The sequence below is a fragment of the Cervus elaphus genome, chromosome 25, assembly GCF_910594005.1.
Source record: "Cervus elaphus chromosome 25, mCerEla1.1, whole genome shotgun sequence".
NCBI lineage: Eukaryota > Metazoa > Chordata > Mammalia > Artiodactyla > Cervidae > Cervus > Cervus elaphus.
In genome coordinates, this window is record NC_057839.1 from 44855076 (window position 1) to 44999254 (window position 144179).

The window sequence follows — 144179 nt, forward strand, 5'->3', positions numbered from 1 at the left end:
TGTCATCTGCTCATTTTTTTCATTGGGTTGTTTGATTTTTTGTTGTTGAGTTATAATTTTTGTTGTTTACATATTGGAGATTAAGCCCTTGTCTATCACAGCATTTGTAAATATATCTTCCCATTTGTAGGCTGTCCTTTTTTTTTTAATTGTTTACTTTGCTGTGCAAAAGCTCATAAATTTGATTAGGTTCATTTTGTTTATTTATTTATTTTATATCTGTTGCCTTGAGAAAATGACCTAAGAAAACATTGGTACTATCTATGTCAAAGAATGTTTTGCATATGTTCTCTTCTAGGAATTTTATGGTGTCATGTTTTATGTTTAAGTGTTTAAGTCATTTTGAATTTATTTTTGTGCCTGGTATGAGAGTGTGTTCTAACTTCTTTGACTTACCTGCAACTGTCCAACTTTTCCAACAACACTTGCTGAAGAGACTTTTTTTCCCTATTTAGTATCCTTTCCTCCTCTGTTGAAGATTAATTGGCTGTAAGTGTATGGGTTTATTTCTGAGCTCTCTATTCTGTTTCATTGATCCAGATGCCTGCTTTTGTATCAATATCACACTGTTTGAATACTGTAACTTTGTGGTATTGTCTGACTTTTGGAAGACATTATGTCTCCTGCATTTTTTCCCCTCTTAGGATTATTTCAGCAATTCTGTGTCTTTTATGGTTCCATATAAAATTTTGGATTATTTCTTCTAGTGCTGTGAAAATTATCATTGATATTTTGATAGGGATTAAATTAAATCTGTGGATTGCTTTGGGTAGTATAGCCACTTTTTAAATTTTTATTTTTAAAATATTTTATTTTGTATTGGGGTGTAGGTGATTAACAAATAATGTTGTGGGTATTGTCATTTTAATAATAATTCTTCCAATCTAAGAGCATGGAATATCTTTCCATTTTTTTAATTTCTTTAATTGTTTAATTAAATTTTAATTCCAATTCTTTCCTTACATTTCTTTAATTTCCTTTATTAATGGGTTACAGTTGTTAAAGTATAAATCTTTTACTTCCTTGATCAGCTTTATACCTAGGTTTTTTTTTTTTTTTGGTGCTATTTTAAAAGATGCCTTTTTTCTTTTTAAACATTCCCTTTTTGACATTTCATTGTTAGTATTAAAGAAATACAACCAACTTTTGAATGTAAATCTTGTATCCTGCTATCCATATTGTCTATAATGGTTGGATCCACCAACAAATGAATGGATAAAGAAATTACACACACACACACACACACACACACACACACAGGGGATATTATATAGTCATGAAAAAGGGCATCTTGTCATTTGTCACAACATGCATGGATCTTGAGCACATGCCTTATACTCAATAAGTCAGACAGAGAAACAAATGTACTGTATATTCTTTGTGGATTCTAAAGAAGTCAGACTTAAAACCAGAGCATAAAATGGTGGCTACCATGAGATGGGGGCTGGGAACATAAGACAGATTCTGTTTAAGGTATAAACTTGCAACAAATAGTCAATAATCTCAACAGATTTAATGAATAGTACTGTATAGTGAATATAAGCAATGATAGTATACTATGATCACCAAACTTGCTGAGAGACTAGAACTTAATTACTCTAACCACTAAAAAGAAAGGATAATAATATAATATAATATGAATAGGTGTTAATTATTGTTGCAATGGTAATCATAGTATAATGTATAAATGTATCAAACTAGCATGTTGTACACCTTATATTCACACAATATTATAAAGCAAATATATTCAATAAAGACATTTTAAAATGGATCATAATCTTAATTACATCTGCCAAATCCCTTCTCAGCAATGACAAGATTAACATTTGATTGACTAACCAGAGGACAGATAATTCTTCCTATCACAGCCATTACCACACAGTTGGCTTCTATCCTTTATTACTTTGCTTTGGCCATGGTAGTATCCTTATGAATTCGCTTTACACACTCCTTTGGAATTAGTGTTCTTGGTGTAAATTAAATTGTGCAAAGGAAATCCTTCGTGTAGGTTTGAAAAGTACAATTTAGAAGAAGATGCTGTATATACAGATGCTATAGCCCTTTGTGTATCACCTAGTAAAGTTGTTGTTATCCTAAAGCAGATTTCAGAATTTATGTTTAGCTTCCAAGGTGTCAAGAAACAATGGGAGTTGCATTGGCTACTTGATTTGACTCCATATTCCTTGATTTATAGCTTCATTTGTCTAGTCTTTAGCTTCATATTGTTTAGGATGTTACAGCAGTGGTACAGCTATGAGACCATAGTGAACAGTCTCCAGTGATGGTTTGAAAGGAAGTAGCTCCCCTGATGAGCTGGTTCTCTATTCTTGGAGTCATTTTTAGAGGCTCAGACGTGAACATGCTTCTTTATTTCCTGTAACATTTTGTAAGAGTCTATTTTTCTATGTTCTTCTTTATGCCTAAAAACATAGCAATAGTTTATAGCTCCTGTACTGAACCCTGCATGACACAGTATTTGATCCCAGGAATAAGTGCAACATAATAGATCCTTAAAATATGTGGCTTTGGTTTGGTGGCCAAGAAATAGGTGTAGACAATCTGATGCTGCAGGTTAGGACCTTGTGAGGCTTTGGCCAAACATTTGTAAAATTGTCACCTACAGTGACCGGAAAAGAAAATGTTCATAAGTGCCTGTAGCTTTGAGGGAAATGGTTATACAGAGCCATAATATTGGTATCATACCATACGTTTCTAGCTGTTTTTAACAAAGTATTATATAAAAGTTAATCATCTGTTACAGGCAAGGATTTTTAGGTGTGTTGGCAGAGAGAGAAAGATATGGAAAGGTCTACAAATACGGGGTCTCACTGCCTTAAAAACCTATGGCTAATTCTGCTCCCAAAGAAACAGATATTAAAGCCAGTCAAGTAAACCGATAAAATAAGACAAAGCTAATGGAATTGTTAAGTCCAGAAAAGAAGTTTAGATATGGTTATTGGCATATGGAGGAGCACTCATGGAGGCTCAGACAGTAAAGAGTCTTCCTGCAGGGCAGGAGACCCAGATTTGATCCCTGGAATGGAGAGATCCCTGGAGAAGGAAATGGCAACCCGCTCCAGTGTTCTTGCCCAAAGAATCCCATGGACAGAAGAGCCTGGTAGTCTACAGTCATGGATTCACAAAGAGTTGGACACGACTGAGTGACTACCATTTTCATTGGCATATGGAACCAACTGCAACCAAATAGATCAACTGCTTAATATATTTTGAGATAGTCATATTACCAAATAAACCATTTTTAAAAAGCCTGTGCTTTTTTTTTTCCTTTTTTCAATTTCAAAAGTAACCTTCAAATTTCCAATGATGAGCAAAGATAAATAGAACCTATGGAGAAGCTACTCTAACGTCCATTTCATAGATGTTATTCCAGAATGCTGAGGCAGAATTTATATGAGGAACCCATTTAAATGCTAGGAAAGGAGTTTTGCAATTATAGGCCACCAGAAATTTTCTTCACTAGTGACCAGCTATCATGGAGTATCCTTAAAGCCTTTCCTTTAAAAAAAATTCTTGAATGGTAATTTTAATTATATTTGTCTTGTTCCTATTCCTCCATGTACGTCTCAATTAAAGACTTTATTCTGAAAATGCCTAAGTAAAATGAATTATTTGAAACCTTAGTTTAAGTGTCTTTTTAAAAATTCATTGAGAACAATGAAAGTGATCAGTTTTATTTCTTAGTTATGTTTCTACATTAGAATCATTTCAATTTATTCTCAATTGCATAATTTATACAAGAGTTAAATTATCCATTTTGTAATGTAACCAACTTAGAGTTATGAATAATTTTAATAAATGCCTTGAATTATTCTATGATTTTCTGCCAAATTTATACAGTTTTTGTAAATGATGCCAAATGTTTCCCCCTTATTCCCTTAATAATTAAGAAATAGCAATAAAGAAATTCAACCTTTAGGTGAATCCAAACATCATTAGAATAAAACAGAAGTTTTAGCTGTTTGCTTATTAAGTGATGCCATCTTGAATATTTGGGGGTTTCCAAGAGTTAATTTTTTTTCACAAACTATGAGAATCAAGGTTCAGTCTTTGGTACAGTAAAGGCAAATAGATATGAAATTTTATATACCCATAACTTTTGGGAACCTGAAGAAACATATTTTTATTATGGTGATGTCATACTCATATCTTCTCTAAAAATCTTGAAATCTGTATCAGTTCAGTTCAGTTGCTCAGTCGTGTCTGACTCTTTGTGACCCCATGAACTGCAGCACGCCAGGCCTCCCTGTCCATCACCAACTCCCAGAGTCCACCCAAACCCATATCCATTGAGTCGGTGATGCCATCCAACCATCTCATCCTCTGTCGTCCCCTTCTCCTCCTGCCCTCAATCCTTCCCAGTATCAGCGTCTTTTCCAATGAGTCAGCTCTTCACATCAGGTGGCCAAAGTATTAGAGTTTCAGCTTCAGCCCTTCCCATGAATATTCAGGATTGATTTCCTTTAGGATTGACTGGTTGGATCTCCTTGCAGTCCAAGGGACTCTCAAGAGTCTTCTCCAACACCACAGTTCAAAAGCATCAATTCTTTGGCGCTCAGCTTTCTTTATAGTCCAACTCTCACATCCATACATGACCACTGGAAAAACAATAGCCTTGACTAGATGGACCTTTGTTGACAAAGTAATGTCTCTACTTTTTAATATGCTGTCTAGGTTGGTCATAACTTTCCTTCTTAGGAGTAAGTGTCTTTTAATTTCATGACTGCAATCACCATCTGCAGTGATTTTAGAGCCCATAAAAATAAAGTCAGCCACTGTTTCCACTGTTTCCCCATCCATTTGCCATGAAGTGATGGGACCGGATGCCATGATCCTAGTTTTCTGAATGTTGAGCTTTAAGCCAACTTTTTCACTCTCATTTTTCACTGTCATCAAATTATTAATAAAATAATATCTATAGTATTTATCCACTACAATGTTCTAGGCATTCTGTTAAGCATACTTAATATGTTATTTTAATCTACAGTACATCAATATTACATCAGATAACATAGTTAAAAGTAATTTAATAATTCTAGAGGTACAATATGAATCTTTAAAATGAAACATCATAAAAAATGAGAGTGGATAGAGATGAGAAAACAATAAAAAAATGAGAATGATTTTTACCTGTAGAGAAGATACTGTCTGAGTTTGCTTTTCTGTAAGGCACCAACCATATAAATAGAAAACTGTGCAATAGACCCCCATGAGTCACAAAACTTTATCAACATTTTGTCAGTTATAATTTATCTATCCCTTCCAGCTATCTTCATACTCCTTTAAGGGGAATAAAATCTTGATTTCTTGATCAGATTACCGGGGCAAACTTAGTTAAGTGATATTTTATAGAAGGAATTATCTTTATTTTCATATACACATCTTGCTAAAATTTTGATAATAATTTTGTTATTTGCCATTGAAATTCACCATTTTCTTATTTCCTAGTAATTTTACTGATGATTACAGTCTATATCCATCCTTCATCAATGTTTACATTTGAATATTTCCTGTTGTTGTGGAGTGTGTCACTTGAACAGAAAACAACTCTCTCCGTCTCCAATGCTATGCTTCTAGGGTCACTGGAAGAAGGAATCTCCACTTAAATTAAAGGTATTTTGCTAATTTCTTAGGAATTGGGGAGGTTTTCTCACTTAAGTAGGGTCAGTAGGTCTGATAAAAAGTAAATATATGTATTTATTTTCAGTTTGCCTTTCAATAATTATGACATAAATGAAAAATTAGTTACTTCAACTTGTATGGTATGTGTTTGGCTATATTACTGATTCATTTAGTTGTTCCAAAATTATTTATTGGTCTTCTGCCTTCTTTCTTGTTTTATGTAGTATAATGGATACATAGTCTTAAAAGGAATGTGGACTCTCTGTTTCCCTCAGTCACACAGAAGTGAACAGTGTCCTAGTACAGTCCTTTTAGAACAAATGGAACCAAGAATATCAAAATAAGCAAGATGCTATGTTAAAGATAGGAGCACAGTTCTGTGGGAACAGAAAGAGGGCTAAGGGAGACATTAATTTCAAGATGGAAAGAGAGTGGAAGAAGCTGTGAGGTATAAGACAAGTTTATAAAGGAAACATGAACAGATTTATGTGATCGGAGAGGCAGAGAGGATAGTATGGAAGAAGGACATCTAGTGCAGAGAAATGGGGGGGCGGGGGGAAGCCTGTTAGTGCGTTGCAAATATTTGGGGGTAAAATGGGATTTAAATTACATTCTGAGGTAGCTGGACTTCAGTGTATAGGACCGTATTTTAAGAAACTGAATTACATGGCCAAATACAGTTAATTTAACCATGGTTTATGTGCCAGGTAGTGCCAACTATGTTGAAAGATTATCATACTGAGCCAACTGACTTCATTACATTAAACTTGAGAGTGAAAAACTATATATATTCTATGATAATTCAGCTTGATTTTTCCATGTTTTGTGCTGTCAAATCCTGGGACCACAGCTAAAAGCCAAAGGGTTGAGAGCATTTTCCCTTTTCGCCCTCTGAGTCTCTGCTCCATTCAGGGTCATTCTTTAGTGAGAGGAAAGAACTGCTGATGGGCATCCTGCAGCCTTGAGCACAGCTGGTGTCTGCCATACTTTGGTGCATGTCCAAGAGCCTCACAGCGAAGCGACATACCAGGGACTTAGACATGATTTCTCAGCTCCCTGGAGAAGTCTGAACTCAACACAGTGGCAGAGGGCTCAAAAGGCGGCGGGGGCGGGGGGGGGGGGGAGCAGAAAGTCATTGTCGAGCATGCACGTAAATCTGCACCTGGGTCTCCATCCCAAAGCTGAGGTTGGTCTAGCGTCTGATTTCTTGGATCAAAGTATTGGCTTTTTGTTTTTTTCTGTAATTACTATTGTGACCATAGCATTTGCTGCAAGGATTTCTTTCACACAGCTTTCCATCGGCAGGTCTAAAGAATTGTTTATTAATGGTTGTTTAGAGAGAGAAAAGAAAATCCCTCTGCATTAAGGATTGTGGTTTGCAAATGCTGTACCAGTGTCATTTATTGTTTTCTAGTTTCCCTGGTGAGGAAGAAATTTCATTTGGGTGTAATTTTGTCAGAGCTCTGGGAAGTGCTTATCACTTTTGACATGTAAGACATCACAGCTCTGGGAAAGAGCTCATTACCAAGTCATATTTGTTATGGTTTTCCAAGTGGCTGGGTATTTCTAAAGCATCCTGCCTCTCGTAGCTGTCCTCACACTGCTGCCTTAGAAGACTGAGTCCACGCAACATGGGAGCAAGCAAAGAAATGCTGCCAGTTAGACAGAAAATTTATGCTTCCTAATAAGGAGAATCAGAAAGGCAGTCGAGTGCAGTGGTTCCAGTCACTGGTTATATTGACTTTTCCTTGAATTAGTCATTCTTCAACGGTGTTTTATTGTGGGCCATTTATTAAATGCTTAAAACCTAATTTCCTTAATCTGTGAAATGGAGTTACCAAGACCTTCCTCATAGGCATAATTTTATACTCTTGAATTTTTTTTTCAATGTATGTAAAGCATTTCTCTCAATATCTGTCATATAATTACCTCCCAGTAATTAGTAGCTCTTATTGTTGCATTACATAATTCCAAATGTTTCAGATCTGGCAGAAAATCTGGGTATGTATGTTGAAGAAATAAGAAATTAATAAGGTGTTGGAATACCTATTCCCTTCCCTTGTAGTGCCAGTTTTCATTCATTTGCATTCTTCATTTTTCAGAAAAGAGATATATCATATCTGTCTTCTATATGGGGAATCGAGGCATTCCATTCACTGGTCTTTTTCAAATACAAAACTTACAGACAAGTGGAAAGTTTTTGTTTACTTCTTCTGTTCAAATTGCACTCTACAATTACTTTTAAATTACTTCCTTTGATAAATAGAAGAGTGGATTACAGAAATTTTAGCAAAGAAATGCACCAATTCTAATCCATTAAAAAGAAGTAGGAGCTGTATTGAAACAATCCCTGAAAGACCAGATCAACCATTTGTTAAATTGCTACCATTACTATTAGTTTTGATATCATGCTGACATAGTGTAGGGTGTTTGGATTTTGACTTTATTGATGAGGTTACTGGTAATTTACTTTCACAGCACCTTGCTTGATCAATGAATTTAGAACTAGAAAGCTTGCATTTGCCTCTGTAAATGTGTAAATCTGTGTGAGTGTTTAAGTGTTGAGAATTTAAATACAATTAACTGGTTGACAAGAATTTGGCCAGCTTTGATTTCAACAACCATATTGTGGGTTTCAAGTTGGAATTTTAATGTGTCATACTGAATGGTATCAGTCAAGTCAGTTGTGTGACTGGCCATGAACGCTCTGCAAACAACTCGTACCTGGCTCTGCTTAAACTAGCCCATTTATCATTGTGTAGCATGGATGTCTGGGATTATTTTACTTCCTTTTTAAGTGATAGGCAGTACTCTATTTAGATGAATAAAACAGTTAGAGGAAATTATCAGACTTTCTTCTCAGACAATCTGGGAGGTTATTACCAAAAATCAGTCCTGAATAAGGAGTAAGTAAATGTTATGGAAATTATGATTTAAATGATATAACCAATTACTATTTCAGATTTGAAATCTAATGTAAATGTAATATCAAAAAGGCAAAAGGAAGGATCAGAATTTACACAAAAGGACTAAACAAATGAGTTGTTAGCTGAACTTTCTTTTGAGTCTGTGACCTTCCCAGTTTGCAACACTTTCATGAATGTAGTTAAATTTTATATTTTAAAAAAAAGTGGAGGAGGAAAAGTTAATTTAAGGCATTGCTGAAAGAGCATCCATCAAATTGTACCCAACTTTAATGCTAGAATATATCTGCACCCAGATGAGTTTTCAGATTTTAAGGATTTCCCTTTCCCTCAATGAGCAATTATTTGTTGTTAGGATTAAGGGGCATTTTAAGACCTACTAATTTTTTAACAGAGGAAGATTAAGTAGGAAATAGACTAAAATCATTTTAATGCCTCAAAGATGTCAGTAATACTTTGTTCTAATAATTAAATGGTTATTATGATTCCTTTCAGGAAGCACCACAAAGGTGTGGGTCTACAAACTATGAGAGTCTATAGAAAGCTCTGGGTGACCCAAAGTCACCCAAAGCTGCTAAGATAGACCAGGCCAGAGCTGGGTTTAGAATACAGTGGATTCCCAAACAGTAAGGGAGGACTAGGGCTGTCAGGCAGGAGGAAGTCTGATAAACTTATAGTGCTTACTCAGGCCCCTTTTTCTTACTGATTTATTTCACTTGGGGACTTCTCAGAGCTTTAAAATACAGATGAGTATTATGAATTTCCAAGAAGAGAATGTCATATTCTATACTACCTAAATTTGGTCGTGAAATGATTTTATGTTCTTAATGGCTATGAATGTCTTACTGTTGTTGTTCAGTTGTTAAGTTGCGTCCAACTCTTTGAGACCCCATGAACTGCAGCACACCAGGCTTCTCTGTCCTCCACTATTTCCCAGAAAATGAAAGTCACTCAGTTGTGTCTGACTCTTTGTGACCCCATGGACTATATAGTCTATGGAATTCACCAGGCCAGAATATTGGAGCGGGTATTCTTTCCCTTCTCCAGGGGATCTTCCCAACCCAGGTATCAAACCCAGGTTTCCCACATTGCAGGAGGATTCCTTACCAGTTGAGCCTCAAGGGAAGCCCAAGAATACTGGAGTGGGCAGTCTATCTCTTCTCCAGTGGATCTTCCTGACCCAGGCATCAAACAGGGTCTCCTGCAATGAATGCGGATTCTTTACCAACTGAGCTATCAGGGAAGCCTACTATTTCCCAGAGTTTGCTCAGATTCATGTGCATTGACTCAGAGATGTCATCCAACTATCTCACCCTCTGCCACCCCCTTCTCCTTTTGCTTTTCAATTTTCCCAGCATCAGGGTCTTTCCCAGTAAGTCGCCTCTTTGCATTATGTAGCCAAAGTATTAGAGCTTCAACTTCAGTATCGGTCCTTCAGATGAATATTTAGGGTTGATTTTCTTTAGGAATGACTGGTTTGATCTACTTGCAGTCCAAGGGACTCTCGAGAGTCTTCTCCAGCATCATAATTCAAAAGCATCAATTTTTTGAGGTTCAGCCTTCTTTATGGTCCAACTCTCACATTGATAGTTGATGACTAAGAAAAAAAAAAAAATCATGGCTTTGACTATACAGATCTTTGTCAGCAAAATGATGTCTTTGCTTTTCAATACACCATCTAAGTTTGTCATCATCAAGAGGCTGTTTAGATCCTCTGCTCTTTCTGCCATTAGAGTGGCATCATCTGCATATCTGAGGTTGTTGATATTTCTCCCAGCCTAGAATTTCATATGCTGTTCTCTGCATATACAGTAAATAAGCAGAGTGACAATATGAACATGGCTGTTGTTCCATGTCTGGTTCTAACTGTTCTAACTGTTGCTTCTTGATCGGCACACAGGTTTTGCAGGAGACAAGTAAAGTGGTCTGTCTTATAAAATTATTCTTTTGTTGCGACAGAACTGTTAAAATATGGACCTACAAAGTTCAAAGCCACTTTGTTGTTCTGTCACTACGTCATGTTCGACTCTTTGTAACCCCACGAACTGCAGCACACCAGGCTTTCCTGTCCTTTGCTATCTCTCTGAGTTTGTTCAAAATCATGTCCATTTAACAGAAATCCTCCTGATATTCCTAAAACTGCATGAGATTTTGCACCTGCTTGGGGATCCCAGCGAGATATAAGCCATATTTAAGTGATAGCAATGCAAAATGAAATATCAATGTGTTGATATGATATCTAGTATGAATATAAAAACCTATCTTTCACCATTCCTATGAATGAATTCAAGTGGAATACACTCTAAATCAATCAAATTGGCTTTATGAAATTGACAAGGCTCTAAAATAGATTTAACTGTCCATTGAATTATGTTTAATGAAAATGAGAACTAAGTTGAAATATGCTTTAATTGTCCACTTGCATTTTTTAGAAAAACATGTATTTCTCACAGATACATTAAAAAGTAAGAATAAGAATGTTTTGAAATATACTATATTTTCCCTGAGAAAACTATATACATATACATATCTCTACCTAAATATCTATTTATACAATTTTCAGAAAAATTTAAGAACATGATACCAGTTTTATCAAAAGGCATTTAAAATATTAATATGTAGGACTATTTGATTAATTAGTACAAAAATATTCAGAATTTCATTTCAAAATGTTGACAATTGTTTTGGTTGTAAGAGGATTCTCTGGAGGGCTGAGTGGCCCTGCCAGAACTGAACACATTTGAGAAATCTCAGGGGAAGCTTCATTCTCCAGAGATTTTCCGTTCGCTTTTCACTTCAAAGCAGTCAGGCTCAGCATCTTGATAACAAGCCAATGTGAACATCCAACATCTGTGGTTTCTCTCTTCACATGCTCAGTCCTTTTTTGGTATGTCAGAACACGGCACTGTAAATCATAAAGAAAATATTGCCCTTTAACTTATGTTTTAACTTCAGTACATCCCTCACAGAGTCAAATAATCATATTTATGTTACTTGTTCATGGAATTAAAGAAATCATTAAAGTAGGATGGATCACAGAACATCTGATTTTGCTGCTTTACAGGGAATAAATGGGGGCACAGAAAGATGGAGTAACTTGCCTAATGCCACACAGTGGGTAAGCAGACCAGCTCCAGCGCTCTCTCCTGTGCCCCTCTGCTCCTTGAACTCTTCTGTCCCATCATCGGCTGCTTATTGGCCATCTGCCTTCACAGCAGCACTAGGCCAGGCTCTGTGCCAAGGGATGTGGAATTAAAATATGATGTGATCTGATTGTGTATAAGAATAGCTAATGGTATGTTTTTTCACCAAGTGTTTTTGAGGGTCATAGTGAGATCATTTATTTATAGTGGTTAAAATTCGAGAGTTTCATATATATGTTTGCTTATGCAAAGAACACAAAGGATATAGAGTTAGAATAATCTTGCTAGTATATAATGTCTAAAGAATCAAAATAACCTGAGTGATTTTTTTTTCTAATTTACTTCTTGCTGATGTATCATTTCCATACAATAAAATATTAAATTGGAGGGATATGTATCTGTGTGTGTTAGTTGCTCAGTCGTGTCTGACTCATTGTGACCTCATGGAATGTAGCCCGCTAGGCTCCTCTGTCCGTGGGATTCTCCAGGCAAGAATACTGGAGTGGGTTGCCATTTCTTTCTCCACTTGTATCTGCATATATTAATATATTATCTACATCTATATCCAAACCCATTATTGTTAGTCTGTCAACTGTCTGAAAGCTGGCCATAGAGATAACGCTTCTTAAAAAATAAAGAAAAGGTTCATTATAGTTGATTTACAACATTGTGTTAGTTTTCAGTTCAGCTCAGTTGCTCAGTCGTGTCCGACTCTTTGCGACTCCATGAATCGCAGCAGGCCAGGCCTCCCTGTCCATCACCAACTCCCAGAGTCCACACAAACCTATGTCCACTGAGTCAGTGATGCCATCCAACCATCTCATACTCTGTCGTCCCTTTCTCCTCCTGCCCTCAATCTTTCCCAGCATCAGCATTTTTTCAAATGAGTCAGCTCTTCGCATCAGGTAGCCATGGTTTTGGAGTTTCAGCTTCAACATCAGTCCTTCCAATGAACACCCAGTACTGATCTCCTTTAGAATGGACTGGTTGGATCTCCTTGCAGTCCAAGGGACTCTCAAGAGTCTTCCCCAACACCACAGTTCAAAAGCATCAATTCTTCGGCGCTCAGCTTTCTTTATAGTCCAACTCTCACTTCCATACATGACCACTGGAAAAACGATAGCCTTGACTAGACGGACATTTGTTGACAAAGTAATGTCTCTGCTTTTTAATATACTATCTAGGTTGGTCATAACTTTCCTTCCAAGGAGTAAGTGTCTTTTAATTTCATGGCTGCAATCACCATCTGCAGTGATTTTGGAGCCCCCAAGAATAAAGTCAGCCACTATTTCCAAAGTTTCCATCTATTTGCCATGAAGTGATGGGACCAGATGCCATGATCTTGGTTTTCTGAATGTTGAGCTTTAAGCCAACTTTTTCCCTCTCCTCTTTCACTTGCATCAAGAGGCTCTTTAGTTCTTCTTCACTTTCTGCCATAAAGGTGGTGTCATCTGCATATCCAAGGTTATTGATATTTCTCCCAGTAATCTTGATTCCAGCTTGTGCTTCCTCCAGCCCAGCTTTTCTCATGATGTTCTCTGCATATAAGTTAAATAAGCAGGGTGTCAATATACAGCCTTGATGTACTCCTTTTCCTATTTGGAACCAGTCTGTTGTTCTATGTCCAGTTCTAACTGTTGCTTCCTAACCTGCATACAGCTTTCTCAAGAGGCAGGTCAGGTGGTCTGGTATTCCCATCTCTTTCAGAATTTTCCACAGTTTATTGTGATCCACACAGTCCAAGGCTTTGGCATAGTCAATAAAGCAGAAATAGATGTTTTTCTGGAACTCTCTTGCTTTTTGGATGACCCAGTGGATGTTAGCAATTTGATCTCTTGTTCCTCTGCTTTTTCTAAAACCAGCTTGAACATCTGGGAGTTCATAGTTCACGTATTGCTGAAGCCTGGCTTGGAGAATTTCGAGCATTTCTTTACTAGCGTGTGAGATGAGTGCAATTGTGTGGTAGTTTGAGCATTCTTTTGCATTGCTTTTGTTTGGGGTTGGAATGAAAACTGACCTTTTCCAGTGCTGTGGCCACTGCTGAATTTTCCAAATTTGCTGGCATATTGAGTGCAGCACTTTCACAGCATCATCTTCAGGATGTGAAATAGCTTGAAATTTCGTGTTAGTTTCAGGTGTACTGGGCAAAGTCAATCTGTTACACATGTATCCACTCTTTCTTAGATTCTTCTCCAGGGTAATGCTTCTTTACTCCTAAATCCTTAAATGTGAATTTCCTCTAAAGGAATAATCTTCTCTATCATTACTCCATAAAAGTGTCTGAATAGGATAGCCAACATTTTAGATAAATCCAAGACATAACTATGTAGGAGCAAAATTACCTATATGATTTATAATCAAGAAGTATATACATGCATATTGTTATTTAACATATGAAAATAGGTGATCATTTGAAATTATATTTTATTCTGTATTAACTTTTTTGCTACATAAGTGCTATTATTTAAATAAGACTCATTGTCAGTGGCAATTAGTAGTAAATAATGTTATTAATTAATCTAATGATAGCATGTAAGAAAATATTATATTTTATCATGTTTCTTTTTGTCTTCTGATACAACAATTAACCTAGTTTTAAAAGTATTTATTTGATATTTATATCTCATAGGCTACATTATTGAGTATTTTTAAAGTAGGTAAATGTAAAATTTTAAAAAAAGAGTGTAAAAACAATAAGGCTAATTAAATAGGCATCATCTATACTTGCTAAAAATAAAAATGACTTTTAAATTCATGTGGTACAGTAAGATATTTTCAGTCTTTTATACGGTGGTAAATCTGAATGCCGTGAAGGATAACATTCATTTTATCTTGTAGCTCCACTTTGGTCCAGCCTATATTACACTCACTCCTGATGTCGGTTCAATGCAATGACATCAAACTAGAATTACTTTCACAGAAGCGTTTGATCATGAATACTTAGAATTTTTTTTAAAGGATGTGTCCTTTTCATTATAGGGGACTGGAATTAAAAAATAGGAAGTCAAGAAATACCTGGAGTAACAGGCAAATTTGGCCTTGGAGTACAGAATGAAGCAGGGCAAAGGCTAACAGAGTTCTGCCAAGAGAACTCACTGGTCATAGCAAACACCCTCTTCCAACAACACAAGAGAAGACTCTATACATGGACATCACCAGATGGTCGAGACTGAAATCAGATTGATTATATTCTTTGCAGCCAAAGATGGAGAAGCTCTATACAGTCAGCAAAAACAAGACTGGGAGTTGACTGTGGCTCAGATCATGAACTCCTTATCACCAAATTCAGACTGAAATTGAAGAAAGTGGGAAAACAACTAGACCATTCAGGTATAACCTAAATTAAATCCCTTATGACTATAGTGTGGAAGTGAGAAATAGATTTAAGGGACTAGATCTGATGGACAGAGTTCCTGATGAACTATGGACAGAGGTTCGTGCCATTGTACAGGAGACAGGAATCAAGACCATCCCCAAGAAAAAGAAATGCAAAAAAGTAAAATGGCTGTCTGAAGAGGCCTTACAAATAGCTGTGAAAGGAAGGGAAGCGAAAAGCAAAGGAGAAATGGAAAGATATTCCCATTTGCATGCAGAGTTCCAAAGAATAGCCAGGAGAGATAAGAAAGCCTTCCTCAGCAATCAGTGCAAAGAAATAGGGGAAAACAATAGAATGGGAAAGACTAGAGATCTCTTCAAGATAATTAGAGATACCAAGGAAACATTTCATGCAGAGATGGGCTCAATAAAGGACAGAAATAGTACGGACCTAACAGAAGCAGAAAATATCAAGAAGAGGTGGCAATAATACACCTAAGAACTGTACTAAAAAGATATTCACAACCCAGATAATCACAATGGTGTGATCACTCATCTAGAGCCAGACATCAAATCAAGTTTTGTCATTTCTAAACTAGATTTTTGTTGTTGTTGTTATTGAGTTATAAGACTTATTTTATTTATTCTGGGTACCAGACCTTGTCCAATAGATCATTTGCAAGTTTTTCTTCCATTCTCGTGAGTCATCCTTTTACTCTCTTGATAATATCCTATGATATACAAAATTTGAATTTTATCAAGTCAAATTTATCCATGTTAAATCTGTTTCTTGTGATTCGGGTGTTATATCTAAATCTATTACCAAATTCAAGATCATAAGTATATATCACTGCATTTCCTTCTTAGAGTTTTATAAAGTTTATAGTTTTATAGAGTTTTATAGTTTTAGCTCTTATATTTAGGTCTTTAACAGCTCTTGTGTCAATGCTTGCATATGGTGTAAGGTACAGTTAGTACTTAGATTTTCACTTATTTGTAATAGCAGATTTTTAGACCGGTAGGAATTAGCTTCCAGCTCTTCAAAAATATTCAATCTCTGTGTACCTACAAGTTGCTTCAGTTCAGTTCAGTTCAGTCACTCAGTCATGTCCGACAATTGCGACGCCATGGACTGCAGCACACCAGGCTTCCCTGTCCATCACCAACTCCTGGAGCTTACTCAAACTCATGTCCATTGAGTCGGTGATGCCATCCAACCATCTCATCCTCTGTTGTCACCTTCTCCTCTAGCCGTCAATCTCTCCCATCTTCAGGGTCTTTTCCAGTGAGTCAGTTCTTCGCATCAGGTGGCCAAAATGTTGGAATTTCAGCTTTAACCATCAGTCCTAGGTATGTTTCCTTCCCCAGGTTAGGAAAGTTTTCAACCATTAATGGGTCAAATATGTTTTCTTCTCTTTCTCTCTTCTTATTCTGGGATCCCCATAGTGTAAATGTTAGTACACTTGATGTTGTCTCAGAAGTCCTTTAGATTAACTATGCATTTAAAAATTCCTTTTTCTTTTTGCTGATTTGATTGGGTGATTTTCACTGTTCTGTCTTCTAGCTTACTCAAGCATTCTTCTGTATCACCTAATCTTCTGTTGATCCCCTCTAGTATTTATTTAATTTCATTCATTGTAGTTTTTAGCTCTGATTTTTTCCTACGTTTTGGCATATGTTTTGAAAATTCTTTGAGGTAGTTCTCCCTTTGTTCCTCTGTTCTTGCCACGAGTTTGGTGAGTGTTTTATGAATACTCTTTCAGGTAAATTACTTACCTCTATTTCATTTTTTTTTTCTATGTTTGATTTTGTTCTTCTGCTTGGGACATATTTCTTTTTCTTCTCATTTCACTTGACTTTCTCATTTTGTCTTTATGAAATTAGGCAAAACTATTTCAAGACTATCCCAGTCTTGAAAGCATGTCCTTGTATAGGAGCATCCCTTGCAGATTACATGCGCCCAGTGGCTTTGGTGGGAGGGTTGGAGCTGAAATAAACAAGGGCCAGGGCTTCTCACAGGGTGCACCGGGGGCCACCATCTTGATGGAGGTGAGGTGGGTTAAACCCAGAGGAGCTCCAGCTGGATTCCAATATGGCCCAGTGCTTCTAGCAGGGTGTGGTTTAGGCCTCTACCTTGGTGATGATGCTGTAACCAGAGTGTGGAGTGGGCTGGGGCTTCTCTTGGGGCAAGCTGATGGGGTTAGGATGGAGCCAGGGTTCTAGAACTGGAGCCTGTTGTGAGCTGGGTCTCTGTCTGGGGTCCTCTGGTGGCTGCTGCCTTGAAAAGGTGGTGGAGTTGAAAGTTAGTGCTGGCTGGGGTCCTGCTCGGACAGTTTTGGCAGGCCAACTAGAGTTTCAGGTGCTTTTAAATTCACTGCCTCTATTCTGGGGCTCTGGGCTTGTAAAGAATGGAGTCTCAGTTTTCTATGAGCTTCTGGATCTCCTGATTGTAAGAATTCTTGGCTTTTAAAACCAGTTATAATCTCAGGGCTTAGTACCTAATGTGGAGCTTGAACACCTCCTTCTTAGTAAAGATCTCCAAGTTTGTGATATTCCCTTCTTTTAAGTTGTCTATCAGAGATATGTGTCCTGATTAGACCACTCTCTTCCCTTCCCATCCATTACACTGTTTTGTTTGTTTGTTTTTTCCCCTTTTTATATCTTTATTTGTTGAAGAGGTGTTCTTCTAGATATCAATTTGTTCTCAGAGAGAATTGTACTATATATAGTTATAGATTTGGTGTATTGATGGGAAGAGCTGAGTTCAGGGTCTTCTAACTCTGCCATCTTGATATTGCTAATGATGAACGGTTAATATAATGATCATAATCCATGTACTTAGCACACTTAAGTCACATCATTCAGAGTCTTTCAGCAATGAGTAAGTCATACTTGAGACTCACAAACCATAATTTTTAATATCAGTGGCCAGGGGTTAAAAACAACAACCTTGAATATGGAAGGGAGATAATTATGCTGTATTCATTTCAAACAAAAGCAGTATTGCTTTAGTTCTGCCCCAGTATGGACTTTGTAATTCCAACCCCCCCCCAACCTTCTCCATGTATCCTCAAAAGCAAGTGTACTTTTGTGACTTTTTGTGTCTAGGGAAGTTTTTTTGTGATATTGAACCCTCTCTGGTAACATCTGGATAGTCCTAGGCATAGTAGGACAGATGATCACCCTACTTCTAAATCAGGAAGAGTCTTGATACAACACTACTATTAAATTCACAGACTTCATTTACATTTATCAAACTATTCTTAGTTATATTCTTGTAGATAATGTTTCTTCCTTTCTCCTTCTAGGTCCAATCCAAGGATGTGTGTTCTTTATTTGGCATGTCACTCCAGCCTTCTTTAAAGTGGAAATGTTTCCAGTTCCCCTTTTCTTGTGTGACCTTCACTTTTTCTTTCTTATGAAAGAACTGAATTTGATGTCTTCCTCCAGTCAAACTTAAGCCATTCATTATTTGCAGAAATTCCACAGAACAGATACTGTGCTAGTCTAAGATGCCTCACTTCATGAGGCACACACTGAGGACCTATCCTGCTGATGGTGATGATAACCTTGATTACTTTGTCAGTTTCACATCTTCCAGATTTTCCCTCCAGAAAGACATTTTCTAATTTATAATTGATAAGTATGTCATTGGAAGATACTCTGAATCTATGCCAGTATTCTGCATCTCCTCAAACTTTTTCTCACCAGCCTAAGCATCTATTGATGATTCCTATGTGAATCAACCACTCTTATGCTTATCAAATGCTGAATTTTTATTTCTATCATGTCTTCAGCAGCTGTTAGTTATCTTTTTACAATTCAGTTCAGTTCAGTTCAGTCACTCAGTCGTATCTGACTGCAACCCCATGGACTGTAGCATGCCAGGCTTCCCTGTCCATCACCAACTCCTGGAGCCTACTCAAACTCTTGTCCATTGTGTTGGTGATGCCATCCAACTATCTCATCCTCTGTCATCTCCTTCTCCTCCCACCTTCAATCTTTCCCAGCATCAGAGTCTTTTCCAAAGAGTCGGTTCTTCACATCAGGTGGTCAAAGTATTGGAGTTTCAGCTTTAGCATCAGTCCTTCCAATGAGTATTCAGGACTGAATTCCTTTAGGATTGACTGGTTGGATCTACTTGCAGTCCAAGGGACTCTCAAGAGTCTTCTCCAACACCACAGTTCAAAAGCATCAATTATTTGGTGCTCTGCTTTCTTTATAGTCCAACTCTCAGATTCATAGATGACTACTGGAAAAACCATAGCTTTGACTAGATGGACCTTTGTTGGTAAAGTAATGTCTCTGCTTTTTAATAAGCTGTCTATGTTGGTCATAGCTTTTCTTCCAAGGAGCAAGTGTCTTTTAATTTCATGGCTGCAGTCACCATCTGCAGTGAGTTTGGAGCCCCCAAAATTACTATTAGTAGATGCTTTCCCATCTCATGAAGGTTTTTGTTTCTATTCTTGTCAATATAGACTCGTGGATTCTTGTTTTAATCAATGAGTTGTACTATGTTACTCTCGTTGTTTATTTTGATGGTTAAATTGTTCTAGATTTAGCATGTGAGCTCCTGCTGTAGGTTGACATATCTTAATTAATTTTGGCACTTACTTTTTATTGGAAAAATATTTCCAGGCTCATCCTATTCTCACCTAGCCATGGAATTAGCCATTTCTTTCATAAACTGTATATTCTTTCAGTAAAAAAAAAAAAAAAAAGATTTAGAAACAAGAGTCTGAGCACTTTTGCTCATTGCTAGTGAGAAGTTACTGTTTTGAGATCCTTTCAGCAGAGAGATTTATGAAAATTGTGTATATAAATATGCATGCACCATTGTATATATATACATTTATATGTATATATTTATTTATAGTTAAAACCTTAAATCAAGTGTTTTACACCAATATTTTCAATTCCACATCAATACCCTAGCAATTTTTCAATATGCCATATTTGTCAATTCTTCTCTGACATGGAAGAAACTTGATTTCTACTACCCTATCTTTTTTTTTTTTTTTTTCCACTTATTTGCCCACTCTCTTTTCTACTGCTTTGGCTATTGGACACCATCACCTCTGCTTAACTGCCACTTCACTGCTGCCTTCTGAGATATTAGGTCAGCCTTCCTCTGCATGACACCCCCACTGTGACCCTTTCTTCAGCTGCCAGAAAGATGCCAGCCTCCACACAGCCTCTTCATCATCACCAAACCTTGGTATTCATACCTGCTCATGTCTCAGTTTCCTGTCCTCCTGTCTCTACTTTGTCAGATTTGGGAGTTGGTTACCTCCTCTGCAAAGTTACTCTACTATCTTATGGAGACTCTTTAAAAATTATGCACACATTTTGCATATCATCACTTAGTTTATCTATACTGTTTGTTTTCAAGAGTGGAGTAATGCCCTGCGTAAGGCAGCATTTATTCAAAATTATTTAAATTATATCTGAAATTTAGTGAATAATCACCAGGAGAGTTTTCCTTACATTTTTTTTTTTTTTTTACTATCAATGATACATTGTATCATTCATTCATTCATTCATTTTCACTTAAGACATTTTCTCTTTTTAAATTGGAAGATGATAGAAAAGTAATAGTACTAATCTCTTAAAGAGGTTAATTTTATAGTTTCTTCTGGGCCTATAATCAAAGGAAAGCTATTTTTGTGTTAGATACAGACCACATAAAATCAAAATTAGTAAAATTAATTTCTGAGGGTGTCTTCTGGTCTTCTCAGCCATTGATTCATTCTTAACAACACAAGAAAACCAGACTTATAAGGGAAGCTCATGCTGGAATTACTGGATTTAGAGAGTACAGAAGTCTGATTCAAATGAGGAGAGTAAAAGTTGGACAGTACAGAATTTCATTTGTTTCTTAGGAGAGTTGTGGTTAGTTATTTTTGACAGTGTTTTTCACATTTAGTGACAAATTATTCATATTTCTCACTTATTTTATTTTTAATTTGTGAAAGATATATTCATTCTTGATCAGGCTTATGAAGTGCCTATTAATTTTATTAATTTCTTCAAAGAATCTGCCTTCAGTGCGGGAGACCTGGGTTCGATCCCTGGGTTGGGAAGAGCCCCTGGATAAGGGAAAGGCTACCCACTCCAGTATTCTGGCCTGGAGAATTCCATAGACTGTACAGTCCATGTGGTCACAAGGGTTGGACACAACTGAACGACTTTCACTTTCACTTTCAAAGAAAATACTTTGTGCTTGTTGATTTTTCTTAGTTACTTCATTAAATCTCTGAGTCAGTGTAAAATGGACAGTTTGTTTATTATCTGTAGTTTACTGTGACTAATTTTTCTTTCACATTATTTATAATATGTCAGTCAATTCAAATAGTTTCATGCCAGGCATTCTAAACATATTCATATATAATATGGACTCTTAAATATACAAATTTATTTATCATGTTTGAAGTAAGATTCAGTAAATTAATATTAGTGATGAGAATGCATTCTCTAAACAGAAAAGGAAAAGGATAATGTGTGGTGGTGGTTGTGGTTTAGTGGCTCAGTCGTGTCCGACTCTTGCGACCCCATGGACTGTAGCCTGCCAGGCTCCTCAGTCCATGGGATTCTCCAGGCAAGAATACTGGAGTGGGTTACCATTTTCTTCTCCAGGGAATCTTCCTGACCCAGGGATCAAACTTGCACCTCTTTTGTCTCCTGCATTGGGCAGATGCTAGCACCACCTGGGACGCCATGTAGCGTAGTACTTGTTTGGAAATAAGTGAGTATGAACATATTGTTTGTAAATTCTGTGCACTGGTGTTTTTGTAATTGATTTGTAAATTGGTCATTGCTTGTAAATATAATGTTGAAATTATGGACTGTTTTACAAGAAATCCAGATTAATAAAATTAGGTACTCACAGTGACACAGTAAAATTTCCATCCTAGACTGTCACTGCTATAAAAACACCCAAGAATAAGTTATCAGTCTACATGTTGAAAAGAAAGTTTAAGCAGTTTTGACTGTAAATAAACTAGATGTAAAAAGGGTTGCCTTGTAGACTTTCTAGTTAATACTTTCAAAGTGCTTAAAAGTAATTAATTTCTTAAATTCAGTAAATACATTCCTGGTATTCACTGTTGGTTTAATAATAGCTTAATCAATATCTTTACAGTTAAAAGTTAACATCACCAAATTTCTTAGTCAACATAATTTTTTGGGGAATTTAAGAAAATTTAAATATTATAATTTTATTATATTGTCGAATGATCAATTTTTGTCCCATCCAAAGCTGTTATTAATTAAATAGTGTTGCAAGTCATCATGTGTTCAGGCATATCAGGAAGTTTAGATGCCCTCTTTTTCCTGTCTTCATTATAGCAATTACCTGTTTTGCTTCATTAACTTCTTCCTGTACTTTCTGTAGAAATTATCTTGTTGGCCTGGAGTTCTGACTCATTTCTTTAAGTGATAACTTATTAAATCATCTGTCTTATTCTCTACTAGTATTAAGAACATTTAGCCATTTGAACAGAGCCTGGAAGGATATTAGATCATATCATGGGGAGGAAAAATGATCTCAGTTCTATCAAACTTAAAATTTTATCTTTATATGTTTATTTCCTTACAGGTTTTCATTTTATTTAAAATATTATGGGAATGTAATATTTTATTAAATGAAATGTAACAATCCTATATATAAGGGAAGGGTAGTAATGAAAATCAAATATATTGCACTTTTACAGAGCCATTTTGATACCTGACTGTATTGAAATAGCTCTCTCCCTTCACATAACAATTCACACATTAAATACAACTGTATCTAAATGTCCTGCTCTGAATAAGATGATCTTCCTTCCCTCAAGAAACCAAATTTTAGACATAAACAAGCTAATACAGAATATATTCTGTTATAAAAATGGGGAAAATTTAAAGTAGTAAGGAATTAATCTATGAGTATGTAGATCAAAGAAACTTTCAGAGAGATGCTGGCACATAAATAGTATACTGAAAATCAGTCAGACAAACGAGAGGGCATTCTGGATTCAGAGAATAATAGGGGCAGTGCTGAGAAATCATGTGATGAATGCCTTATCATAGTTAAGAATTGCAAGAGCACACATTTCAACAGTGATGAGATAGAATGCGAGGACAAAGAAAGAGATGGGGTTCAGCTCATAAAAGGACTTGGGTGTCTGGTGAAGGGGCTCCTGAATAATTTTGAGCAAGACAAATAACATCATTAGGCTTGCTTTCAGAAAAAGATCCTTCTGGTTGCCGTGCAGAATGTCAATTGGAGGGAGCAGAGATGCAACTGAAAGCACCCTTAGGAATTTGGACATTCAGTCATGTTAGATGCAATGAAGAACAGAAAACAGATTCAGGAGAAAATGTATGAGAAAACCAGTGGGATTTAATCATTGACTGGAGTTGGAAAGTTGAATAAGAGACGGCTACTTGTGTGACAATGCAGGTGTTTAGATTCCTGGTTGGATGGGGCACTAATCTCAAATAGGATATGAGCTCAGAAATACTCTGTTTCTCATTGAAGTATTACTTCCTTCTGCCTCTACTTATCTCACGTGTTACTGTAGGATTCTGTTCCTGGATTAATGGAAATGAAAGATTAAAGTAAGCTGGATCATAATATAACTGTTGCTACCTATTGATTAGTCATCAAAGTGAAACTTTTCCACTTTCTTTCATTTTATTCTATAAATGACATGGTACATTTCGCTAGCCAACTGTTAGTAGCTACTAGAAATAAAAATTTCCTCTGTTAGAGGAACAATACTAATTCTGATTGTGTAATAAGTGCTCTTTCCATGATGAGAATGCTAGAGAGTAAGACAATACCATTTCGAAAATGAGAAACCAAGGATTGTTTTTTTTTTTTTTTTCCGTTGCTCCATGAGTCATGAACTTTGAGATTGGGGAATTTAAACTCCTGTCCTTGATGCCAAAGTCCTAGATTTCTCCACAAAGGGAGGAGAGAAGTTCCAAAGTAAATTAATAGTCTGGTTTTTGTATATATGATTCTAATTAGATGAGGCATCTGTATTTTTGTTTGGATAATAGATTATAATGAGCCAATGAAACCTTTCATTGTAGGCAAATGATGGTCAGTTTAATCAGGAATAGTTGTGGTTGAGTTGAAGGTAGGAAACACTGATACTGCCATTATGAAAAGGTGATTTATGATTAGATTTAGAATTGAGTGACCTCTACCAGAGGCATTTGTGATAGTGTTTAATTTTTTTTTACACTGGCTGCATTTGCTTTTATATTATAAATTTTTTAAATGTTAGGTACTTTTGCTCAAAAAGAGGTGGATTATTACCTTCTGAAATATAAATATTTCAAAAAATATTTAATGAAGTTGTTTTATGTAGAAATACAAGAAATATGTATTTCATATAACTCTACACATGGGCATTGCCAGATGGTCAATACTGAAATCAGACTGATTATATTATTTGCAGCCAAAGATGGAGAAGCTGTATACAGTCAGCAGAAGCAAGACCTGGAGCTGACTATGGCTCAGACCATCACCTCCTATGGCAAAATGCAGCTTTAATAGGAGAAAGTAGGGAAAACCACAAGCTTATTCAGGTATGGCCTAAATCAAATTCCTATTAGACTATACAGTGGGGGTGATGAATAGATTCAAGAAATTAAATCTGATAGGCAGAGTGCCTGATGAACTATGGGGAGAGGTTCATATCATTGTACAGGAGGTGGTGACCAAAACCATCTCCAAGGGAAAAAAAAAATGAAAGATGGCAAAGTGGTTGTCTAAGGAGGCCTTACAAGTAGCTGAGAAAAGAAGAGAAGCTAAAGGCAAAGGAAAAAAGGAAAGATATGCTGAACTGAACGCAGAGTTCCAGAGAATAGCAAGGAGAGATAAGAAAGCCTTCCTCTGGGTCTTCCCAGTGCACCAGCCCCAAGCACTTGTCTCATCCATCTAACCTGGGCTGGTGATCTGTTTCACCCTTGATAATATACATGTTTCGATGACAAAAACCACTACAATATTGTAAAGTAATTAGCCTCCAACTAATAAAAATAAATGAAAAAAAATAAAATTATTAACAAGAAAGCCTTCCTAAGTGATCAATGAAAGAAATAGGAGAAAGCAATAGAATGGGAAAGACTAGATATCTCTTTAAGAAAATTGGAGATATAAAGAGAATATTTCATGCAAATATGGACACAAAAAATGACAGAAAGATCAAGGTCCTAACGGAAGAAGAAGGTACTAAGGAGAGGTGGCAAGAATACACAGAACTATACAAAAAGGTCTTCAGTCAGTTCAGTTCAGTCGCTCAGTTGTATCTGACTCTTCATGACCCCATGGACTGCAGCACACCAGGCCTCCATGTCCATCACCAACCCCCGGAGCTTGCTCAAACTCATGTCCATTGAGTTGGTGATGCCATCCAACCATCTCACCCTCTGTCATCACCTTCTCCTCCCACCTTCAAGTAGGATGAAAATACACAGCCTTGACATACTCCTTTCCCTATTTGGAAGCAGTCTGTTGTTCCATGTCCAGTTCTAACTATTGCTTCTTGATCTGTATACAGATTTCTCAGGAGTCAGGTCAGGTGGTCTGGTATTCCATCTCTTTCAGCTTTTTCCACAGTTTGTGGTGATCCACACAGTCAAAGGCTTTGGCATAGTCAATAAAGCAGAAGTAGATGTTTTTTTCTGAAACTCTTTTGCTTTTCTGATGATCCAAAGGATGTTGGCAATTTGATCTCTGGTTCCTCTGTATTTTCTAAATTCAGCTGGAACATCTGGAAGATGTGGTTAACATCCTGTTGAAGCCTGGCTTGGAGAATTTTGAGCATTAATTTGCTAGTGTGTGAGATGAGTGCAATTATGTGGCAGTTTGAAAATTCTTTGGAGTTTCCTTTCTCTGCGATTAGAATGAAAACTGACCTTTTCCAGTCCTGTGGCCACTGCTGAGTTTTCCAAACTTCCTGGCATTTTGAGTACATCACTTTAACAGCATGCTACTGGAGAAGAGCAGAGAAATAACTCTAGAAAGGATGAAGAGATGGAACCAAAGCAAAAACATCACCCAGTTGTGGATGTGACTGGTGATGGAAGTAAAATTTGATGCTGTAAAGAACAACATTGCATCAGTTCAGTTGCTCAGTCTTGTCTGACTCTTCGCTACCCCATGGACTGTAGGATGCCAGGCTTCCCTGTCCATCACCAACTCCCAGAGCCTGCTCAAACTCATGTCCATCGAGTTGGTGATGCCATCCAACCATCTCATCCTTTGTCGTCCCATTCTCCTCCTGCCCTCAGTTTTTCCCAGCATCAGGGTCTTTTCCAATCAGTCAGTTCTTCACATCAGGAGGCCAAAGTATTGGAATTTCAGCTTCAGCATCAGTCCTCCCAATCAATATTCTGGACTGATTTCTTTTAGGATTGGCTGGTTGGATCTCCTTGCAGTTAAGGGACTCTCAAGAAGCTTCCCCAACAGCACAGTTTGAAAGCATCAATTCTTTGGCTCTCAGCTTTCTTTATGGTTCAACTCTCTCATCCATACATGACTATTGGTAAAGTCATAGATTTGATGAGACAGACCTTTGTTGGCAAAGTAATGTCTATGCTTTTTAGTATGCTGTCTAGGTTGGCTATAGCTTTTCAATATTGTGTAGGAACCTGGAATGTTAGGCCCAAGCATCAAGGTAAATGGGAAGTAGTCAAAAAGGCAATGGCAAGAGTGAACATTGGCATTTTAGGAATCAGTAAACTAAAATGGACTGGAATGGGTGAATTTAATTCAGATGACCATTAAATCTACTACTGTGGGCAAGAATCCCTTAGAAGAAATGGAGTAACCATCATAGTTAACAAGAGTCTGAAATGCAGTACTTGGATGTGATATCAAAAAGGACAGAATGATCTCTGTTTGTTTCCAAGCAATCCATTCAATAGCACAGTTATCCAAGTCTATGCCCCAATCAGTAATGCTGAAGAAGCTGAAGTTGAACAGTTCTATGAAGTTCCATCCACAACTGGGTGCTGTTTTTGCTTTCGTTCTGTCACTTCATTCTTTCTGGAGTTATTTCTCAACTGATCTCCTGTAGCAGATTGGGCACCTACCGACCTGGGGAGTTCATCTTTCAGTGTCCCATCTTTTTGCCTTTTAATGCTGTTCATGGGCAAGAACAGCTTGCTTCTCAAGGCAAGAATACTGAAGTGGTATGCCATTCCTTTCTCCAGTGGACCACATTTTGTCAGAGACGGGGATCAAGACCATCCCCAAGAAAAAGAAATGCAAAAATGCATAGGTGTATCTTGTCAAAGGTATGGTTTTTCCAGTAGTCATGTATGGATATCATAGCTGGAGTATAAAGAAGGCTGAGCACCAAAGATTTGAACTGTGGTGTTGGAGAAGACTCTTGAGAGTCCTTTATACAGCAAGGAGATCAAACCAGTCAATCCTAAAGGAAATCAGTCCTTAGTATTCATTGGAAGGATTTATGCTGAAGCTTAAGCTCCGATACTTTGGCCACCTGATGCCAAGAGCCAACTCATTGGAAAAGATCCTGAAGATGGGAAAGATTGAGTACAGGAGAAGGGGGTGACAGAGGATGACATGTTTCGATGGCATGTCTGACTCATTGGACATGAGTTTGAGCAAACTCCTGGAGATAGTGAAGGACAGGGGAGCCTGGGATGCTTCAGTTAATTGAACTGCAAAGAGTTGGACATGACTTAGTGGCTGAATAACAACAATGATATGACTTTTATCACATATATACATAAATATATATACATGTACACATATACATATATGTGTATAATAATTATATATAAGTTTATATGTAAAAGTTTGTTATTTAATTAAAATCATATTAACAAGGAGAAAATTACAAGGACATCAGTCACTAATGCTATTGTGTTTATTTGCTCTGAAATTTTTTTGATCAAAACATAAACAGATCCCAATTATTTACAAATAAAATTCCTTATACTCAAAACCAAAGTTCCCTTCAATGTGTATAAGAACAAGAAGAGAAAGAAATTTTTAAACAATGATGTCAGATTTTTTTTAGTATTGAATGATGAATTTCAACACTACTAAAAGTGTCAATGTTGAGTTTATAACATCTTTCTTATGCTGTATTTAATTATTATATAGGGGAAAATGACTGAACATTTTAGAATCAGAACAAGGATTTTTGTTGAGGACAGAAGACTTCTTAAAACACAGACTGTTTTCAAAACCACTTACATAATAAGTGCTGTATGTGGGAATTTTGGTTTCAGTATATTGATCAGTCAGGCAAATAATGGGGTTACAGCAGTGGTGAAATTTTGAAGTGAGCTGGAATTTTTTTTTTTCTCTTAGTTTCCATCCTCAGTTCTTAGTTACCCCAGGGCTTCACAAAATAGAGTCGGTTTAGAGCAAAAAATGTGATCATGCGTCTTCTCTTTTTAAAAACCTTTAATAACTTCTAAGTGCTTTATAATCTCAAATCCCAAGAAATAGAAAGTGAAGTCGTTCAGTCATGTCTGACTCTTTGCGACCCCATGGACTGTAGCCTACCAGACTTCTCTGTCCATGGGATTTTCCAGGCAAGAATACTGGAGTGGGTTGCCATTTCCTTCTCCAACATGCCCTCAAAATTTCCAGCAAGATCTCCATTTCATCTTGCCCTTCTCTTTACCCCTTTCATTTTATTTGAGCTACTTGGGTTTTCTAAAGTCCTGAAGTCCCACACACTCTATCTTGGGATTGTTGTACTTCACAACTACTTCAAACTTAACTACTATTTTTCCTTCTTTTTTTGGTCATGCCATTTCACATGTTGGACCTTAATTCCCCAACCAGAGATCAGCCCACACCCCATTCAAGGAAGCAAGGAGTTTTAGCCACTGGACTGCCAGGGAAGTTCCTAACCTAACTACTCTTTCATACCTCAACTTGAACATTTTTTCTTTCTAGAAATCATCTCCTAAACTCACAGTTTAGGCTAAAGTCTTCTATGAAAGAATCTCATTGTACAAAATACATCTCTACTTTGCACAATGGAAGTGGATGAGATGTTTATTTTAAAGTAATTTTTTAATGGCTATTTTACCCATTGACATCTAGACCCCTTGAGGCACAGAGGCTGCTGCATGTTTTCTTGTATGCCTGGTGCCTGACATTTAGTAGGAACAGAGAAGATGGTTGGAGATTAACTGCCTTATGATAGTACTTTCCTATAAAAGATGTTAAGTGGCCTGGAAGGTTTTTTTTTTTTGTCTAGACAAGTTCATTAAGGAAACAAGACAAGTGTTCTCATGTGTATGAGAAGTGTTCTTCTGCACTGTTTTGGTTCCCTTCACATCTGTTACATATAATATATACATATATATATATTCATATGTATTATTATTTTGGCTCTTCTGGGTTTTCATTGCTGCATGTGGTTTTCTCTAGTTGTGGTGAGAAGGGGCTACTCTCTAATTGCGGGGCACTGGCTTCTCACTGGGATGACTTCTCTTGTGGAGCAGAGGCTCTAGGCACTTGGGCTTCAGTAGCGGTGGTGCATGGACTTAGTTGCTGTCGTGTGAAATCTTCCCAGAGCAGGGGTTGAATTTGTGTCCCCTGCATTGGCAGACAGATTCCTAGCTATGGACCACCAGAGAAGTCCTTTTCTCACTTATTGTTAATGTCTGCTTTTAAGAGTGGTATGGAAATAGGTTGATGTGCTTACATGCAAGACTGTTGGTTGTCAGCCAGGCTGATGGAGCTTTTCAAGGGCCATCTGGCAATGTCCGGAGAGGTATTTGCTTGTCACATGGTTAGGGTGTGGGGCACCTGTATCTAGAGGAATGGATGCAGCAAAAATTCTACAATGTATGATGAAGGTGTTCAAAACCAGAAATTATCCAGTTAACAAGCCAGTAGTACAGAGACTGAGAAACCCTGATATGGAGAGTGAGGCTCTAAGTTATTATGTCCTGGGTAAATAAAGTTTCCATAATACAGCATGACAGTACGTTACTTTAGTTAATTTATTCTGGATACTTATATAGACATAAATGTTAGCCATTTCATAATGTGTAACTGGTTTATTTAGAGTCTAGTATAAATAGCTTTCCACACGGAACACAATATCTTGCACATTATTGGCATTCAATAAATCTTTGTTGAATTCAATTTTATTTGGCACATCACTCCAGCGTGTCAACATCATTTTGTGCTCAGGACTTGATATCTAAATTATACCTAACTTCCTATTTTCATGTCAGGCACAAAGTTGTACAGTATAGCATTTATGTTATTGATAGAAATAGTGGACAAGAGAAGACCATACACTAAGACGAAATCCTGGAGATTCCATTTTGAAATATAAACATTTTTGTACTATAATTTCATCACAGTGGTACACTTGATCCTGTGACAACTGCTTTGTGTAAGTTTGCTATTCATTGATGAAAAAATGTGATTATATTTTCAAGAAGTGTCCACATGTAGAAAGAAATATGAAAAGTAATACTTTAGAGTAATTGTAAAAATGGATTAATGTTTAAATGTATTGAGTTATTCATACATATTGCTAAAAGTGTATTGTGTCTTCTATAGACAAATGGACAAAGATCAAGAAAAAATTACACAAAAGAAAATTATTTTAAAATATGAGGCATTTAGAAAGTCATAGTGAACAGTATTGAACACATATTTTTCAGGCACTGGGCTAAATGCTGTTCATGCACTTTATTGACTTACTCTGAAGTATGTAATATTTTTATCTATATTTGATGGGCTCATCAAGGGTAAGTAATTTGCCAAGATCCCTTAGCTATAAAGGGATGTAAGAGAATATATTTAAATTCATTTGTGGTTAACCACTTGCAAATTAAGCAATTGCATGATAGATTTTGCATTACAGATTAGGGAAAATTAAAAATATAATAATATACAATGTTGTAAATTTTGAAATAAAATATATACACACACACATTGATGGAGATGAGGTCTTTAACTGAATGGAAATCAACTGAAAATGTTCTCAAGCATCATAAGAATATATTTATGCTTTAACCTATAGTCCTACATATAATAATTTATCTTAAACAAAAACAAATTTTAAAATAATTTTTTCTATATACACATTTATTTATGTGTGACCTTATTATTATTTAGGAAGGCAAGAATGTTTAATTAAATATTCAGAAGAAATTTAAATAAATTAGAAAATGACCAATTGAGGAAACATTATGAATATTATTGGGGACTATTTTAATTGTGAAGATTATGTAACAACCTAGAAACATTTTCTTGGTAAAATTCCAAGCAAAGAAACATGTAGAGTAAACTGATTGTCACTTTATCAAAATATGCCTGCCTGTGACAAAATATTTGGAAAAGAGTATGTGAGAAGTAGTAGCAACTCTAATGTAGTGGCAGTATAAGTAAATCAATGGACATTAAACTTACAGTGTAAATACATGCTCTTCAGGTCTATGAATCCCCAAAATAATGTAATTCACTTTTAGGCTATATTACAGAGTCTGTCATCCATTCAGAAGAAAATAATCTAGCCATGCTCCCTATTTCAGGGCTTCTCAACATGCGAACTATTGATAGTTTGGGCTCCATAATTTGCTGTGGAGGACAGCACTGTATTGTCAATGATTAGAAGCAAGTCTGTCCTCTATATGACTAGAAATCATTGCATTTCTCCCCCACCCCTGATCCTCCACCGTAACAACCAAAAGCACGTGAACTATAATTTTGTTAGAAGATTGGTTGCAAAACTGGCCAAAACATTCCTCTGTGTGTATTACCATACCTGTAATTTGACTTCGTACCTCCTTTCAGGTGGTCTCTAGTTTTTCACCCCTTTAACCTGGCCTGGCTTTGTAACCTATTTTGGGTAGTACAATGAGCTGATAGTAATGGTCCCAGGTCCAAGCCCAGGTCTTGTGAGGCCATCCATTCTTCCACTTGCTTTTTTTTTTTCGTACTCCTGCCTCCCTTCTGAATAAAGCAAAACAGAAGATCAGAGAAGGCAGTGGCACCCCACTCCAGTACTCTTGCCTGGAAAATCCCACGGACGGAGGAACCTGGTAGACTGCAGTCCATGGGGTCGTGAAGAGTCAGACACGACTGAGCGACTTCACTTTCACTTTTCACTTTCATGCACTGGAGAAGGAAATGGCAACCCACTCCAGTGTTCTTGCCTGGAGAATCCCAGGGATGGGGGAGCCTAGTGGGCTGCAGTCTATGGGGTCACACAGAGTCGGACACGACTGAAGTGACTTAGCAGCTTAGTAGAAGATCAGAAGGAGAAATACAACATGGATTAGACTACAATTAATCAGATGTCCCAGCTGTCTACAGGATGTTTAATTTCCCATCAAGCAGTAGAAACCATCACATCTTGAGGTGTGTTTATTTTGACCACACAAGTAGCTAGATTTTTACTCTAAGATATAATTTGTTTTTACTTGATTAGAGCCAATTAGGCTTATTCAATTTATTTCACACTTTTTTTTCAAGTAATTTGTGTTTTATGGAAGCAATGGAGTTGCAAGGGAAAACAACCTATTATTTTAAGATATAAATATTTGTGAGAAATAGGTTGAAACTGCTGGGATATTTTGTGAAAATAATTAGGTTTGCCGATTAATGAAGTAAAAATTATTATAATTGTATTCTAGCAGTAGGACACTGCTGATGCTAAGATTGTTTGTACTGAAATCTTTGAAAAAAAAAAAGAAATCTTTGTGTTGTTGCATAAACTTTCCATTTCTTTTTAGCAACTTGTATGATAAATATTCTGATAAAGGCTTTAAAAATGTTCTCATCTTATGTTGTAGTCCTAACAATAATTTAATATGAGCTCTTACCCTAATTTGGCAATTGGTGCTAGGTTTTGTTTAAGGTTTTTCTGAGGACATATTGAGCAACCATTTTGATACGGAGATACAAAAATATTCCTAGATTTTGAATTATATGTGTTTAAAATTTTTTCTACTGACATCTTTCAAATTTCTTGCAGCTTCCTGACTTGAAATTTAGACATTGTGATCAGCTAATTGCAAAAGTGGCCCCAATTTTCCCCCTTACCCTATGTCCTTACAATGTGACTTTATAGCTCCGTCCATCAAGAAGTTCAGTTTATTTTCCCACTCACACTCTGAACTGTCCTGTAACTTATTAGAACGTGGTGGAGGAAATAATGCAGCAGGTCTGCTATGAGGCCCTGAGCAGTGCTTTTTCTTCTTGTCCTGGACTCCTCCCTCTACATGAAAACTAGCCTGACCAAGCCCCCTGGAGGAAGGGAGATCACATGCAGTAGAGCCTTTGAATCACCCATCTAGGCCAAGCTAGACTGGCCAGCACCCATCCAGCCTGCTGACTGATGCAGACTAAGAGCAAACCCAGCTATCAACCTCACCCAGAGCAGATAACCAAAACCATCCAGCTAACATGCCATCTCATGGGAAATAATGAATCTTCTCTTTTTAAGCCACTATGTTTTGGAGTGGTTTGTTACACAGTTGTAACAAACTGTATAATATAAAATCATTTCCACAATTTTTATACCTCATATGTGAAGATTAAATGGCATTAATTGTATTAAAAAACACACATATATGTTTGCCCAATATTAGTTTACATAATAGTTAATATAACTTATATAATAATGCCAAAATTACTTTATAAATTAACTGTATGCATTTTCTAAATAAACAAATTCTATAAATTATTTTATACCTATGATGTATTTTTAGTTTATCTGAGTTTTAATTTTACTAATTATTTGAAATTAGCAATATTAATGGGAACATTAACATTTTTTTCCTGCTTGAGCTTGAAAACATTGATTCCCAAATTCTATTTTGAATTTGAGAAGGCATTGTTGTTATAAAATTATTTTAAAATAGAAAAATCCATTAAAATGTTCTTTTTAAAAAACTAATTTGAATGTTCTAAGTTTTAAAAACTTTAAAAAAATCTAATTTGAATTGTGAAAGTGAAAGTCACTCAGTCACATCTAACTGTTCAGAACTCCATGGACTGTATAGTCTGTGGAATTCTCCAGGAATACTGGAATAGTTAGTGATTCCTTTCTCCAGGGGATCTTCCCAACCCAGGGGTCAAACTCAGGTCTCCCACATTGCATGCAGATTGTTTACCAGCTGTGCCACAAGGGAAGCCCAAGAATACTGGAGTGGGTAGCCTATCCTTTCTCCAGCAGATCTTCCCAACCCATGAATCAAACCAGGGCCTCCTGTACTGCAGGCAGATTCTTTACCAGCTGAGCCATCAGGGAAGCCCTAATTTGAATGGTAATAAGTTTATAAATGAGATTCCCTGGTGGCTCAAATGGTAAATAATCCTCCTACGATGCAGGAGACCCACGTTTCAGCCCTAGATCTGGAATATCCTCTGGAGAAGGGAATGGCAACTCACTCTAGTATTTTTGCCTGGAGAATTCCATGGACAGAGGCGCCTACTGGTCTACAGTCCATGAGGTTGCAAAGGGTTGGACATGACTGAACGACTAAGACACTTAAGTATACACATATTTCTCATATAAATATGAAGCAAAGACAAATAAACAAAGTACCTTTCCAGATTTAAGTGGTTCAAAATTTCTTTAAAAAAAAACAAAATAAAACAGATGTATAAGCATTTAGTTATTTAAAACAATTATTGAAAATAGAAACAGGGAGAAATGAGAGAACTTAATGAATTTGAAACTCATTCTTGTTACTTGAACAGAATAATCATGAACAATTTTAAGCCATTGCTAAATGATGGCAGATTCTCTATAATAAGGAAAGGTTTACTCTGTTCTGATAAAGATAGGTGTTACTGGAATTTTCTCCCATGGAAGGACACATATGGGAAAATACTATTTACTGTGAGTTTACTGACTTGACTCAGGAATTGTCTTATTTGTACTGATGGCTACTGGCAAAAGCCAACAATATTTGTTTCAAAATTCTGCTGAAATCCTGTGCTGTGCTTGTCTAGTTAACTTTTGCAGGTTCTATGCTTTTCAGGGGCTTCTATAAACTACTGGCTTTCATTCTTTTATCCTTGTTCGAGCTGACATTGTCATTCATGACTGCACAGGACTATAAATGATGATCTAATGTCACTTATCTAATTACTTTGCATCCTGCACTAAAGTTTAATCCTCCTGGATCAATATCACCTCTCAGCTTGGCATTCAACAAACAAGCATAGACATGTATATGGATATATCTTCAGGGAACAAGAGTAAAGAGCTTCTTTACTGAAGCATTACTGATATAAAATAATTGTACATATTTAATATACGTATCTTGATGAATTTTAAAATAAATACACAGCCATCAAACTCTAACCATAAACAATATGTAAACTTAACAATCCCCTCTAAAACTTTCCTTTCTCCATCTTTTATTTATGATAAAAACATTTGACATGAGTTCTACTCTCTTAAATTTAGGTATTATACTTAGCATAATGTCCTCCAAATTCACCTGTGTTATAGAAAATGGTAAAAAATCCCTTCCTCTTTAAAGCTAATATTCTGTTGTTTGTGTGTATATGTATACACACACACACACAAATATAAATACATATATATATATACATATGTATATATATGTATATCATCTGGAGAGGGGAATGGCAACTCACTCTAGTATTTTTGCCTGGAGAATTCCATGGACAGAGGAGCCTACTGGGCTACAGTCCATGAGGTTGCAAAGAGTTGGACATGACTGAACGACTAACACACTTAAGTATACACACATTTCTCATTTAAATATGAAGCAAAGACAAATAAACAAACCAATTGTCTATACAAACAAAGACAAATAAACAAACCAACTATATATATTATATAATATATATATGTTTTCTGTATGTAATCATGTTTTTTCCCACACCTTGCCTATTATAATAAACATTGGACTATTAATATCTCATTGAAATCTTGATTTCAATTCTTTTGGGTAAATATCCAGAAGTGAGAATTTTAAATCAAATAGTAGTTCTATTTTTAACATTATGAAGAACCTAAAGCCTCTTGGTAACCCACTCCAGTACTCTTGCCTGGAAAATTCCATGGATGAAGGAGCCTGGCGGGCTACAGTCCATGGGGTTGCAAAGAGTCGGGCACAACTGAGCAACTTCACTTTCACTTTGGGCTTCCCTTGTAGCTCAGTCGGTAAAGAATCTGCCTGCAGTGCAGGAGACCCGGGTTCGATCCCTGGTCTGTGAAGATCCCCTGGAGATGGAAATGGCAACCCACTCTAGTATCCTTGCCTGGAAAATCTCATGGACAGAGGAGCCTGGTGGACTGCAGTCCATGGGGTCGCAAAGAGTCGGGTATGACTGAGCGACTAACACTTATCCAAATAGAGGAAAAAGTAATGCCTCATTGTGATCTTAATTTCCATTTCCCTGATGCTTAGTGATACTGAGCACTTTTTCATGTACTTAGCCATGTTAATATCTTCTTTAGAGAAATATCTATGAATATTTTAATTTTTAAAATATTTTATATTTTAAAAATATTTATAAAATATTTAAAATATTTATTTTAATACTTTATTTGCTTTTTTATTGAGTTTTTTTTCCAATGATTACTGGCTTATTAAGGGATATGATAAAGGATACAGATGAATAGCCAAATGAAGAGATACCTAGGGCAAGCTCTCGGAGGGTTCTCAGGAGAGGACCTTGGGGACATAAACTCCAGCATTAGAATTGGGATGAGTCACCCTCATAGAGGTTGAATGGCATCACCAACTTGATGGACATGACTTTCAGCAAACTCTGGAAGCTGGTATGGACAGGGAAGCCTGGCATGCTACAGTCCAAGGGGTCGCAAAGAATCGAACATGACTGAGTGACTGAATTGAACCCTTGTAGTATGTGTGTTCATCAGCCTGGATGCTCTCTGAACCCTGTACTATTGGGGTTTGGGGGTGCTTCCTCACGTCAGTCAATTCAGTTCAGTCACTTAGTCGTGTCTGACTCTTTGAGACCCCATGGACTGCAGCACGCCAGGCCTCCCTGTCCATCACCAACTCCCAGAGTTTACTCAAACTCATGTCCATTGAGTCGGTGGTGCTATCCAGCCATCTCATCCTCTGTCGTCCCCTTCTCCTCCTGCCCTCAATCCCTCCCAGCATCAGGGTCTTTTCCAATGAGTCAACTCTTTGCATGAAGTGACCAAAGTATTGGAGTTTCAGCTTCAGCATCAGTCCTTCCAATGAACACCCAGGACTGATCTCCTTTAGGATGGACTGGTTGGATCTCCTTGTAGTCCAAGGGACTCTCAAGAGTCTTCTCCAACACCACAGTTCAAAAGCATCAATTCTTTGGCGCTCAGCTTTCTTCACAGTCCAACTCTCACATCCATACATGACCACTGGAAAAACCATAGCCTTGACTAGATGGACTTTTGTTGATAAAGTAAAGTAATGTCTCTGCTTTTTAATATGCTGTCTAGGTTGGTCATAACTTTCCTTCCAAGGAGTAAGCGTCTTTTAATTTCATGGCTGCAATCACCATCTGCAGTGATTTTGGAGCCCCCAAAAATAAAGTCTGACATAGACATGATCAATTATTAGCTCCATTTCCAGCCCTTCTCCCCATTTTTGAGAAGTGTTGGAGTGGATTCTGAAAATCCCAAGGTTCTTTTTTTTCAAACTTTTTATTTTGTTTTGGGGTATAACCAATTAACAAAGTTGTGATAGTTTCAGGTGAACGGTGAAGGGACTCAGCCACAGACATACAGGTATTCTTCTCCAAATGCCTCTCTCATCCAGGTTGCTACCTAACATTGAGCAGAGCTCTCTGTAACTATACCATAGATCCTTGTTGGTTATCCATTTTAAATATAGCAGTGTACATGTCCATCCCAAACTCCTATTAAGTTCTAAGAGTTCCTTACACATTTTAAATATTAAGACTGTATCAAATATGTGATTTGCAAATGTTTTCTCATGGTCTGTGTGTTACCTTTGCATTCTGTTGATTGTTTCCTTGGCTGTGTAGAAGTTTTTTTAGCTTGATATAGTTTAGTTTTTCTATTTTAACTTTTATTGCCTGTGCACTTTGATATCATATCCAAGAAACCATTGCCAAGACCAATGTCAAGAAGCTTCTTGATATTGTATCTTCTAGGCTTTTTAGAGTTTCAGATCATGCATTTAATTCTTTAATCTGCTTTGAGTTGATTTTTGTGCATGGTGTAAGATAAAGGTTAGGTTTGCATGTGGTAATTTGCATGTGGATGTCCAGTTTTCCTAACACCATGTATTAAAGTCACTATCTTTTACTACTTGTGTATTCCCCACCCAGCCAGTCAAAGATCAGTTCATTAAAAATATGTGGGTTTAGCAGTTTGCATTTAAGGCCTTATGAAGCACACATCTTTGATAAATCCTGAATGAACAAAATCATTGATTTTTTAAGAGCAAGTTTTAAAAAATCTCACTTGAATATTTTTTATTCTGAACAACAAAAGGCTTCCTTGCTTGAATATGATTTATGGAAATGTGTTTGCCTAATATTTAACATATTTGATCAGTTGAATCACGCCCAATTCCTTTAAGAAAAATGCTTTTATTGTTTCCTTTTAGCAAATGAGAAAACTGAGATATTGGGCAGTTTGCCCAGTTCCACACCATAAATCTCCAAAAGGGATGAGATTAGCATTCAGTGAACTTGGACTCTATTCATACATCCACATCCCTAAATCCATAGGTCTGATTAAGAGATTTGAGAAGCTGAATTACTACATTTGGAAAGATTGCATATCCTTAAAATTGCTTAAAGTACTCAAGCAAAAAAAAACCAAAACAAACAAAACCTCTAAAAAACCAAGCAACTTTAATCTCATCTCTCACTGTATTAGGAGAACATTGTTAATACTCTCTTAATTTAGCCTGTTAATAAAGTTTATGTAGGGGGGAGATAGAGAGAGGGAGAGAGAGGGATTAGGGTATCACCAGGATTCATAACTTTAGAATGTCATTGCTTTAAATGTCATATTAGTTCTACCTTTATTTTAACTAATCTTTAAAAACTTGTTTTATATTCCCAGAAAAGGACAATGCTCTGTGTTCTTTTCTTTTAAATGTAGTTGAGGCAATAGATAGGAAATAATTTGTCTTTTTATACCTCTATACTTCATTTTAGACTACGATAAAGTTGGGAATGTTAGCATTGACATAAAATATAGTTTATCACATAGGCCACTTTGGAGGATATAGAACATTTCATAAAAGATTTATTCCAAAGATATGTTTTGTGTAATAATATTCCTTTTCTGCAAAAAAGTTGTCTGTCTGTTGGACATTGGCAATTATTTCTTATAGATTTTCATTACTTTTTTGGGGGGTAAAGAAGATCATTTAAATGCTATCCCATATTTTGACTTTTTATATTTTTAGTATTCATTTGGAAATTCACTCTTGGTGTTGGTGGTTGAGTCGCTGTCGTGTCTGACCCTTGTGACCCCATGGATGGTAGTCCGCCAGGCCCTTCTGTCCATGGGATTTCCCAGGCAAGAGTACTGGCTGGGATGCCATTTCCTTCTCCAGGGGATCTTCCTAACTCAGGGATCAAAACCACATCTCCTGCATGACAGGTGGATTTTTCACTGCTGAACCACCAGGGAAGCCCCTACCCTTGGTGTGCGTTTAGTCACTCAGTTGTGTCCAACTCTTCGCAACCCCATAACTGTAGCCTGCTAGGCTTCTCTTCCCATCGGACTCTTCAGGCAAGAATACTGGAGTGGGTTGCCATATCCCCTTCCAGGGGATCTTCCCAACCCAGCGATCAAACCCACATCTCTTGTGTCTCTTGCATTGCAAGCAAATTCCATGCATTGTAGGCATGTTCAGTTTGTTTTGTTTTTTGTTAATTTATTTTTTTAATTGAAGGATAATTGCTTTACAGAATTTTGTTTTTTTGAGAAAACTTTTGTTTTACATCTTTGACCACCTCAGATGTCCTGCTTGCTTCTGTTTAGAGTTCTGGTTCTCTTCAAAGCGCAGGTAACTGAGAGTCATTTCAGGTATTTTTTTTTTCCATGTTAGCATCACTTATGCTCCATTCTGAGCTGAATGGTGGAGACAGAGTTTCTGAGAGTAGGTTGCAAGAGATGCTAAAAAGTGTTTCCCTGTAAATTCAGGTACAATTCATTTTCTCTAGATGAAGGTGGTGGTGATGAAACTAGGATTGTGCTGCTCAACATTCTCAAATCCTTTCTGTGGAATCATGTGCCTCAGAGTTTGGATCTATATTAGTGTTCTTATCTGATGCCAGGCATTCCTTTACAGATTACTGCTTCCATCAGAATTTCATTGGCTTCATTAACAACATAGATAAAGCCTGGCAACAGGGGTATAGAAAATTAAGGGTGTCTCTACTTTTCATTCTCTAGAAACACTATAATATAAGAAATTGATTGTGCTAAAATGATGAAGATGTTATCCTTGCTCTTAGGACCATTGTTGTTGTTCAGTCACTCAGTTGTGTCTGACTCTTTGTGGCCCCATGGACTGCAGCATGCCAGGCTTCCCTGTCCTTCACTATCTCCCAGAGTTTGTTCAAACCCATGTCCTTTGAATTGGTCATGCTGCCCAACCATCTTATCCTCTGTTACTTGCCCTTAATCTTTCCAATGGTCAAGGTCTTTTCCAATGAGTTGACTCTTCACATCAGGTGGCCGAAATATTGGAGCTTCAGCTTCAGCATCAGTCCTTCCAATGAATATTCAGAGGAGTTAATTTCCGTTAGTATTGACTGGTTTGATCTCTTTGCAGTCCAAGGGACTCTCGAGAGTCTTCTCCAACACCACAGTTAAAAGCATCAATTCTTCAGTGTTCAGCCTTCTTTATGGTCCCACTCTCACATCCATTCATGACTACTGGAAAAATCATAGCTTTGACTATATGTACCTTTGTCAGCAAAGTGATGTGTCTGCTTTGTAATACACTGTCTAGATTTGTCATAGCTTTTCTTCCAAGGAGCAAGGGTCTTCTCAGGACCATACGACTGTCAAATATCATGTAAAGTCTAAAGAATCACTTCAAAAAAGTAAAATTAGAAATACATTGTAGCACATTGGATTTTTATTGCTAGTACTAGAATTCTTGAAAAGTCATTAAAAAACAACAACAACAACAACAACAACAAAAAACAAGCCACGAGTCTTTCCTATCCAGTTGCTAAGTTGCCCTGATAATCTCATGTTCTCATTTACAAAGAAGTGTTAGGTTCCTAAAGGGGATAAATGATGCTTTAACATTCTATCTCTATTATTCAAAAGCATGCTTCAATACCTCTGCAGAATCTGTTTCCTTTTCATTTTTCATGCATATCAACATAACAAACAGAATAAGTAGGAGGAAGATCTCTATTATACTTCTCTGAGAAGAATGGGTAGTAAAATCAAGATAGCTCACTCGGGAGTTCTCTATATCCATACTGGTTGCATTAGGGTAGGATGACATAGGACACAACAGCATATCAGATCCGAAAAAAACTAAAAGAGATTGCTGTCTTCTCTTGTATGCGAATGTGTGTGTGTGTGTGTGTGTGTGTGTGTGTGTGTGTGTGTGTGACATACACATGTCAGATATTACTGGTTACCTATTATGAGGTTGCAGGTTGTAGCCCCAGTAACTGAGAATATAACTGTAGAGTGGTTGCATTTTCTGAATTGTTGAAGAATATAGAATTGAGCTCAGGGTAAGAATAGCAACCATTTTTAGACTTCAAGTGTCAATCAAAAATAACTCTGTTCATTAAAGATAGAGATTTGAATTAATTTTGAAAGATTCTTCCATTTTAGAAAAAATACTTTAACAGGGATGCATTGGTAAAGAAATAGTACTCTTCTTGAATAGGGAAGGGCTTTGCTTGTAGCTCAGTTGGTAAAGAATCTGCCTGCAGTATAGGAGACCCAGGTTCAATCCTTGGTTTGGGATGATCCCCTGGAGAGGGAAATAGCAACCCACTCCAGTATCCTTGCTTGGAAAATCTCATGGACAGAGGAGCCTGGTGGGCCACAGTCCATGGGGTTGCAAAGAATCAGGCATGACTGAGCGACTAACACTTACTTTCTTACTTAGGAAATGGGGAGATAAAATGAGCTTCGTATTAAGATATATGTAGTATATCTTTACTGTGGTAGGAGCTGGATCCTGAAGATTTTAATATAACTGCTCACTGGTGATACGAGTTTGTAGAGCAAGTTGGATTCTGTTTAGAGTGAACACAAAGCAACTTTATTATTTATTTTTATTGACACCTTTTTCAAATTGCCTTTGTTGGACCGCTCTTTCCTGCACCTAGTCTAAATAAATATGCTCACATATGCTATAGATTATGTTGAAAACTTCTCATGTATTAACTCAGTCATAGTTTAAAGGTGTTAAAATTCTAATTTCACCAAATTAAAGCTTTTCTATCTCATCTCCCCTCTTTTACACCCAGGTTTGGCTGGATTCAGGTTTGAAAACTGACACAGTGTGTTTAAAAAAGGGAACTTCAAGTTGAAAAAATAAAAGCCATTACTGTTTAAATCTTAACTCTAGTATATTTTTATTGTAGATTCAGTGGATAATATACAATGTTTATAGATGTTTTAAACCCCTCCCCCAAATTGGATAATCCAATTTTATATATATAAAAAGAAATTACAGATTTATATTTACATTGGACACTAAGCCCACATGGTTAGAAAAATGCCTAGCATCTAAATATTGGGAACACATAATTTCCAAATTGCATAAAGTATTCCAGATAACAAAAGAAGACAAGAAGCTATACAGTTTATTTTATGATATTAATATTCCCACTATCAAAAGTAGATAAGAACAGCATAGAAATTATAAGAATATAGGAAAACACATAAATTATTATTTTTTTCATTTATTTTTATTAGTTGGAGGCTAATTACTTTACAATATTGTAGTGGTTTTTGTCATACATTGACATGAATCAGCCATGGATTTACATGTATTTAATCAAGCAAGCAAGCAACTAAATAATTCCAAAACCCATGAGTCAAGCTCAAGTATTCATGTGGAAGTGGACATCTTAAGTAAAACATTCTTAAAATAAGTATATCATTGTATTAAAAAAAAAAAGACAGCCATGTTAGTTTTTCATCATGCCTTGCACCAACAAGATAGTTCAACATTAAAAAGAATATCAAATGGAAAATATTTATTAATATGCTAAAGCAAAAACATTAATTTCAGTTGAAGCGCCACAAAATTTTTTGAAACTTCAACATCCATTTGGATGTGACTGTGTGTGTGTTGCTTGAGAAAGAAGAGAGACAGAGAGGGAAATTTTCAGCAACACTTATACTTAGTGAAAAAAAAAATTAAAATCAACTAAAATTAAGCAACATAGGCAGGATGACTGCCCTCACAAATACTATTCAATAATGAAATAGCCACTAGATTTCTGGTAAAATAAATGCTGTGCAAGAGAAATAAAAGTATAAAAACAAGAAGAGACAAATCTTCCATTATTTGTAGAAATTATAATAATCCATATAGAAAATGCAATAAAATCAACTGAGAAATATGATAATTTAATGATACAAGCAAGTACAATATTAGTATAAATTTAATAGATTTATTAAGCATCAACAAAAGCTATTTCAAAATATAAGAGAAGGAAGTTTTCATCTGAAATAACAAAATTATAAAATAAATTGAAAGAGAACTAATACAATTATGCAGTACCCATATGCAGAGAAATATAAAACTGTCTGAATGAAATGCTGTTTACCAAAATAAATTTCTGATGAATTTAAGAAAGATAGACAAAATATTTTATTAGAAAGAGTTGGAAAATCAGTTTAGAATAGCTAATTATAGCTATAGCTATGGCAATAGCAAATGTCATCTTAGACACAATATGAAATGCAAAACAAAAGCAAAAGATATATTGATGAATTTCCAACTTCTGAACCCAAAAGAAATATCATTTAAAAAATTTAAAAAAGATTTATAGGAAGTATTTAAAATATTTATAACAAGTCAGAAAGAAAAGACAAATATTTGAATAGAAAATGAAGTAAGGGATTGCTGTTGTTTGGTTACTCAGAGTCATGTCTGACTCTCTGCAACCCCAGAGACTACAGCACTCCAGGCTTCCCTGTCTTTCACCAACTCCTGGAGCTTGCTCAAACTCATGTCCATTGAGTTGGTCATGCCATCTCATCCTCCTTTGTCCCCTCTCCTCCTGCCTTCAGTCTTTCCCGGCATCAGGGTCTTTCCCAGTGAGTTGCCTCTGCATATCAGGTGGCCAAAGTATTGGCGCTTCAGCTTCAGCATCTGTCCTTCCAATGAGTATTCAGGGTTGATCTCTTTTAGGATTAACTTGTTTAATCTCCTTGCAGCCCAAGGGACTCTCAAGAGTCTTCTCCAACACCACAGTTTGAAAGCATCAATTCTTTGGCTCTCAGCCTTCTCTATGGACTCACTCTCACATCCATACATGACTACTGGAAAAACCATAGCTTTGTTGGCAAAGAAATGTCTGCTTTTTAATATGCTGTCGAGGTTGGCCATAGCTTTTCTTCCAAGGAGCAAGCGTCTTTTAATTTCATGGCTGCATTCACCATCTGCAGTGATTTTGGAGACCAAGAAAATAAAGTCTTTCACTGTTTCCCATTGTTTCCCCATTTATTTGCCATGAAGTAAAGAATAAGAACTGAAAATTTACTAAATAAGACATTTTAGTCTCTAGTAATAGATAGAAACTCTTTGCAACCCCATTGACTGCAGCGCAGCAGGCTTCCCTGTCCTTCACCATCTACTGGAGCTTGCTCAAACTCATTTCCATTAAGTCGGTGATGCCTTCCAACCATCTCATCCCCTGTCACCTCCTTCTCCTCCTGCCTTCAACCTCTTCTAGTATCGGTGTTTTCTCCCACTGAGTTGGTTCTTTGCATCAGGTGGCCAAAGTACTGAAGCTCCAGCTTCAGTATCAGTCTTTCCAATGAATATTCAGGCTAGTCTTCTCAAAACATCACAGTTTAAAGGCACCAATTCTTTAGCACTCAGCCTTTTTAATTGTCCAGCTCTCATATCTGTACATTACTAATGGAAATGTCATAGCTTTGACAATACAGACCTTATCAGGTAAAGTAATTTCCCTGCTTTCTAATACACTGTCTAGGTTTGTCATTGTTTTTCTTCCAAGGAGCTAAGTGTCTTTTAATTTCATGGCTGCAGTCATCATCCGCAGTGATTTTGCAGCCCAAGAGAGTAAAGTCTGTCACTGTTTCCATTGTTTCCCCATCTATTTACCATGAAGTGATAGAACCAGATACCATGATATTTGTTTTTTGAATGTTCAGTTTTAAGCCAGCTTTTTCATTCTCCTCTTTACCTTTATCAAGAGGCTCTTTAATTAAGGGAATTACAACTAAAGTTAAGAAGTGCCCTTATTTTGAAATCAGTATGACAAAAAATGGAAAGTTTGAGTTTATCTAAATAGCATTTGATATAAATGTAGGAGTGTAAATAGTTGAAGGCAGATTGGATGGCTATTTAACAATGCCCATTAAAATACCACATACTTGCAATACTACTACACTTCCATGTATGTTCAAAGAAACTTTCACAAGAATGATGGTGACAGGGAGATTTGAAATAGTAAAAACTAAAATTTTAACAGATGTAGACATTCATCCATATGTTGGGCTTCATGGTGGCTCAGATGGTAAAGAATCTGCCTGCAATGTGGGAGACCTGGGTTCAGTCCCTGGGTTGGAAAGATCCCCTTGAAAAGGGAATGGTGACCCTACTTCTACAGTAGTCTTCCCTGGAGAATTCCATGGACATAGAGGAGCCTACTGTCAGTGGTGTTGCAAAGAGTTGATACAGATGTTTTCTATGTAAACCAATGCAGTGGTTAAAAATATTAGAAGATATTTATGTGTATTTATAAAAATACCCTTACTATATTTCAAAAACTTCTGTATGCTTCTGTGTGCCAGACACTGACCTAAGAATGAGTCATTAACAGAGTGATCCTCTCAAAATATTGTGAAGCAAAAATATTGTTACATCCACTTCACAGGTGGGATAATGAGTCACAAAGAAATGAAAATAGAAACAATACTATGTTTTTCCTTAGATTACTATGTAAGTATGTAATTATATTTAGTCATTGAGACAGAAGAGAGTAAACTGGTAATGGTGGTTTCCTTTCAGAGTAGGGTGGGTTGTGAGCATAATGTTCATGGGAAATCAGCTTAACCTGTACAAATTGACCATTTTTTTAACAAAATTATCAATCATTTGAAAACATATTAATATTTAGTATAAGAGTTGTAGATCCAGGAATGTTAGTGTATTAAACTGTATCTTGAAAACAAAGACCTTTATCTGAAAAAGACTCTTATTTAAATATTTTACATATTTTATTATCAGACCAATAATTTAAAAAATAATCCATAGTTAATAAGCATTGAAAATACTTAGTAAATATCATAAATGTAATGATATATAGTAAAAATCAATTAAAATTCATTTTCAGTGTAAATAAAATCTAAATTGCTTCTGACATAATGTAAATGTCAAAAGACAGATTAAAATATATCTTGGTACAGCTGGCTTCTGTACATTCAATATTAAGACCTGCGCATACGACACACAAACAGAAACGAGGCATAAATTTAAGTTAATTGTAATATTTAGGGAATTTGTGCTTCTGCTTAATTAAACCTTTCTAATGTCAAGACTTGTTTGGTTAGTTTATTTTCTCCCTACCTATTAAGCATCATTGAATATTTAAGATACGATTGAGGACATGCTCAAAATAACAAAATGATGATGGTATATTAAAAGGATTGACTTGAAGGAGCTTCCAAAACACCTAACATAATGTTAAAGCTGCAAAAATATGCAAAGCATACTTTTGGATTGGACTTCCCTGGTGGCTCAGATGGTAGAGAATCTTCCTGTAATGCAGGGACCTGGGTTCAATCCCTGGGTTGGGAAGATCCCCTTCCAGGAAATGGCAACCCACTCCAATATTCTTGATTGGAGAATCCCATGGGTAAAGAGCCTGGTGGGCTACAGTCCATGGGGTCACAAAGAGTTGGACATGACTGAGCAACTAACACACACACACACACACCCCACACACATACAGTTTAGATTATAACCCAAAGTAGAAAATAAATATTCATGAGTTTCTATTGATATAAATAAGTGATTAAATAATTAAGTGGAAGAAGTGACAATGTCAGGCACAGACAAATTCCAAGTGAATTATATAAGAACCCATCCCTCAAGGAAGTGAAACTTAACTCTTCAGCCCTTACATGTGGATGGAACTTAGTGATAGAACAAGCTGGTCATGGGATAAACTGGAACTCTCTCAGTCTGTACACATTTTCTGTAAATCCAAAACCATTCTAAAATGAAGAAATGTTTATTTATAAAATGATGGAATATGTAGTCATATTGTGGGGTCATCACCATTAGCGACTGAACAAAAACCACAACCATTTGAACATGAGTAAGTGGGGCTTATACTTGTCTTAGTAGACACAGATGTATAAGTATATTTGATTAGGAGTGGAAATGCTTATGAACAACAGAAAACAATATGGCCATTTATTTTAAAATAAATATATCAGTTGGATTTGTTTTGAGGCTTATATATTTATGATAAAATATAAGTGAAGTGAGAGAGCTATTTGTGGATTTGAGGACTTGATATCTGTTATTAATATGACATTTTAGGGTCTACAAGCATTTACTCCTACTTTACCCATAGTTTAATCTCCCACTAAAACTTGATGAATCTAGGAATTAAATTGATGTGTGTCAAATGCCCCACATTAGACACCATGAGCTTGGATACCTCATTAACCTAAGCAATTATTCTGGCTACTAACAATGTTGGAGACTTTTGTTGCATCTGTCTGTACACTTGCTCTCCACTTCTGCAGGTCAAAACTCAGATCTACTTATTCTTATTAAAAATTCCACAGTGACAAAGAGGAGAAAGAGATTAAAAAATCATTGTTAGGAAACAATCTGTTATTACTATCTGAATATATAAACAGAAAACACACAGTCTTCCACTGGAGTGTATAATGGATGTTGTCACTGAAAGGAAAGTGAGTCTTTCTCTATAACTATGAAGTCTTCCAGTATAAATTGGTTGTGTATGAAGATAGTTTGTATATGAAAAGTTTTTCATTCACTTACTTGCAGTTCAAAAAACATGAAAAGAAAACTGAGTTTAAATAATAATCCCATTATTTTCTCTCCAAACTTGTCCTCTTCTTTTATACAGTTGTTGAACTGTGAGATATTTAGGTGAGTTCAGTTCAGTTCAGTCGCTCAGTCGTGTCTGACTCTTTGAGATCCCATGAATCGCAGCACGCCAGGCCTCCCTGTCCATCACAAACTCCTGGAGTTTACTCAAACTCATGTCCATCGAGTCGGTGATGCCATCCAGCCATCTCATCCTCTGTCGTCCCCTTCTCCTCCTGCCCTCAATCTTTCCCAGCGTCAGGGTCTTTTCCAATGAGTCAACTCTTCACAAGAGGTGGCCAAAGTATTGGAGTTTCAGCTTCAGCATCAGTCCTTCCAATGAACACCCAGGACTGATCTCCTTTAGGATAGACTGGTTGGATCTCCTTGCAGTCCAAGGGACTCTCAAGAGTCTTCTCCAACACCACAGTTCAAAAGCATCAATTCTTCGACGCTCAGCTTTCTTCACAGTCCAACTCTCACATCCATACATGACCACTGGAAAAACCATAGCCTTGACCAGACGGACCTTTGTTGGCAAAGTAATGTCTCTGCTTTTTAATATGCTATCTAGGTTGGTCATAACTTTCCTTCCAAGGAGTAAGCGTCTTTTAATTGTATGGCTGCAGTCACCATCTGCAGTGATTTTGGAGCCCCCAAAAATAAAGTCTGACACTGTTTCTGCTGTGTCCCCATCTATTTCCCATGAGGTGATGGGACCAGATGCCATGAGCTTAGTTTTCTGAATGTTAAGCTTTAAGCCAACTTTTTCACTCTCCTCTTTCACTTGCATCAAGAGGCTTTTTAGTTCCTCTTCACTTTCTGCCATAAGTGTGGTGTCATCTGCATATCAGAGGTTGTTGATATTTCTCCTGGCAATCTTGATTCCAGCTTGTGCTTCTTCCAGCTGTAGCATTTCTCATGATGTACTCTGCATATAAGTTAAATAAGCAGGGTGACAATATACAGCCTTGACGTACTCCTTTTCCTATTTGGAACCAGTCTGTTGTCCCATGTCCAGTTCTAACTGTTGCTTCCTGACCTGCATACAGGTTTCTCAAGAGGCAGGTCAAGTGGTCTGGTATTCCCATCTCTTTCAGAATTTTCCAGAGTTTATTGTGAGCCACACAGTTGAAGGCTTTGGCGTAGTCAATAAAGCAGAAATAGATGTTTTTCTGGAACTCTCTTGCTTTTTTGATGATCCAGCAGCTATTGCCAATTTGATCTCTGGTTAGTAGCTACTTGTATATATACTTATAACAAATATGGGGGTATGACAATATACTGATTTTTAAAAATAATTTTATTTATTTCATTCTTTTAATATAGAAAAATGACAATCATAGGAGAGGAAAAAAATCTCACTTGAATTATCTCTCCTCTGCTCTGTCTCTTTCAGCAATTTTTGGGACAGCTGCAGAGTTAAAATATCTTTTGCACCTGTTATGAAGTTGGTGTAGGAATGCTGTAACTTCTAGGCCCAAAATATTTATTTCTTACTGTAACTGCCTACTCCAATGGTCTTTTGATTGTAGGATATGCATCTTGGGGTCTGAAGGCTTTATTTGAAAGCCTCTCTCCCTCCAGGGTTACACTGCCATGCCAGGGAATTATAAACTCCCCAGGTATAGCATAAACTCCAAGAGGAGCAGGAGGCAGTCTATGAACACCCCACTTCCCTTTCCCTTCACTCCTAGGGTAGAAAAACTGAGATGTGATTGCATCCTTTCTCACGGTCTGTCCATGTGCTTACATTCTCTGTGGGTGCTGGCTTCCTGCCCTTTCCTGTCTCACCTCTCTACTGCTCTGAAATTGTTTCTGTATCTCTCAAAAAATAACACTTGCACTTTGATCTTTATCTTGGCTTCTGTTTTTGAGGGAGCAGAGATTAAAGAAGATGGTCTGAGTGATTGTAGAAAAGAGAATAGAAGAGAGTGAGAAAATGGTTTAGTTTTAAAAATATAAAACCTTAAATCCAGGCAAATGTTGATGCAACCAATGGCAAATGTAAACATTCACATAACACATATTTTCATGTCATATGTCATTTGCTAAAATGCTATATCTAAATAATCTCCTTAAATCACTCTAATACTTGAATATTTCATTATCTATACTAGTAACATCATGTCAATTTCAACATAAGATATACTATATGGGAGCAATTCAGTATTTATTGCTTAGTCGTAGCACTAATTAAGCAAATTTTTATGTGTCACAATTAATATTTTTAATACTTTTCTGACAGCATGATTTTGGTTTTTACGATAAAAACAATGGATGCTTTGATGAGTAAACAATGGACCACAATAATATCATTAACTGTTTCACCAAAGGGGCAAATTTTCTTGAAGGAGAAAGGAAGACAAAATATCAAATAGGTATGATATCAAATATCAAATAGTTCTCTTAGAACTTCCAAGGGAAGGGATTATCTAAGAGAAATTAGTGAATTAATTATATTAGTCACTGGAAAGTGGAGGAGTTTATGATCCAGTGCAGCATAAAGGAAGATGTATTAAAGCAATAGATTTCAGGTCACTCACTGTACTTATTCATTATTTATTAAATATTTGCTAAACACAACTTTTGCGTGTTGCTGTTGTATATCATTGCAGTCTAACTGACAATTTGAACTCTTTTTTTTTTAAAGCAAGGGTTTATTGCCTTCTACTAAGTAAACTTTGAAATGACTACTAATTTCAGAAACTTCGAAGACCGCTTATTGTACCATTGTAGAGAAGAGAGCAAGTTTCTCTCTCACATGTTGGGTGAAAGCTGTATTCTTTCTAGATTCTTGCTGTTGCAAGTTTATAACCCAAGCACCCTGGGGTTCATAAAAGTTTAGAAAATAAGCATAGGGTTTGCTAAAGGATAATTTCAGAAAGAGCTAAAGGAGATAGTGTGACAGATGCAACATTTTATCATAACAATAAAGTTAATGATATTATGCTATATAATAATGGTTTCTGCTTTTTGCCAGTTATATTAGCTAGACTTCTTCAAGACCCTTTTATTAATTATTTGATTCTTGGACTAACACTGTAGGTACTGCTTTTGACCATTTTGTATGTGTGAAAAACGAAGCCCAAAGCAGTGAACTAAAATTTCCAAGACTAAAGAGCAGGCCAGAGAAGTAACAGAAATACACAAGCATGGAATACTAAAGCCCATACTTCTTAATCGTAAGCAAGGCCTAAGTAATCATTTTGACGCTAAAACTGATTTTTAAATATATATGCAGCACATTGGCATATTTCTAAGTAAATGGTTAAAAAACTCATAGCTGATACTGGAACAATTCAGGATTTTATGAAGGAGACAATTTGTGTCCATATTGGTGAAAGAAAAGACAAAGAAATAACTAAAATCATTTCTCTAACTTAATTAGCTTAACATTTTTCTCTCAGTGACATTTTCTTACCTGAAAATTTAGAATTTTTTGTCTCTAGTATGTATTTGTCATGGAAAACAAAGAGAGGGTGCAAGAATTTTTAAAGAAAAAAAGCACATTAGTATGATTTTCCTACTTGGTTGTAGGAAGCATCTATCAAAACTAATATCACAATATAAATTTATTCCTTATAAATGTCTAAATTGTGAATTGTGTGACTAATCTGTGTGAAATAAGAACATCAGCTCCCTTCATTATAAAAATGACTTTCTATACTTGGCAGTATGAAATAGCTATTTTTTTTTTCTGCTTCCTCTACATTTGCCATCTAAACCAGATATTTAAGCTCTTCTTTACTAAGACCATATTTATATATAACTAACAACTTTATAATTTTTGTGTCATAGGGTGGTATTTATTCATCTTAATGTTTCTGTGTTCTTTGGCTATCTAAAATTATTTTACATAATAAGTAAGCTTGTAAAAGTCTTTAGGATTGTATCATTCAATAGACATTTTTGTATGTTCATTTATATTATTTTATCTTGGCTGATTCAATAATTCATTAGGGAGAACTGTTTTTGGAGTTGCTATCACAGAGAGAACAAATGACAGAGAATAATCACTCCTGACTAACAACTTTATTAACAACTGTTCAATGAATTTAATCCTTTCTGGAATGCTGCCACCATTTATTTTTTGGCATAGTGACATATTAGATTCTGCACCAGTAGTTCTCATGTACACCCAGAAATACTCTTCTAATTTTCAAAGCTCTTGGGAAAATTTAGAATGAACTGACCAGAGATTCTACTATAAAAAGAAATAGGATATAACTTAAAAAGTTGCAAGTCTGTTATTAAGAGATAAAAGAAGCAAGAGAGAAACTCATGATGAACTAAAATATACTCATCAAACACTGTTGTTATTCAGTCTCTAAGTTGTGTCTGACTCTGCAACCTCATGGACTGCAGAACACCAAAGCCCTCTGTCCTCCACTATCTCCTGGAGTTTGTGCAAAATCATGTCCATTGAATTTGTGATGCTATCTAATCATCTCATCCTCTCCCTCCCCCTTCTCCTTTTTCCTTCCATTTTTCCCAGCATTAAGGGTCTTTTCTGAAGAGTTGACTCTTCTCATCAGGTGTCCAAAGTATGGCAGGTTCAGCTTCAGTATCAGGCCTTCCAATGAATATTCAGGGTTGATTTCCTTTAGGATTGATCAGATGACCTTCTTGCAGTCTGATCATTCAGTTCAGTTCAGTTCAGTTCAGTCTCTCAGTCGTGTCTGACTCTTTGTGACCCCATGAATCGCAGCACGCCAGGCCTCCCTGTCCATCACAAACTCCCGGAGTTTACTCAAACTCATGTCCATCGAGTCGGTGATGCCATCCAGCCATCTCATCCTCTGTCGTCCCCTTCTCCTCCTGCCCTCAATCTTTCCCAGCATCAGGGTCTTTTCCAATGAGTCAGCTCTTCGAATCAGTTGGCCAAAGTATTGGAGTTTCAGCTTCAGCATCAGTTCTTCCAATGAACACCCAGGACTGATCTCCTTCAGGATAGACTGGTTGGATCTCCTTGCAGTCCAAGGGACTCTCAAGAGTCTTCTCCAACACCACAGTTCAAAAGCATCAATTCTTCGACGCTCAGCTTTCTTCACAGTCCAACTCTCACATCCATACATGACCACTGGAAAAACCATAGCCTTGACCAGACGGACCTTTGTTGGCAAAGTAATGTCTCTGCTTTTTAATATGCTATCTAGGTTGGTCATAACTTTCCTTCCAAGGAGTAAGCGTCTTTTAATTGTATGGCTGCAGTCACCATCTGCAGTGATTTTGGAGCCCCAAAAAATAAAGTCTGACACTGTTTCTGCTGTGTCCCCATCTATTTCCCATGAGGTGATGGGACCAGATGCCATGAGCTTAGTTTTCTGAATGTTAAGCTTTAAGCCAACTTTTTCACTCTCCTCTTTCACTTGCATCAAGAGGCTTTTTAGTTCCTCTTCACTTTCTGCCATAAGTGTGGTGTCATCTGTATATCTGAGGTTATTGATATTTCTCCTAGCAATCTTGATTCCAGCTTGTGCTTCTTCCAGCTGTAGCATTTCTCATGATGTACTCTGCATATAAGTTAAATAAGCAGGGTGACAATATACAGCCTTGACGTACTCCTTTTCCTATTTGGAACCAGTCTGTTGTCCCATGTCCAGTTCTAACTGTTGCTTCCTGACCTGCATACAGGTTTCTCAAGAGGCAGGTCAGGTGGTCTGGTATGCCCATCTCTTTCAGAATTTTCCAGAGTTTATTGTGATCCACACAGTTGAAGGCTTTGGCGTAGTCAATAAAGCAGAAATAGATGTTTTTCATTAGGCACTCTTAATTTTTACCAATGAGTATTGTTCATATAGAGACACTGAGAGAAAGATATTAGTCTCCTCCATTCAAAATATAAGCTCTTCAAAAATGATTAAGAAGTACTGATTCAAAATTGAAAATTGCACTTGAGTTAGTGTGTAGTTGTATGTCACTGAATTTGAGTTTACAGAAGTTTGTATGATATACAAATGTTGAAACCATACTTAAAGTTTTATGTTTTAAAACTTTGCCTAAGAAATATACTTAATGAAGAAAATAAAGACTGGATAAATAAAATGGAGTAGTAACTTTTAGACAATTTTTATTTAACTTAAACTTTTTGTCAAGTATTATCAGCAAAGCAAAGTTGTCAATATGTTTAAAAATGTATAAAATTTGACCTACGACCTGGGTTAACTTGAAGATTTATAAAAACTGACAAGCAAAATGCAAGGAGTAGAAAATAGAAGTATCCCTAAAGAGGTACAAATACATTTTTATGCCTACTTAAATCTTTGAAATCAAACAATTTAAATTAATTCACATATCTTTACTAAAGAAGATTATATTTGGTTTTGGTGAACAAAAAGGCTTGTTTAATAAAAGCATTCATTTGCAATGGATCTGAAATTAAGAGTAGGATCCCAATAGGGAGAAATGGAAGAAAGAATATTCAAAGAAGAAAAATATTAGTGTGACTCAATTCACCAAGTTTTGATGAGGCTTGGTGTATGTGTTGATAAAGTTTGGAAATTTTTAACTGCATTTCATGCCATAAATTTTGATACATTTACTTTCATTTTATTTTCAAGAAAATCTCCAGATTTGCTTTGCATTTCGCTTTTGATTCAACATATCATTTTTTACTTACCAGTGTAAGGGGCTTTCACTTTTCTAATGTTATTAATGTTGTGTTTATTTCATTGTGCTGTTTATGTTACTTTGATACTTCTGGAACTATTAAGATGTGTTTTTGTGTGTGATCTAATATAGAGGGGGCTTCCCTGGTGGCTCAGTGGTAAAGAATCTACGGACCAACGAAGGAGAGCAGGTGATGTGGGTTCGGTCCCTCGGTCAGGAAGATCGCCTGAAGCAGGAAATGGGAACCTACTCCAGTATTCTTGACTAGGAAATCCCATGGACAAAGGAACCTGGCGGGCTATAGTCCATGGGATTGCAAAACAGGTGGACATGACTTAGCGACTAAAGAACAACAACTAATGTAAGGGAAGTTCTTACTGTTCCATGAGCATTAGAAAAATGTATTTTCTTCGCATTCTAATATGTGTGTGTGTGTGTATCACATACTTTAGACTTAGGGTTTTCCCTTTTTTTAAGACCATCTATATTTAACCTTATTTTATCCACTTAATTGTAAGAAGTACCTCATAATCCCTGTAATCCGAAGGTTTCCATCTGTCTCCCCTTGCATTGCCTGTTATTTCTGTTCTATGAAAGTTGTTGCTTCATTTTGGAGGCATAACTATGAATCACTTTTTATTTACCTTCTTCTAGCACATAATATGTATACAATAAAACAGATCATAAGAATATTGTTGAATTAGTTTTAACAACGTGAATACATTCCTGTACTATGCAATCAGTGAAGACTAGACATCACTGTCATCCAAGAAGCCCCTTGGCCCTTCCTAGTCACTAACCACTCCCTTTGGGTACACCAGCTTTGAAAATCAAGTTTAGCTTTTCCTATTTTTCAACTTCATATAAATAGAATTATGTAATTTATGTCAACTAACATGATGTTTATAGGATTTGCTCATATTTCATACAGCAGTAATTTGTTTATTGTCATTGGAGATAGAATATTCCACTAATTTCTGACATTGAGATGGACTGCTCAGATTCTCCTTAAGGGATGACTAGCTGCCCAGATATCAGGAGCATTGTCTGCAAATGGCCTCCAGCTGTCATCTTCTACATGTTCTGTTTCAGTTGCATGGGATTTTCTCCAGTTTGCACTTCCTGGGACAGTCCACATCTGGTTATGACTGTGACAGATGTTGCATAGTTCTAACTATTTCAATCCAAATTAGAGAGCCGTGATGGACAATCTTCATGATCAAGATCCCTGCCTATTTCTTACTGGGGCTTTGTTGGTCCTGCATCAGAGTTTTATTTCTCCTTACGATCAGTCAGTATCTCCTTTCCATTCTCCTCTCAAGCATTGATCCTTAAATATCAATATCAAAAAATAAATATATTTTTTTATATAAATATCAACTCTGAGCTCCATCTCAGAATCTTCCTCCAGAGAATTCAGTCTTTGATACCATTATAGGAGAAGACTATAGAGGGATGTTTTGGTTTTCTTCAATTTTTTAAATTAATTATTACTAGGAATATTCTAATAGGGTTGTTTTGAGTACATTTCTAGGTGTGGGGTTGTTGGATAATGGAGTATTTTTTTGCTCAAGTTTAGTAAATGTATTTTTATTAAATGTTATACCAGTTTACCAGTGGTGTATGAGAATTCCAGTTACTGAACTTCTTTGCCAAATCTTGGTATTCTCAGTCATTTATATTTTAGTCTTTTTAGTGAATGTGTAGTGGTATCTCACAGACGCTTTTAATTTTATAATGGCTAATGAAATTCATCACATTTTCAAGTGTGTACTGAATGTGTACTGGATATTTATATACAAATATACGTGTGTGTGTGTGTGTGTGTGTGCATGCTCTCAGTCATGTCTAACTGTTTGCAGCCCCATAGACTGTAGTCCACCAGGCTTCTCTGTCCATGGGATTTTCCAGGCAAGAATACTGAAATATGTTGCCATTTCCTATTCTCGGGGTTCTTCCTGACCCAGGGATTGAATCCACATCACCTGCATCTCCTGCATTGGCAGGCGGATTCCTTACCGTGAGTGCCACCTAGGAAGCCACGGCTTCCCTGGGGGCTCAGATGGTAAAGAATCCACCTGCAGTGTGGTAGACCTGGATTCAGTCTCTGGGTTGGGAAGATCCCCTGGAGGAGGGCATGGCAACCCACTCCAGTGTTCTTGCTTAGAGATCCTCATGGACCAGAAGAGCCTGGTGAGCTACAGTCCATCGCATCTCAAAGAGTCAAACAGGACAGCAATTAAGCACAGTGCTTCTCTGGTGGTTCAGACAGTAAGAAAATCTGCGTGCAATGCAGTATTCCTGGGTTTGATCCCTGGGCGAGGAAGATCCCCTAAAAGCCAAACTGGTAAGTAATGTGTGTATAGACACATTATGTAACACATATGTTTTATTTTTTTTACTGAAGTATAGTTGATGTTATATGTTATATTAGTTTTAGGAGTACAACATAGTTGTTAGATAATTTTATAGATTATGCTCCATATTGAACTGTGGTTATATTCTCTATGCTTTCCATTACATCATTGTAAGTTACTTATTTCATACCTTGTCATTTGGACCACTTGATCTCCTTCACCAATCTTGTCCGTTTTCCCATACCTCTTTCTGTTAGTAACCATCAGCTTATTCTCTGTATCTGAGTCTGTCTCTGTTTTGTTATATTCATTTGTTTTATTTTTTAGATTCACATGTAAGTGAAAATGTGCAGAGTTGTCTTTCTCTGTCTGACTTATTTCACTAAGCATAATACCCTCCAGGTCCAAGCATATTGCAAATGGCAAATTTTCATATTTTTATGGCTGAACAATATTCTTTCGTGTGTATATTCTGCATCTTATTTATCCTTTCATCTGTTGCGGGACAACTTAGGTTGCTTTTATATCTTGGCTAGCATATATAATGCTACTATGAACATTGAAATGCATTTTTTTGAGTTAATGTTTTTTCTTTAATTCAGATGTGTACCCAGGAGTGAAACTGCCGGGTCATTTTTACTTCTGTTATTTTCCATTGTTGCTACATTAATTTACAGTTCCACCAACCATATGCTAGGATTCCCTTTACTCCACAACTTCATCAACACTTGTTATTTCCTGTCCTTTTTTGCAGTAGTAATTCTGACCAGATTGAGGTGATATTTCACTGTGGTTTTCATTCGCATTTCTCTGATGATTAGTGATGGTGAGCATCTTTTCATATCCCTGTTGGCCATCTGCATATCTTCTTTGGAAAAATGCCTATTCAGATCCTCTATATTTTTTACTGGGCTTTTTTTTTTTTCGATATTGAATTGTATGATTTCTTTATATATTGGATATCAACCTCTTATTGGACATCATTTACATTCTTCCATGCATTAGATTGCATTTTTGTTTTGTTTATGATTTCCTTTGCTGTGCAAAAGTTTTTAAGTTTGATTACATCTCACTTATTTATTTTTGCTTTTGTTTACCATACCTAAGGAGATAGATCCAAAATGAAATTGCTAATGCCAATGTCAGTGTGTACTGCCTATATTTTAATTCTAAGAAATTTATTTATCATCAATATATTTTTGAAATCCATTTCATTTTGTACTTTTTAATTAAAATTCCATTATTTACCCACTGCTTTTAGTACAACCTTTGTCATAAGGAAATTGACCATGTCTGTGGCTTTCTAACTTTTTGACTGGGTTATTTTCCTATCCTTTTACTGCAATGTTGTGTAAATTAATGACTAATTATATTATTGCCTCAGGTTTTCTAAAGATCCTCCTGGCTATTTTTGGACATATAATTTTCATTTATATATGAATTTTAGTAAACTTTTCAATTTAAGTAGAAAGAAACTGCTTATATCTTGATTGAGGGGAAATGATATAGCATAAAATTTTAATAAATTAAATGCTTGAAAATGCTATAGTTATCCTTTGTTTAAGCTTTTAACATTTTCTCTGAATATAATTTTATATTTTTAATCCAGATATTAGGAATTAGATTTATTCTTTAGTTATCTGTTGGGTTTGATTCTCTTATAAATGTGATGTAAAAACATTGGCTAATTTAATACATTGACCTGTACCTAAAGAAAATTAATAAATTCATTTATTATTCTTAATAATTTCATGCTTAGTCTTGTCTGACTCTTTGTAACCCTATGGACTATAGTCCACTAGATTCCACTGTTCATGAAATTTTCCAGGCAAGAATACTGGAGTAGATGCTATTTCCTTCCCCAAGGGACTCACCTGACCCAGGGATCACACACACATATCTTGCATTTCCTGCATTGAGGGCAGATTCTTTACCAGTGAGCCACCTGGGAGTATCAGACTACTTTACCTGTCTCCTGAGAAATCTATTTTACGGTCAAAGAGCAATAGTTAGAACCAGATATAGAACAGTTGACTGGTTCAAAATTGGGAAAGGTGTGTGACAGTGCTGTATTTAATTTATATGTCACCCTGTTTATTTAATTTATATGCAGTGTACATCATGTGAAATGCCACACTGAATGAATCACAATCTGAAATTAAGATTGCTGGGAGAAATATCAGCAAGCTCAGATATGCAGGTGATACCACTCTTATGGCAGAAATTGGAAGATCCAAAGAGCCTCTTGATGAGGGTGAAAGAGGAGAGAAAAAAAGCTGGTTTAAAACTAAACATTCAAAAAACTAAGACCGTGACATCTGGTCCCATCACTTCATGTCAAGTAGAAGGGGAAAAGTGGGTATGATGACAGATTTTACTTTCCTTAGGCTCCAAAATCAATGCAGATGGTGACTGCTGTCATGAAATTAAAAGATACTTGCTTCTAAGAAGGAAAACTATGACAAACCTAGACAGTTTATTAAAAAGCAAAGAAATCACTTTGCAGAAAAAGTTCCATATAGTCAAAGCTATGATTTTTCCAGTAATCATGTATAGATGTAAGAGTTGGACCATAAAGATGATTGAGAGTTGAAGAGTTGATGTTTTTGAATTGTGTTGTTGGAGAAGATTCTTGAGAGTACCCTGGACAGCAAGAAGACCAAACTGTTCAATCCAAAGGAAATCCATGCTGAAGATGCATTGGAAGGACTGATGTTAAAGCTGAGGCTACAGTATTTTAGCCACATGATATGAAGAGCTGACTCATTGGAAAAGACCTGATTCTGCGAAAGATTGAACACTAAAGGAGACAGGGGTGGCAGAATATGAGATGGTCAGGTAGCATCACCAACCCAATGGACATGAATTTGAGCTAACTCTGGGAAATAGTGAAGGACAGAGGAGCCTGGCATACTATAGTTCATGGGGTCACAAAGGGTCAGATATGACTTAGTGACAGAGCAACAGCAATAACAAATTCCTAATAATTATCTATAGAACCTTTTAGATATTTTGTATTTTTATCATGCACAATCATTTTATCTGTGGATAGTAAGTTGTGCTTTTTTCCAATATATATTTTGGTTCTCTTCTCCTATTGTTTTGAAGAGACATTCAGGTACACACTGACTAGAAGTAATGACAGCTACTTGTCTCTTTTGCAATCTCTGAAAGAAAGACTTTAATCATTCACAACTAATGTAGTGCTTACTGTAGTTTATTTGCAGTTAATCTTAGGCAAATCAAGGATCTTTCTTCCTATTTATAAATTATTATACTTTTCTATTATGAATCGATCTTGAATTTAAACAAATGCTTTTACTGCTTCTATTGAGATAGTTGTATGATTTTCCTCTTTATTATCTGTTAATGAGATGATTACATTTATTGGCTATTATAGTACCTACTCCTTAAATATTGTTGAATTTAGTTCCATTTCTGCCCAAGATGTAGACATCTAGAAAGACCATTGCTCTGATTTTAACAATAACAGAAATCTGAATACACTGCAAAATAATAATTTTCTTGAGCCCATCGGAGAGCTAAAGTAAACCAGTAGTCTGGACCCTTAGAAGGGACATTTTAATGAGAGCCAATACATGAGGACTGGTTCACCTGGGGCAACATAAGAGAGCTAGAAGCACTGGCCATGATACACATGTGCTGTATTTAGTTGCTCAGTTATGTCCGACTCTGTACCCCGCCAGGCTCCTCTGTCCTGGAGTGGTTGCCATATCCTCCTCCAGGGGATGTTCCCAACCCAGGGATTAAACCCAGATGTCCCATATGGCAGGCAGATTCTTTACCATCTGAGCCACCAGGGAAGCCCGTCATATGAATAGGTAAAATTAAATCAAATATGATATTAATGCAAAGCTAAGAATTTTATAAAATTCTAAATAATCTGAAGTTAACTGACTAGTTAGTATCATGATCACCTAGTTAGTGATAAGCTTATATAAATCCAGTGACTAGGTCTTTTCACAGTTCTATGGTGCAACCTCCCTTAATTCCAAATATCTGTTGCTGAAATCAACATCATCTAAAGTCTAACAATTGAATACTTTTGTGTGTTGGTGAAGGCACAGTGGCGTAAAGGAGAAGGTACTTACTTCTGAGCTAGAAACAATTTCATTGATTCTGTGTGTATTTTTATTAGAATAGATCCTTTTATTAGTGTATACTATGAATGCTGTTCCAGTGCACTTGAAATAAAAGCTGCAGTATTTAATGGTTGTGTTATTAAAGTTCTTTAACCTACATGAACTGGGATGTGATGGCTCAATGGTAAATAAGAAAAGTTTCCTCTAAAGATATAATCACTAAAAATTTAGCTGAATTTCACTGAACTATGAGGACTTTTAATTTTAAAAATAGGCCAAGAATGTCTCAAGATTAGATTTTAATAAAGGATTGCAAATACCACATTCCTTTAAATTTTGATACAGCTAGCAAAACTGTAAGAATCTGAAAATGAAGAATATTTCCAAAAACAGCTTTCTGATTGCTTGCAAACATGCAAGTAAGATAAGTCTTGTCTTGAATTAATTTAAAAATCTTAGAAAGTATCTTATTTTAACTGTATCTGTCCCCTTATTTATGTTTATCATTACACAATTCTTCTAATGCATGGTTCAAAGGAGGGAATGTATTTATAACTTCTCAAATATAATTGAAATAAATTTTGTATAACAATTGCTGACATTATTTTTAGGCAGTGCTTTAGAGAGCAAAATGTACTGAAGTTTCCCAAAAGATGACAACCCCAGATAGTCCATTCAAACTACTATGAAAAATATACTAGTTGTTCCTGGTTCTAGACTCCATAGTTATGACATCTAGTTTAGCGAAATAAGGCTACTTGAATCTTGAACACCTCAGTTATTTACACTGATTATGAACTTACTAGAAGAATATATAATGGTACTACCATAACTCCCCCAATATTGAACTTCTTTGGCTCAGTAAAATCTCTTTTATTGACACAACAAAATTATCCTCCTGTATTTTCAACTGCTATTGTCCAATCATCTCTAAATTTCTCCCTGTCCTTTCAAGTTTATTTAACTAGACCACAAATTGTTCCGTGTCTTATTAATAATTTTAACATGAATGTGAGTTTTGTTCAATAAGAGTAGAAAACATAAATATTAGAACTCTAAGGTGAGAGAACTCTATTTTTTTTATTTTTATTTTTTCATTTATTTTTATTAGTTGGAGGCTAATTACTTTACAATATTGTAGTGGTTTTTGTCATACATTGACATGAATCAGCCATGGATTTACATGTATTCCCCATCCCGTCCCTCCTCCCACCTCCCTCTCTACCCAATCCCTCTGAGTCTTCCCAGTGCACCAGGCCCGAGCACTTGTCTCATGCATCCAACCTGGGCTGGTGATCTGTTTCACTATAGATAATATACATGTTTCCATGCTGTTCTCTCGAAACATCCCACCCTCGCCTTCTCCCACAGAGTCCAGAAGTCTGTTCTGTACATCTGTGTCTCTTTTTCTGTTTTGCATATAGGGTTATCATTACCATCTTTCTAAATTCCATATATATGTGTTAGTATACTGTAATGGTCTTATCTTTCTGGCTTACTTCACTCTGTATAAGGGGCTCCAGTTTCATCCATCTCATTAGAACTGATTCAAATGAATTCTTTTTAATGGCTGAGTAATATTCCATGGTGTATATGTACCACAGCTTCCTTATCCATTCATCTGCTGATGGGCATCTAGGTTGCTTCCATGTCCTGGCTATTATAAACAGTGCTGCGATGAACATTGGGGTGCACGTATCTCTTTCAGATCTGGTTTCCTCGGTGTGTATGCCCAGAAGTGGGATTGCTGGGTCATATGGCAGTTCTATTTCCAGTTTTTTAAGAAATCTCCACACTGTTCTCCATAGCGGCTGTACTAGTTTGCATTCCCACCAACAGTGTAAGAGCGTTCCCTTTTCTCCACACCCTCTCCAGCATTTATTGCTTGTAGACTTTTGGATAGCCGCCATCCTGACTGGCGTGTAATGGTACCTCATTGTGGTTTGCGTTTCTCTGATGATGAGTGATGTTGAGCATCTTTACATGTGTTTGTTAGCCATCTGTATGTCTTCTTTGGAGAAATGTCTGTTTAGTTCTTTGGCCCATTTTTTGATTGGGTCATTTATCTTTCTAGAATTGAGCTTCAGGAATTGCTTGTATATTTTTGAGATTAGTCCTTTGTCTGTTGCTTCGTTTGCTATTATTTTCTCCCAATCTGAGGGCTGTCTTTTCACCTTGTTTATAGTTTCCTTTGTTGTGCAAAAGATTTTAAGTTTCATTAGGTCCCATTTGTTTATTTTTGCTTTTATTTCCAATATTCTGGGAGGTGGGTCATAGAGGATCCTGCTGTGATTTATGTCAGAGAGGGTTTTGCCTATGTTCTCCTTTAGGAGTTTTATAGTTTCTGGTCTTACATTTAGATCTTTAATCCATTTTGAGTTTATTTTTGTGTATGGTGTTAGAAAGTGTTCTAGTTTCATTCTTTTATAAGTGGTTGACCAGTTTTCCCAGCACCACTTGTCAAAGAGGTTGTCTTTTTTCCATTGTATATCCTTGCCTCCTTTGTCAAAGATAAGGTATACATAGGTTCGTGGATTTATCTCTGGGCTTTCTATTCTGTTCCACTGATCTATATTTCTGTCTTTGTGCTAGTACCATACTGTCTTGATGACTGTGGCTTTGTAGTATAGTCTGAAGTCAGGCAGGTTAATTCCTCCAGTTCCATTTTTCTTTCTCAAGACTACTTTGGCTATTTGAGGTTTTCTGTATTTCCATACAGATTGAGAAATTATTTGTTCTAGTTCTGTGAAAAATACTGTTGGTAGCTTAATAGGTATTGCATTGAATCTATAGTTTGCTTTGGGTAGAATAGCCATTCTGACAATATTGATTCTTCCAATCCATGAACACGGTATGTTTCTCCATCTGTTTGTGTCCTCTTTGATTTCTTTCATCAGTGCTTTATAGTTTTCTATGTATAGGTCTTTTGTTTCTTTAGGTAGATATACTCCTAAGTATTTTATTCTTTTTGTTGCAATGGTGAATGGTATTGTTTCCTTAATTTCTCTTTCTGTTTTCTCATTGTTAGTATATAGGAATGCAAGGGATTTCTGTTTGTTAATTTTATATTATGCAAGTTTACTATATTCATTGATTAGCTCTAGTAATTTTCCAGTAGAGTCTTTAGGGTTTTCTATGTAGAGGATCATGTCATCTGCAAACAGCAAGAGTTTCACTTCTTCTTTTCCTATGTGGATTCCTTTTACTTCTTTTTCTGCTCTGATTGCTGTGGCCAAAACTTCCAAAACTATGTTGAATAGTAGTGGTGAGAGTGGGCACCCTTGTCTTGTTCCTGATTTTAGGGGAAATGCTTTCAGTTTTTCACCATCGAGGGTAATGCTTGCTGTGGATTTGTCATATATAGCTTTATTATGTTGAGGTATGTTCCTTCTATTCCTGCTTTCTGGAGAGTTTTAATCATAAATGGGTGTTGAATTTTGTCAAAGGTGAGAGAACTCTAAAATGTGAAATCTATGTTTAATTTTTGACAAAATTTATGGGAAGTGGAACACACAAGGATGTTTAGAGAAGCACTCTTTTACTTATCCTGCTTGTGGGAAGCAGGGATGGATTTAACAGGGATTCACACAAATGAGCCATGTTGGAAGGATGCTCTTTCTCCAAATAGCAGAGGAGAAATTCTGGTTATGCACTACTCTGTACTTTCCCTTCCATAAATACCTTATTCAACACTTGGCCTAAGAAAACCCAGTGTATTTAATGACTATCTAAGGGGGAAAAAAGAACTAGTCCATAAGGGGAAATGTTGGTGAATTTCTGCAAAATGTATTAATATTCATCAGAAGAATATTCCATAAAGAAAATGAAAATTGGAGCCAAATAATGTTAGAGGAAGAAGAGGAAGGAGAAAGAGAAGGAATAAATGGAGGAAGTGGAGGAGGGGAAGGAGAAAGAAGAGGGAAAGCAGACAGAGGAAAAGAAGAAGGCCTTAATGTTAATTTTGTGCGTCAACTTGGATGGACCATCGTACCTAGATATCTGGTCAAACACCAATTTGAATGTTGTTTAGAAACTAGTTTTCAGATGAGATTAACCTTGAAATCAGTAGAGTTTGAGTATAGAAGATTACTCTCTATAAGTGGACCTCATCCAATCAGTTGAAGGCCTTAAGAGAAAAGACTAGTTTCTGGAGGAAGAAGGAATTCTGCATTCAGACTGTCTTTGAACTTCAGCTATACTATCAACTCTTCCTTGGGTCTCCAGGCTCCCTGCAAATTTTAGACTTGCCAGCCTCCAGAATCACATGAATCAATTCCTTAAACTAAATCTCTCTCTCTTTCTCCCCATGTATGCATACACCCATGTACTCTCACACATAGACCCACACATATATATGCACACATGTATACATTTATATGAAAGAAGAAAGAGTGAAAGAAAAAGAGAGAAAGAAACATGCACATAGCTCTGTTGTATGATAAACTTAAAAATGTACATTCTCTTATTGAATTGGATTTTTATTGTTGTCTCCAATTTCAATGAAATGAAAAATACTCTATGCACACAAAGAAAATAGTTTAAATAGGGCTGATCTTATTTAGTCTATCAATTACTTGTTTACAAGAGAATGCCCCACTTTTTAGAATTTTGTGCCACGTAAAAGTGATTAATTTGCAGTTCAAGTGATTATAAGGTCACTGGTTGGTTCAAAAATATGTTTTGGCAATATAAAATATTCCAACATTGCCTTATTTCTAGCATGATAAAACTGGAACTGAAAAGATGGATATTACTTCAACAACAGAGGGCTTTTCAGAGTAGTTATTAAACTTGTGAAAGGAAAGTGATGGATTAGATAATACCTTAGGCCTCTTGTCAGCAAACATTGTTTTTTTTTTTTTTGTATGAAGTGTACACATTTGGTTAGAATAATTTTAATCCTCAGTTAGAAAACCTTGATTTTATTGCAGTGATTTTTATTAAAAATTGAATGACTTTTAACTCAATTTCAGGAGGGGTAGGATATTTATGGGGAAAGAGCTTTAAGAAGGCTCAAGGGGAAATGTCAGTAACTGCTCAAGAAGAATGGAAATGTCATTTTGCATTAAAAAAAACAACATGACTTTGCTGTGAAATTCACAAAACATTTTATGGAAAGGGAAAAACTTAACTTGATTAAGTGGCACCAGACACAGATGTATATCAAATCATAACTACAATGTCTATCAGAGAAATGTTCATTGACATCCAGGGAAGACAAGCCCTTTAATATTGCAGTGCTGTTTGCACTTGTCTTTGAGTGGAAATACACCACAAGGACTACAACATTAAACTCTGTCAATTCTTGAATTTCAATTGTCTGCATGAGTAAGCATCATTTCCTAATAATAGCTAGAAATACTGTTTTCAGTTGTAAACATTTTTCCTTTAGATGGAAAAAAATACTATTTATGTCCTTAAGAAATATGAACACCCCTTGCAAATTCCACTTCCCCCAGAGCTTAGTAATATCAAGACAAGATTTATGAGCCATTTGATGTAATAGTAAATGAGTGCCTTTCTCAACATAGGCACTGAATACTTACCTATTGAGTGAATTAATAAATTTTGGGGAAATGTTTTTAAATAAAGTTTTAAATTTTTATTCATTTATGTGTCATGTATTTTTTTGCATTATTTCATTGTCACAATACAATTGAATGCAAAGCACATCTCTGATTGCTATGTTCAGGAGGCCCTCACCAAGTAGTTTTTTCAGGGAATATTGTTGCAGGCTGTCTTATTGCAAATTGTACTTATTGTAGCATTAATTTTAAGAATATTATTTTAAAAAATGTTTTACTTTTCATTTTTTATTAGCATGTAGTTTATTTACAATGTTGTGTTAGTTTCAGATGTCCTGCAAAGTGATTCAGTTATATAATCACATATATACTCTCTTTTTCCCATATAGGTTCTTACAGAGTATTGAGTAGAGTTCCCTGTGCTATATAGTGTGTTCTTATTAGTTATCAGTTATATATATAGTAATGTATATATTTAAATCCCAATATCCCAATTTATCTCTCCTCCTTTTCTCCTGCATTAACCATAAGATTGTTTTCTACATCTGTAACTCTATTTCTGTTTTGTAGATAAGTTCTTTTGTATGATTTTTTAGCTTCCACATATAAGCAGTATCATGTGATGTTTGTCTTTCTCTCTCTGACCTCACTTCACTCCATATGATAACCTCTAGATCCATCCATGTCATTGCAAATGACATTCTTTCTTTCTTTCTTATGGCTGAGTAATATTCCATTCTGTGTAAGTACCACATCTTTATCCACAGAATATTACTTATAAAAAAAAGTAGCAGTTTGAGGCAAGAATAGTAGGGGTAAATGTTACCATCCCAATTGACTTGAAGAGCAAACTTCACCCTTGGGGGTGCCTGGTTGAGTATAGAAAGATGCAATAATGTGACCTGTACACTTGGTACATTAACACAACACTAAAATAAAGAGAAATGAGCCTTTGGTGCTAACAGAAGGAATTGAATAGGGGCTACCCTGTAACTCATATGGTAAAGAATCTGCCTGCAATGCAGGAGACCTGGGTTCGACCCCCAGGTTGGGAAGATCCCCTGGAGAAGGGAATGGCAACTCACTTCACTATTCTTGCCTGGGAAACCCCATGGACAGAGAACCCTGACAGGTTACAGTCCGTGGAGTCACAAAGAGTCAGACACAACTGAGCAACTAACACTACTACTACTAAAGGAATTGAATATACGCTCTCATATTTGAGAACACTTTTATATGCTTGTAAAGAAAATAATTTATGCATAAGATGTGCCATGTTCATGTCCTTTATAACTGCTAATATAAAATTTCCAATATAAAAAACTGAAATAGAGGTCTAGGGCTATTTTGGTGCTTCATGTGCCAGAGATCTCAAGTCCTTCTATTTTTGAAGCACTATTAGGAGTATCTTCTGGAGAAGGAAATGGCAACCTAAGCTAGTATTCTTGCTTGGAAATCCCATGTACAGAGGAGCCTGGTGGGCCTAAGTCCATGGGGTCACAAAGAGTTGGACAAGACTTAGTGACTAAGCAACAGCAATATTGGTCACATTCTAGCTAGTAGGAAGGGTAGCTACAGAAAGCCATGTGCCATCATGTCAATGAAGACACTAGAGACTGCCACGCTATACTTCTGTGCACACATCATTGTGGAAAACCTCATGGAAACAGATATACCTGCCGAGATGGCTGGAAGATGCAGTCTTTATTATGGCTGTTCAAATGTTCTGCTAACATGTATATAATTTCAGAAGAAGAAGGGGACCATAGACTTTTTTGAAATAACTTGTTTTTCTGTTTATTTTTTCTAGAGATACTGATGATAAGTTTGCGAATATCATTTTAAAGATTATTTATATACCAACTTCATTTATCCAGTCATGAACTCTCCAGGGACTTGTTTCAAATGTCATGTTTTTCCCCAGTGCATAGTGATGTGCATTAATCTTAACACATGCTCAAAAATTTATTGAATTTCATTAACTTCTGTTGTTAATTTTTAAATAAAAGTTTTATGTACACGTGATATATAATATTCAGGAAAATGTAAGATAATAAATGGAAGGTGAAGCGTTACTTTTATTTTATACTTAAATTTTATATTTGATGTACATTGTTGTTTATCTGCTAAGTTGTGTCTGACTCATTTGTGACCCCATGGACTCTATCTGGCCAGACTCCTCTGTCCATGGGTTCTCCCAGGTGAGAATAATGGAGTGTTTTGCTATTTCCTTCTCCAGAGGATCGTCCCGAGTCTCCTGCATTGGAGGTGGGTTCTCTACCACTGAGCCAGCCAGGAAGCCCCTTATTGATCTATGGCTGACTTAAAACACTTTATTAATTTCAGGCGTACACTATAGAGATTCAGTATTTTCATAATTTATACTTCATTTAAAGTTGTTACAAAATAATAGCTTATATTTCCTTGTGCTGGGTGACATATCCTTGTTCCTTATTCATTTTACATCATAGTTTGTGTCTCTTAATCCCATATGCTTATCTCACCCCTCCCCACTGGTAGCCACTAGTTTGTCCTCTACATCTGAAACCTTGCTTTTAACTCTTCATATTTTTGTTTTATTCTTATATCAAACTCCAAATACTATGTATACTTACGAGAGACAGGAAACTTGTTTGGGTAAAGCTAATGCTCATCTCACCATTGCAACCAGATTCTCTATATTACAATACAATCTTTAACCCTTCTGCTATACTGTTGGAGATTGGGTTTTCTAGTAAGCAGATTCTGAGATGGAGATTTTGAGTAGCAAGTTTACTAGGAGGTTCTCTGACAACCATAGCCTGTCATAGAAGAGAAGGAAGAAAGGATGGCAGAGGAGAAGACTAGGTTGTCATGAAAGCTTGACAGAAGCCCTGGAAGACACCACTGAGAGTTCTCAAGTGGCAGTGGCATTGAGTTTATTTAGTTGAGGCATTGACTCATACCTGCATTAACCAGTCACTGAATACAAGTTACTCCCTAGAAAAACATGTGACCCAAGGCAAGATGACTCTTTCTTGCAAAGGGCAGTTCTTGGAGTTTGGCAGCAGCTGATGACTACCAGAGGGTTATGTGTTCTTCAGTGTCGAGGTAGAATCCAAGCAAGTCTCCACAGTGTCCACTGTGCCTCATAATTTTAAATAAGGAATAAGGCCTTCAGTTTTGTTCCCTGATCTTTTTATTGTATTTCCTGACTCTTAATAAATGTCTTCAACATAAGGTTGTGTTTTCTTTCACATAAACCAAGACAGAGTAAGTGACTCAATGGTAATCAGAAACATAGGCACCTTACATTCTTCAGCTCTTTCTTCCATAACACTGGTTTCCATGTTCTAGATTGTTTTATGTCCAAAGTGGATATTCCATCTTATTTCAGGCAACAGAAAGATAGGGCCTAAAAGTGTGTCCCAACTGACTACTCTTTACCTGGCAAATTGTTCTAAAAGTTTTTGGACATGGCACATTTAGCATTAATAAAGACCACAGAATGTCAAATTTAAAGTAAGTATATTGCAATACTGAAATACCTTTGGGTCTGTTAACTGAGGAAGGGACATTAAATATGAGAAACTAATAGTCTCTCTCTCTCTCTCTTTATATATATATATATATATATATACACACACACACATATATGTGTGTGTTCATATATTCATATATAATTTTCTTTAGCTCTAGCAAACAACAATAAAATATTTGTTCTGATTGATTTTAAATGTTGTTCTTAATTATGTGATAATTGAATAACTACTTTAAATGTTATATTTTATATAACTGCATACCATGGATGAAAAAGGGACTTCCCTGGTAGTTTAGACGGTAAAGTGTCTGCCTACAATGCGGGAGACCTGGGTTCAATCCCTGTGTTGGGAAGATCCCCTGGAGAAGGAAATGACAATCCACTCCAGTACTCTTGCCTGGAAAATCCCATGGACAGAGCTGCCTGGTAGGCTACAGTCCATGGGGTCGCAGAGTCAGAAATGACTGAGCAACTTCACTTTCTTTTCTTATGGATGAAAAATAGTTTAAAAGCATGGTGTTCTATTGAGTTGGCCAAAAATTCGTTCAGGTTTTTCTGTAGTATCTCTTGGCCAACCCAACAGAATTTGGCCACCCCAATGTTTACCTCTGTTTGAAGCCTCTATATTTAGGAAGAAAATGCTTTTTTAAGCTCTACCAACCAGGTGACTTAAATTACAGAAGAAATATCCAGAAACAAAAATACTAACAATGCCCTACTGTCAGAAAATTTCAAATCTAAAGGTACAAAATGTTAGAGAGTGTTAAAATACTCTACTTTGGTGAACTGGGAGGGTGTATACAAAGTATCCTTGCCTAAAAATTACCTGTGAATAAATATAGATTTTAAGATTTAAAAAAAGGATATTACCCAAGAGAGGAAAAGTTATCAAAAATAGTTTTGAGAATATATATTCCTTTACTTAACACAATTTTATTGCTGTTAATAACTGTAAGATTAGCTACTGTTTAAACACTATAAGGAAAAGTTAAAAAATTCAACTGTGTTTAGAAAATTTGGCAAGGATTAAAAGAAACATCTGCTGAAAGGAAATGCCATCAGCATTTCTTATTAATTAAATACAATGCAGTGAAATACTATATACCTTTTATCAATGGTTTTTGAATTTATTAATAGTCCTAAGTCAGAAAATTTCTCATGGTTATACTATTATGAATTTTTGTTAGCTAGAAAGTGAGGAATATAAAATAGGAATGTGTTCCAAGGAAAGGGATGAGTTGAATAAAGTATAGAACAGTAAAAAACTAGAAATTTAACTTTTGAAGAAGGAATGATTTAATAAATCTTTGAATATATGAAGGGCTTTTTGAAAGTATGGTAATCAATATTTTTATTATATTGAAGATAGAACAAGAGAAACTAAGCTTAGTATTAAGCATGATGGATTTGAGTTAGCAAGTTGTAAAATATTTTCTGACAGTGAGAAATTTGTAGTGAATCTCTTTTAAACAAAAATGGGTCCTTGCTATTTTCTTATTCTTTATACATTGCCTGATGATTGAAAAACTAAGTGGTATGATCCATTTTTACACTTATGATATCATTATATAAAATATGGATTGTGTATAAATATCCTCACTAAAACCTCTCCCCAAAAGTTAAAATAATCTTTTTATAGAAGAAAGTTTGTATTAAAATGACTTGGAATGATATGAGGAATCTATTTGATATGGTCCACTCTAAGTATATCATTTGAAAATTTGGACCATAAACAGAACTAGGAAGAGATGGATGCTGAACATGAAAGCTAAAAAGACACAATCTTCAAAGTGCTTTTTAAAAGTTGGCTAATATTTTATTTTATTTTACCATTTATTTTTATTAGTTGGAGGCTAATTACTTTACAATATTGTAGTGGTTTTTGCCATACATTGACATGAATCTAAAAGTTGGCTAATATTTTAAAGTTAACCCTTTTAATCGGAGTATCATTGATTTACAATGTTGTGTTAGTTTCTGCTGCACAACAAAGTCAATCAGTTATATATGTAACTATAAACCCTTCCTCTTCAGCCTCCCTCCCACTTCCTCCATCCCACCCTACAGGTCATCACAGCACAGATTTGGGCCCCCTGTGCTGTATAACACCTTCCCAGTAACCATCTATTTTATACACGGTAGTGTATACATGTCAATGCTACTCTCTCAATTTGTCCCACCCTTCCCTTCCCCCCCGTATCCAGATGACTGTCAATTAAAAAATGTTTGCTAATGCATAGATTACAGCAGTATAGCATTCATCATATAAAATAAAAACCTGTATCTTTTACAAGTGAGTTCAAGATTCATGGTTTCCTCTAAGCAAATCAGAGACACTCCTCACTTAGGAATAAAACAAAATTTACTTTTCCAAAGATCTTTCATGTGCAACCACCCGTCAGGAAGGGGATTCGTTACACCGCTCTATGATGTCAACTTCCGCACAGGCCTCCAAACTTGATTAAACTCTCTAAAAGCAGAATATTCCTGAGCAACCCTCTGTAGCTCTAAGTTTCAACAGTAAAAATGGCAGGATGAAGTTTACTTTTATTCATCTAACTTAGATTTTAAAATAACTTTTTTTTAAACCAAGTTTCATTTAATGGAAAGAATATTTTATCTGAGGTCACTGAGGGTAGAATAGGCTGGATGTATATAAAAGATAAGAAAATATCTATTTTTAAAACTAGTAGTTCAAATTAATTTAGTTTAAACTGATAATAAATTATAAAAACTTTCTAAAGTTAAGTTTGAAGACTGTAAATTGGAATCTTTGAAATATCTGTACATATCATAATTGCATGAAGCATATTTTTCAGACTGCCTGCAAAAAATCATTTTGTTTATCTTCCTCAGGCTAAGACTTTTTTCTTTTGGTTAGGAAAATTCTCATAAGCTTCCTGTTCTGACTTAAAGAGCTTTCATGAGATTTAGGCTTTGGGCATGATCGAAGATGCAAGAGGCTGGATTTTAGCTGTCCTTCATAATTACTTCTGAAAAGCAATGACTAATTCTATCAGCCTTCTGAAAAGGGTATAAATCTTGATACTAGCAGATATTTTGTGTGCTGAAACAACTAGAGGAAGAAAATAATCTACTTTTTGTGTATTTAGATTGCTCACCTGCATTCATGCGTTTTCTCCAGTTTGTATCTGCAAACATAAGCATGATGAATAAAGTTCTTTTAATTTTAAACTCTTACAACAATGCTGTAGTCTTCAGGATTCAATTAACTCTTGGATTTGAAATAACTTAGAAAAGAAGTTTTGTTAAAAAATTACTAGAAAGGGAAGCAAGTGGAAAATAATGTCAATGTTGAAAGTATGAGGGACAAAACAAGGAAATAGAAGATTGGTAAGGTTCATGGAAACCTGTCAAGGCTCACTTTGGTTTACTTAGGAATGAAAAAATATCTTCACTGAATTATCAGAAATATTAAAATAGCATGCCTGATTCTTGTCTATGGTTGACATGGAGGGATTGTCTAATATTCGTTTATACTCTGAAATGTTTCTAAAACTAGTACCTTGAGAAAACTGTAGTCAAATCAAGCACATTATTTTTACATTCATTAGACCGTGTGCATGTGTGTGTGCTCAATCTCTTCAGTTGTATCCAACTCTTTGCAACTCCATGAAATGTAGCCCACCAGGCTCCTCTGTGCATGGAATTCCCTAGGCAGGAATACTGGAGTGGGTTGCCTTGTCCTCCTCCAGGGGATCTTCTCCACCCAGAAATCAAACCTGAGTCTCCTTGCATTGGCAGGCAAGTTCTTTATGGCTGAGCCACCAGGGAAGCCTTCACTTGACAGTGTATTCAACCAATTCATGTTTTAATGACATATTATAGGAAATGGGATGAAGTAGTGAAAAACAATACAAAAATCCTACTTTCCTAGAATTTTAAATAAAGATAATTTTGAGATGGAGAATTTAGGAAAATTATGGAAATAACAAAATTCAAAATGATCTAGCAAGAAAAACTCATGCAAAATCTTTCAAGGGTTTCAAATGTTCACACATGTGTGAAGGGAATTATGGGCTTCCCAGGTGGCTCAGTGATGAAGAATCCACCTGTATTACAGGAGCTGTATGAGATGCAGGTTTGACCCCTGGGTTGGGAAGATTCCCTGAAGGAGGTCATGGCAACCCACTCCAGTATTCTTGCCTGGAGAATCCCATGGACAGAGGAACCTGGCAGGCTACAATCCATGGGGTCACTACTCAGAGTAGGACACTACTCAGAGACATAACATGCACACACAAAGAGAATTATACCTAAATTCTCTACAGTAGTGCTTTGCAAAATTTTCGCATTCTGACATGCTTTATGACCAACCTAGACAGCCTATTAAAAAGCAGAGACATTACTTTGTCAACAAAGGTCCATCTAGTCAAGGCTTTGGTTTTCCCAGTAGTCATGTATGGATGTGAGAGTTGGATTATAAAGCTGAGCACTTTCTGAAGAATTGATGCTTTTGAACTGTGGTGTTGGAGAAGACTCTTGAGGGTCCCTTGGACTGCAAGGAGATCCAGCCAGTCGATCCTAAGGGAGATCAATCCTGGGTGTTCATTGGAAGGACTGATGTTGAAGCTGAAACTCCAATACTTTGGCCACCTGATGAGAAGAGCAGACTCATTTGAAAAGACCCTGATGCTGGGAAAGATTGAGGGCAGGAGGAGAAGGGGCCAACAGAAGATGAGATAGTTGGATGGCATCAGCGACTCAATGGACATGGATTTGTGTAAACTCTCCGTGGGTTGGTGATTGACAGGGAGGCCTGGCGCGCTGCGGTTCATGGGGTTGCAAAGAGCCGGGCACGACTGGGCGACTGAACTGAACTGAACTGACATGCTTTATAAAAATGATAGGAGTCATATGATAAACTGGAAGAGATCTGCCAGCTCCACATTGAGCTTGACAAAAGAAAAATTAAAAACCCCACCATTGACCCTTGTACAACCCAGGGATCAGGGACACTGACCACTGAGAACCTGAAAATCTGCATATAACTTTACAGTTGGGCCTCCAAATGTCTGGTTCTGCAACAGTGGATTCAACCAACTGAAGGTCATGTAGTACTGTAGTACATATTTATTGAAAAAAAAAATCCATGTATAAGTGGACCCGCGCAATCCATACCAGTGTTGTTCAAGAGTCATATATATATATATATATGCATATATATATATATATATATAATTTCCTTATGTTACATAGTTATAAAAGAAATTATCAAATTCTGGAAAATATGTTATATTGAAGTATTTCATTTTTAAAATAATTCTGATTTTTTCCAATTAGAATATTGAACTTCCAACTGCAAAATTTACTTTTGTTATATAAGGTTATAAGGGTTTTATTTTGTTTTTCTTTTTTTCCCTCAATGTTAAAATACAGTTATATCAAACTTCGTATTGGTGAGCACATTGAAATGCTTGGAGAGTGGCACTTCCAAACTGTGTCTCCCAGCCCCCAATATCTCACCCCATGGATCTCTTCCATTTGGTGTTCCTGAATTTTATTCTTTAAAATAGACATGTAAACATGCTACTTACCTTTATTAACCCTGAAATGATCCTTTGGCAAACCCTATTGACCTTCACCTACTCCAAGGAGAAATACTTTGAGAGGGTTCTTTGAACTGCTTCCACTATCAGGTGATTGCCAAAATGCCAAGCAGCTTCTCAGCTTACAAATCTCTAAGATAATCATGGAATTGTAGCATGGCTGCAGTGCTTCCAGGATAAACAAGTGAATAAGATGTTTGGAATGATAAAACACGTTACTACTATTGATCATTTTTTTATGATTACCTTCCCTTTCTTATGAAAGGGACAATGACAGGGTTTCTTTCTTCCTTTTTTTTTTTTTTTTTTTGCATAAGTAAGTAGTAACAAAAGACTGCAAGCTTTTTCTCTGCTAAAACCTTTCTAAGCATTGACAAAAATTCGGATAGAACTATCTTTTTATTTTCTATTTTAAGATCGTGGCTATTATATAAATCCATACCTTCTATTGTTATTGGTTTATAAGTGCATATTGAGTTTTCTTAGTTGAGATTTCCTGCTCATGTGAATGTTGAATATGTTTGAGTGTGCACACCAAATATTTTTAAATGATGATAAAAACTTTCCTCAAGTGTACACAGATGTTGATCTACTAGTCACAGCAATTTTTCACTAACATACAAATCATAATATTGTCTAAATATTATTCATGAATGAATGTTTAATAAGCTTTTTATCAGAGTATAAGGTGCATATTGAAAACATCTACTTATAAACAAATCAAATGTGTACACAGCTTGATGAATTATCACAAAGTAAATCTGCCTTAGAAATCACCATCTAGCACAAAAAGAGAACATTTCCTGCACCCCAGGTGTCCCCCTCATGCTCTTTAAATCCCCATCCCCATCTCCAATCCAATGATCAAAGCGCTGACTTAATGTCATGCTTTATTTTTTTTCTTGGAATTTTATATTAATGGAATCATATGGTACATATTCTTTGTATTTGTTTTTTTCATTTTCTTTTCTTTTGCTCAACAAGACACTTGGGAGATTGATCTACATTGCTTTATGTTGTAATACTTTGATCATTTTCTGTTATGGGGTGTTCCACTGTGTAAATACACTACAATTAATTTATCCATTTTGCTGTTAGCAAATGTGTGGGTGTTTCCTGTTTTTGTCTCTTGTGGATGTTTCTATAAACATTATGGTACATGCCTTTTGTTTCACAGAATATGAATTTCTGCATATCTATGTGAAACTTTTGGCCTTAGATTATGTGTTTTGTTTAATGTTAGAAGGTAATGCCAGTTTTCCAAAATTGTACAAATATTCACTCCTACCAGCACTGTCTGGAGAATCCCAGGGACAGAGGAGCCTGGTGGGCTGCCGTCTACGGGGTCGCAAAGAGTCGGCTACCACTGGAGCGACTTAGCAGCAGCAGCAGCGGCAGCACTGGCTGTGAATTCCTCTTGCTCTACATCCTTGCTGGTGTTTGGTATTTTCAGGATGTAGCCACTGTAGTAAGTGTATGGTGTTATGTATATGCCACTTAATAAGATTGTCTATGGTTTAATTTTACATATAAATAGCTTCTCAGAGAGTAAAAACAGCATATTACTTGAACATCACATTCTTGTTGCTGAAATAGGCTAAGGCAGTGTCTCTCTGATATCTTGCGTGCTTCAAAGAGTTCACTTGCCATGCTGAATATTTCAGGATTTTATTTCAGATTTGTTTACTTTGAGATGTCTTTGTAGAAAAATAATTTTTTTTCCTATCATTTTTTCAAGGATTTTAACCAGTGCAGGTCCTAACCTCTGTAGATTAATCTAGTATGATAGAAACATCCATGACCAAATAACAACTTGTGAACACACTGTTACTGAAGTACTAATCTCAGAGACTCAAGTGCTTCAATGGGAAGGTCAGAGAGAGACATCCTACGTGGTATTTCTTCTACTGAGCTGTTTTCTACTTGTGGATATTATCTATAAAAATCTTAAAAACATATTGAAAATGTGAAAAATAGGAGTATATGAAATCAAAAGTAAAGCTAAAGATTTTAAATTTACATAAAAATAACTTCACTGATGATTACGAGAGAAAATCGACTGATGTACTAATACTACCTGGGATGATTAAACATGTTATTCAGGGTATATGTTAATTGTTATAAATGTTACAGAGATTTATTTGATGGTAGATGCAAAAAATAAAGCTTTAGAGGCCAAAATAATTTTTAAATACAGGAATTTCAGTGTTCAACTACCATCAAATTGAATTTGAATATGTGTGAAAAATAATCTAAGTGCCTCAACAAATTCTCAGGGCACTGTGGAAAGCAAGGTGGTTGCAAAGTTATACTTCTCTTATTTGTAGGAAAGAAAGAGAAAGAAAGAGGGAGAGAAGAAGAGAGAGAGAGAGATGGGTGAGGGGTGGGAAGAAAGAAAGAGAAGAAAAAGGAGAGGCTGAAATTGAGTAAGTAGTGAGGTGGATGAACCCAGAGTCTGTCATATAGAATGAAGCAAGCCAGAAAGAGAAAAAAATATATCATATATTAACAGATATGTATGGAATCTAAAAAATTGTACTTATGAACCTATTTGCAGTACAGGAATAAAGGAACAGACATAGAAAATAGACTTGTGGAGACACTGGGGGAAGGAGAGGGTAGGACAAATTGAGACGGTCACATTGATGTGTGTACACTCCTATGTATAAAATAGATATCTAGTGGGAGGCTGCTGTATCACCCCGGAAGCTCATCGAGCTCAGTGCTCTGTGATGACCTGGAGGGATGGATGGACCAAGTGGGAGGGAGGCTCAAGAAGGAAGGATATACTTATACTTATTGCTGACTCATTTATGTACAGCAGAAACTAAAACCACTTTTTAAGCAATTATCCTCCAATTAAAACTAAAGAACAAGAAGAGAGGAAAACTGTGGGAGGGATAGAAGGAAGAATGAAGAGAGAAAGAAAGGAAGGGGAAAAATCCATTAATATGAGTAATGTTGTAAAATCTTAACTATAATTTATTAAAGGAAGATTAGGATATAAAATCATCACTAAAATTAAAACTTCAGAGAGTTTTAAAATTCCACTCTGACCGTGAACTTTTAATTCTTCTAGTTAATAACGAATAGATTTCTTTATGGCATTTTACATATAACCTAGATAGTATACTTTATGCAATAAGCACACTACATTCTCATAGAAGCTCAATTTCAGTTGCAATCTCTAAACGTTATGTGGTGCACTTAGTCGCTCAGTCATATCCAACTCTTTTGCAACGCCATGGGCTGTAACCTTCCAGGCTCCTCCTCCATGGGATTTTTCAAGCAAGAATACTGGAGTGGGTTTCCATTTCCTACTCCAGGAGATCGTCCCAACCCAGGGATTGAACTCATGTCTCTTGTGTCTCCTGCATTGCAGGTGGTTTCTTTACCCACTAGAGCATTGGTGAAACCCCCCACACCCTTCCCCAGAAAAATAGAAAAAGCAGAGTACTAATCTCAAAATGAATTTTTAACATAAAAAATGATACAAACATTTCATTTTTTTGTATTCTATACAAATGTTAATCCACATTTGGATTTGTTAATCCAAATTTTATGTGCTATTTATACATTGCCTTCGTTTTCTAGGGTAGATTGAATATAATTTGAGTAGTAGGTTAGTTCAGACTGTGGTGCTAGAGAAGGTTCTTCAGAGTCCCTTGGAGAGCAAGGAGATCAAACCATTCAATCATAAAGGAAATCAACCCTGAATATTCATTGGAAAGACTGATGCTGAACCTGAAGCCCCAATATTTTGGCCACCTGATGCGAAGAGGCAACTCACTGGAAAAGACCCTAATGCTAGGAAGGATTGAGGGCAGGAGGAGAAGGAGGTGATAGAGGATGAGATGGTTGGATGGCATCATTGACTCAATGGACATGAGTTTGAGCAAACTCCAGGAAATAGTGAAGGACAGGGAAGCCCGGTGTGCTGCAGTCCATGGGGGTCTCAAAGAGTCAGACACAACTTAGTGAATGAACAACAACAAGTAGGTTAATACAAATGATAAAAAAAAAAGTGGGAGGGGCACTGACAGAAATCCTTGCAGCTTTCAATCTGGGTAAGTCAGTCATTCAGAAATTATTTCATTTTTATCTTGACCTGATTTAAGACCCTTCATATTCTGACCTTGACCAGGGTCAGAATTGAACAATTTCAATTTCTTTGTTTTTTTTTAAACTAATTTAACATTTTCTAATTTTAAGCCAGGCTGGCCAAATTCTTTACAGGTAAACTGTTTTAATGCATGCTGGCTTCTACACCTTTAGTATTATTTCCCTTCCCTCTCATCTCTTCCATGTTCTTGTCCCTTCCATCTTCCATTAATCAATCCTAATAAAGAAGTCCAAACACATGACATGCTATATCAGTTACTGTCTGAGTCACAACTTTGGCCTTTACCACATGAATGACATACTTTGATAACTTTGTCAATTAAGCTTAATCTGACCAATTGATTGTACTTCCTTGGGAATATGACTTATATAACATTTATTCTTAGAAACCAGCAAGAAAATTTGATATTTCAAATGACAGTGATATTTAAGGACAGTAATGGTATAGTATCTCTTTTCACTATTTCACTAAAAAGGAATCCTTGTAAATGTAGCAAAAACAACAACAACAACAAAAAAAAAAAACAACAGAAAATGACTGATAAGGTGTTTCTTTTTAAGCAATAAATGTTTATGTCATTCCAGACTTGTCAATTCCTGTCCCAAATTTTTCTTGCTTTCTTATCTTGGCACTTTAAAACAATGTTAAGATGGGCTTTCCTGGTGACTCAGACGGCAAAGAATCTGCCTGCAATGCCGAAGACCCAGATTCAATCCCTGAGTCTGGAAGATTTCCTGGAGAAAGGAATGGTTACCTACTCCAGTATTCTTGTCTGGAGAATTCCATGGACAGAGAAGCCTGGCAGACTACAGTCCATTGGTTTGCAAAGAGTGAGGCATGACTGAGCGACTAATACTTTCAGTGTTTCTTTAAGATGGGATGACATCAATATGGCCCTCTAGGATGTTCAGAGAAAGCTGGTAGCTCAGAGTGTGAGAGAAAACCTACTTCAGTGTGAGCAGTCTATGGACTTTTGATCCAAATTTTCCCCAGTAAATGTGACATCAGAAAAACACTATTTTTATTTAGATAGCTGGTTTGTACTGCACATACACTTTCAGAATTTATTCCACAAATGTTTGTTGAGTGCTCACTGGGTGCTGTTTTAGGTAGTGGATAGTTAATCATGAGAAAAACAGCATTTACTCTGTCATGGCCACCAGAGTGACTTGATCCAAATAGTGAGTGGAAAGTGAAAATAATTAAGATTAGAAAATCTCTTCTGTTTAAATCAGGAGGGCTTTGTTGAAATCGCAGACAAGTTTCTATTCAGTGATGGAAAGCCATAGAGACGTTCTGTGTAGAGATTTTAAACCTGATGTAATTCTAAAAATTTTTATATTGACTGCTGTGTGACTCTCAGAGTTGAGTTCTGTTGTTTATTTATATTTAAAAATTATGTCAGTATAGTCAAATTACATATTATAAAAGTATATATGTTAATCACATGAAAATATACCACAAATATTTATATATTGGAATTTTAATGGTGGTTGCATCTAGTGATGGATTGAGAGTGTTAGCCAGTCTCCATGGCTACTCCATATGGATCTTGGGGAGTCAACCACAAGTCCACTACACAATAGTGCTTTAATTTGTCACTGTGCCTTTAGGTTGTCTGAATTGTATACCTCCCAAGTTGATTTTTCTAAAAGAAATTTTTTTAAAATTTACTCACTGTTTAAAATCCATCAATAGTTCTCTATTGGGGCATTTTGGAAAACTTAAAAGCTATCACCACTGTAGTTCTTCATTGTCCCCTCTGTTGTTCATTTGCTAAGTTGCATCTGACTCTTTGTGATCCCATGAACTGCGGCATACCAGGCTTTCCTGTCCTTCACTCTCTCTTGGAGTTTGTCACACTCATGTCCATCGAGTCAATGATGCCATCCAACCATCTCATCCTCTGTCACCCCATTTTCCTCCTGCTTCCAATATTTCCCAGCATCAGGGTCTTTTCCAATGAGTTGACTCTTCATATCAGGTGGTCAAAGTATTGGAGCTTCAGGTTCAGCATTAGTCCTTCCAATAAACATTCAGGGTTGATTTCCTTCATGATTGAGTGGTTTGATCTCCTTGTTGTCCAAGGGACTCTGAAGAGTTTTCTCCAGCACCACAGTTCAAAAGCCTCAATTCTTTGGCATTCTGTCTTCTTTATGCTTCAACTCTCACATCCGTATATGACCACTGGGAAAAACAGCATTTACTATATGGACCTTTGTCAGCAAAGTCATGTCTCTGCTTTTGAATATGCTGTCTAAGATTGTCATAGCTTTTCTCTCAAGGAACAGGCATCTTTTAATTTGTCCCCTTGACCAAATACAAATCAATACAATCTCATGCTGTCACTAATATCTAACTTCTTTTTAGCCTAGGTACGCATCTCTTTGGAGAAATTTCTTTTCTATACCCCAGACAGAACACAGATAGCAACTCCTCTAAGAAAATCTCCCAGTTCTTTCAAAGGTGCTGTTTAGGGTGAGCTTACAGCATCCATGTTGACTTCTATAATACAGAAGTAAGGTATCTTCTATATTGTGTCATGATTTTCTCTTTAGCTATCTTCCCACTAGGTTGTAACTTTTATATGGTTAGAGACTAATTCTTTCTATCTCTGGTAATTTGTAAACTTTCAGGCACAATGCTTAATAACTGAATGTCTTGTTTTCATTTAATCAATAAAATAATTGTGTGGGGTTATATTCATGAGGTACTTTTCAGTAGAGGCACAAAAGGAAATAATTCTAGACCAGGAAAAACTAATTAAAACTGATTTGGAGAAAGAGAATTTTTGAAGCAATGGTAAAGATATATTTAATATGATAAAGAACTATGAACATACATGTGTTTCTGAATGGATCCAGGTTTTACCCCTCCTGTTACAATCAATCTGCATAGGATGCTGGCTTTTTTTTCCTTCTAAAGTAGAAAATTCTCTCCACTGATGGAAATTTTTAAGGACTCCATTTAATCTACTGCCTAACGTGCAGATTTCTTATAGTTGCATCCAGTCATCCACATTAGGTTCCTTATCTGTGATAGCAGAGAAAAAGAAATTACTCTGTAGAACTTACCATCTGAATTTCTGCTTCCAAAGGGAGAAACAAAATAATTCATTTGGGCATATATACTTTGTTAAGAAAAATACAAAAGTACACTTTTTTGCTATGTGATAAGAAATCTTCAGGGTCTTGTTCAGAAGACAAAAATGAGATAAAATCAAGAAAATTGCTTTGCATGACAGTAAGAACATATATTCACTTATTGATGGAAGTAGGAAGAATGAGAAGATCTTGGAAATAGCAGGACAGGAGAATCCTAGCAAAATACCAAGAAACTAGTTATTTTTCATGTGACAGGGTGTAAGAGAGACCAATGTATCCCTTCTATTGGAGATATTATAGAATCTCCTAAATTTTAGTTAGACACCTGGCTGCCAGAGTAATAGCTACATTTCCCAGCCTTTCTTGCAGCTAAATGCCACCAAGACACTAATGGGAGAACTGAGTTTTGACAAGAAGTGTTCAGTTTATGGTTTGTCTGTATGAAAAAGACACCCACTTGGCCTGGGCTTTCTCCTTCCCCCTTCCATGGATTGGAAAATGATGACCACTAAAATCCATCTTTTGAACATAATAGAACTACCACACTAGTCCTATTCTACTCATCTCTGTACTAGTATTTGGAATTGAAATAAACTTCTGTTTTACTTGAGCCACTGAATTCTTGGTTCGTTTTGTTTCAGTAAGCTTTGACTATTACTAGCAGGGATTACTGGTATCTAATTTAAAACCTTTCTTATGCCTCTCTACAATTTATTCCACCTGTTACTCTAATGTTTCAAGAAAAGCCTCCTGCATTTTCATTCTTTTGTAAGTGATTGGCATGTGTCCTCCAAAAGGAAAATTTAAAAAAGAATAGAACTGGTAGAAATTAAGAAGTAAGTAGAAGCAGAAAATTAGAAGCAGAAAATTAGAATCAGAAGTGAGCACGAGAGACGTAAATTTTCTTTGAATCCCTAGAGAAATGCAGAGGAAAAGACGAGTTTCCTTTCAAATTTGCACTAATACTTTTATTTAAAGCCTAAAGACAAGCTATTCTAGTGACTTGGGTTACATTGATTTTTCTCTGTGTGTTAGTCACTCAGTACTGATTCTTTGTGACCCCGTGGATTGTAGCTTGCCAGGCTCCTCTGTCCATGGAATTCTCCAGGCAAGAATACTGGAGTGAGTTCCCATTCCCTTCTCCAGGGGATCGAATCCAGGTCTCCTGCATTGCAGGCAGATTCTTTTACCATTTGAGCCACAGGGAAGTCCCCACATTGCTTTTTCTAACTCATCTCTTACTCTCTCATTAACAGACCTTTTTCCTATTGAAAGTATGTACAGTTCCCTGGCTTCAGAACAGGTCATGTTCTTGAGATGATTTTCTTCAAGCTTTTTCCTTTCATCATCACTTGGTCCTCTCTGCCTTTTATTACTGTTCATCCTTTTTATAAATAGTAATTTGTTACTGAGAAAATTTGGTGAGGAGTCTTGCCTATAGATACCAAAATCATATTTTAAAGGAACTTAACAGTATCCTTCATCTCTTCTTTTATGGTATCTGTTATTTAGTCTTTGACTTCATTCATGCAAAACTGGGGTGATGTTGCAAGTTCATAGATATCCAGAGATTACAATAGTTTTAAAAAATTTCCCACACATAAATTGAGTAATCTCACATTTATTAAGTGTTATTAGAAAAAAGAAATGCAAAAGGCAAAATGGCTGTCTGAGGAGGCCTTACATATAGCTGTGACAAGAAGAGAAGTGAAAAGCAAAGGAGAAAAGGAAAGATATACCCATTTGAATTCAGAGGTCCAAAGAATAGCAAGGAGAGATAAGAAAGCCTTCCTCAGTGATCAATGCAAAGAAATAGAGGAAGACAATAGAATGGGAAAGACTAGTGATCTCTTCAAGAAAATTAGAGATCCTAAGGGAACATTTCATGCAAAGATGGGCTCAATAAAGGACAGAAATGGTAGGGACCTAGCAGAAGCAGAAGATATTAAGAGGTGGCAAGAAAACACAAAAGAACTGTACAAAAAAGATCTTCACGACCCAGATAATCACGATGGTATGATCACTCACCTAGAGCCAGACATCCTGGAGTGTGAAGTCAAGTGGGCCTTAGAAAGCATCACTACGAACAAAGTGAGTGGAGGTGATGGAATTCCAGGTGAGCTATTTCAAATCCTAAAAGATGATGCTGTGGAAGTGCTGCACTCAATAGGCCAGCAAATTTGGAAAACTCAGCAGTGACCACAGGACTGGAAATGGTCAGTTTTCATTCCAATCCCAAAGAAAGGCAATGCCAAAGAATGCTCGAACTATCACAAAATTGCACTCATCTCACACGCAAGTAAAGTAATGCTCAAAATTCTCCAAGCCAGGCTTCAGCAATACGTGAACCGTGAATTTCCAGATGTTCAAGCTGGTTTTAGAAAAGGCAGAGGAACCAGAGATCAAGTTGCCAAGGAACCAGATCAAGATGATCCGCTGGATCATCGAAAAAGCAAGAGAGTTCCAGAAAAACATCTATTTCTGCTTTACTGATTATGCCAAAGACTTTCACTGTGTGGATCACAATAAACTGGAAAATTCTGAAAGAGATGGGACTACCATACCACCTGACCTGCCTCTTGAGAAAGCTGTATGCCGGTCAGGAAGCAACAGTTAGAACTGGACATGGAACAACAGACTGGTTCCAAATAGGGAAAAGAGTATGTCAAGGCTGTATATTGTCACCCTGCTTATTTAACTTATATGCAGAGTACATCATGAGGAACTCTGGCTGGAGGGAGCACAAGCTGGAATCCAGATTCCTGGGAGAAATACCAATAACCTCAGATAAGCAGATGACACCACCCTTATGGCAGAAAATGAAGAAGAACTAAAGGGCCTCTTGATGCAAGTGAAAGAGTAGAGTGAAAAAGTTGGCTTAAAGCTCAACATTCAGAAAACTAAGATCATGGCATCTGGTCCCATCACTTCATGGCAAATAGATGGGGAAATAGTGGAAACAGTGGCTGAATTTCTTTTTCTGGGCTCCAAAATCACTGCAGATGGTGATTGCACCCATGAAATTAAAAGACACTTACTCCTTGGAAGGAAAGTTATGACCAACCTAGAGCAGAGACATTACTTTTTCAACAAAGGTCCATCTGTCTAGTCAGGGCTACGGTTTTTCCAGTGGTCATGTATGGATGTGAGAATTGGACTATAAAGAAAGCTGAGCACTGAAGAAGATGCTTTTGAACTGTGGTGTTGGAGAAGACTCTTGAGAGTCCCTTGGACTGCAAGGAGATCCAACCAGTCCATCCTAAAGGAGATCAGTCAGTCCGGGGTTTTCATTGGAAGGACTGATGTTGAAGCTGAAACTCCAATACTTTGGCCACCTGATGAGAAGAGCTGACTCATTTGAAAAAACCCTGATGCTGGGAAAGATTGAGGGCAGGAGGAGAAGGGGACAACAGAGGATGAGATGGTTGGATAGCATCACCGACTCAATGGACATGGGTTTGAGTAAACTCCGGGAGTTTGTGATGGACAGGGAGGCCTGGCAGCTGCGGTTCATGGGGTTGCAGAGTCAGAAATGACTGAGCGACTGAACTGAACTGAACTGATTAGTAAATGAATGAATCAGATAATGAGTGATGTACCTTGACTGTGGAGCCTAGAGAAGATAATTATTGTTATCAACTATATTTAGCATGAGTAAGAATAGCTAAAACTATAGTTTGCTACATTCTACTATGTAATTCAACTCTTTCACCTTATAATTTGTCACTGAATCTGCTTATAATTCTTTTGCTTTGATTTTTCTCTTTTTTTAAAGCAACATACATAAAGGAAATGTTAGTATAATTGTCCTCTTTGAATTTGCCTTCATATGATCAGTGTAATGATTTATTTACTTATTGACAGTTTCTTTTTTAGTAACAATTTTACTTATTCTCAAATAGTTTCCAAACATGGGAGGACATTTGAGACACTAATCTATATCTTATTCTCAAAAAATTATAATTGAGAAAATGGTGTAGACATGTAAACAATGCATCATAATTAAATAATAATTAATGGTATACTTTTTAGCAGTACTAACTTCAACATAAAAACTGTGAACATATTTATTTAATTTTCTATTTAGTTGCTCAAATCTATAATGGTCCCATTGGTAGGCTGTATCTTGGTAACTCCGCTTGCACTTACTCTAATTCCTCCTTACAGAGCCTAAAAATGAGGGAGTCACTCCAGCAACTGTAACAAAGCAGAGGGCCAATTAGAATCTGAATTGTCCACTTCTGCCATTGCTTCTTGATTCCATAGCTACTGACACCCTCTACATATGAACTGAAGATAATTGTGTCAGTTTTAGAGTCATTTCTCACTGGTGAATATTTTTTAGCCAATGTTTTAATAGTTCTTCACTGAGGAAGTCATTCATCTCATCGCGAACTTCTGCTGTGACCATGGCTGGTTTTTCAAGACTATAGTACAGATGTATGGATTTTCTTTCAAAGGTATCAGAATGCCAGCTTACCCCAAGAGTATTGTTTCAGAATTTAATAATGTTGTAACATCTGTAAATCCCAGTAGTCATGCCCTCCTTATCTCCCTGGCAATCCTCTTTCCTTGAAATCTGGATTACTTTTTCATCATCCACGGAGGTTACCCTTAAATCTGTGATCCTACATTACTCTTCTGATGGAAAAGATCTCTAGACTCTCTAAGTTGATTTTATCCATCATCTGAAAGGCTTTCCTTTTAAAATTGTTCAGTTTCTGCCTCTCTAAAGTAAAGAACAAATTAAAAATTCAGTTTTAACATCAGACGGGACATCCTACAACTACCATTACAATTATTATTGCAGAATTACAAGAGGCAGTAGTGCCACAAAGCAGTGGTGATCATGTTTGCTTAGCAAGATGGTTTCAGGAAATACTTCATAGATAATCTAACACATGAACTAAGAATTAAAATATGAATATGTGTTAGCTAGTTTGGGCAAGGTGATAGGAGATATTCCAATATGGGAATATTGTAAGAATGTAAGAATAGGCTTATTATAAGAATAGGCTTATTAGTGAGACATATGATGGTACTTTTTGGAAATGTAAATAGTTTGGGGCAGCTGGTAAATTTGAGTCCACTCATCGTAAGACAGCTCATGGCAATAGACAAGGTTAAATTTTGGACACTGTGAAATGACTTGCTAAGTCTTTTGGTCATCTTCCTACAGTCAACATAATGGTAAGTGAATGTAGAGATTTTAATTAGAGCATCACTCATCATCACTCATCTAGTAATAGTGTGAATGATATGCTAGAGGTGTTGGAGATTATTAAACTCTTCTAGATAAGAGAGAATTATTGCCTGAACTAAAGAGAAGAGTTTCAGTTATGTGTGGAAGCTGTATTGACAAAGCTTGGTCATGGTCAAGGCCCTTAATCTACTTAAACAAGGCAAGGTAGTGTAATTTTACTGATTTTAGGCTTTTGTTTCTTAACTAGACTAGATAATTTCTACTTAGAATTTAATTCAGTTTTTGTTTTTTTTTCCTACCTTTGATGATAATTTGCTCTCAGGTCCAATCCTCAGCCATCTCTGTCTGCCCTCTTTTGTAGTGAGCCTATGTCTGTGATCTACCTTGTCTGAGCTTCCTTGATAGTTCAGTTGGTAAAGAATCCACCCACAATGAGGGAGACCCTGGTTCGATTCCTGGGTCGGGAAGATCCCCTGGAGAAGAGACAGGCTACCCACTCCAGTGTTCTTGAGCTTCCTTTGTGGCATCTGCCCGCAGGGTGGGAAACCTGGGTTTGATCCCTGGGTTGAGAAGATCCCCTGGAGAAGGAAAAGGTTACCCACTACAGTATCTGACCCGGAGTATTCCATGGGGTTGTAAAGAGTGGTATAAGACTGAGAGACTTTCACTTTCACTTTCCTTGTCAACAAGCTTCTATGTAGGCTCCACCAACAAGAGGCACTGGCAGGAAGGATAAAGAATTCAGGAGATTTCTCCCCAACTTTTCTGCTTCAGGCAGCATCCCCAGCAGTGGTTGTATCTCCTCAGGTGTTTTGACTTCCAATAAAAAGCCCCTTTTCATAATCCTCCCTCCTTCTAAGCAAGAAGCCATCTCATAGTCCCAGATCCCAGGATCTGTAACACCAACTCTTCTTTTCACACCTCTAATCCCATAAAGTGTGACTATCAGATAGACACATCATAATCTCTGATTTGCCTTATATAGACCATTTTGGCCTTCACCCATTCAAGATTTTAGCAACCACTTCTGCATTTTAAGTACTCTTTCAAACTGTCAAGCTTGAGCTCTGATTTCCTTGCTGGATACTGATTGAATTTTGTTAAATATATCACCAGTATCCAGTGACTAGAAAAGCTATAAATACTCTCTCTGTAGAGAGGATCGTGATTGTATATGGTTTTATGTCTCCAAATCAGTTAAATTCTTTTTCCATGTTGTCCTTAAAACAGTCCTGTGAGAAGAGTTAGATATCCACAGATATGCGATGTCTTCCCTGTTTACAACAAAAATTATTAGCACCATAAGAACAACTATAAGGAAAAAAAAAAAAGTTCCTGAGTCAGCATCTGAAACTACACTGTAATGCCTTTTTTTAGTCAATTAATGTCTTTGATTCCTTCTGTGTTATATATGTTACCTATGTGATTTTTTAGAGGTACTTCTCCTGTGAAGTCATACAAGCAAATTTTAAATATTTTTTAATCTTTTTTTGTTCACATAATTGATGTCCATGTTGAAAGTTTTTCCATTAGACTTAGTATTTTGCTATAACTCACTTTAAAAAGATCAACATATTTTTCCCAGAAGTTAGAATTTTGTAAATGGCTCTGATATTAATGAAATAGAAATGGAAAATCTGAATCTTCAACTCAGATCTAGTTTGTAAACAGCTGGGAGAAAGGTGAGATGTCCATCCTCTTCTATTCCCTTCCCACTACCACCGTCACCCCTATGTCTGTCCTGCTTTTCAGAACCTTTAGGATCTTAGCACACTCAAAATAATTGTGTAATATGATATAAGCTTGAACATAATTCTAAGAAACACTTCCTTAATCTGAGGCTAAAACCTCTCTAAGACTGCCTGGGAGATTCAGGTTGGGACTACTGAATGCAATAGGTAAAAACTTCCCTGGTGTTACCACATGGTCTGCAGATTTCTGAAAAAAGTTCAGAAACAGAATTTTCCTCTCCAGAGCTGCTCCTGGTGCGGCTGCATCTGAGCCAAGGACGTTCGAACTCCTTCTTTAGGGCCTTCTGAGCATTCTGATTTTCCCAAGGCTGACATTATTCTAATCCTCACGGCTTGATATCTTGAAGTCATCTTTAACTCTCTATCCTTCACTGTTGTCTGCTTCTAAACAAAGAGTAAGTCTACCTTATCTTTTCTAAATATTTCTGATATCCCCCCCCCCACCTTTTTTCATTACCATTAATTTTTTTGTTAGTTCCTCCATATCCCTCTGGGAATGTATTATTCGCTGCTTCTTTTCTCTAACTGTCTCAGTTCATCCTAAAACTCTTTCAATAGACCCTTTCTCTATAGAAATAGTTTCAATGGCTTCCCATTTCCTGTGGGATAAACTCCAGATTACACCTTTTAGGTGATCGTCACTGTAAGGTTACTCGCAATTAGATTTGTTTTTACCATGTTATCTATACACAGTAGATACGACTTTCCTTTAAAATCCCAATTCTAAAAAGATAACTGTCCTCTTTCATTTTCATCAAGAGGCTCTTTAGTTCTTCTTCGCTTTATGCCATAAGGGTGGTGTCACCTGCGTATCTTAGGTTATGGACATTTCTCCCAGCAATCTTAATTCCAGCTTGTGCTTCATCCAGTCTGACATTTTGCATAATGTACTCTGCATATAAGTTAAATAAGCAGGGTGATAATATACAGCCTTGACATACTCTTTTCCCTATTTGGAACCAGTCCATAGTTCCTTTATCTGTTTGCCATTATTTGAACGCCCTCCTCTTTCTAGCTCACTATTATATACCTGTTGAGTTTCAGTGCAAATGCCACTTCCTCTTAAATTATTTCCTATTAATCATTTAATTCTGATTCTTTATCCAACTCTTACATTATCCCATTGTGTGTTTGTGAGCTATGTCCTAAAGTTTCATCTCCTCATAGAAATTATAAGCATACTATAAATGGAAACTAATATTGCAGATATCTTTGTGTGCTAACACCATTTAACCTTATACTTTGACTTCTTTAATATAATAGGGATCAAGGAAATAGTTTATTCCTTAATAAGCTGCCCTGATTCCAACCCAGTATAACCTAGAAGACAAGTGCATATTTAGCATTTGTTATTTCGATTGACAATGAAAGCAGATGTTTTATTCAGTATCATTATCCTTACATTCATTTACCTATTTCAACGTCCAAAACATCTTTGAACATTTTTAGAGTTCTTGAGTTCCTTCAATTTCTTCATTAAAAAAAAACAAAAAAACAATAGCTATCAAAACTTCAGTGCATATACCCTTCAACTTGAATGTACAAATGTTTATTTTTAACCTGTTTTTTGTCATTTCAAATCCCAAGTTTTTATGTACAATTTAAATGCAGTAATCTTATGGGTGATTTATTATGATTTATTTATTGGGTAAACTACATAGCAAACTTATCTATTTTCCACATATTTGTAACAGATTGGAACTGAAAAGCATCAAAATCCCAATAAATGCAAGCAAAAACAATACCAAAGATTTGTTTTGTACTATTTATTTTCAATGTGCTTTAATTGCACAGAAGTTTTAATTGAGCTGTAATTGCATTTTATTGCATGCATTGGTATGAATTAAAAAATACTTAAAACTGAAATGTGGTGGATGAAGCAATTTCATGCATATAGTAAAACAGTTACCATAAAGAAAAGTTTTATCTCTTTTGTAGCATCACTATCAGGCACTTTAAAATTTAAGCCAGCAATCCAATCACATTTTATTCATCTGTGGTTTTTATTTTCTATTTTCCCACATTTCTCATCACCAGATACCTTATTCAATCTCAGATCTTCTTTGCTCTGTTCTGTACCCTGGGAGTTTGAATCTTTGTAGGTTTCCCTGTCCTCTGGCTTTATGTTGGGTTCAGCCATTGTGAGGCACTTGAAGGAGAAGAAAGCTATGAGGAAAGAGTTGTGTGGGTAATTACTTATTGTTCTGACAGTGACTCCCTTTCTCTATGCCTGCAGCTCCTATTTGCTATCCATCTTCCACATATCTAGCGTGCTGCACTCTCCTAAACAGTGCTTCTTCTCCTTGACTCACTCAGAGTGATACTGGGTTCCTATTGTTACTAATCCCTGGGTGATGTCTCTCCTAAGTGTCCTGAATTTCACATTCTCTGTGTAGAGTCCCTCCTCTGAAACTCACTTCACGTAAATACTTTGAGGGCCACCTGTTTCCTACTGGAATCTTAGCAGCTATGCCATCCATACAAATATATAAATTAGTTTCATTTGTATCTTTAACATAATATGAGACATAAATGGGATTCAACCAGGAAAAAATCTTAGCCATTTACTAAATTCACCATGTAACATTAATTTCCAGACTAATTAATTAAATACCAATTAAAGCGTAAATACTTTGGCCAACTGATGCAAAGAGCTGACTCACTGGAAATGATCCTGATAGTGGGACAGATAGAAGTCAGGAGAAGGGGATGACAGAGGATGAGATGTTTGGATGGCATGGCCAACTCAATGGGCATGAGTTTGAGCAAGCTTTAGGAGTTGGTGAAGGACAGGGAAGCCTGGCGTGCTTCAGTCTGTTGGATTGCAGAGTGTCGGACATGACTGAGCTATTGAACAACAAAGTGCAAATACACATCATTTTGCAAAAGTGTTGCATTTAAATTCACATTATTGCTTAGTCCAGATTAAGGGTTGTCCTACTATTAATTTATGTCAATGCGTATTGATTGACATGGAAATTCTGTTTTAACCCTAAAACAAACTAGCTACAAGTTAAATATAGCCTAAGTGATTAAAAAAAAAAAGTGCTACCCTTGAGATATGACTAACTGAATCTATATTTGATCTGTTGTTGTTCAGTTGCTAAAGTATGTCCAACGCTTTGCGACCGCATGGACTGCAACATACCAGACTTCCGTGTCTTTTACTATCTCCTGGAGTTTGCTCAAATTGGGTAGGTGATACTATCTAACTCAATATTCAAAAAACTAACCATCTCATTCTCTGTCACCCTCTTCTCCTTTTGCTTCAATCTTTCCCAGTAATGTGAGTTGGCTCTTTTAATGTGAGTTGGCTCTTCACATTAGGTGGCCGAATTATTGGAGCTTCTGCTCCAGTATCAATCCTTCCAATGGATATTCAGGGTTGATTTCTTTTAGGACTGACTGGTTTGATATCCTTGCTGTCCAAGGGACTCTCAGGAACCATCTCTAGCACCACAATTGGAAAGCATCAATTCTTCAGCGCTCAGCCTTCTTTATGATCCAACCCTCACCTCCATACATGACTACTGGAAAAGCCATAGCTTTGATTACATGGAGGTTTACCCAGAGAGCTCAACCAGTAGAGCATCAGACTTTTAATTTGAGGGTCCAGGGTTCCGGTCCCTGGTCCAATGCTCTGGTTGGGCTTCCCTGATAGCTCAGATGATAAAGAATGCACCTGCAATGCAGGGGACCCCAGTTTGATTCCTGGATTGGGGAGATCTGCTGGAGAAAGGATAGGCTACCCACTGCAGTATTCTGGCCTAGAGAATTCCACGGACTGTATAGTCCATGGGAGTGCAAAGAGTCGGACATGACTGAGCGGCTCTCACTTTCACTTTCTATGTTTGTTATAGCTTTCCTTCCAAGGAGCATGCGTCTTAAAATTTCATAGCTGCAGTCATAGTCTGCAGTGATTTCGGAGCCCAAGAAAATAAAATCTGTCACTGCTTCAAATTTTTCCCCATCCATTTGCCATGAAGTGATGGTACCAGGTATCATGATCTTAGTTTTTTGAATATTGAGTTGTCAGCCAGCTTTTTCACTCTCTTATTTCACCCTCATCAAGAGGCTCTTTTGTTCCTCTTCACTTTCTGCCATTAAAGCGGTATTGACTGCATATCTGAGGTTGTTGATATTTCTCCTGGCAATCTTGATTCTAGCTTGTGACTCATCTTGCTCAGTATTTTCCATGATGCACACTGCATATAAGTTAAATAAGAAGGGTGACATTATACAGCCTTGTCATACTCCTTTCCCAATTTGGAACCCGTCATTTGTTTCATGTCTGGTTCAAACCATTTCTTCTCGACTGGCATAGAGGTTTCTTAGGAAACAGGTAAGGTGGTCTGATATTCCCATCATTTTAAGAATTTTCAACAGTTTGTTGAGATCCACACAGTCAAAGGCTTTGGTGTAGTCAATGAAGCAGAAGTAGGTGTTTTTCTGGAATTTTCTTGCTTTTTCTATGATCCAACAGTTTAGTTCAGTTGCTCAGTCGTGTCTGACTCTGCAACCCCATGGGCTGCAACACACCAGCTTTCCTGTCCATCACCAACCCCCGGAGCTTGCTCAGAGTCATGTCCATCGAGCCTGTGATGCCATCCAACCATTTCATCCTCTGTCATCTCCTTCTCCTTCTGCTTTCAATCTTTCCCAGCATCAGTGTCTTTTCTAATGAGTCAGTTCTTCACATCAGGTGGCCAAAGTATTGGAAGTTTAGCTTCAGCATCATATGATCCAACAAATGTTGGCAATTTGACCTCTGATTTTTTGCCTTTTCTAAATCCAGCTTAAACTTCTGAAAGTTCTTTGTTTATGTATTGCTGGAGCCTACTTGAAAGATTTTGAGTATAATTTTGCTAGGATCTGAAATGAGTGCAATTGCACGGTAATTTGATCATTCTTTGGCATTGCCCTTCTTTGGGACTGGAATGAAAACTGACCTTTTCCAGTCTGTGGGCACTGCTGACTTTTCCAAATTTGTTAACATGTTGCATGCACCACTTTAACAGCATCGTCTTTTAGGATTTGAAATAGCTCAGCTGAAAATCCATCACCTCCACTAGCTTTGTTCATAGTAAAGCTTCTTAAGGCCAACTTTACTTCACACTCCAGGATATTTGGCTCTAGTTGAATGACCCACTATCGTGTTACCTGTGTTGTTAAAACTTTTTCTGTATAGTTCTTTGTATTCTTGCCACTTCTAAACTCTTTTTCATCTGTTAAGTTCCTACCATTTCTGTCTTTTACTGTGCCCACTCTTCCATGAAATATTTCCTTGATGTTTCCAATTTTCTCGAAGTGATTTCTAGTCTTTCAATTCTGTTGTTTTCCTCTATTTCTTTGCATTGTTCGCTTAAGAAGGTTTTCTTATCTCTACTTGCTGTTCTCTGAAACTCTGCATTCAGTTGGATATATCTCTCCCTTTCATCTTTCACGTCTCTTCTTTTCAGCTCTTTGTAAATCCTCCTCAGACAACCACTTTGCCCTCTTGCATTTCTTTTTTTTATGGTTGGTTTTGGTCACAGCCTCCTGTGCAGTGTTATGAACCTCTGTCCATAGTTCTTCAAACACTCTGTCTACCAGATCTAATCCCTTGAATTTATTTGTCATCTCCTCTGTATAATATTAAGGGAATTAATTTAGGTCATACCTGAGTGGCCTAGTGGTTTACCCTACTTTCTTCAATTTAAGCGTGAATTTTGCAATACAGAGCTTATGATCTGAGCCATATTCAGCTTCAGGTCTTGTTTTTATTGGCTGGATAGAACTTCTTCATCACCAGGTGCAAAGAATATAATCAATCTGATTTCAATGTTGACCTTCTGGTGATGTCCATGTATAGAGTTGTCTCTTGTGTTGTTGCAAGAGGGTGTCTGCTCTGACCAGTGTGTTCTCTTGACAAAACTCTAGTAACCTTTGTCCTGCTTCATTTTGTACTCCAAGGTCAAACTTGACTGTTACTCCAAATACCTTTTGACTTCCTAATTTTGCATTCCAATCCCTTATGATGTAAAGGACTTTTTTTGGGGGGTGGGGGGGGGGTAGTTCTAAAAGACCTTGTAGGTCTTCATAGAATTGTTTATTTCAACTTCTTCATCATTAGTGGTCAGGGCATAGACTTGGATTACTGTGATGCTGAATAATTTGCCTTGGATACAAACCAAGGTCATTTGTCGCTTTTGAGATTGGACCCAAGTGCTGCATATTGGACTCTTGTTGACTATGAGAGCTACTCCATTTCTTCTAAGGGATTCTTACCCACAGTAGTAGATATAATGGTCATCTAAGTTAAATTCACCCATTCCTGCCCATTTTAGTTCACTGATTCCTAAGATGTTGATGTTCACTCGCCATCTCCTGCTTAACCACGTCAAACCTACCTTGGTTCATGGACCTAACATTCTAGATTCCTATGCAATATTGTTCTTTAAAGCATCAGCCTTTACTTTCACCACCAGGCACATTCACAGCTGGGTGTCATTTCCAGTTTGGCCCAGCCTCTTCATTCTTTCTGGAAATATTAATAGTCACCCTTCACGCTTTCTCAGTAGCATGTTGGAGAAGCATGACCTAGGGGATTCATCTGCCAGTGTCATATTTTTCTGCCTTTTCATACTGTTTGTGAGGTTCTTGAGGAAAGAATACTGGAGTGGTTTGCCATTCCCTTCTCCAATGGGTCACTTTTTGTCAACTATGACTATCCATCTTGGGTGGCCCTGCAGGGAATAGTTTATAGCTTCATTGAGTTATACAAGCCCCTTCACCACAACAAAGCTGTGATCCATGAAGGGAATATTTGATCTAGACTATCATGAAATCTCTTGACACATGACTTGGGATTTTCAGTTTAAGTATTTTCATTTCCATGGCTCTCTATTGGCAAGATAACTAAATTCTAAATCTAAATTGTATTCTATACCTAAATTGTATCTAAGAATATAATTTATTCCTCAGTTCTTTTTCCTTTTGGAATCTAACCACTATTTTCAGCTTGTCAGTTGTGTACTTAAAGACCAGATTTATTAAAGTCTCACAATTAGTCTTGTTTGTTCCCTCCATATTTATCTCTTTAAAAGGCCACCAGCTACTCTCCATAAGTTTTTAGCAGATGTAGCATTATTTTCCCAGGTTCAATATTTGTAAAGCAATAAGCAGTTTATTGGCCATTTCTACCATGAAACAATTCCTGAAATTTTTAAACATTTTGCTTACAAAGTTAACTGAGATCCGTTCAGTATGCAGAGTCATTAGCATTTTCACAGCCAGTCACGGATGGCAACTGTTGAAGAGCGTCTGCCAAAAAAGGTTATGTTACAGTTTAAGGAACAATACTTAGAATTGAGCCAGCAAATGTCTTTCATTTAGTATTAGAGTATTTAATTTATATTTTTGTCTGCATTTAAAAACTGTAAACTGTAATAATAATGACTGATGGTTTACTGAGGGCTTAGTGTGTGTGCGCCAGGTACTATTTTAAGTGCTGTTTACAACACCCTGTTTAAGCCTCCCAACTATTTTATATTACTTATTAGTGAAATCTTCAGTTACAGAAAAATAAATAAAAGAGTAGAGTGTTTCAGTAACATGCCCATCGTCACACAGCTGGTATGCGGTGGAGAAATATCTCAAATTAAGTCTATGTAACCCAGAACCTCATAGGCCCTCATAAGCACTTACTGGGACCTTTAAGTAATGCTGGTAAGTAAAACTGTAGCATAATCACATGTGTATTGACAAAGTAATTTGAAGCATATTTGACCAGAGTCAATGTATTTAGGAAAGTATTAAATATATTAGACACAGACAAAGAGGAATAAAAGAAGAGTCAGGACAAAGACAAAGAGGAATAAAAGAAGAGTCAGGAAAACTCTAAGAATAATTAGTATTCTTTCTATTTGTGTCCATATTTCACTACTATTCAAATATTATTTTTCAAATTGGAGTGTAGGTCATAGACATAATTTTCAATTTCTATAGAAATGTAAGTTGCTGCCTCCTTGTTTTTTTTCTCCTTTAGCTGTTTCATTTCTGGAATAAGGTCTTTTGCAATACTTAGATCATCCTATATTCATTAGAAAAAAAGCATATGTGATATTGTAAATGTCATTTATGTCAGTAGCAAGTTGTTTTTTTTTTTATTTGCACTTATGCAGGGCTTTAATTTATCATGTCATCTACCATCTGGTTTTCAGGAGAGACTTTTATTACATTTTAATAAAGAACATATTGAAGACTGCAGTTTTTGTTGCTAAATAAAGTATATAAGCATTTATGTTTTTCCCTGGTAAGTCTTCATTGATAATTATTTGTCATTTAAAATATTGGTTAGTCTAGTTGATGTTTTCATGGAAAACTCATATGATAGCTTTCCAAGTATATTTAAAACCGTATTATGTATAAAATACCATATTAGGTATACCTATTAAATAAAGTTATTTTTAAAATTTCAAAACTATTTTTTATTTTTTGTTCATAAATATGTCTGTTTGGAGAGAAACAGAAGTAGTGAGTGTATCCTGCCATATGTGTCTTGAAACTTTGACAATTCTTTTCAAGTTCTTAATTCAGCCAATGCAATGTGCTCCTGAAAGAGAAGATCATTTCCAAATCTACAACTTATTGTTCCCTTAATAAGAATAATCAATATTGACTCACTCCCAAAGTATTAGAATTAGATCATCCCTTAGACACTGGAATTTCCTGTGAACAATACCTCAATTGTGAGTAATCTATGGATGGATTCATGAGTCTATAGTAGGATTTTAGTCATCGAAGTCTAGCCATATTTTAGTTTAATGGTTCTTCCTCTGAAATGTCATTGACTTATTAAAATGCATTGTTTCAGGGGTTTTCCACATAGAAAAGTATTCATTGTAGTATTTTTGGATCATAGGGCAATACCATCTTTGCTACAAAAATGAGATGTCTGTCATCTCTCTGTTTTGCACTTCAGTTTCTTCTAACTCTGATGTCAAAACAACGATCTGATTAAGGGAAAACACAAAGGAAATAACAACATTCTTAGACTGCCCTGGCTTGCTTTTTGCTTGTTTGTTTGCTTGCTTGCTTTATTTATTCATTCATTCCTTCATTCATTCTCTGGAAATTTTAGCATGTTCTCCTTAGATTTCTCATTTGCTTTCAGTCCTGGAATACCATGATGTAGTCAGATAGACACTGGGGAAGCTTTGATCTCACTGTATTTAATTAGGGAAACCAACAGGATCTTTTATGTTTAGAGGCCAGTGATGTGTAAAAAGCCATGTTTAATGTGAAGCCTGACAAATTGTGGTGAGTATTTTTGGACAGCAGACCTAGCAGGCCCTTTGTTGTCTGTGCACTGTCAGCTTTTGGCTCAAAGAGAGTGGATTAACATAAAAAGAGAATCCTCCATTCCTGGGGCATGCCTGGAAAGCATGAATCTGCCTCTTTTGATTCTTTTTCTTTTCTGAGCTATGTCAGGTACAATATAAAACCACCTACAATTTACAGAGTTTAGCTTTTTAAAAAATGGCTTTAGATAGGCAGTGCCTTTCAGCTTTCCATGGAGTAAAATAATATCAATTTCCTCTGTAACATAGAGTCATCTTCCAAGGATTAATAAGCTAATGAATTTAAATCACTTTGTGTTTCTCAGTGATATTATCATGTATTATAATGCATCAAAGTTTAACATATATAACCTCCAATAGGGAGACATCATAAATACTCTTTTGAGAGAATTTTCAGTGCAGTTTATAGCTATGCAGGAAATGAGTTTGATTTTCTTTTTTTCCCCAGGTGAGGAGAAGTATATATTTGTGGCATTTACCTGTGTGGTACCTAAAATTTGAGGCAGGATTTCTAAGTTTCAGTTTCTCCTCATCACTGATGGAAGATTCAGAATCTAAACACATATGACTCTGGAAATCAAGTAGTTCTGCAACTTCTGTCAACCTCAAATATGATTTTTTGCCCTTGCCAAGTGTTCTGTTCCCTAGGACCCACTTCTGTGGGTGTGCCTCCCATCACCCTTGGGGATGTTTTCCCACATCCCTGGGGGTATTGCTAGGGAATAAGTGTTATCTCCCCAAACCCTATGAGGACCTCTAGACCTCAATCTCCTGGAACATCTGAAGACTCTACCTTCCCTCTGTTTTAGGGGGATCATTCCTTCACAGACACTGATCACTCTTTCCAGAATAATCCTTTAACAAGCCCCATGATTAAAGTTCAGATTACTTATCAGTAAAAAAAAAAAAAAAAAAAAAAGAAATCCATATGCAATAAAACCAGAAATACCATCTCCATCTCCACTCTGAGCAGTTATGCAGATCTCCATCTCCATTCCCTGTTATGCAGATGACTCCTCCAGCACTCTGGCCTCCTGGATGCTCCAACTACAACTTTTGAATGCACAAAAGTTGTGCTTTGAATGCACATTGTACTTGCAGAAACAAGGAGGAAAAGTCTTAATATCAATCACTTGTCTACCACGTGTTGTGTGTGCTCAGTTGTGTCCAACTCTCTGCAACCCAATGGATTGTAGCCCATCAGGCTACACTGTCCATGGAATTTTCCAGACAAGAATACTGAAGTGGGTTGCCATTTCCTTCTCCAAGGGATCTTCCCGACACAGGGATCAAATGTGCATCTCTTGTGTCTCCTACAGTGGGAGGCAGATTCTTTACCACTGTGCAACCAGGGAAGCCCATGTGTTACCCACATTTGTATTCTCCTTCCCCTAGTTTTACAAATCTAACTAAAGAGGGCCAAGCTATGTGAAGACTCCTTCAGTTGGATTGCACTAGAATTTCATGATGTGTACATATGCCCAAACTTTCTCAAGAACTTCTAAACCTTTGCTTCCTGGCCACCCAACAGTCTCATGCTCAGCATCAATGTGTTAGTTGCATTAAAAAAGATGACAGCCCACCCCAAAAGTCATTCATCAACCTCACCTAACCCCTGCACTCACCAGATCCTTGCATACATCAATTTATTAGCATCTCCTATTTTATTTTTGGCACCCCACTCCAGTACTCTTGCCTGGAAAATCCCATGGATGGAGGAGCCTGGTAGGCTGCAGTCCACGGGGTCGCAAAGAGTCGGACATGACTGAGCGACTTCACTTTCACTTTTCACTTTTATGCATTGGCGAAGGAAATGGCAGCCCACTCCAGTGTTCTTGCCTGGAGAATCCCAGGGATGGGGTCGCACAGAGTCGGACACTGAAGTGACTTAGCAGTAGCATTTTATTTTTTCCTCCTTTTTCAGTGTTATATAATGATTTATTTTCTGTGATTTTATTCATGATACCCTACCTTGAATTCCTCCTCTTGGCTTTCTCTATTACATCAAGAATATGATTTCTTTCATAATTTCAATTTTTAAAAAGTATTTATTCATTAATTTTGGCTACATTGGGTCTTTGTTGCTGCATTCAGGCTTTCTCTAGTTGCAACAAGTAGGGGCTACTCCGTAGTTGTGACATGCAGGCTTCTCATTGTGGAGGCATCTCTTGTGGAGCACATGCTATAGGGCTCCTGGGCTTCAGCAGTTTCAGTAGTTTTGGCACATGGGCTCAGGATTTTTGGTGCAGGGTCTCAGCTGCCTAGTGGCATGTGGGATCTTTCCAAATCAGTGATTGAACCGGTATCCCCTGGATTACAAGGTGAATTCTTAACCACCAGACCACCAGTGAAGCCCTTGATATTTAAAAAGAATAGTTTATGTCCACATATTTTCCCAACTAGATATTTAGTTCTGTTAAATGTTTATATCTGAATACTCAATATGTGCAAATTAACTTGCTGCAGGACACTGTAGAATACCTGAGCAGCACCTATTAGTTTTTTAAAAATCTTCCTTTGATCTGGAGTCCACACTAAAGAGAACTTACAGTTTCATATTTTCCTATATTTCCAAATATCTTCAAATACTCACATTGTATTCAGTTCTTCCTTCTAAACTCTTTAACTCATTATTTTTTTGGATTTAGACCCCACCTATCACCAAGCAAAACTATACTGAAGGTCAGTGATGACCTCCTTCTTAAAAAAACCTAGTGCCCACATCTGGGATATCATTTTAAATTTTATTTCTACTGCACATGACATTGGAGAACAAAGGTTATAGTAATACTATTTTTTCTCTGTTTCTGTGAATGTGCACATTCCTAAATGTGCTTTTACTGCACTTTTCACTGCTTAGCTTCTCTACAGTTTCTTCCTTTCGTAATTCCCTCCACTATACATTTTTTCTAAGGCACCTATTTGTGCTATTGATTCCTTCATCCTACACTAAGAGTTTTCTCTGCATTTTATCAACTTTCTCAAGGGGTTTTAGCTATTATATATTGCTGCTTTTGAACTGTGGTGTTGGAGAAGACTCTTGAGAGTCCCTTGGACTGCAAGATCGAACCAGTCAATCCTAAAGGAGATCAGTCCTGAATATTCATTGGAAGGACTGATGCTGAAGCTGAAACTCCAATACTTTGGCCACCTGATGGGAAGAACTGACTCATTTGAAAAGACTCTGATACTGGGAAAGATTGAAGGCGGGAGGAGAAGGGGACTACAGAGGATGAGATGGTTGGATGGCATCAGCGACTCAATGGCCATGAGTTTTAGTAAACTCCGGGAGTTGGTGATGAACAGGGAAGCCTGGCATGCTGCAGTCCCTGGGGTCGCAAAGAGTCAGACACGACTGAGTGACTGAACTGAACTGATCCTTTTTATATGTTTAGACCATTTTTCCAATTTGGGTTATTTGCCTGTGTTCCAAATTTTCAGTATAATTGTCCATAGTGCATCTTCTCTATGTTTGCCTTCATCTTCCATTCAATATGCCCCGTTTCCCTTACTCACAACCTGGTGATTCTAGTGTTCTTTCTGCTTGCTTCCTACATTCCTAAAGTTCCTCTAATAGATCTTTTACTACGTCCCCATAATTTGATTTATTAGGCACATATTTGACACATTTCAAATGTCATGCATTTAAAGTATCCTGGTTACATTGCATATGTGAAAGTCGTTCAGTTGTGTCCAACACTCTGCAGCCCCATGGGCTGTACAGTCCATGGAATTCTCCAGGCCAGAATACTGCAGTAGCAATTTCCTCCTCCAGGGGATCTTCCCAATCCAGGGATCGAACCCAGGTCTCCCTCATTGCAGGCGGATTCTTTACCGGCCGAGTCACCAGGGAAATCCACTAAAATAATATTATTAACTGTTAAATAAAAATAGTAACTCCACAACTTTTAAACATAAAATTTTATTTCCTTGGGAAAGTGCTCTATGACTTGGTCCCTCGTCTTTTCAGTTTCATTTTTTACTACTTTTCCCAAGTGCTTTACACTCCAGTTTCACTCAAATAGTCTGTTTTTAGTGATACTGTGAAATCTCACAACTCAGTGTCTCTTAAACATCTTGCTGCCTCAGGGTCAAATGTCTTTCTTCTGATCCTGCAAAACAGTTTCCTGTCTTTCTGCACAGTGAAGTGTGGACAAAATCATAGCAAGGTGGATAAAAGATCATGCTTCGGAATGACATAGTTCTGGGTTTGAATTCTGACCCTCACACCAGAAATGTGATCTTAAATCAGTACCATAATAATGTTATGAGTGAGAGTTTAGTTATTAGTAAATGGCCTTACTACTATTTATACCCACTGGAGTAGTATAAAGATTAGGCAAGAAAAAACATGTAACGTTCTATTCTAGCTTTGCCATTAGAAGCAGAATTGGTAATATGGGAGAAACAAAAGAAATAAAGAAGAGAAGGGTTAGTGGAGACAGTTGTATTCTTACCCTCTTTATTTTTTAATTTTTTAAATTATTTTTTATTGAAAGATAATTGCTTTACAGAATTTTGCTGTTTTCTGTCAAACCTTAACATATTACTCTTTAAAATTCATCTTTACTTTTTTGTAATCCTAGTGTTTTTTATTTATTTATTTTTGTAGCTTATTAAACTATTTCTTACAGATTTTCTTTAACAGAGCATATGCATCACAACAGCTTTATCATCATTAACAATTTAACGCAGAGTATTTTATTCAAATTTAAATCCTATTTAGTGTCTTGTGAAAAGTAAGCTCACAGGAAATATTGAACTAATTAACACTAGGTGGCTCAGATAAAGGACGATAGGAATTTATGGGCTGTTTTAGGAGAAGGGTCATACCACAGAATCAGTCTCTCAGTTGGCACAGAATGCTTTCTGTTCTACATCACAGCCTCTGGTACTAGATATTGGAGGAAACAGAAAGGCTGACCACAGAACAAGAAATAGTTGAAACAGTCTACTCTGTTATCGATCTGTGGTTGTTAGGCAACACTTAGATTTATCAACTGAATGAAGATAAAAATACTGACTTATGATGGTTAAATCCACACAGATTGCTGTTAATTTAAGCACAAATATGGACAATTAAAACCCCCAAATGCACTAATTTGAGTAAATAAGACTGCTTTTCCTGGAATTAACAGTTACTGGTAACTTTAGAGGCAGGCTGTGCTCACTTCATGCATTTATATCTGAATTTCAGACATATGTAATGTGCATTTTAATATATGAAAGTTGTATGTGGTCTTCATGTTAATACCCTTGTGCTTTAATTTAACGAAGTTGGTTCTTATAAAATATCTTTGGAGACTTAAATACAGATTCCATTTTTATGTTTTTAAAATTTATCATGCTTAAAATATGGATTGACTGATAATTATAAATATATATATATTATATGGGTTTTACCATCTACAATCTCTTCAGTTTTAGTGTGTGCATCTTAAGGTCTCAAGTATACAAAGAGATTGTATATTCAAGAAAAAATTCTTCCAAGTTAAAATCTTTTGAGTAGCAAATAGGAGATATTTCGGGAATGCAACATATTTGAGGTATGCATTTTTAGGAATATGCTTGGATTAACATATTTGGCAAAATGAATTTCTTAAAAATGATGGTTTTAAGTAATGAGAAGAATGGCAAATATCAATTATATCATTATTTCCAGTTGTCAATTTTGATTTTAGCCTTGATATTTTAAAATTGTATTTATTTTTTTAGTGGACATGTTCGATTTCATTGTGAGGCAAATTTGATTGGCAGAAGTCATTTAACTTAACCTTTATTACATAATTATTTTATATGTGATTAGAGTACCTATTTTCTTAATCAAGTTCAAGTTGCCTCAGAACTGTTCTGGATGGTAAGTTTTTCTTTAACAAGATAACAATAGCGATCTTAGATTTTCATTTATTTATTACAGTTTGACAGGTATTTTCACATTTATTATCTCATTGTAGTACTAAAGCAATACTATGAATGAATCTTCCCATTGAATAAGTAAAGAACCCAAGGAGTACGGTAGCTAAGTGATTTGACCAAAGATAAAATAGCCAGTAACGAAACCATATAACAAACTTCCCAGGTTGCTTGGTGGGTAAAGAATCCACTTGCAATTCAGGAGACACTGGAGACAAGGGTTCAGTCCCTGAATTGGGAAGATCCCTTGGAGAAGGGCATGGCAAGCTACTCCAGTATTCTTGAGGAGGATCAAGAATATTGATCTCCAGTAAGAATCTCCAGTATTCTTCCTGGAGGATCCTATGGACAGAGGAGCCTGGTGGGATTCAGTCCATAGGGTTGCAGAGTCAGACATGACAAGCGACTGGCCACACAAGCCCTACATATAACTGGGGATTCCCAGGTTGTGCTAGGGGGAAGAACCTACCTGCCAATGCAGGAGACACAAGAGATGTGAGTTGAATCTCTGGGTAGGAAGATCCCCTGGAGGAGGGCGTGGCAACCTACTCTAGTATTCTGCCTGGAAAATCCCAAGGACACAGGAGCCTGGCGGGTTATAGTCCATAGGGTCGCAAAGTGTCAGACACAGCTTAGCATGCATGCCATACAACTAGCCATATAACTAGCAAAACTTTGATTTGAAATACGATTTATAACTTAAAGTGCCTTTCATTTGTTCAACAATGTGTGTGTGTGTGTGTGTGTGTGTGTGTGATCTAAGAACTGCTCTAAGTGTTGCAATTAAATGAAGTAAAAAATACATAAATAAGGTATACTCTCATGGCAACTACATACTACCCAGGAGAGGAAATATAACAGATACCTCCTTTATACAGAAAGTAGTTCCATAAATATAATAAAACTGAGTAAAGTGAGAGTGACGTTTGGATAGTAGACTTATTCTTGGATGAGAGAGTTCCAAAATACCTCTTTGATCTGAGGTGCCATTAATGAGAAGGAAAAAAAAAAAATCTACATTAATATTGAGAAAGAGGAAGAATTTATTTTTTCTTAAGTATAAATGCTCTGCATGCTAATAGCATATTTCTCTTCTTGTTCCTAATTGATTAGGAACACGAAGGTAAACATATTATTCATGTATACATGGTCTAGGAAATGAATGAAAATATGTGATATAACAGTTTAGGATTTAAAGTTGTTCTTTCAAAATCTCTGACAGAACTTTGCCATAGTTCAGAGCTGCTAATCAAGTTAAAATAAACTCTAGTGAAACAGTTTAAAAAATTCTTGGGATTCACATTATTTGCCAATAAATGCAGAATTATATAAGAATACATACAAATAAGGTATTGATGCTAATTTCTTCTAACATTCAATTAATATTCAAAAAGTTGCCTTTCAAGTGTTAAGTCACAGAATTATGAGATATAGTTTTGAATCAATCTCAGAGATCATCTAGTCCAAATCCCTGCAAGGTGAATATACATATTTATATTAATGAATCCAATCAAATTGGTTTCCAACAGAAGACTTTGGTGATTTCTCATAATCCTTAGTATAAAGCTTGATGTCATTAATGTGGCTAATAAGCCTAATAAGGGAAGTGTTTCTGACCGTGTCTTAACTCTGTTGACAGACGCCTTATATGATCACTAGGTTAGAAAGTTCTGTCTTCTAAGGCTATAGGGAATGTCTGCTTTCTTTGCAGTAATAACTAAACTTAAAGCACAAACACATAGATACACACACAGCTTTTTAAGTTAAAGAGAAAATAATGGCTAAACTTTGAACAACGAAAAGTCATTTCTCTGAGTCTCAGATTCCTTATTTGAAAAATGACATTTCATTCATTTTTTTCTTTTTTTCCTTATTCAGGAAAATATTCATTTCCTTTCATCTACTTTATTGGCTTTCCTTGTGGCTCAGCTGGTAAAGAATCCACCTGCAATGCAGAAGACCTGGGTTCAATCCCTGGGTTGGAAAGAGTCCCTGGAGAAGGGAAAGGCTACCCACACCTGTATTCTGGACTGGAGCATTCCACAGACTGTATTGTCCATGGGGATGCAAAAACTCGGACACAACTGAGTGACTTTCACTTTCCCTTCACTTTATGTTAAACATTATGAAATGATTACAATACCACAGTGAACAGTTTAGTTGGTATTTCTTCTCTCAAAAATCTTACTTCCTACTTAACTCTCATTAGGGAGATAAATAATACCTATAAAAAGAAAGAATGGATTCAAGATATTGTTGTTAAGAAAATAAATAGGCTTATGAAAGAGAGAAAAGCAGGCATATGTTAAAGACTGAGCTGAGGAGATGTTGAGTTGAAGTGAAGAGCCAGGGGAAGAATGCTACCAAGGAAAAGAAACAAGAGAAGATCCCCCATGTGGCACAGAGCTTAGTGATTACCAAAAAGTGGCAGAAAGCCAGTGTGTTAGGAGATGAGTGACTAAGAGCTGTTTCCTGGTCATCATATGAGGTTGGAGATGTTAGGAAGGCTCAGGTCGAGCATGGAGAAGTTTTAGGTTTAACTCTAAGAAAAAACAAGTCATTAAACATTTTTAGGCAAATGAGTTCCATTCCATTATTAGTAAAATGAATATACAGGTTGTGAGTAATTGATTAGGAAGCAAGAATGGAACGGGAAAGACCAGTTCAATGGTTATTGCATTATTTCTGGGGATGGAAGATAGTATGGAGGAAGGTGATGGCAGTTGATAGATGTGGATAGACTTGGGAAATATTTTGGAGGTATAGTCAATGGAAATTGATAAAAATATAAGGAAAAGCAATTTAACAAATATGAAACCCTCAGTTCTGATTTTGATAAATAGATTAATGGTGGTATTAATAAAAAAAATTGCAGATTTTGGTAAACATTTATTTTTAAAAAAGCCTTTTAAGCCTGATAAGAGACAGAAAAAAATTAAATATAAATACATAGTATAGTTTAATATCTATATCTAAAATATCTTTTACATTCACTAACTTTTTATAAATTAGAAAATCAGAAAATTATAAACAAATAAAAAGATCAACATTTATGGAAAATAAAATTTAGTGTGCACTTTGGAATGAAATCTCACATTTCAAATAAGAAAAATAAGGCAAACACTCCAGTAGAGAATTGAGTAATGGTCATCATAGGCAATATTAAAAAAAAAAAAAGGAATATAAATGAAAGATATATTCTGCCTCATCGGAGATCAAGGCAATAAAATTTTTTACCAATAAAACTGTCAGAATAAAATAGAAAATAACATTTGAGGCAAGAGTATGAGGAAAACACTTATTCTAATTCACTTCAAGAGGAAAAGAAAGTTTGATGTAACCCTTTGCAGAAGAAAAATACCAAAATATCAATGGTATTTAAAATAACTTCTGTTGACACAATAATTCCTGTTATAGGACATTAAAAATAAATAAGCACATGTATGCATTACTTCTACAATTGTGATATTGTGTATAATAAGGCCTTAGAAAGGACTTGCTGTTCAATTGTAGAAGATAGGTCAAATTGGAAAATATCTGTTGACATGTAAAGATAACAACAATAAATTGCTGCTTCCTTGGTGGCTCAGTTGGTAAAAAAATCCACCTGCAATTCAGGATACCTGGGTTTGATCCCTGGGTTGGGAATATCCTCTGAAGATGGGAATGACTGCCCACTCCAGTATTCTGGCCAGAAGAATTCCATAGACTATATAGTACATGGGGTTGCAAAGAGTTGGTCTCTTCATTTCTCCAGGGGATCTTCCCAACCCAGGGATTGAACCCAGATCTCGCACATTGCAGGCAGATTCTTTACGAGCTGAGCCACAAGGGAAACCCAAGAACACTGGAGTGGGTAGCCTATCCCTTCTCCAGTGGATCTTCCTGACCCAGGAATTGAACCCAGGTCTCCTGCGCTGCAGGCAGATTCTTTACCAGTTGAGCTACCAGGGAATCCTACACACATAATACTTATGTTTTATTGTTGTTGTTGTTCAGCCACTAAGGTGTGTCTGACTCTGTGACCCCGTGGACTGCAGCACACCAGGCTCCCCTGTTCTTCACTATCTCCCAGAGTTTTCTCAGATTCATGTCCACTGAGTGGGTGATACTATCTAACCATCTCATTCTCTGCTGCCTCATTCTGCTTTTGGCTTCAATCTTTCTCAACATCTGTGTCTTTTCCAATGAGACTGCTCTTTGCTTCAGGTGGCCAAAGTATTGGAGCTTCAACTTTAGCAACAATCTTTGCAATGAATGAATATTCAGGGTTGATATCCTTTAGGATTGACTGGTTTGATCTTTCAGTCCAAGGGACTCGCAAGAGTCTTCTCCAGCACCACGACTGAAAAGCATTAATTCTTCTGCACTCAGCCTTTTTATGATCCAACTCTCACAACGATACATGACTACTGGAGAGATCGTCTGGTATTCCCATCTCCTTAAGAATTTTCCACAGTTTGTTGTGATCCACACAATCAAACCCTTTAACATAGTCAATGAAGCATAAGTAGATGGTTTTCTGTAATTCCCTTGTTTCCTCTATGATCCAGAAATGCTGGCAATTTGATCTCTGGCTTTCTCTGCCTTTTCTCAACCCATCTTGTACATCTGTAAGTTCTCAATTCAAGTACTGTTGAAGCCTAGCTTGAAGGATTTTCAACATAACATTACTAGCATGTGAAATGACCACAATTGTATGGCAGTTTGAAAATTCTTTGGCATTGCCTTTCTTTAAGATTGGAATGAAAACTGAAGTTTTCCAGTCCTGTGGCCACTGCTGAGTTTTCCAAATTTGCTGACATATTGAGTGCAGCACTTTAACAGCATTGTATTTTAGGACTTTAAATAGCTCGGCTGGAACTCCATCACTTCCATTGAAAGTGAAAGTGAAGTCACTCAGTTGTGTACAACTCTTTGTGACCCCATGAACTGTAGCCTACCAGGCTTCTCTGTCCATGGGATTTTCCAAGCAAGAATACTGGAGTGGGTTGCCATTTCCTTCTCCTGGAGATCTTCCTGACCCAGGGATCGAACCTGGGTCTCCCTCATTGTAGGCAGAAGCTTTACCATCTGAGCCAACAGGGAAGATTTTTTTCACCTCCACTAGCTTTGTTCATAGTAATTCTTCCTAAAGCCAACTTGACTTCACACTCAAGGATGCCTGGCTCTAGGTGAGTGATCACATCATCGTGATTATCTGGGTTATTAAGACCTTTTATGTATAGCCCTTCTGTGTATTCTTACCGCCTCTTCTTAATCTCTTCTGCTTCTGTTAGGTCATTACTGTTTCTGTCCTTTATCATGCCCATTATTGCATGAAACATTCCCTTGGCATCTCCAATTTTTTTGAAGCAATCTCTAGTATTTCCCATTCTATTGTTTTCTTCTGTTTCTTTGCACTGTTTATTTAAGTATGAGAATCTGAGGGATTCTTACCCACAGTAGTAGATATTATGGTCATCTGAAGTAAATTTATCCATTCCTATTTTAGTTCACTGACTCTTGCCATCATCTCCTGCTTGACCATGTCCAGCTTACCAGATTCATGGACCTAACATTCCAGGTTCCTATGCAATATTGCTCTTCATAGTATCGGACTTTACTTTCACCACCAGACACATCCACAACTGAGCATCATTTCCACTTTCGCCCAGCTACTTCATTCTTTCTGGAGCTACTAGTAATTGCCCTTCACTCTTCCCCAGGAGTATATTGGACACCTTCTAACCTTGAGGGCTCACCTTCATATGTCATATTTTTAACTTTTTCTTACTGTTTGTGGAGTTGTAGTGGCAAGAATACTGGAGTGCTTTGTCATTCCCTTCTCCAGTGGACCACATCTTGTCAGAATTCTTCAGTCTGACACATCCATCTTAGGTGGCCCTGCAGGAATGGCTGATAGCTTCATTGAGTTATGCAGGCCCCTTTGCCATGACAAGGCTTAGGGCCATGAAAGGGTATGTTTTATATGAAACATGATATATAGATAAGGAGATGGTGGATGAGATGGATTGATAACTAGTTGGTAAACAGATAGTATTAAAAAATAAGACAAGAGGGCCAGAAAGTAGTCACTTATTTTAAACTCCACATCCCTGAACTGAGATTTATTTTAACTTTATTACAGCTTGGCTTTCCCCAAAGTGGCATTTTAAACAGTCAAGCAGGAATCACTTGATCAGCACTGGTTAGGTTATCTGTCTGACATATTTTGCCATCCTCTAAAGGAAAGTAACTCTGCAATAACTAATCTGTTTTTTTTTTTTTTTTTTTTTTTGCCTAGTGTCACTTCCTTGTTCTGCTCCTTTTTGGCATTGAAAGTACAAAGTTGTAAAAGGATAGAAGTGAAGGATAGAAGAAAAGAAGAGAGAAAAGTGGAGTGGATCAGTGTAGGTCTGGAAAGGCAGACACAAAGAAAGGATGACTCACAGTGATGAGAAAAAGCTAATGCTCCTGTGGTAGAGTTGGCAGAGTTGAAATCTACAGCTGTTAATGTTGGAGATGTTATTATGGGAGGTGATAGATCCACTGAAGGGGTGCTGTTTCAACCAAGCTAGAACTGTCAGAAAGTCCAAATGCTAACCGCCTCCTCCATTGACCCCCACAGTGTGATGTCAGTAAATTCTGAAATTTAGGAGGCAGTTGTCACTTTTGAGAACCTGAAGAAATTATCCCTTTCCTTCCTTTCACCTTTTGACCTTCCGTCAGTGCTTCTTTTTTCTTTTGATTTTTTTTAAATTGAAATTCTTCAATAAAAATTGAAAATTTTATGGAAATCTTTCAATTGCTTTGCAGAATTTTGTTGTTCTCTGTCACACCTCAATATGAATCAGCCATAGATATACACAGAGTCCCTCCCTTTTGAGCTTCTCTCCCATCTCCCTCCCCATCCCACCCCTCTAGGATGATACAGAGCCCCTATTTGAGTTTCTTAGCCATACAGCAAATCCCTGTTGGCTGTCTATTTTCCATATGGTTCTGTAAGTATCCATGTTACTCTTTCCATACATCTCACCCTCTCCTCGCCTAGCCCCATGCCCATAAGTCTATTCTCTATGTCTGTTTCTCCACTGGTGCCCTGTAAATACATTTTTCAGTATAGTTTTTTTAGATTATGCATATATGTGTTAGAATATGATATTTATCTTTCTCTTTCTGACTTACTTCACTCTGCATAATAAGTTCTAGGTTCATCCACCTCTTTAGAACTGACTCAAATACATTCCTTTTTTATGGCTGAGTAATATTCCATTGTGTATATGAACCACAATTCCTTTATCCATTCATCTGCTGATGGACATCTAGGTTGCTTCCACGTTCTAGCTATTGTAAATAGTGCTGCAATGAACAATGGGATACATGTGACTTTTTCAGTTTTGGTTCCCTCAGGGTATATGACTAGGACTGGGATTGCTGGGTCATATAATGTTTTTTTTTTTTTTTTCATGTAATGGTTTTATACCTAGTTGTTTTTAAGGAATCTTCATACCATCTTCCATAGTGGCTGTATCAATTTACATTCCCACCAACAGTGCAGGAGCATTCCCTTTTCTCCACACTCTCTTCACAATTTATTGCTTGTAGTCTTTTGGATGATGGTCATTCTGATTGGTGTGAGGTGATATCTCATTGTAGTTTTGATTTGCATTTCTCTAATAATGAGCGATGTTGAGCATCTTTTCATGTGTTTGGTAGCCATCTGTATATCTTCTTTTGAGAAATGTCTGTGTAGGTCTTTTTCCCACTTTTTGATTGGGTTGTTTGTTTTTCTGGTAATGAGTTGTATGTGCTGCTTGTATATTTTGGAAAGTAATCTTTTTCAGTTGTTTCATTTGCTATTATTTTCTCCCATTAAGAGGATTATTTTTTCACCTTGCTTACTGTTTCCTTTGCTTTGCAAAAGATTTTAAATTTAATCAGGTTCCCACTTGTTTACTTTTGTTTTTATTTCCATTACTCTAGGAGGTGGGTCATAGAGGATCTTGCTTTGATTTATGTCGAGTGTTCTGCCTATGTTTTCCTTTAAAAGTTTTATAGTTTCTGGTCTTACATTTAGATATTTAATCCATTTTGAATTTATCTTTGTGTAAAGAGGAGAGTGAAAAATTTGGCTTCAAGCTCAACATTCAGAAAACTAAGATCATGGCATCTGGTCCTATCACTTCATGGCAAATAAATAGGGAAACAGTGTAAACAGTGGCTGACTTTATTTGTTTGGGCTCCAAAACCACTGCAGATGGTGAATGCAGTCATGAAATTAAAAGATGTTTACTCCTTGGAAGGAAAGTTATGACCAACCTAGACAGCATATTAAAAAGCAGAGACAATACTTTGTCAACAAAGGTCCATCTAGTCAAGGCTATGGTTTTTCCAGTAGTTATGTATGGATATGAGAGTTGGACTGTAAAGAAAGCTGAGTGCTGATAAATTGATGCTTTTGAACTGTGGTGTTGGAGAAGACTCTTGAGAGTCCCTTGGGCTGCAAGGAGAGCCAGCCAGTCCATCCTGAAGGATATCAGTCCTGAATATTCATTGGAACGACTGCTGCTGAAGCTGAAACTCCAATACTTTGGCCACCTGATGCAAAGAACTAACTCATTAGAAAAGACCCTGATGCTGGGAAAGATTGAGGGCAGGAGGAGAAGGGGACGACAGAGGATGAGATGGTTGGATGGCATCACTGACTCAATGGACATGAGTTTGGGTAGACTCTGGGAGTTGGTGATGGATAGGGAGGCCTGGTGTGCTGTGGTCCATGGGGTCGCAAAGAATTGGACATGACTAAGCGAATGAACTGAACTGAACTGAACTGACTGGTGTTAGGAAGTGTTCTAATTTCATTCTTTTACACGTAGCTGTCCAGTTTTTCCAGCATCATTTATTGAATAGGCTGTCTTTGCCCCATTGCATATTTTTGCCCCCCCTGTCATATATAAGGTGCCCATAGTTCATGGGTTTATTTCTGGGCTTTCTCTCTTGTTACATTGGTCCATATTTCTGTTTTTGTGCCAGTACCATACTTTCTTGATGACTGTACTTTTGTAGCATAATCTGAAGTCAGGAAGGTTGATTCCTCCAGCTCCATTCTTCTTTCTCAAGACTATTTTGGCTATTCGGGGTCTTTTTCATTTTCATACGAATTGTGAAATTTTTTTCTAGTTCTGTGAAAAATGCCATTGGTAATTTGATAGGATTGCACTGAATCTGTAGATTGCATTTGGTAGTGAAATGTTGTTGCTGAAAGATAAGACGCTGGATTCTTGGCCTCTGGAGAAGACGAATTCAATCTGGGGCCAGAGACGAGGCTGGATCACTCAGAGCTTTTGTGTAATAAAGTTTTATTAAAGTATAAAGGAGATAGAGAAAGCTTCTGACATAGGCATCAGAAGGGGGCAAAAGAGTACCCCTTTGCTAGTATTAGCAGTGGAGTTATATACTCTCCAATGAATCCAATGAGGTTGTAAAGACCTCACCAGACCTACTCCCATAATTTACATTTTAAGATAACAGAGTTAGCCAGAGGGTTTAATCCAAAAACTGTCCTCAGGCAGGATACATTATTGTTATATAGTCACTCACAATCTGTTAATGTAAAGAAAGGAATGTCATAAAACTTAGAATGGCACCAGATAATTCATCCCTGGCCATAAAACGATTGACTTGAATCTTGTAGAAGGGCAGATTACCAACAAATAGTTTCGTTTACATAGATTAGGGGAACAATACCTGAGTAAGTATTGGCCATTTGGGCCATTTGGCGGAACCAACTTGAAGATAGAGTCATAGCTTAAGACAACATTTCCATAAGAAAAAGAAATGTATTGGTTAACTCAAGGTTTGAGAGTAGTTAGCTTCAAGTGAAACCAGGTGTCATGGCAACACAGCATTTTAAGAGAAACCTCCTTTTAAATTTGTAGAGAGAAGAAAAAATATCGCTGGTTTGTTTCCTCCTGCCGCTTAAGAGAGATAAAAATGTCTGGTACTTGCAGCCTCTTTCCTCCGTTTGGAGACCCCTGGCCTTCCTGCCTGTTACCCTGTCAGTAGTACAGTCATTTTCACAATATTGATTCTTCCTACCAGGAACATGGAATATCTCTCCACCTGTTTATGTCCTCTTTGATTTCTTTCATTAGTGTTTTATAATTTTCTGTGTATGGTTCTTTTGTCTCCTTAGGTAATTTTATTCCTAGATATTTAATTATTTTTGTTGCAATGGTAAATGGGATTGATTCCTTAATTCCTCTTTCTGATTTTTCATTGTTAGTATATAGAAATGTAAGTGATTTCTGTGCATTGATTTTGTATCCTACAACTTTGCTAAATTTATTGATTAGCTCTAGTAATCTTCTGATATTATCTTTAGGGTATTCTTTGTACAGTATCATGTCATCTGCAAACAGTGAGAGCTTCATTTCTTCTTTTCTGAAATGGATTCCTTTTATTTCTTTTTCTTCCCCGATTGCTGTACCTAGGACTTCCAGAACTATATTGAATAATAGTGGGAAAGTGGACACCCTTGTCTTGTTCCTTATCTTAGGGGGAATACTTTCAGTTTTTCATCATTGAGAATAATGTTTGCTGTAGGCTTATCATATCAGCTATCATATGGGCTTCCCTGGTGGCTCAGAGGGTAAAGTATCTGCTTGCAATGCAAGAGACCTGGCTCAATTCCTGGGTTGGGAGGATCGCTTGAAGAAGGAAATAGCAAACCAATCCAGTACTCTTGCCTGGAAAATCCCATGGATGGAGAAACCTGGTAGGCTATAGACCATGGGATCTCAAAGAGTTGGACACGACTGAGCGCTTCACTTTCACTTTATCATATAAACCCTTTAGTATGTTGATGTAGGTTCCTTCTATGCCCATTTTTTGAAGAGTTTTAATCATAGATGGGTGCTGAATTTTTTCAAAGGCTTTTTCTGCAGCTATTGAGATTATCATATGGTTTTTATCTTTCAATTTGTTAATATGGTGTATCACATTGATTGATTTGCATGTATTGAAGAATCCTTGCATCCCTGGAATAAACCCAACTTGACCATGGTCTATGAACTTTTTGATGTGTTGCTGAATTCTGTTTGCTAAAACTTCATTGAGGATTTTTCAATCTATGTTCATCAGTTATATTGGCCTGTAGTTTTCTTTTTTAGTGCTGTCTTTGTCTGGTTTTGGTATAAAGGTGACAGTGGCCTTGTAAAATAAGTTTGGAAGTGTTCCTTCTTCTGCAAGTTTTTGAAAGAGTTTTAGAAGGATAGGCATTAGCTCTTCTCTAAATGTTTGATAGAATTCTCCTGTGAAGCGATTTGGTCCTGGGCTTTTATTTTTTGGGAGATTTTTTATCACAGCTTCAATTTCAGTGCTTGTAATTGGGTTGTTCATAATTTCTATATCTTCCTGGTTCAGTCTTGGAAGACTGAACTTTTCTAAGAATCTGTCCATTTCTTCCAGGTTATCCATTTTATTGCCATATAGTTGCACATAATAGTCTATTATAATCCTTTGTATTTCTGCATTGTCTATTATAACCTCTCCTTTTTCATGTCTAATTTTGTTGGTTTGATTCTTCTCTGTTTCTTTCTTGATGAGTCTTGCCAAATGTTTGTCAATTTTATTTATCTTCGCAAAGAACCAGCTTTTAGTTTTATTAATCATTGCTATTGTTTCTTTCATTTCTTTTTATTTCTGCTTGGATATTTATGATTTCTCTCTTTCTACTAATTTTGGGGTTTTTTTTTTTGTTGTTGTTGTTGTTGTTTTTCCAGTTATTTTAGGTGTAAAGTTATGTTGTCTATTCTATGGTTTTCTTGTTTCTTGAGGTAGGATTGTATTGCTATAAACTTCCCTCTTAGAACTGCTTTCACTGCATCCTATAGGTTTTGAGTTGTCATTGCATTTGTTTCTAGAAATTTTTTTTTATTTCCCTTTTGATTTCTTCAGTGACCTGTTGATTATTTAGAAACATATTGTTTAATCTCCATGTTTTTTAATTGTAATTGATATCTAGTCTCATAGCATTGTGGTCAGAGAAGACACTTGATATGATTTCAACTTTCTTAAATTTACTGAGGTTTGATTTGTGACCCAAGATGTGGTCTATACTAGAGAATGTTTCATGTGAACTTGAGAAGAAAGTGTATCCTCTGCATTTGGGTGGAATATCCTGAAGATATGAATGAGATCCATCTCATCTAATGTATCATTTAAGACTTGTGTTTCCTTATTAATTTTCTGTTTTGATGACCTGTCTGTTGGTGTGAGTGGGGTGTTAATGTCTCCTACTATTATTGTGTTACTGTCAATTTCTCCTTTTATGTCTGTTAGTGTTTGTCTTATGTATTGAGGTGTTCCTATGTTCAGTGCATAGATATTTACAATTGCTATGTCTTCCTCTTGGATTGAGTCCTTGATCATTATGTAGTGTCCCTCCTTATCTCTTGTAATCTTTTTTATTTTAAGGTCTATTTTGTCTGATATGAGGATTGCTACTCCAGCTTTCTTTTGCTTCCCATTTGCATTAAATGTATTTTTCCATCCTCTCACTTTCAGTCTACATGTGTCTTGAGGTCTGAAGTGGGTTTCTTGTAGACAGCATATGTATGGGTCTTGTTTTTGTATACATTAAGCCAGTCTGTGTCTTTTGGTTGGAACATTGAATCCATTTACTTTTAAAGTAATTATCGATATATATGTTCCTATTGCATTTTCTTAATTGTTTGGGGTTGATTTTGTAGATCTTTTTTCTTCTCTTGTATTTCTTGACTATATATGTCCCTTTAACATTTGTTGTAAAGCTGGTTTACTGGTACTGAATTCTCTTAACTTTTGCTTGTCTGAAAAACTTTTCATTGCTCCATCAATTTTGAATGAGATAATACTGGGTACAGTAATCTTGGTTGTACATTTTCCCCTTTCAGTGTTTTCAATATATCCTTCCATTCCCTTCTGGGCTGCAGAGTTTCTGCTGAAAGATCAGTTGTTAAATGTATGGGGTTTCCCTTGTATGTTACTTATTGTGTCTCCCTTGCTGCATTTAATATTCTTTGGGTTTAGTCTTTGTTAGTTTGATTAGTATGTGTCTTGGTGTATTTCTCCTTGGGTTTATCCTGTATGGGACTCTTTGTGCCTCTTGGACTTGATTGACTTTCCTTTTCCATGTTGGGGAAATTTTCAACTATAATCTCTTCAAAAAATTTCTCATACCCTTTCTTTTTCTCATCTTTTCCTGAGATTCCTATAATTTGAATGTTGGTGCGTTTGATATTGTCCCAGAGACCTCTGAGACTATCCTGGGTTCTTTTCAGTCTTTTTACTTTATTCTGCTCTTCAGGAGTTATTTCCACCATTTTCTCTTCCAGTTTACTGGTCAGTTCTTCTGTTTCAGATATTCTGCTATTGATTCCTTTCAGAGTATTTTTAATTTCAGTAATTGTGTTGTTTAAATAAATTAATAAATTAATAGAATAAATTAATGTTTATTCTCTAATTCTTCTAGGTCTCTGTTAATTGATTCTTGCATTTTCTTCATTTTGTTTTCAAGGTTTTTATCATCTTTATTATCATTATTCTGAATTATTTTTTGGGCAGTTTGCCTATTTCCTCTTCTTTTATTTGAACTTCTGTGTTTCTAATTTGTTCCCTCATTTGTGTAGTATATCTCTGCCTTTTAATTTTATATATATATATATATATATATATATATATATATATATATATATATATATATGTATGTATGTATCTTTTTAACTTATTGTGCTTGAGGTCTCCTTTTCCCAGCCTGCAAGGTTGAATTCTTTCTTCCTTTTGGTTTCTGCCCTCCTAAGCTTCGTCCCCCTCATCCAAGGTAAGGAGCAGCAGCTGTGCTTTGCTGGAGCAGCCGTGAAAAGATACCCCACGGCCAAGGTAAGAGAAACCCAAGTAAGATGATAGGTGTTGTGAGAGGGCATCAGAGGGCAGACACACTAAAACCATAATCACAGAAAACTAGCCAATCTGATCAAAGGACCACAGTCTTGTCTAACTCAATGAAACTAAGCCATGACATGTGGGGCCACCCAAGATGGTTGGGTCATGGTGGAGAGGTCTGACAGAATGTGGTCCACTGGAGAAGGGAATGGCAAACCACTTCAGTAGTCTTGCCTTGAGAACCCCGTGAACTGTATGAGAAGGCAAAATGATAGGATACTGAAAGAGGAACTCCCCAGGTAGGTAAGTGCCCAATATGCTACTGGAGATCCTTGGAGAAATAACTCCAGAAAGAATGAAGGGATGGAGCCAAAGCAAAAACAATACCCAGTTGTGGATGGGACTGGTGATAGAAGCAAGGTCCAATGCTGTAAAGAGTAATATTGCATAGGAACCTGAAATGTTAGGTCCATGAATCAAGGCAAATTGGAAGTGGTCAAACAGGAGATGGCAAGAGTGAATGTCAACATTCTAGGAATCAGCGAACTAAAATGAACTGGAATGGGTGAATTTACCTCAGATGACTGTTGTATCTACTACTATGGGCAGGAAACCCTTAGAAGAAATGGAGTAGCCATTGTGGTCAACAAAAAAGTCTGAAATACAGTACTTGGATGCAATCTCAAAAACGACAGATTGATCTCTGTTCGTTTCCAAGGCAAACCATTCAATATCACGGTAACCCAAGCCTATGCCCCAACCAATAACGCTGAAGAAGCTGAAGTTGAATGGTTCTATGAAGACCTACAAGACCTTTTACAACTAACACCCAAAAAAGATGTCCTTTTCATTATAGGGGATTGGAATGCCAAAGAAGGAAGACAAGAAACACCTGGAGTAACAGGAAAATTTGGCCTTGGAGTACGGAATGAAGCAGGGCAAAGGCTAATAAGAGTTTTGCCAAGAGAACGCACTGGTCATAGCAAACACCGTATTCCAACAACACAAGAGAAGACTCTACACATGGACATCACCAGATGGTCAACACTGAAATCAGACTGATTTTATTCTTTGCAGCCAAAGATGGAGAAGCTCTATACAGTCAGCAAAAACAAGACCGGGAGCTGACTGTGGCTGAGATCATGAACTCCTTATTGCCAAATTCAGACTTAAACTGAAGAAAGTAGGGAAAACCAGTAGACCATTCAGGTATGACCTAAATCAAACCCCTTATGACCATACAATGGAAGTGAGAAATAGATTTAAGGGACTAGATCTGATAGACAGAGTGCCTTTTGAAATATAGACGGAGGTTCGTGACATTGTACAGGAGACAGGGATCAAGACCATCCCCACGGAAAAGAAATGCAAAAAGGCAAAATGGTTGTCTGAGGAGGCCTTACAAATAGCTGTGCAAAGAACAGAAGTGAAAAGCAAAGGGGAAAAGGAAAGATATTCCCATTTGAATGCAGAGTTCCAAAGAATAGCCAGGAGAGATAAAAAAAGCCTTCCTCAGGGATCAATGCAAAGAAATAGAGGAAAAAAAACAGAATGGGGAAAACTAGAGATCTCTTCAAGAAAATTAGAGATAACAAGGGAACATATCATGCAAAGCTGGGCTCGACAAAGGACAGAAATGGTATGGACATAACAGAAGCAGAAGATATTAAGAGATGGCAAGAATACACAGAAGAACTGTACAAAAAAGATCTCCATGACCCAGATAATCACAATGGTGTGATTACTCACCTAGAACCAGACATCCTGGAATGTGAAGTCAAGTGGACATTAGAAATCATCACTACGAACAAAGCTAGTGGATGTGATGGAATTCCAGTTGAGCTATTTCAAATCCTGAAAGATGATGCTGTGAAAGTGCTGCACTCAATATGCCAGCAAATTTGGAAAACTCACCAGTGGCCTCAGTACTGGAAAAGGTCAGTTTTCATTCCAATCCCAAAGAAAGGCAATGCCAAAGAATGCTCAACCTACTGCACAATTGCACTCATCTCACATGCTAATAAAGTAATGCTCAAAATTCTCCAAGCCAGGATTCAGCAATAAGTGAACTGAGAACTTCCAGATGTTCAAGCTGGTTTTAGAAAAGGCAGAGGAGCCAGAGATCAAATTGCCAACATCCGCTGGATCATCGAAAAAGCAAGAGAATTCCAGAAAAACATCTATTTCTGCTTTATTGACTATGCAAAAGCCTTTGACTGTGTGGGTCACAATAAACTGTGGAAAATTCGGAAAGAGAAGATAATACCAGACCACCTGACCTGCCTCTTGAGAAACCTGTATGCAGGTCAGGAAGCAACAGTTAGAACTGGACATGGAACAACAGACTGGTTCCAAATAGGAAAAGGAGTATGTCAAGGCTGTACATTGTCACCCTGCTTATTTAACTTATATGCAGAGTACATCATGAGAAGCGCTGGAGCTGGAAGAAGCACAATCTGGAATCAAGATGGCGGGGAGAAATATCAATAACCTCAGATATGCAGATGACACCACACTTATGGCAGAAAGTGAAGAGGAACTAAAAAGCCTCTTGATGAAAGTGAAAGAGGAGAGTGAAAAAGTTGGCTTAAAGCTCAACATTCAGAAAACTAAGATCATGGCATCTGGTCCCATCACCTCATGGGAAATGGATGGGGAGACAGTGGAAACAGTGTCAGACTTTATTTTTTTGGGCTCCAAAATCACTGCAGATGGTGACTGCAGCCATGAAATTGATAGACGCTTACTCCTTGGAAGGAAAGTTATAACCAACCTGGACAGCATATTAAAAAGCAGAGACATCACTTTACAACCAAGGTCTGCCTGGTCAAGGCTATGGTTTTTCCAGTGGTCATGTATGGATGTGAGAGTTGGACTGTGAAGAAAGCTGAGCACCGAAAAATTGATGCTTTTGAACTGTAGTGTTAGAGAAGACTCTTGAGAGTCCCTTGGACTGCAAGGAGATCCAACCAGTTCATCCTGAAGGAGATCAGTCCTGGGTGTTCATTGGAAGGACTGATGCTGAAGCTGAAACTCCAATCCTTTGGCCACCTCATGCGAAGAGTTGATTCATTGGAAAAGACCCTGATGCTGGGAGGGATTGTGGGCAGGAGGAGAAGGGGACGACAGAGGATGAGATGGCTGGATGGCAACACCAATTCAATGGGCATGAGTTTGAGTAACTCCGGGAGTTGGTGATGGATAGGGAGGCCTGGCGTGCTGCGATTCGTGGGGTCACAAGGAGTCGGACATGACTGAGCGACTGAACTGAACTGACAGAAGCTTGGTCCTGTGGTTTGTTTAATCTTCTTATAGGGTGATATTTGTGCTGAGTTTTTTGTTTGTTTGTTTGTTTGTTTGTTTTCTCTGATAGGCAAGGCTAACTGATGTGGTAATCCTGTCTGGTGATGATTGGGTTTATATTTTTGCTTTGTTGTTTAGATGAGGCATTCTGCACAGGGTGCTACTGGTGGTTGGGTGTTACTGGGTCTTGAGTTCAAGTGGTTTCCTTAGTGTGAGTTCTCACTATTTGATGGCAACCCATTCCTGTACTCTTGCCTGAAGAATCCCATGGACGAAGGAGCCTGGTAGGCTACAGTCCATGGGGTCCCTAAGAGTCGGACATGATTGATGGAGTTCACTTTCACTTTCATGCATTGGAGAAAGAAATGGCAGCCCACTCCAGTATTCTTGCCTGGAGAATCCCAGGGACAGAGGAGCCTGTTAGGCTGCCATCTATGGGGTCGCCCAGAGTCGGACACGCCTGATGTGACTTAGCAGCAGCAGCAGGGTTAGTTCTCTGGTAGTCTAGGGTCTTGGAGTCAGTGCTCCCACTTCAAAGGTTCAGGGCTTGATCTCTGGTTAAGAATAAATATTCTACAAGTGGTTTGTTATGGCATTGCTGCTGCTGCTTCTAAGTCACTTCAGTCGTGTCCGACCCTTTTAGAACAAAACTAACTAAAGCACAAACTGGAAAACAAAACTAAAGCAAGGTGCCGATTGGGGAATAAAGCAATGAAAATAACATTAATAAATATGTTGAGAGGAAAGAACAAAAAGAATAGATATGCAAAGTTAAATAGAATTAGATAAAGATTTATATACATTAATAGTTAACAGCAAGGGGAAAAGAACAGTAGGAAAAAAGCGAATGGAATAAATGTAGAAAAATAATAGTAGGTTTAAAATATTAAAAATTAAAATTAAAAAAGAGAGAGAGAGAAAAGGAAAACTCCACAGAACTGCAAAAGCCCAACATAGAGGCAGATGTTTATAACAACAATAGAAAATATGACTGAGGGGAAAAAAGCTCAAAACTTTAGTCAGATTTCATAGTGCCAATAAAATCAACAACTACAACAGGGAGGGGACGAAGAAAAAAAAATGAAAATAATCCAAAGGAATCTACAGAACAAGTCAAAACATAAGAATAATAAATGATTTTCTTGAGTCACTGCTGTCAGAGCCTTTTCCCTTGCTGGGAGTCACAGTCCACCTCACCTCCCTAGAGTGCCCTCCAATACTGTGCTGATCTCTGGACCTGCTGTGGAGACAGCTCAGAGTCTAATCTGGTCCTACTCCTGTGTCTTCTTGCCTCCAGTGTCCCCAGCTATCAGAACTAGTGCATTTTCTTTTGTGGGAGCGCTCAGTGTCCTTTTATATATTCCACAGAGACAGAGGCTGCCAAGTTGATCATGTGGATTTAATCTGTAGCTCGTACAGCTCGTGGAAAGGTTTTGAGTCCTCTGCTTTAGCCACACTACCCCTGGGTTTCAATTGTGCTTTTATTTCTACCTCTGCCTGTGGCTCATCCCCTGGGGATTGCTCCTGAGGCTGCCTAGGAGGATTTGGGCTTGCCCCTGTGAGGGCCAGGTGTGGAGGTGGTGCAGCTGCTTGGGTCACAGGGGTTCTGGGAGCACCAGATACTCAGAGGAGCTGGCAGCTTGGCCACAGGAACTATAGTGCTCTAGAAGGGTAGACAGTATTGGCCAATATACACTCCAGTATTCTTGTCTGGAGAACGCCCCTGACAGAGAAGGCTAGCAGGCCACAGTCTACAGGGTGGCCAAGAGTTGGACATTACCCAAGTGATCTTGCGTACATAGATGCAAGATCTTTTTTTTTTTTTTTTTGCTTGTAGCAGCTCTGCCCCCAGGAGAGTTGAACGTGAAGGTGGCACAGCTGCTTGGCTTGTGGGGACTCTGGCGGCACAAATTGTGCAGGGACATGGACTGCCTCCACCACAGGAGTTATGGCCCTATCAAAGTCTTTTTTCAAACGTCTTGTAGCTGGTGATCAGAAGGCCTCTTTGGCCAGTCTTTCTCTGTAGCCGCCGGCTGGAGTCCTACTCTGTAGATCGGTGGGGTCCTACTCTGTAGTTCAGTGCCTCAGGCATCTGATGAGCCAGCCTCCCTATTGTTTAGCTGCTGATGCTGGCCTGTGGGGAGAGAGAAGCAGTGGTGATGGCTCCACCCACTTTGCATGACTCAGCAGTATTGCTTCCTTTGGCAATACTTCCCTGCTTTGATCCCCAGGCACTTCCCACCACAATCGCCTCCCTCACATACCCTCTATCTGTCTCTCCACAGTCAACAGCAACCCTTGCCCTGGGATTGCTCCACAATCCCTAAACTCCAGCTCCCAGCTGCTGCACATTCCAGGGGACCTGCGTCCCTGTCTGGGGTATGGATGGCTGCAGCAAGGACTCTCTGATTCTCATTCGTTTTAGGCTACCGCAGATCTGCTGTTTCACTTTCAACTTTAAATGTTTCTCCTCTGACTCAAACAATTGCCCCTTTGTGGGGATAGGGATCTGACCCTGCTTCAGTTCTCCCACCCGCTGAGGGCAGGTCCAGTCCTACTAACACTCCTGTTTGTTTCCCCCTAGTTCCTTCATCCTACTGAGTTTTGCATGGTTCTGTATATTCTTTTCCACTGGTCAGGTACTCCTGTTCACTCTCAGCTGGTGTTCTGCATGCACTTCTGTGTCTGAAGGTGTATTCCTGACATATCCATGGAGAGAGATGTACTCCACATCCACCTACTCCTCCACCGTTCTGATCTCCCGTCAATGTTTCTTGTTAGGAGTTAGTAGGAAGCCACTAGCCAGGAAATAGAACATAAAGGGCAGATATGCTACTAAAGAACAACAGGCAGATAACAGACAGACAGAAAGAAGAATATAAGGTGGAGTGGAGAGAAGTAAGGAGAGAAGGAATGAAGGCAAGAAAGAAGAAATGTAGGGAATAAGGAAGAGAAGGGGGAAGAAAAATAAAGCTGTAAGACATATATATCAAGAGTACCAAGTGATTTTCTTTGGATCCTCGTGAAAGGATTTTTTAAACTATTTTTTCAGGGACAATATACTTTTTGTTTTATAAAGAAAAAAAGAAATATATTGAATTTTAAACATATCACTAAACTTTGTGTGAGATGACATAGTTTACAGTTCTGGCTTTGTTGTATATGTGTGTGTGTGTGTGTGTGTGTGTGTGTGTGTGTGTGTGTTGTTGTTGTTACTGCTGCTAAGTCAGTAAGTCGTGTCAGACTCTTTGTGACCCCATGGAATGCAGCATGCCAGACTTCTCTGTCCTCCACTACCTCCCAGAGTTTACTGAAACTCATGTCCATTGAGTCGGTGTATACATATATATAGACACACACACATATGTATAACCTTTATCCATTCATTTATCAGATTTCATTGAATCATCTTTCTATATTTTCTGACAGCTTACTGAGCTTCCTTAAAACAACTGTTTTGAATTATTTAAGGAGAAAATTGCACATCTGCATTACTTTGTGGTCAGTTATTGGAAAATTATTATATCCCTCTGGTGGTGTCGTGTTTCCTTGATTTTTCATGTTCCTTGAAGCATTTCATTGCTCTCTCATATTTCAATATGCTTTCATCTCCTCTGGTCTTTACTGACTGGTTTGGGAAAGAAATATCTTCAGTCAGCCCTACTAGGGATCCTGAAGCATTTTCAGAGCTTTTCAATGGATATCCTGGCTCCACACCTCTTGTTCCCACTTGGGGACATTCTTGGGGGGATTGTGCTCAGCTGCTGTCCCAGCCCCTCCCTGACCCATCCCCAGTCATGTTGCATCACTCCTCAGTATTCTGGGTGAGGTGAGGAAGCCATGGGCCTCTCTGGCAGTATCTCCCACAATGGGAGAGTCCAGGGGCTCATTCACAAGCTCTCACTTTTTCCCAGTGGGAGAAACCATTGGCCCAGAAGGTCTTCTTGGCACTCGGCTTCTCACCTTGGAGGGGGTTGACATGACTAAAGTGAAATTATTCCTCAATCTCAGATTTTTTTCCCCAGTCTTGAGCCAGAGCTTCTCTGCTGAATTCTCAGATTGCTCCAAAGTCACTCTAATCCCAAGTGATGTCTAAATTGGTGATTTTGTGGGGAAGATAGTAGAAAATTCCTCTTCTGCCAGTCTGCTGATGTCATGCCTCAGTGCTATTTTGTTTTATATTACACGTCTCAATATCCCTCTGGATTGTACAGTTTGTAATTACAACTAAAGCTTACACAATTTTAAGTATCAGCTGAACAGATGCCAAGATTTTTTTTTTTTTTTTTCCAAATAGCACAATTCAGGGGTCAGAATAAATGGAAAAATTGCCCATGGAAGATGAGCACATTATTTTAGGAAACAGAGACAAATCTATATTTCTTTGACATATCATAATTGGAAAGAAGTCCATGGGGAGAAGCGGAGAAAAGTTGAAATTAACTGAAAAAATAACACATTTACCTTTTCCTTTTAATTAAAAAAAAAAAATTGATAACTATAGTCAGTTTTTTTTAATTCAACTCTTTTTCTTTGGTTATTTAAAAATAGGACATGTTATTAAAAATAATTTTCTTTATCAAAATCTACTTGTGTTAGGGCTTCCTAGGTGGCCCAGTGGGTAAAGAATCTACCTGCAATGCAGGAGATGCAGGAGAAACCAGTTTGATTCCTGGATTGAGACGATCTCCTGGAGGTGAGAGTGGCAACTCACTCTAGGATTCTTGCTTAGAGAATCCCATGGACAGCTGAGACTGGCGTGCTATAGTCCATAGGGTTGCGAAGAAATAGACTATTGAAGTGACTGAGCATGGATACATGCACTTGTTTTAATCTTTATCAGTTTCAGTAGTCCTGTGTTCATCACAACTGTGATTAAGAAAACAAGACAGGATTTCTTTCCAAAGCTTCAATATCAACACCATTTTTATATAAAATCATGTTAGGTATTTCAAATTTTATTTATTTCTTAAGTGTCATTCAGATAGCATTTCCTCAGCCTTTTTTATGGAGTAAATAATAATTATAGTTAAAAAATGATGTCATATATATGAGAAATGTTATTCTAATTTTACAGTAAAGAGACTGAGGCTTGCAGATGTTAAATCACTTTCTCAGTTTAATTTAGTTGAGAAGTGTGTGGGCAAAGACGTGCATCCAATTACTTCCCTTTTAGAGTTCAAACTTCCACATATTTGTGGTAGCCATAGTGATGCATATACTTTATGTTAGATATTTAAGGTAGTCTTTTACTTTTTTTGAATTCATCAGTTATAAAAATTGGCAGACCCTTGTGGTTTTCAAGCCATACTGATAATACATAGACTTGGGCGCAATATAGATGCTTATTGTTTATATTGCATGGTAGTAAAAACAGGTATTAATTTTCTTTCAGTTGCTATTATTCCATTCATATAAAATATATGTGTTTATTTATGGAAGTCAATACATAATGAAATTTGTATTAGGAGAGTGGGTATGAATGTACTTATTGTTGATTCTAATTGTATTTTGATTAATGTTATAAATAAAACAAAAGTAACAAGCATGCTGACTTTAACGTCTAATGTTACATATTTTAAAAAATATGGCATTACATATTCAGCTTAGAGAAAGAAAAAAGAGAATGAGAGAGACAGAGAAGAGGTAATTTTACCTTTTTTCTAACCAAAAAAGGGAAAAAAAATCAGTATTTTAATTTTTTTTTTCCTGTTACATTCACACTTATATGTTAGTCTGGTAAATACCGCTATGTTTTATTGTAGCATATGGCAGGTTGAGAGGGAATTTATTCTGTTTCTACCTTGTCTGGTCATATTCATCTAAGCTCTCAGCAAACCTCACCTCACCTGAGCTATTTTGTTGCTTTGTTACTGCTTTATACTTGAAGTTTCCACAGCCCACTGCTTGATAGTCAAAGACAATAACCCCGATCCAGAGCCAGAAGACTTCCTTATTGCTCACATGGCCCTCTGAAGAGGAAACTTCATCTTTCTCTATGTGGGTTCTTAGAAATCTTGTCTCAACAATTGCAACCTGCTGACTACGTAGTGAATTTATACCGAATGCTGACATACTTGGGAATATAACTAGATCTCAGAGGCAATATCTACAGACCTATAAAAGAAACACATGAGGTTGAAATTCAAAGTGTTTGCACTCACCCACAGCTCTAGGCACTTATAAGACCCATAGATCATAATGCTTAACGATACAATCTTGAGAGCTTAGTGTCAGTACTGACAGACAAGAAAAATCCATGTTGATAACAGCAGTGTGGAAATAAAGAATAAAATATCTTGTTTATTCCCTTGTCAATTTTTGGATGATTACAATCGTTCTTTGGAAGAGGCACATAATATCATATTTGTCCATTCCCCAATGATTTCAAACTAAACTTTGAATTTTCTCTATATTTAGTGAGTCCATGGAAGAATAATTGAAAACAATGGTCTTTAATAGAGAAGGGTGCATACAGAATTATTTATTATGAGTATGAATTGTCTAATAAGTTCTAGCTATACAAAGAATGGAACACAACGTTTCTTTGTGAGTCATTCTCTCTCTCAAGGAAAAATTAGATTGGATTATTTAATTTCATTTTAGCTTAGCCCAGTAGTAATAAGTTGAGGACATGTGCCTTATTAAGAACCAGTATAATTATATGTGCAAACACAGAGATATTCCTTTAAGAAATCTGCAGCTCAGCATAGACACATTCAGAAACTGGTTATCAGGGACTTGAAAAAATTAGGGTTCACTCCTTTCTGTTGACTGGTACTCATTTTCAAGGTTAGCAATGAAACAAAACTTTTAGAGCATTATGCTATAGGCCAGAGTTTTGCCAAGAGAACACACTGGTCATAGCAAACACCTTCTTCCAACAACACAAGAGAAAACTCTACACATGAACATCAACAGATGGTCAACACCAAAATCAGATTGATTATATTCTTTGCAGCCAAAGATGGAGAAGCTCTATACAGTCAGCAAAAGCAAGACTGGGAGGTGACTGTGGCTCACATCATGAACTTATTACCAAAATCAGACTTAAATGGAAGAAAGTAGGGAAAACCACTAGACCATTCAGGTATGACCTAAGTCAAATCCCTTATGATTATACAGGGGAAGTGACAAATAGATTCAAGGGATTAGATCTGATAGACAGAGTGCCTGAAGAACTATGGACTTCGTGACATTGTACAGGAGATAGGGATCAAGACCATTCCCAAGAAAAAAAGACGCAACAAAGCAAAATGGCTGTCTGAGGAGGCCTTACAAATAGCTGCAAAAAGAAGAGAAGCAAAAAGCAAAGGAAAAAAGGAAAGATATACCCGTTTGAATTCAGAGGTCCAAAGAATAGCAAGGAGAGATAAGAAAGCCTTCCTCAGTGATCAGTGCAAAGAAATAGAGGAAAACAATAGAATCGGAAAGACTAGAGCTCTCTTCAAGAAACTTAGAGATACCAAAGGAACATTTCATGCAAAGATGGGCTCATAAAGGACAGAAATGTTATGGACCTAACAAAAGCAGAAGATATTAAGAAGAGGTGGCAAGAATACACAGAAGAACTGTACAAAAAAGACCTTCATGACACAGATAATCATGATGGTATGATCACTCACCTAGAGCCTGACATCCTGGAATGAGAAGTCAAATAGGCCTCAGGAAGCATCACTATGAACAAAGCTAGTAGAGGTGATGGAATTCCAGGTGAGCTATTTCAAATCCTAAAAGATGATGCTGTGAAAGTGCTGCACTCAATATGCCAGCAATTTGGAAAACTCAGCAGTGGCCACAGGACTGGAAAAGGTCAGTTTTCATTCCAATCCCAAAGAAAGTCACTCATCTCACACACTAATAAAGTAATGCTCAAAATTCTCTAAGCCAGGCTTCAACAGTATGTGAAACAAGAACTTCCAGATGTTTAATGGATTTAGGAAAGGCAAAGGAACCAGAAATCAAATTGCCAACATCAGTTGGATCATCACAAAAGCAAGAGAGTTCTAGAAAAGCTCTTTCAGATTTATTGACTATGCCAAAGCCTTTGACTGTGTGGATCACCACAAACTGTGGAAAATTCTTCAAGAGCTGTGAATACCAGACCACCTGACCTGTCTCTTGAGAAAGCTATATGTCGGTCAGGAAGCAACAGTTAGAACTGGACATGGAACAACAGACTGGCTCCAAATAGAAAAGGAGTATTTCAAGGCTATATATTGTCACCCTGCTTATTTAATTTATATGCAGAGTACATCAGGAGAAATGCTGGACTGGGTGAAGTGCAAGCTGGAATCCAGATTGCTGGGAGAAATATCAATAACCTCAGATATGCAGATGACACCACCCTTATGTCAGAAAGTGAAGAAAAACTGAAGAGCCTCTTGATGAATGTGAAAGAGCAGAGTGAAAAAGTTGACTTAAAATTCAACATTCAGAAAACTAGATTATGGCACCTAGTCCCACCACTTTATGGCAAATAGATGGGGAAACAGTGGAAACAACAACAGACTTTATTTTGGGGGGCTAAAAAAATCAGTGAGGATGGTGACTGCAGGCATGAAATGAAAAGACACTTGTTCCTTGGAAAAATGTTATGACCAACCTAGACAGCATTTTAAAAAGCAGAGATATTATTTTGTCAACATAGATATGTCTCATCAAGGCTGTGGTTTTTCCAGTGGTCATGTATGGATGTGAGAATTGGACTATAAAGAAAGCTGAGTCCCAAAGACTTGATGCTTTTTTGGACTGTGGTGTTGTAGAAGACTCTTGAGAATGCCTTGGATAGCAAGGAGATCCAACCAGTCCATCCTGAAGGAAATCAGTCCTGGGTGTTCATTGGAGAGACTGATGTTGAAGCTGAAACTCCAATACTTTGGCCACCTGCTGCAAAGAACTGACTCACTGGAAAAGACCCTGATGCTGAGGAAGATTGGAGGCAGGAGGAGAAGTGGCAGACAGAGGATGACATGATTGGGTGGCATCACCAACTCAATGGATGAGCTTGGGTAAACTCCAGGAGTTGGTGATGGACAGGGAAGCCTGGTGTGCTGCAGTCCATGGGGTTGCAAAGAGTTGGACACTACTGAGTGACTGAACTGAAGTGAACTGAACTATAGATCACCTTAGGATTCTTTGATAATATTTGTATTTTAACCACACTGTTTTAGTTCTCTGCTTTTAGGCTGTTTCTTTTATATTTCTGAGTAGATCTCAACCCTACCTTTCCCAACAGCATATGTGGAAGATATTTACTGCAAGGTGATTTTTATTCTGACTCCTTTTATTTCTCTTAGGGCAGACATCACAGGCCATGGGGATGTCCACTCATGGCTCCATTACAGTATTTGAGGCATTTAATATGAACATGTCCTGCTATACTTTTTCATAGCAACTGTCACAGCAAGTCAATACATTTGTGGACAAATTGACTCACAGAAACTTTGCAAATATTACTAATGAAGGGAAATTTGCTTTTAGTGTTTGGTGTAACTTGCGATAAGTAAGTGACAGAAATAGCTTTTTTCCCTCTGTCATTGTTTTTGTTTTTTAAGAAAGAAAGGTTAGAAATGAAAGATTGATGGGAGGAAAGAAAGAAAGAAAAGAAAGGAGTAAAGAAAGAGAAAGAGTAAATGTGGAGTGAGACTTAAGGGGCTTACAGGAATGGAAAATTACAAATGATAAAGTTTACTGTTACACTGAGTAGCATGAACTAAAGGAGCATATCAGTTCAGTTGAGTTCAGTTAGTATGTTTTGACAGATTTAACATTTCAGGTCAATATATTGGACCATGAGATCTGAGTATACATCTAAAATTTGTAAGGCAGCCAAAAGTTATATCAACTTTGGTGGTTATATTTCAGTGTTATATGAGCAGAACAATTACAGGGCTGTGAAGATAAATTACTAAGAATTCTTATAATAAACTCTTCTCTGTTTGACCATGTGGCATGTACTTTTGATTTGTGTGATATGGTTTCTTTTCTCAGGAATCCTACAAAGGGTTCCTAAGTTGCCTGACAGAAGTAGTGACTGAGATGACTTGCAGTCTTGTGAGTAAAGTGGTGACATCAACATCAGTAAATGAGATCTGCCAAGTTTTTGTCACATTACCAAACACATGTAGTAAAACGGAGTCTGACATTTATCATCTATCTATTTGGATGACCATCTCACTAAAAAGTTTCCATATACTTTGTTACTTAATTTATATATAGTTGTGATTAAGTTTAAATTATTAGGGCTTCACTGGTGGCTCAGATGGTAAAGAATCTGCCTGCAATGCAGGAGACCTGAATTTGATACCTGGGTCGGGAAGATCACCTGGAGAAGGGAATAGCTAACTCACCCCAGTATTCTTCTTTGGAGAATCCCATGGACAGAGGAGCCTGACGGGCTACAGTCCATGGGGCCGCAAAGTGTTGGACACGGCTGAGTGACTAAGACACAAGTTTAAATGAATTGATGCAGTGTCTCCCTAGTGCTGAGCATAATATTTGATGCATGAAAACAAGTATTTATCTATGAATTTCTGTTGGTCTTAGCATGTATCATAAGTACATTCTGCAAGAGAAGAAATTGGAACTCAAAAAGTCTAAGTAACTTTCCCTTAGCGTATACTGCAAATGCAACTGTTTATGGTTATAATTTTCAATGAATTGTACTAGATAATTCTCTCTAATTAGATAGCCTATTTTATGTAGTATTCTTGTGAAATGGTGGGAAAATATTTTAGAATGTCAAAAAGTTTTCCTTTTATTTTCCTTTCATGACTAGCATATATTAGGATTCTTCTTTGAGGGAAAGATTCTATGGTTCAGAGCTTCATAATAAAGATATATTTACATTTATATGGCCATTTATCAAGCACTAGTTCATGGTGATGCTTATCAGGTAGAGTACAAGCATGGCTAACATATGGCTTGTTTTCTATCATGCAGCACATTGACAGAATCATCTAGAAAAATGAATTCAGAGTCTAAAAATTTGGTTAGAAGAGAGAGAGTACATTACAGTACATGACAGATTGGCACTTTGGTTCAAGCAGGAGATTGATTGACCTATAGATTTTGCTCAAAACGTTAATGTACAATGCTGCAGGCAGAGAGAAGCATTAAGTTATCAAGATGGATGGGCAGGGAGTACTTATTTTCCTTGGTCCTACTTTCTTCAAGATAAATGTAGTAGTGGGGAGACAAAAAGAACAGTGGGCATTGAGCAGTTCCAGAAAGCTGAATTTGTCAGCTTTGAGCTAACAGAACATATAGGCAGAGTTATTAAACTCTTTTTTCACCTGAAAATACAATCTATGCGAAATATATTGTTTTTCCTTGTAGCATAAATAATTTATCAGTTTTTTTGAACATACTCTTCTCTTCATCACTATTCAGTTAATAGTTGGTTAGTTCTCCCTTCCATTATGACCAGTTAATGATTAAAAAAAAAATGTTTAACTCTCTTAGGAAGAGTCAGTTCTTACATGGGCATGTATTCAGTAGTCAATAAATTCTACCCAGGGTTATTTTGAAGTTATCTCAGTATAAATAAAATTAATACACCTATAACTATATTAAGTTTTTGAATTAATAATATATATATTATAAATATGTTGAATTAACCATGTATATAAATATATATATATATATATTACTTATGTAAAAGTAGTTGAATATAAATCACTGTCTACCAGAGACTAGGTCTGTTGTTGTATTTCCTCTACAAATACTTTGGTCTCTTCTATCCGTTCTCCATTGTCACAACAGTGTTGAATATCAAGACATTCGGAACAGAGTAGCTTAACTGGTTGAAATTTTTACCCATGAGTCTATAAATAATCTGGACTTTCCCTCTGGTCTCATTTGGGCTCATTCATATATTAGCAGTCAGCTAGAGGTCACACAGGTAACTTCTAAACCTGGTTGGAGTTTCTTATCTGGTGGCAGATAGGTTGAGTGTCATGTTTAACCTCAACTTTGCTAGTCATTTCAGCAGGCTACCCCAGATGTTTTCTCATGGTGAAAGAGAGAAGTGTAAATGCTTCTTTAGGCCTACACTAATGCTTCTGCCATGTTCTATCAGTCAAATCCTTTTATAAAACATACCGGATTCAAGGGAGCAGGGGTGGACTTCATCTCTTGAAAGGAGATGACTAATTCACATTGCAAAAACAGATTCAGAGAGAAGTGGCAGATGGGGGGAAATCAATATGCCATGTTGACACCCTCTTTTCTCATTTGGCCATTGAAGAATGGTCATAGTGGGCATATTTGTCGTATCTCCGTTCTCTAAAATGAGAGTCCCTTGGACTGCAAGGAGATCAAACCAGTCAATCCTGAAGGAAATCAGTCCTGATATTCATTGGAAGGACAGATGCTGAAGCTCCAATACTTTGGCCATCTGATGCGCAGAACTGATTCATTAGAAAAGACTCTGATGCTGGGAAAGATTGAAGGCAGGAGGAGAAGCGGATAATAGAGGATGAGATGGTTGGATGGCATCACCAACTTAATGCACGTGAGTTTGAGCAAGCTCTGGGAGTTGGTGATGGACAGGGAAACCTGGCGTGCTGCAGTCCCTGGGGTCACAAAGAGTTGGACACTACTAAGCAACTAAACTGAACTGAACTGAAAATAAAGATATTAACCTTTCATCAACAGGAAAATTTTTGATATAGCTTTAAAAAATAACCTTTATAACATTAAGAACATTTCTTTTTATTTCTATTTGTAAAGTGGTTTTTGTCATTAACATTAATGGAGTTTACCAAAGAAATGATTCTTCCGCAATCTATTTTGATGATGGTATGATTTTTCTTTCTTCTTCTTGTTGAATTAATTATGCTGTTTAAATTATTTAATATTAAATCTATTTCACTATCTGCATTAGTATTCTATTGCTGCCACAGATTTAGCAGCTTACGCAATGCACATTTATTATCTTGCAATTCTATAGGTCAGAGGCCCATCACATATGCTAAAATAAAGGTATCTGCAAGATTGCATTTTATTCTGCATGTTTTAATGGAGGGTTTGTTCCCTCCCATGGGGAGGATAGATTTCCTTGATAATTCAGGTTATTGGCAAAATTCAGTGTCTTGATATAGAACCCATTTTCCTATTTTTTTTTCTCTAAATTATCTGATGATGGTTATGCTCAGGTTCTAGAGATCATACACAATCTTTGGGTCCTGTCTCTTTTTCTTCATTTTCAAAGTCATTAACTACAAGTAAAATTCTTTCACGTCACATGTCTCTGAGACAGCCAAGGATGGGTCTCTGCTTGAAATGATCTATGTGATTAAATTGAATGATACTCCTGTAGTCTAGGAAAATTTCTTCATCTCAAAACCCGTAACTTAGATCTTATCTACAGAGTACTTTTTGCCACATTAAGGTAACATAATTCACAGAATCAGTTTCTGTAATATATCTCCTACTACTGATCCTACTGATGCTGAAGCTGAAACTCCAATACTTTGGCCACCCGATGAAAGAACTGGCTCATTGGAAAACACCCTGATGCTGGGAAATATTGAAGGTGGGAGGAGAATGGGAAGACAGAGGATGAGATGGTTAGATGGCATCACTGACTCAGTGGACATGGGTTTGAGTAAACTTCGGGAACTGGTGACGGACAGGGAGGCCTGGCGTACTGCAGTCCGTGGGGTCGCAAAGAGTTGGACAAGACTGAGTGACTGAATTGAACTGAACTGAACTGACCCTGATCCTTCTGTCTCCCTCTTATAAGGACCCTTGTGGTTACACTGGTTCTACCTGGATAACCCAAAACTAATCTCCTGAATCTCTAAAATCTTTTGATTAATCACATCTGCAAAATCCTAGGTTCTAGGGGTTAGGAATGAATATCTTTAGGAAGACATTATTTTGTCTACTGCATTTTCCTACAACCAACTCATTTGTTCATAATGCATTGTTCTGCTGAATTGTTTTGTTTGGGATTTTGCATCTGTTGTTTTATGAGAGACATTGGTATAGATTTTATTTCTTGTGATGTCTTTTTCAGGTTTGTTATCAAAGTAAACTGATTTTATAAAAGAAGTTGGGGGAAGTCTTTGATGGCTCAGACAGTAACGAATCTCCCTGTAATGCAGGAGACCCGAGTTCAATCCAGGAGTTGGGAAGATCCCCTTGAGAAGGGAATGGCAACCCACTCCTGTATTCTTACTTGGGAATTCACGTGGACAGAGGACCTGGCAGGCTACAGTCCATGAGGTCACAAAGAGTCAGACACAACTGAGGGACTAACACTTTCACTTTCAGTTTTCCCTTTTTCTGTGCTCTGGAAGAGTATTTTGTATAATGTGTATAATTTTTTTTCTAAATGTTTATATCCACACATTTCATAGTAATTAATAAGATCATTTTAAAGTACAAATCTAATATAAGTGAAATGATACTATCACTCTTTTTTTGTCAGTTTCATAAATTGTGTTTTTCTCTGGACTTAAATACTTAAATTAGTTGAAATTTGATTTTTCAAACAGCTGTTTTCTTTTCACACTTTGGTCATATCTCCTTTATCATTCTTGATGTGGGTTATTTGTGCCTCTTTCTCTTCTTTAATTTTGTTCAATATCCAGATCATTTATTTATTTTTTGTCATTTTAGAGAAAATTCTCTGATTTAAATCCTTTGAAAGTCTTAAGAATTTTTACCTCAATTTTAAAATTAAATTGACTTTTAATTTTAATAATTAAAGTATTAAAATAATTTAAATTATTAATAAATTAAAATTAAATTAAATTAATTAAATTAATAAAGTAAATTAATTTAAATTTAATTTGAATTTTAATTTTTAACTCAAGAATTTTTAAGTCTTTTTAACTCAATATATGATTAATTTTGCTAATTATCCTAGTCCTGTTAAAAATTTGAAGTATTTTGCTGTTTGGTGCTTTATGTACACCAATAAGTGCCAAATTTTCTATTTATGCTCTTCACTTCTAACTACTTACTGATTTTTGATATTTTTATCCTATCATTTACTATAAAATATGTGTTGAAACACTTCTTTCAGAGTATAGATTTGTCTATGTAAACTTTTATTTCTTAATTTGCCTTTTATATAATTTAACATTACCTAAATTAAAATCTAGCCACTCCCTGTTGGCTCAGTGGTGAAGAATATGCCTGCAATGCAGGAGACTGGAGTTCAATCCCTAGGTCAGGAAGATCCCCTGGAGAAGGAAATGGCTACCCACTCCAGTGTTCTTACCTGGGAAAACCCATGGACAAAGGAGCCTCACTTGATTTTCCTAGAGGGTTGCCAGATTTATCATTAGACACGTTCCTCTTTAATTATATTTCTTGCCATTCTCCAACCATTAATATTTAGAAAATGTAAAAATCTAGGGAACATTCATGTAAGCAGTGAAAGCAATTCAGTGTTTTATTTCCTGTACTAAACTCATGCTCATAGGATTACATACTAAAGCAGATTTGCAGATAACACCTTTGTACCTTTTATTTTAATTACTGATCCATTTTCCTCTTTGTATCTCCTGAAGATAGTCAGTTATTGAAAACTAGAGACAACAATCTGATTATCAGGTTAAGTTCATCCAGATGAAAAAGAACATAAGGCATCTGAACATCCAAATTCTTTTGCATTGTTAAAAATATTGCAGAAAAATCACATACCAGACGTAACATTAAATATCTCCTTAAATCTAATCCCTCCTGACCTCTGATCTTATTTATATCCTCCATGCAAGTAAAGCTTCATTCTTTCTTTCTGAGAGGCTAGTGTGCGAGGTATATATAAGGGAAGGATTTTTGTAGTTTGTATTTGAAAGTGGGTGTGAGTGATAGCTACTAAGATTAAGATATGCTAAGTGGTAAATGACTCATTTATTTATAACTGGGTAGTTTCCATTAAAAGAAAGTTTAATTTTTTAGAGTAATGCTCACTGATCTTAATTCTGCCTCTCAGATTTCAAACAAGACATGTTTCCTTTTATCTTTTTACTTTGGGCCCCCTTCACCCATTTATCCCACCTCCAGTCTCCATCTACCTACCAACTAACAATCTGTTTCTGTATTTATGAACTTGTTTTTTGTTTGTTTTGGATACCACATATAAGAAAATTATATGGTATTTGTCTTACTCTGACTTATTTCACTTAGTATAATGCTTTCAAGGTCCATCTATATTTGTCAGAAGTGGCAAGACCTTATTCTTTTTTTATGGCTGAAAAATAGTTCATTGTGGTCTATCTTTATGTGTTTATCTATCTATATCTTATACTTCTTCATTCATCAAAGGGCAGTTAGTTTGTTCCCATATTGTTTTTTATAAACAATGCTATAATGAACATGGCGGTGCATATATCTTTTTTAGTGGAAGTTTTCATTTTCTTTAAATAAGTGACCTGAAGTGGAATAGCTGGATCATATGGTATTTCTATTCTTATTTTTTTGAGGAAACTCCACAGTATTTTCCATAATGGCTGAATCAATTTACATTCCCGTCAGTTTTATATAGTTAAGTGTTGCCTTTTCTCCACATTCTTGCCAATACTTATTATCCCTTGTTTTTGATAATAGCCATGTTTACATGGGTGAGGTGATATCTCGTTGTGGTTTTGATTTGCATTTCCCTGATGATTAATGATGTTGAGGATCTTTTCATGTACCTGTTGGACATCTGTATGCCTTTGGGAAAATGTTTCTTCAGATTTTCTATCAGATTTTTAATTACTTTTTCTTTTTTGCTATCTAGTTGTATGAGTTCTTTACATATTTTGGATTATTAACCTCTTATCAGATATATGATTTGAAAATATTTCTCCCATTCAGTTGGTTGCCTTTTCATTTTGTTGATTTTTGTTCGCTTGTTTTACAGAAGCATTTAGTATGATGTAGTCCCACTTGTTTTTGTTGCTTTTGTTTTTGCTATCAGATTAAAAACAAAAATATATCATCCTTAAGACCTACATCAAGCAACTTGCCATTTATGTTTGCTTCTAAGAATTTTATGGTTTCAGGACTTAATTTCAAGTCTTTTATTCATTTTGAGTTAATTTTAGTGTATGGTGTAAGAAAGGGGTACAATTTCACTCCCTTGCATATGGCTGTCCAAATTTTTACCACCATTTATGGAAAAGAATCTCCCTCCCCCATTGTATAATATTATCTCCTTTGTCATAAATTAATTCATCATGTATGTGTGAGTTTGCGCTGGTCTCTCTGTTGCATTGATCTATATGTTTTTATGCTGATATAATAGTGCTTTAATTACTATAACTTTGTAGTCTAGTTTGAAATCAGGGAGCATCATGCTTCCAGCTTTGTTCTTTGTTTTCCAGATTGCTTTGCCTATTCAGAGTTTTTATGCTTCATCCAAATTTTAACATTATTTGTTATATTTCTTTGAAATATCTCACTGAAAATTTCAAAATAATGCTTCTTAATGTCTAATTTTTTTTATCTAATGATACTCTAGGTAATGTAGGTTGAATATCCAGGTTTAAGTAAGGAGACTTTCAATAGATACTTGAATGTGTAATGAAAATAAACAAAATTGGTTGCTTTCTGCAGATCTCCTCTTTCCGAACAAATTTACTTTACAATTGATGTTTAGGATATCTAGCCTGTGTTCAGATTCTTGGATATTATTCTGCAGAACAGGGAAAAAAAGGAAATGAGCTACTGTTTAAGTGAGGCCAAATTACATCATTTGAGAGAAATGATCAGACAGAGAAATGGGAAACAGGAAATATTGCTAACATCACTTGTTTTTGTCTAAGAAAATTTTTAGGTTAACATATATGATTTAACTATACATTTTCCACTTTTGCTATGTTCTAGTTTAAGTACTAGAACATATTTTGACTTATTTTAAAAGTTTTTAGACTCGTTTACTATTACTTTAATGAAGGAAACACTCAAAGGAATGAAGTTGTTAAAATCTAGTTTCATGGAAACATGTCAAAGTCTGTTTCACTTTTAATGTCAGTTTCTGTTGCCTGATGCCAATGGCAAGAGCTAAAAAAAAAATGCTGACATGAAACCAGTGAAAGAAAAATGATGTCTTATGCTTTTATATATGCTTTTAGATGGTGATAGGTCAGGTATATGATAGAAAAGGATGAAAGATAATTATTAAGGTAAATATTTTATCAAATAAACTATTTTTATAAATAATGGAGGAAACTAATAAATTACTGTGAGGTTCAAATGTTTTTTAAACAAAATTATAAGTAATGTCTCCTTAAAATTGTTATATGGCATATATTACATCATCAGGCTGATAGCTCATAAGTTTTGGGGAAATTACAGACCTATAACAAGGATAATATTTTATTTCTTTTTAAAAAAAACTTTGTCCTTCTGATAGCTACCCATATTCCAAAGTGAAGCAGAGGTTTCAACTAATGCTTTGGTTCATAATGATAATTTTATTGATCTCTAGGAGCAACAGATAAATATTTTAAGCCTGGCAAAATGAGGACATTTAACTGGACATCAGCACTTCTGTTTTAATCTATTGCTATCCTCATTCCCCTATAATTCTTAATTTGATTGTCAAATCCATAATTAAAAAGGAACTGCATATTTAATTTTAAACACTATTATTTTAAGTGAAAAACAACATTTGCCAAAAAAATAAAGTCTTTGTCTTACGGATGTAAAGAATTTTTTTCCAAGTAGAAGTGACAATCAGGACACAAAAATATATAATCACTCTAAAATTATAAACTGACTATGAAATCTTGTACTTTTCACTATTCAATGAAAATAGTTTCTTCTTCCTTCACTAGAACAACGGATGATAAAACAGAGAGATTCACTGACAATGTAGTAATTTCATGTCTGTGTTTCCTCTCTGCAACTGGGCGGTGGCACTTAGGTGGAAGAAACAATTTCTTTACCTGACAAGACATAAGCTCTTATTAACTTTGCTCCATGTCTTTTATTGAGGTCTACTTAGAAAGATTCTTTAGTGTGTGTGCTGTTAAATTCCATGTGGCTGACTAGGTAACAAATAGAAAAGATAGAAGCCCAGGGCCACAGAGAATTGCAGTTGTCAGCATGGTGATAAGCTAGTGCTTTATCATCAGAAACTAAAAAGTACTTAAATGATACTGGCTGTAGTTGTGGTCATAATTTATTGGCCCCAAGCAACCGTGTGTGTCCATGCCCCTACCTTCCTAATCTGAGTTTCTGTTCTGCTGGAGTCTGCATTATAAAACTCTGGTGATCCTCTTGCATGTAGCTTTTATTTCGCTAACATCAGAAGAATCAGAAAGAACATGTGGCTTAAAATATAAGAAAAACAAACATAAGGGGAAAAAGTTAAAGTTAGTACAAATAAAAGGCTACTAGAAAGTCTGTGGACAGATGATAATCCCTATGGAAATTTGGAGGTTAGTAGGCCTGAAGCAAGACGATAGAGTAGATGCTTTCGCATAAGAATTCACTTTCTGTTTGCAACGTGAATGAGTTAGAAGGGGTCATCTGAAAATGTTTTATTTATCTATAAAGTACATTCTCTAAAAGAAATTGATTTTGCAATCCATTTCTACTAGGTCAGGAAAAGTTTAATAGATTTAAATTGTTTAAAAATAAGTTTTTAAAGAAATATTTTTAACCTCCTAAGACAATAACAACTAGAAAGAACTGATTTTTGACAGTCAGTCAAGTCCTTTTGCCCCCTGTCCTAAAACTGCCAGTGAAGAGGGAAACTTCTGAAAAACAAGGAAAGAAACAGAAAAATATTTCTTCCATGGATAGTTTTTCTATGATTATTCTGCCCCAGTGTATTTGTTCCTATCCCAAACTCAATGAGGAAACCTAAAGCATTGACTGTTCCCTCTTCCTTGTAAAAATTTATGCCACAGAAAAAAACAAAGGTAATTCTGTGAAGAGATGTATATGTTAACTAACCTGACCATAGTAATCATTTCACTACATATCTTTATATCAAAACATATTTTACACCTAAATAGATTTGATTTTTATTTTATAAGAAGAAACAAAAAATGGAAGCTACCCAAATGACCATGAATAGATGAATGGATACACAAATTGTGATGTATTCATACAGTAAAGTATTATTTGGTTATAAAAGGAATGAGGAACATGAAAAGAGCTTGAGAAATGCAAGTTAAGTTTTATTTGGGGCAAAGTGAGGAATGCAGCCTGGAAGACAGCCTCTCAGATAGCTCTGAGAGACTGCTCCAAAGCAGCAGTGGGAGAAGGTCAATAAAAGTTTTGGTGAAGGGAGAGTTCAGTACCGTTAAGCACTCATTTTACAAAAGATATTTTGTTAGTCATGAGGATCTGATGTCACCATGAAGGGATTTAGTACTTCTCTAGATATGAGGAGATGCAAGGATTGAGAACATAAAATATAAAATCTGTTCCTGGAAACATCTAAAGACCTGTCCCACCAGATTCCCTGGAGAACAGAGTGCTTCACTGCTCATAAAGTCGCTCAGGGATTATTGAAGGTGGAGAGGTATAGCAGCATGGGATTCAGTCTATGCAGAGGCAGATGGCAAATGCCTTTATTGCTCAGTCCTTGGCAATGCTGGGTAAGTGCCAATTTGTAGTTGACAAGCCTAACACAGAAACTCGCATATTGTATGACTTCACTAGCATGAAAAATTCAGACTAGGTAAATGAACAGAGATAGAGGTAAGGGAAGCTGGAGTTACTGCATAAGGGGTACAGAGTTTCTATTTGGGGTGATGAACATGTTCTGGTTCTAGATAGTGATGATAGGGTAAAGCAGAGTGAATGGAGCTAATGCTAATGAATTGTAAAAATTAAAATTTTAAATTAAAATAATGCCACAAAATACAATGATCAAGAAGACAGACATTAGAGTTGATTATTTCAATAAGAACATGTTTAAAATAGGAAGTTAATTGTAAGGCATACTTGAGTGTGATGTGAATGAATTAGTCTTGATCACTTCCAGGATGACACACTCCCAAAAGAGCTTATTTTAAGACACAGAAACAAAGGATCTGAAGTCATAGATCAGGTTGTCCTAGAGAGAGAGACAAGATGGGGATTTACAGACAAGTGGAGTTATTAGAGTGCTCACAAAAACTACCTGTAATGGAGTGAGGGAAGCTGGATTTACCAGAGAAAGAAGGAAGAAGCAAGACAGACTTTGAGGTGTCTTTCAGAGAAGTCCCAACTGGAGGCAAAAGAATAAGGCCTTTGTTCTATTGTTTCTGCGTCACTAGATGCAAGCTGTTCCCAAGAAGTGGAGGCAGCCCCCTTTGAGAAATGGCTATTCCTTGGGAAGATGTGGGATATGAGTCATTAATTAGCTACAGTCCCACTTATGATCACTTTTTCCTTGATTTCTTTTAGCTGCATTGATTGAGCTATCATACCCTTATTAGTGTCCCGTCTAAATTCTCCCTAGAGGCTCATGCTCTATTAAGCCTCTCTATAGTTCCCTGCTGATCAGACTTCACTGGCTTCCACTTCAAGTTTGCCTTTCATTATCATAATTCCACATAGTTTTTTTTTTTTTTCCTCTTATCAGTGAGATCTGGACCAAGTTCTGTTATTTGGGATCCCATCAT